The following is a 132,874-nucleotide window of genomic DNA, read 5'->3' on the forward strand; positions in this document are numbered from 1 at the left end:
TGATTTACCTGTAATATGAAATTCAATGCTTGTAAATGGTTATGAATTATGAATTTAGATTTCTCCAGAGGTTCTTAAACTTTATTTGATTTGGTAATAATTAATAAATTTCAATTTCAAGAGTCTCAACTGCTCCTCATTACCAAAGTAGCAGGACTATAGCATCCCCAAAAAGGAACTTGAGTGAAAAATATTATAGCTTAAAAACAAATGTAGATCAAAAAAACTCTGATTCGGAATATGCAAGTTTTTTTATAAAAATATACAATAAATTAATAATATAGAATTAATAATTTGTCAATTAAAAACGATTAAAACTGTGAGGCATTCAAAACGCCCTTTAATTGGTCGGCGGTTCTGGCAGCACTTAAACTGCTACCTCACGGGTGAGCCAACCGCGTGCATTAAAAATGTGGACAATTTGTACCAAGTTGCACTTCACACGGGCCACTACTGCGGTTTACAAATTATTTCAAAAGAATTCATGTTTTTTGGAAATCTTTGCTTAACCCGTCAGATTTCGATCATTAACTATGTAAATCAATATTCAATATAAAAAAATTGTCTGGAATTCCTTATTAAAGAATGTTATGATGCTGAAGGGAGTGGGGGGGGGAAGTAGATGGGGATAGATCAGCAGAAAAATGATCAGAAAAAACTTCCTCCCAAATAGTGAGTTCTGGAGACATGAAATTTGCACTGCTGAATTTCATTGTGGAGTTTTGAAATATCCCTTATTTCTGATGTTCATGGTGAGCTTCAACCTCCGATTGAAGCAGAATGTACAGATTTCAGTCACCTTCAAAATAGTATGAATCAGTACGTAAACCACCAAGGGAAAAACAAGGAATGTCAGTTAAAATCTCAAATTGAAGTAATAATGCCATATTTTGGCATTACTGTGTATCTTTCACACTGCAAAATTTATTGTTTTAGCAATGACCACTGCTGACAAAAACTACAGCAGTTTATTTGGTGGTGCATAGCACGCAAGAATTATGAAAAAACAAAAAGCATTAGCAATAAATGTCAGTGACAAAATACAGATTTTTAAACATTAAATTCTGATTTTATGCAAATTTTTCTTAAGGCGATGCACTACGTAGTGTAATATTTTAAATTGAGCCGCTATCAATAACAATCCTTACGTAGATGGCGATAAGGTTTAAATTCCCGCTTAACACCATCCGCCTGTTTTGATTTATGCGAGAAAAAAACATGGCCAAAAAGTGCTTTTTATTTTATTTTGTGGATGTTCAGGCATAAATATTTAATTTTTTTTTCGATCATTTTATAAATAACTTAATTTGCCACATTATACAATAAAATCATACTCGAAAATGGGTATGTAAGTATCAGATTTTGAACTTTAAAGCAGTTTTCATAGGCCTTTACATTATTTTTTTCTGAGCTTATAAAAAGACTTATGTTTTTTTTTTTTGTTTTTTTTTTTATATTTACTCCATACAGGAGGCCCTGAAGAAAATAATTTCCCTCGGGGCCTATGTCATCTTTGGGGATGCTGTGTGGAGGGTCTTTTTTTGGAGAGGAAGGAGTGAACATGGGTCTTGAAGAGTCCCATGTTGTAGGAGGGAGGAAACACAGAGGCCGGCAGTTCGTTCCACAGCCGAGCTGTTGAACTTAAGAACGAATCGTAGAAGCGACCCGTTCTCATGTGACAAGTGTCAACTGTGTACAAATGTTGGGCGCGCGTTTGGCGTGTATCCCGACTACGCACCGGTGCCGAAGGGATCAATGACGCTAGTTCCTCAGAGCATCTTCCATTGTAATACCGATAGAACAAGGACAGCATACCTACCTGACGCCTGTGCTCTAAAGATTGCAGTCCGTTTGTTAAGATTGGGGAATCTATCAAACGGACCGCCCGTTTCTGCACAGAGTCAAGGGTTTTTTTCAGGTATTTTGGGGCTCCAGACCAGAGATGGCTGCCAAATTCGACAGTAGGACGCACTTGCGATTTGTACAGGGTGAGCAGTTGTGTACTATTAAAGTATCTGCGGGCCCTGTACAGTACGCCCAGCTTCTGAGAGGCCAACTTTACTCTGGCTTCGATGGAGCCCCCGTACCTGAGCTGGTCACTTATAGTTACACCAAGCATATCAATGGAAGGCCTGTTCGGAAGATTGCTTCCGTTGAAGGAGACTAGATTATCATTTGGATCCCTTTTAGACGTAATCAGACAGGATTGGGTCTTTGAAACATTAAATTCGACGAGATTATTTTTACCCCAGGAGGAAATACTCTCGAGATAACCGTCCATTCTCTGCTTCAAAGCCCTCCGAGCCGTTGGAGTTTGTGTGCCCTTTGGGGGCTTGTCAAACAAAAAGCTATCATGAACTGTACTGTCATCCGCGTAACAATGAATCGGTGCACATGTCAAAAGGTCATTGATGTGCAACAAAAACAAAGTATGTAAAAAATACTCGATTATTTCAAAGGCCAAGATGTATTCTACTCGCAGTATTTAATTAAAGCATCTGAAACATTTCTAGGCGACCAAATTTTCAAACCAAAAACACATGATTTTGCATTACTACGTATGGCATCGCCTTAAATTGACAATCATCATTTTTCCCCTGGGGTTCATATTTGTGAAAGCGTTGACATAAATGGTTTTATCAAATTAATTAAAGCAGAAAATGTGCACTCAACTCAATTCATATACATAATGCATTTGAATTACATATTACATTGAAGGGAGAAGAAAATCAAATAATTGATAAGGCTCGTTTCATAAAATTTCTACTACACATCATAATGATTGTGCGAATGAAGTCTCGAATGAGAGAGACAACTGTAGATATGTAAGGAGTAACCATTTGTTTTATATCAGCTGAACAGAGCGGTGTATGCAATACTCTGTCTGCAATATAAAAGCATACATCCAAATAAATCACACGATATTAAGTTGAAAATAAAATAAAACATATTTATCATTTAAATCTTTCCACAAACATGGGCTAACATTATGCGTAAGGGTGCCTTTTAAGTAGCAATTTAAAAAAATAATTATGTTTTGGTAAAATGCACTTGCAAATAGATATTGCACAGTATTCTGTTTTCCAATCAAAATTGGAATTATTATATCGGGTTATTTTTTTGAAAATTGCTGAGAAAAATTATAGAAGAAAAGAAAATAGAATACACACATCTAAGGACGGGTTTTTTTAAACAGAATTCATCAAATTTCATGGGTTACAAATGCTTCATTCTTTTAGGTACAGTAAAATTGGCTGTGTAGATCCTGTGCAACTATCATCATTGACGGCCGGCATAGTCCAGTGGTAACGCATTGGACTGCCATTCCGAAGGTCACGGGATCGAACCCGGCGTGCGCAAATAAATTTTATTTGATTAATTTGTGTTATTTCACAATTAATTAATTAAAATAATATATAGTATATTTGCGGCACGTTCCAGAGTGGAAGATACTACCAGTATCGCCCTGGTGTAAGACCACCATTCAGAATTGAAACGTTGCTCCAAATGGCTTTAGCCGTGTTTAGTGACTAGATCTGAATAGCCAGGTACTTCCCCACCTTCCTCTTTCCCTTCCCCACTTACCTTCAGCCTCACAACATCCCCCAATTGGGGATGCCATAGTCTCACTGGCTCCAGACGGGAGCAGTTGGGACTCTTGTGAGGTATTCACTATAAAAAAAATAAAAAAAAACGTTATTTGGGATTGAAAATATGAAAATTTGAAAATCTCATTTACTTTTTAATTTTACTAGATTCACTCAAAAACTTCCCTAAACATCTGCTAACTCAAGCAATAATCTTGTCTCTAAAACATTAGTTAATCTTTAAAAAATAAAACCTATGGTTCTTTTTCACTACTTAAATGAATAATGAATGATGAAAAAATCTGTTTTAACTGCATTTTTATAATCCATATTATTTTTAATGTGAAACCGTACTACGGTGGCATGAGGGAAAGTCTCCATCTATGGTGTAGGAGCGCGCCCACCGGGACAAGAGTGTTTACCAATATCGGGTAGCGCTGGCTCATCCCGGCTACTCTGTGACGTATGAAGGCAGCAAACCCATGCACCCTTCCCCCTACGAACATCTGTGAGGCGCTGCATCGCCAAGGGAGGCCGAACAGCGCCCTGTATGCGTGGTTATACTGTGCTCGGAGTGCGTTCATGCGTGCACCTCGTCCATAGCTCGTTATGTATGCATCGTTATCCAGTGTCTTTTCACTATCACCCACATCTGACATAATAAATTTTGTTAATTAGTCTATTGACTATTATTCCGCCATCCCAACATCATCGGGAAACTGCATGAAATGCCGAGTATAAACACAAGAAAAACGTTCGAGTCAAGCCACGACTAAGTGGAAAGGAACAAAGAAACTACATACGGCATTTCGAAACATTTTTTGCAGATGCTTCGTTCGTTTCCCATAAGTCGCGGTTCAACCCGTTAGTTAGGCTCGCATGTTTATACGCACCCTAATGAATGATGGCAAAAACAAATAGTTTTGTCTCCCATTATTTTTTAATACATATCTAAAATCAATTCCAATGGTCTAATGCAGTCATACTCAACCTGCGGCCCGCCGAGCTATTTTGTGCGGCCCTCAATACATTTAATATCAGGAACATTTACAAAATCTGGCATTCTATATCACGTTAATTTGAGATTAATTGCGACTTTGATGTACAGACATTGAAACCCGAAGAGGATAGTATAAGAATAATATACTATCTATATAATATTACTGCACACGCTAGATCTCTAAAAAACAAAGATTTGACAGACAAATATGCGCGCAAATAATTTTGCTCGTGGCAATACATAAATTTTTGACAGTTCCAAAGCTAAATGGTTATCAGTGTTACTACCAAGGAAAAATTTTTGCGGCTGGAAATTTTCGAATTGTTGTGGGGAATTACACATGATGTTTTTGGCTGTGCGGAATTTTTTTTCAGCGAAGTTCTGTAACAACCCCCCCCCCCATGGATTTCGAATAATAAAAGGGGGGAATCAAGCTCACACCGTTTTGGCAACACTGATTAGTAGCGGCCCGCGTAGCTTTACAAACATATGAATGTGGCCCGCAGAAGAAAAAGGTTGAGTATCACTGGTCTAATGGAATAGACCACCTGCATTGATTTTCTAATAATTTGGAAAAAATTGTCCCAAGATAACGAAAATGTTACTAAAAAAAATTATTTTTAAATAAATAAATCCACTTTTTCAATCACCCCTTTTTTTTTTATACATGGCAACACTGAGACTCTGTGAACTTTTTGAATTTGATATTCAACATTAATTCGTGAGTGAGTATTAATTTAGTGAGGGGTGAGTGGTTCATCTATGATTAACCGTTTGATTGCCAATAGTCGACTTTCGTCGATTCGTGTTTTAACGAAGATTGCCGATCGTCGATTTCCGTCGATTGCGTCAGTCGTGTTCTGATTCGCGCGTACGTCGAGTGTGGTGCTGCGGCGTTGGTAAATATTATTCTAATATTATCTTAATAGTTGTAAGATCGTAGTAAACCGTTTAAATTTCAGAATCATTTATTATTTTTTTTATTTTAGTTAATTGAAAAAATATAACGTCGAGGGCGTCCTCTGAAATGTCTGACAGCGGGAGCGACGATTTCCACTCCTCTAATTCAAGTTCGAGTAAGAGTAGCTCTGATGAGAGTGATGTCAGTGATGTCATACCTGTGTTTCCCAACCGCAGGATGCGAATTTCCATTAATTCTTCGGATCGTGATCAAGAAATGGAGAGTAACACCGGAAATTACTCATTTTCAAATGTACCTCCCGGAACCAATTTTTCTACCGAAAATTCTCATTTTTTCGAAACGCCTGGACTTCGGGATCCTCCTCCGCGTGATTCTAAACCAATATTCTTTAATAAAACACCGAAAAATCATCTAAATCCTTGAAAATTCAAAGAATTTATAGGGTTTTAAAAAAATATATAGTTTCATAAAAAATAATGCTTTTTTGGTGGCATTTTACAAGCAACTGTATGAATTTTTTGGCACTCAAACGGTTAAATCACTTGTGTTTGTAGCCTGCAAACGGATTTGAATCTTTTGGATTTGAAACAGTTTTGTTTGGCATCAGTATGGCAATTTGCCAAAAGTAGATTAATTTATAATGGCTAATTTAGTAGTTCCATTTATGAATAATAAAACACAGAGTCCGCATTCCCCCGCTCAGAGATTAGAATTTTGACATACATTACCAACAAGAACAAATAAATAAAATCAAACTTTTTTTCCAAAAGTATGTATGTTTTAATGCAACCCATATGATCTATATTAAAATAATAAAAAAAATAAAATTATGAAGTGAACTTCTTACAGGTTCGTACAGCTTCCGAAGCGACTGGCTTAGAAGCATTAAGCCTGTGACAGACCACACTATAAGCGCAGTATATTCTCAGCATATCCAAGGCCAATAAGAAATAGGCCAATCCATGATGAATATAGCGTAATCTGTCAGCCCCATTATGAGGGTGCCGACTTTAAGGTAGGCTTATAGTGTGGTCTGTCACAGGCTTAACAAAATCAAACTACATAATATATTATAAGTGTAAGTATAATTTAAATATGAAAATGTTGATAATTTCAAAAAAGATTATTATGGTATGTTTGGCTGTTCATATAGAGTAGTTGCTTCATTTGGGGTTGAATCTATAAGCACATTAAATTGTCTCGATCCGAGGTTACTTAATTCAATTGGGATTTGGGATATAATTGATCTTCTCATATCCAATGCATGTTTTTCTTTTCTTTGTGTCCAAATAATAGTGCATATATGACAGGGTTCCATCCATAAATAAACCTGGTCTTAAAAAACCATAGATAAGCCATAATATATAGACAGTAAGATTCTCATTCGGAGCCTACTTATTATTCTATACAACGGAGATTCCCAAACTTTTTTGCCCCGTAGACCACTTGCCAAATTTTTTTTTTCCGTAGACCCCCTGCCTGCCGAATATTGAATTTTCCTAAAACTATTTATTTTTTCGTAAAAAGATTCCCTTCCCTTGCCTGTCCAACAACCGGATGGCGGTATAGTTCCTCTGTATTTTCATTGTGCAGACAAGGGCGCCCTTGTGAAGTATTACACCAAATGAAAATGAAGCAGGATAAGCAACGGGAATTTCTTTCTGTAGCTGGCCCTACAGAACTGCCCCTTAAATTCTTTGTCAGTGCTTATTCCGGTCATTTCTTCTTGTCACACGATTTCCAATTCTTCGACGTTCTATTTCCTCAAACTTAGTTTTTAAGTCTGTGTGAAGTACATTTAAATGTTGATAAACATTACCCTGGACGTTTTTCAAAAAGCAAGTTAAAAGCATGTAGGAAAATTCGCGGCTTCCGATGTGCAATGTTTTGCTTCAATATATTAATTCTGACGAGAAAAGGAACGTATATCTCTGTTTACATACCTCAATAAACAACTTCACGAAATATACAAATATCAAATAAGTAATTTCTCAGTCTGTATTACGTAAACTGTATTATTTGTGTTAGGTGTATTGTGTCATTTCCGGAACTCCTAAATGTTGACTTGAGTTAAAGGGGGTCGGCTCGTATGTACCCCCATTTGAATCTTGTGGACCCCTAAATTTTTTTCTCGCTGACATAGACCCCCAGCAAGCCGATATCGACCCCTGAGGATCCATATAGACCACTTTGGGAACTTTTGCTATACACCAATGAAAAACTCTGAAAAATTATGGAATAAACTTTCAGAGTTTTTCATTGGGCGATGTAAGGCAATAATATGATGTCGCAATATTTCAGTTCCAATTTTCAATCGGAGTCATACTTGGATCATGTTGACCACTCCGAGTTCATTGTTCATTGTCAGTTTTATAATCATGGAACTGTACCAATCTACACAAGTTGTATTCATGAACAATCTGATTATTTCTATTTTATTTTCATCCGTCCTCACATCAAACCGTAAACCTTATTTTTCAAACACTTCGATCCACTGGCTTGCATTTGTATTTTTACTGAGAAATTTTTCAATAACAAACTTCTCAGCAATGTTTTTCAAGCTCTGTTGCTTATTTTGCGTTCATTTCACAATCTTCTTTTTGATGAACTGGGAAACTTTTTTCTTGCAATCATTCAAGGTATTGGTTTCCATGTTTGTCTTTTGCACTTAACTAAAAGCAGCAGTATTCATTATTTCCCTGTGATAGCTGTCTGATTGTAGCAACGCTGGTATTGCATAAACTTTATCTTCATATTGTGAAATCAAAGCGAGGCCTCACCATTTTGATAGAGACTTTAATTCCTTTTCAATTAATTGAATTAAACACTTGTGCTGCTCTGTAAAAACAAAGAAACAATATTAATGTTTATTGAATCAGTTTCGTTTGTTTTGGTTACTTCAACCATGTGAAAAAATCTGACGCAATATCGCCATTTTGTTTTGTTTTCCACGTAGTGTATCATCTGTCAGTTCATCTGCTACGAACGGCGAAATTAAAAATTTAATGGAAATATATTTCCTTTACATATATATACAAACATTTTTTAAATAAGACAAACATTCCTGGGTTACGAACAATCTGACAATATTTGAAAATCTCCTACTACCACCACAGTAAGCGGAAGACGTTGCTTGTATCGTGATGGAAAACAAGCCGAGGAATTAAACTCACGACGCCTGGATGGGACCCAGACGCGATACCAACTTATCCACTGACCGGTAAAATGTATATAATATATATTTTAAATGTTTGGACGTAATTTCTTTTACGAGGATAAGGACAAAATAAAAAATAAGAACATTATATATAACACATTTGATATCAATGACTTAGTTTATTGATTTATAAATACCTAAATACAAGGTTGGTTATGTATAAAATTATTACAAGTACTTAATGTTTTTACATGCCTGTTAAGAATCTTTGTTATAGTATGTACTCTCCATCAATCAACATTTCAAATGGGGAAAAGGCGAAAGTGAAATACTTTCACATCATTAAAGCTACAGAGAATTAATTTCTCGTTGCGTACGGGACATGAAAAGAGCGAGACTGAGAATATTAATATTGTAATATGTATTAAGTATAATTTATGATAGAGAAATCACAATATATTTAATAGTTCACCTTATTATAAATGCAATTAATAGGTGGAAAAATCACAGTAGGTACCGACTCAAGCAGAGAGTGTTAAGCACTTGTCGTAAGAGCAAAATGTGACAATGCATCAGTTAAATAAATGCATTGTAATTAATTAAATAGTATTTTTTGTTCTGCTTCCATTCCCGTACACAGCTTTTTAAGATCTTGCAGATAATTTCACGATACATTAATGATACAAAAATGTATAAAAAAATGTTTATTTATACCCTAAAGCTTATTAAAAGGCAAAAATGAAAATGAGTAAAATTTGGAATTGTCAATTCGGCCCTATACATTCTGGCTGCATTGTCCAATAAGTATCAGGCTTAAACTTACTAAAGGCATCAATGAATTGAATGCAACCGTGACATTATTCACGGAACTGCCCATTGTCATCTTCCTGAAAACAGCAGCAATTTTAAGACAATTACTGTTGGAATTCTAATGTCATCGAATGAGTCTTTGGTTGGGAAAGAAAACATAGCTTTCTTACAGATAAGGTGATCTGAGGGGCGATTCCAGTCGGATAAAGAATTGTTCTTATCCTTCAAATTATTTAAGACTTTTATGTTAACTGCGATTCCAGTTCTCTCGGATTACTGCAGAATTGCCTTCAACCTTTAAGTTATGAATGACTTTTACGTTAACTGCGATTCCAGTTCTCTCAGATTACTGCAGAATTGTCTTTAACCTTCAAGTAATGAATGACTTTTACGTTAACTGCGATTCAAGTTCTCTCGGATGACTGCAGAATTGTCCTTAACATTCAAATTATTAATAACTTTTATGTTAACTGCGATTCCACTTCTCTCGGGTGACTGCAGAATTGTCCTTAACATTCAAATTATTAATAACTTTTATGTTAACTGCGATTCCACTTCTCTCGGGTGACTGCAGAATTGTCCTTAACATTCAAATTATTAATAACTTTTATGTAAACTGCGATTCCACTTCTCTCGGGTGACTGCAGAATTGTCCTTAACATTCAAATTTTTGACGACTTTTATGTTAACTGCGATTCCAGTTTGCTCAGATGATAGTGAAAAGTAGTTAATTTTAAGGTTAAGGACAATTCCGTATAATGTAGAACACCTAATGGGTGTAAGAATTACCAAATATTGAGATGTTTTAGGAAGGCCTATATCCAAAGCTGAACGCAAGAAGGCAATGAAGGAGAAGAGATTAGCGTGAAAAATTGTTTTAAACTCCTTTGGATAAGTTAAATTACCAGATCTGAACAGAATAGGTTTACAATAGTTCCACTGGCTCGAGGCAGTCTGTATAAGAATTGCGTTACAAATGGATTAGGATTTCCGTTAAGTTTAAAATGTTTGGGAAAGAAGAACATAAGTCTACCACACAAGAGATGGGCTGACAACATAAATAGAACTGCCAGTTTCAGATCAGTGAGAGTTTGGAACAGAAAGTTGATTTGTAGTTAACCTAGTAGGTTTAAGACAAGCAATGATATTGCCAAATAAAAACATTTTCAACTTGTATATGACAATCAGTCAAACCAATCGAATATTTCATACAACATGTCCAAAAAGCTACTGTTTTCAGTGAGAAGCTACGCTTGAAACAAGTGTTACAGGCAAGTGTTCCAATAAAAATCTGCTAATTTTACATTAAAGTTAGAATAGAAAAAAAAAAAAAATTTTATACATACAAGTTTCTTTTTCATTTCTGTGATGTTAGGGGGAAGTCACAACAGTCAAATGCTGAAGACAATTTTCTCCATTCACACAAAATATTGACTAAGGAATAAAATGAATACATAATAACTATGTTTCATTTTTTATAAAATTTAAATCAACCGATCACTGAGATCTCAAACGAGATGATATGGACAATATTTGTTTTACTTGTTACAGCACAAGACCCCAACTGTCCAATTCAGTGGAGTTATTCCCATATGGGAATGACTCATAAAATGCTGCAGGAAAGTTGGGAATAACCAAGCAATTCAAATCTGTTTGTTAAACAAAAATAATCTATTTCGAGGAATGTCTGCTGGTTACTCACCAGGGTGACACTGAAATTATCTTTCATTTTGTCACATAATTAAATTATGTTTTAAGGCGATGCACTACGTAGTGTAATATTTTAAATTGAGCCGCTATCAATAACAACCCTTACGTAGATGGCGATAAGGTTTAAATTCCCGCTTAACACCATCCGCCTGTTTTGATTTATGCAAGAAAAAAACATGGCCAAAAATTGCCTCTTATTTTATTTTGTGGATGTTCAGGCATAAATATTTAATTTTTTTTCGATCATTTTATAAATAACTTAATTTGCCACATTATACAATAAAATCATAACCGAAAATGGCTTCGTAAGTAGGAGATTTTGAACTTTAAAGCAGTTTTCATAGGCCTTATACATTATTTTTTTCTGAGCTTATAAAAAGACTTATCTAAAAAATACTCGATTATTTCAAAGGCCAAGATGTATTCTACTCGCAGTATTTAATTAAAGAATCTGAAACATTTCTAGGCGACCAAATTTTCAACCCAAAAACACATGATTTTGCATTACTACGTATGGCATCGCCTTAACAATGAATCGAAAAAGTTTGAATATTTTTTAGATGGTTGTAAATTTGTCAATATGTACGTGTGAGCGGGAAAATTATAGGCTTTTCTCGAGAAGACAGCTGCCTTAATGTAGTCCTTGCAAGAGCTTGTATATATGTCTCTGACGATCGTCTCTTCCTTCTCTTGCATCTAAACAAGATACTAGAACGATGATGCCACACATAACCTCTCTCTGGGACTAGTATAATAATTGTAAACTTGTACACATAGAAACGGCACCTTCTGAAGACACTGATTTTACCAATCTAGCAATTTTTTAATTATGAAAACAATGTTCCTTTTCTCTCTCAAAAACACTTTGATGTTAAAGTAAAAATCTTTTACAAATATTTTAATAATATTTCTTATAAGATCATGTACATAAATTCTTCAAGCAATTAATAACTTGACCAAATATAAACATTTATATAGGTATATAAACATTTCGGAGGAATATATATCTAATAGCGGTTTTATTTTATAATCATTTTTTGTTTGTGAAGTGGCACTATACAATAAATGGGACGAGCCGTAAATCTTTATCAGTTGGGGGCCTCTTAGAGCATTACAAAGAATAATATAAAAATTGTGAGCATACAGCAAAAATGTGGCTATATAGGGTTCGAGTCCCAACTTCTAGGAGTCATTGGGACTATGGCATCCTTAATTGGGTATGTTGTTAAGCTGAAGGGAAGGAGATGGGAGAGGAAGTTTGAGAAGTACCTGACTATCAAGATCTGGTAATTAAAATGGGTTATAGCCATTTCAAGCAATGCGTCATTTTTTAATGGTGGTCTTTCACCAGGGCGATACTGAAAGTATTCTCAACTCTGAAATGTGCCGCAAGTATAATACAGGGTTTTCCAATAAGAGGTGTTATTTTGAATAGCCCGCTATTTCGGTAGATGTTACTTGAAGCTATCATTTGACAAGTAGAAACTACGCCATTAATAAAAATGGAACGATACACGCTTCAACAACGCATTGAAATTATTAAAATTTACTTGAGTGAATCAAATGCAAATCATCTTGATTGATGAGGCCCATTTCCACCTCGGTGGCTTCGTCAACAAGCAAAATTGTCGCATCTGGGGCTCGGAAAACCCAAGAGTTATTGTTGAAAAGCCTCTCTATCCTCAACTTGTGACTGTTTGGTGCGGTTTATGGTCCGGCGCAGTCATTGGACCTTACTTTTTCGAAAATGAGGCTGGAGCAACAGTTACGGTGAATGAATTGCGCTATCGAGAGATGATTAATGATTTATGGCCGGAATTGGTTGGTATTGATCTGGACAACGTTTACTTTCAACAAGACGGTGCTATGTGCCACACAAGCATCGAAACCATTGATCTTTTACGATTGAATATCAAAATAACACCTCTTATTGGAAAACCCTGTATATATATATATTTTTTTATTATTTTATATTCATTAAACGTGAAATAAAATATAATTGGTTCCATGATAACTCAACACAGTGACAATTCAACGAACTTTTAAAAAGTGATATAAACGAAAAAAAAAATTCTTTAACCTAACCCACATAATAAAGTTTTTGTTTCATCACTTTCCATGACTTTATATAACTTTTTAAAGATGAAGATGAATTATCATTGTGATGATTTATCCGGTTACCAATATAATTATAGCAATCTATCTTTATTATATTACATCTTTTATATGTATAAAGAGTTTTTGTACCAGCGTCAGTTTTATTCTGAGATTGATGAAATTTTGCACACTTGACCATTAAAGGTGACCATTTACATGAGATTTGTAAATACCACTCCTTAAATAATTTTGACACTTCTTGATGAAATTTTGCTTTCACTTGCAGGAGAATATATTACGCAAATGTGAATTGTAGCAGAAGTCGGGGACGCCCGAGGAAGACATGGCATGATCAAGTGAATGAAATACTTGAGTCAGGCCATGTCAAGAGTCAGAATAATAGAAGAATATGTATGAGACGATGTGTGAATGTGAATGAGGCAAGAAGTGTGTGCCAAGACCGAGTTGTCTGGCGGTCCATCCTCTCTGCCTACCCCTGCGGAGAAACGGCATGATGGTTAGTTAGTTACTTTGACGAAAATTACTGTCTCTGATTTCGAAAACTCTGTGTATAGACCAAGCGACGATGGAGACTTCAGTTAGTATATATATAAAGAAAAGTGTGTTTTATTCCGAGATGAAATTTCGCATACTTGAATAAAGGTCGATCAACATTGGGTATTTCAGCTAATTATGTGTACATCTTTTTTTATGTAGTTCACTTCGGACATAATCACATACCTGTGTTCGACCTAGTTGAGAAAATTTCTAGAAGTGTTGTTTTCAGTTCTTTGAAATCTAAAAAAAGAAGTTCGAATTTGTACGGATTTTCCATATACACATGTAATGTAATGTTTTCTCATCTCTTCAAAACCTTTGCCGTGACTTTGGCCACGTGCTAAGAGATAACCTCACGAAAAGGACACGTAGTTTAGTCGGGAAAATAATCAAACCAAATATGAACACAGTTCAGACACGGCCGATTGGCCAAAAATATCTACAACGGAGATCATACTCGGCCGGAAGAGGATAGAAAGTGGGTAAAGTGCCGGCCAACTAGAAGAAAAATGCATACCGAACACGTTCCGGGCATGGCATGGAAAGTGTTAAGACAGTTTAAACATATTCATCTCCCCGAATATTGGCACTTTTGCAGTATGGTCACAAATTTATTAAATTTTTTTTCCAATAAATGCAATCTAATATCTTTAAATGAAATAATGTTTGTTTGTTTGTTTCATTTGAAAATGTAAAAAAATGCTGAAAAACACATGAAGTAATTATAATATGAAGATACCAAAATTTAAATTGTATTATTTATATTTTTATAATTGCAATATTTAGATCACAAGTTCATAAAAAAATTAAACATAATATTTTATATCTAGACTTCAGATTTACAAAGTCACGATGATGGCAACACATAGGAAAGACTTTGTCATATTCTCTCAAAATCTTTCTTAAATTTAAGATACGCTCCAAATCAATAACTTACATTATTGAAGCATAATGGCAGGTATAATTTTTGGCAGCCATTTCGATAGCAAATTTGAATAGAAAGTTGAAATTGAACAAAACTTTGGCGAGAACAAATTATTAATCAGAAATTAATTATTGAAGAAGAAGATAATACTAATAAATCTAAACGAAACGTGAAATAGAACAAGACACAGAAAAATAAAAAAAAACAACAGTCACAACTAGGAATCGAACCCAGGATCTCTCGTCTTTCCGGGACAGGCATCTTAAACCACTTGACCAATGGGACTTATCTATTGAACGTCATATTTGTCGATTACATATTTCAAATTCAGTATTAACAATATCATCTTGCAGCTAATTTTTCCCATATTTTTGGCATCTACCTTTTTTAAATGATTACAAAGTTTCTAATGAAATTGGTTTGTAACCTAGATAGTGTCTCGGATAAACATATCCGATTTAATTAACTTACGAAATATACAATGAAAAATAGTTCTTGCTGTGCAGGTGAGGGAGTTCCCCTATGAAGCAGGACTTAGCAGTCTGACTTTTGATGTGGTGTTTATACATACAATTAAACAATGTGTTATATTTAGTTATACCGAAAGCAAAAGAAGATGTTTCTTGCAATTGTAGTTGTGTAGTTCCCGCTTTGCACTTCATTCCGGAAGACGCTAAAGAACGATCTTTTGTTATTGGTCGAAATATAATATCTGCCTGTTAGGCACAGTTTTGTCAAAAATGGTCAGAGTGCTTGTTGTAAACAAAATTGCAGTGCTGCATTTCATAATGTTTCAAGATAATTTTCTGAAAAGGTGTATGTATGTATTTTATTTATTTATGCGCGACTATACACATCCAAATTGATAGACTTGCCCTAAAATAAAAACTGGGTACCATATTTTTGGCACCGGCAAGATTCGAGAATGCTTTGACTAAAGTACAACATCAGTCGAAGAGCAAACACTGAAATAACCAGACCCTAAAAAGCGATGCCAAAAATAAGTGAGGTGGATAAATTATAACACATTTGTAAAAGTGTCTAACTAAATAGTGCAACAAAATATTCAATTTTAGAAACAAGCCCGAACTTTTGTTTAGCCCATTTGGGATTTGTAGTTAAGTTTTTTACGCAGCCAGCAATTTGCGCACCATTGTAAAAAGGACTAGTAATTCGTAAGCAGATTTTATTTTCGAGAATTGAATGGTGATATTACAACGCGAGTTGCCTGTATATGTCACATTCATTTATTGACAAATCAAAGGGAATTGGTTGGTTCCCATTTTCTCGATTGGCTCTTCTAAGAATTTGAATGTCTATGCGCATGACAAAGATAGAAAAGTCTTCAGAAGGCAAAACAGCTGTCATGCAAAATAAAAATCTGCATTCCGTGAGGATGTCGTGAAGTTTAATAAGACTTGCGAAAATAGCTCCACTGCTGTTGAAGGAATATTGTATAAATATTATAATAAACCAGGGAAAATTTAGAGGTGGTAAATCAAATTGACGACTGTTGTAAAATTGTTCATGTCTTGGCCCATGTTTCTGCTTTCAATTTTAGTGTCAATTTCACTTTTGCATAAACTGGATGACGCTAGTATATTTTTCATTTCGTCTTCTCAGATTGGCGTACATCTATGCGTGGTAAGATAAAAGCGTAAAAAAATATTAATTCAATCCAGTAAGACAATAATTTTTGTCAAGAATTAAAAAAAAATATACACAACTCTATAATTACGAAAATACAATAATGTACAAGGAAAATTTAAAAATGTACATTAAAAAATAACAAGCATTTGGTTACTAGACTATAAAAATAGAAAAATTTGCTAACAGATCTGAAAATGTATTGAGCATTATATTTTATAATATGTTCAGAAGAGAAGAGATCTTGAAAAAACTATTTGTTATCTATTACTCATTGAAGACTATAGTTTTATCTACCACTATTCTATAAGGAAAAGAAATAATCAAGTGTTACACAAGGTTTTGGTTTGGGTCCTGTTTTATTTTAAGACGTTGGAAAAGATAATTGGTAAATCCCCCAGGCTAAGTTATTGTTGTGAAACAGCTCATGTGGTCTCATGGAAATCATTGTCTCCCTTACTGTCACGGTTAGAAATATGATCTAAATGGTGTTAGAAAGAGAAAACACCACGCTTTACATTCAAATCTAGAAGTAAACCACAGAAGAATTAAAATGTACACCTACGTGTACAGTTCCGACCGCAATTTAAGAAAAATTAATGAAACTTAAAAAAAACTTTATAAGAGAATTGTGTAATTAATTTACAAGTTTTTTCGTTATCGGTTCATTTTAGTTCAGCGTTTAGACGAAACCTGGTGAGCCATTTTTAAATGTTTTTTATGTTTGCATTAAAAAATTAATGTTTACTTTTAATAATAACAACATTTGGAAGCGTATTTAATCACTTTCCAAAAACATTCAGAATTATTCTATTTATTTGGATTTTATTACAATATAATACATATATTATAAGCAGAAATACTCTAGCTAGAATATGCCAGAGGCCTAAGGGGTTAAGATTTTCCATTTATCCTTTCCAGCGTCAATATGTTTTATAGTAGAAAGTGTGGAGATGTAATGAAATATTCAAACTACTTTAGAAGATATTATTTTCAAAGATATAAAATAAAATATTAACAAATGTGATGCAAAAAATGAAAATAATAAATTATGATTTCTTACGGTAATGTATGATGAAAACAAATTTACAATAAAAGTTGGTACACGCATGACTGTCTTAGAGTCAAATCCAATCACACTATAACGCGTTCTTCTTAAACCGTAAGGGCCCGCAAGAATCTTAAATAAATAAAAAAAATACATTTTTTTTTAAGCCAATACGTAGACAATGCCATACTTTTGTCTTCAACTAACCTAGTATGGGTTATGTCCTAAGGCAAAATTAATGTATAAGGTCGGCACTGCAATCGAAGTGCTTCGTACCGTGCGTGGGTACGATTCTTCAACACTGCAAATGCAGGGCTCCGGCCCCCAGGGGTTAACTTAACCATAACCAACAGGGTTGATCCTCATGTTCTAACTTTTGAGTTAGGTTAGGTTAAGAGTGTGTACAACGAATTCGTGAGCAAATCGAGACAGCCACGCTAAAATATTTTCGAATTTATTTTAAGTACCGAATAATGTTATCATATCGAATGATGAAGCCATTTTTACTGAGAATTATAATATAAACTTTGTTTCTATATGATTCTATGCTGTTATTATTTATTGCAGTACCGTAATATTGTCCACGAATGATGCATTACATTGCACAAACAGGTTTAACCCTAGAAAAAAGAAGAAAACTAGAAGTGCCTTCCATATAAATTTGATTTCCCACTGACTTAATACCTTATGGATCTAGACCATTTAGCATGCGGCCTGTCTCTCTTACACTTACCCGAAATTGTATATAGCTATCCCATGTGAATTTCGTATCGTAAAAGGCACTTCTCGTGTTATTGTTTATTCTATGGGTTTAACAGATATGGTACAAGTATCAGACACAACGGAAAATAATGCATTAAAGAGACAGAGAAGAAAAAAATAATCAACGAAGCAATGTAGCTAGTATGTTCTATGCTAATTACAACTATAAACAATGTGTTTATCTAATATTATAAACATTTAAGGTAGTTCTTTATCAAATTGTACAAAAGCAAAATCAACACCTTACGATTAACAAGTCCAACGTAAATTTTAATATCATAATATTATATAGTAATACACAAAACAACAAGATGTTTCCTATATAATTCATAGTGTTTTATAAAACTGTACACTTTTCTATGGTAAGAGGACTGTATTCATAAAAGTGGTACTTGCGTAGATAAATATTATGAAGAGACCGTGTTAATTATACATTACATAAATATCTCACTGGTTATTATATAAATGACAACAAAAAAACTCCTTTGATAATGTCCTTTCAAGTCCAGCTGTGCTGAATATCCTTTTGCAACAAGCTTAAGAGGCCTCATCGTCCTTTGAAGAAGTTTGGAGAATCTGAAAGTATAAAAAAAAATTATTAAAAATAAGGCGAGAATTATAGCAAAGTAGGTTTTACCGGCGGCTTTGCTTGCAGAACCGGAAGAAATTACTGTGCGAAGAATTTCCCATGGAAATTAAATATTTTTCCAGGATGAAAAGTAGCATATGTCACTTCCAAATATACCTATGCATAAAATCAATTCGATCGGTCGCACCGTTGAAAAAAGGAAAAGAAGGACAGACAAACAAACAAACACACTTTCGTATTTATAATATTAGTTAGGATACTTAGGGGGTATTTCACTATCTCTGATTATGTTCTGACTAAGCACTAATCCGCGGATTAGTCATTTTTTCGTTTTCACTATATCTGAATAACGCTAACGCTCGGGTTAAAGTTCGATTTGACTAATCAGTGCTCGAACCTCACGTTAGGCGCTATTCCTCGAATCAAAGATGGCGTCAAAACATTCCGAGTTTGACAGCGGAGAAGTGAGTCGAATTTTGTTGCGAATTATTATGGATACCGAGGTTTTTGATTTACAGAAGCAGGTGAAAGGGCGGCGATGCGAAGGCCGCGAGTTTTAAGAGCTCGAATGAATTTGAATGCTTGTATGATCCATCCTGAATTATTTGATTGTGTTCAAAATAAGAAACAATGTATTAATTCGACACGAATCTATCTAAAATGACCTGATAATCAACATAACATAACCAAAAAAATGCACACTTTGCGGTGTGGCGGGAAACTTGTCAATTGGCGTTGACGTTAGCATTCCATAGACATTGCGGCAAAACATGACAGCCGTTGTAGTAGATTAGGTAACTGCAAACATTTTGCGATGTTGCCAGACTATTTCGAGTGTTATCTATCCGGAAGCTCGGCAACAATGGTGAAACGGTCGCCGTTGAATAACGAAGTTATTCTGATCTTTAAAGCCAGCCAACGGCTAGCTAGTCAGATATTTAGCCCGACATAGTGAAATACCCCCTTAGGTTTCTGTGTCCCAACTATGCAGGCGTATTTGTTATAAAAACGGTAAAGTAAAAAAAAAAAATAAAATCACAATTATTTTGTCAATCGGAACGTGTCAAACGCATCGGTGAATTCATAATGAAATAATGTAATTGTTTCAATAATTTTTTACCAGTGTTATTAAGCAGATATAAGACGTGAAATAAATAAACATTGGTGTGTTAATTGCTAATATGATCTGATTTGGATACTAGATATAAACATACCATCTCTATTTCTGACGCGAGATCCGAGATGCACGGTCTACAAAATTTATATATCTATGGTCTATAACCCAGGAGAGAGTATTTAGTTATTTGGGCGTGACCACTCACTTCAATAGGGATAATAGTCTCAACGGGCGCTCGCTCCACTTCCAGCTCTTTGTCCACCGTGTCCCACAACTCTTCGTCCTCCCTGGGCAGGCCCACTGACGTGGCGGGTGTGATGTGTGTGATGGTGGGGGGTGTGATGGTGTGGATGGGAGTGGGTTCGGGGCTGCCGGAGGGGCCGGCCTGCTCCTCGGGGGCGGGGGTCCGCTCATCGCCCCCCGACTCGGCCTCACGGTCGCTGCAGGAGGCCGAGTCGTCCTCGTCTTCGGGGCACAGCTGGTACGCTCTGGAATTATTCACAATTATAAATATGCATTTGTGGTGTCCTTTAGAAAATTCAAAGTTAAAAGTAAAAAAAATAATATTAGTAAATAAGCCAGTGGTAAGTGAATCTTTGTATAAAATAAGAATGATTGTTTTACCACACTTTAATTTTGATTCCTTCATCTCTAATTTGGTATCTCAAAATTATGAAATTAATTGTAGTTAGCCACATTTCACTTGTTACCAATTGTTTGGTATTGAAACAGCTTTTGGACGATTCCAAATCCCAAGGTCCCGTTTAGTATATTGTCATCTCCCTTGTTCCTCTCTTTCTTTCAAAGTCTTAAGAAAATATAATATGATTTAAAATTATCATGGTCAATTTTATTAGCCCTTGGAATGAGGAGCTTCCGCGACCTAAACCTCCGTAGTGAGGGTAAAAATCTCACAAACAAGAGAATACATTAATGTCAGATATTTTAATGTTTTGGACAACTTTGCAGTGTCCATCAATAAGATGTGTAGTGTAAAAGAAGTGTCCAAAAATCAATCGATACAAATCAAGCAAAAATGCAAAATGGTGTACCTTTCAAGAGTTTTCCGGGCGGAGTTGCTTCTCTCCAGCAGGTAGCCGCCCGAAGTGTCATTGGAGGTGCCCGGTGGGGACCAAGTGCTGTAGCTGTAGGCTCGGGGACCGTACCTCTGCTATAAGAAAATTATATATATCAGCATGGTCCAGAAGGCTTTGTTGGATTCAATCGCAAGAAAATAAAATACAGTACTCTCTCAGTAATCCGCTGCCTGATTATTTCATAGTTCTTTCATGTTAACGAAGTATTGAATTCTGATTATTCAACAACTACAGGGTTTTCCAATAAGAGGTGTTATTTTGATATTCAATCGTAAAACATCAATGGTTTCGTTGCTTGTGTGGCACGTAGCGCCGTCTTGTTGAATGTAAACGTTGTCCAGATCAAAACCATCCAATTCCGGCCATAAAAAATCATTAATCATCTCTCGATAGCGCAATCCATTCACCGTAACTGTTGCTCCAGCCTCATTTTCGAAAAAGTAAGGTCCAATGACTCCGCCGGACCATAAACCGCACACAAAAACATTCACACGTTGAGGATAGAGAGGCTTTTCGACAATAACTCTTGGGTTTTCCGAGCCCCAGATGCGACAATTTTGCTTGTTGACGAAGCCACCGAGGTGGAAATGGGCCTCATCACTCAAGATGATTTGCATTTGATTCACTCAGGTGAATTTTAATAATTTAAATGCGTTGTTGAAGCGAGTATCGTTCCATTTTTATGAATGGCGTAGTTTCTACTTGTCAAATGTCAAAAAATGACAGCTTCAAAAGTAACAACTACCGAAATAGCGGGCTATTCAAAATAACACCTCTTATTGGAAAACCCTGTACTAGAATCCGATCAAAAAATCAAGCTCTTGTTATTTTAGGACACTTTGAAGGCGTCCGTGGTCGAGGGGTAAGGCTCTCACTAGCAAGGGGTTCAAATCCCGGAGCGCGCAAATTAATTTTATTGATTAATTTGTGTTATGCTTGTGGCACATTTCAGAGAGGAAGATACTCTCGGTATCGCCCTGGTGTAAGACCACTCTTCAGAATTGAAACGTTGCTTGAAATGGCTTTGAACACATCTGAATAGCCAGGTACTCCCTTACCTTCCTTTCCCCACTACCTTCAGCCACACAACATACCCCAATTGGGGATGCCATAGTTTCACTGACTCCAGGAGTAGTTGAGATTCTTGTGCAGTATTCACATAATTTTTTTTTTTAAACTTTGGTTTCGGTTAGTTTTCCAAGTATTCTAGCAACGTTTCGCTCTGTCACATTTTTTGTTTGAATAAGTTAAGAAAATTGAGGCTTTTCACAAGCGTAAACACGTCACCTTTACTTAAATTTTCAAAAAGTGGAAATTTTACAAAAGATCGATACCGGTGTTAGATTGTTTTAACAAAATCTCTTTTTTAATTTTTGGCATATTTTGTATGCATGCATTATAATCTGCCGTTTTCACTAATTGGACACTTGCCAGGTTTTCGTGGTGTCAGATTAGTGAGAGAATACTGTACTTGAAATGGGATGGGAAAGGAAGAACTAACACCCAATCCTCGCTTTCCAGCGTCGATATCTACTGACAAACAATCGATTATTATTCCATTGACACGACATGAATCATTTTTATTTATTTGATATCTGTGAGAGTGACTGATGAATAGCAATGTTTACCCGGTCGAGTTCGTCCTGCAGCCAGGCGACGGCCGTGTTCCAACGCTTCCTGAGGTCGCGCTGCTCCCGCAGAACGCGTAAGGCTGCCGGGCTGCGTGTGAACACGGCCACCAATAACTTGATGCACTGGTAAGCGCGTTTCTGATACTGGCCTCGTGTGCGCGCTATGTTGTCCAGCAAGCCATCACGATCGTCACCTAAGGAAACAAAAGTAGACAGTAAGAACTTGGGCATGCAGAAAGAAGCGATGTCCATTGAAAACTGGTTGAGATCAGGTTCTTTCATTGCTGCTTTCTTTCCAGCTGCTCTTGGACAAAATCATCTACCAACTTACAATACACCAGCGCCCCGCCACCAGCGGAAAAGATCCCAGAAGCTGATATTCATAAACAATCACTTTTGATGTATTTGGTGACCAGATCTGAATAGCCAGGTACTTCCCCATTTTCCTCTTTCTCATCTCCTCTCCCTCCCTATTAGCTTTAGCTTCTTCTTTAGTCTCACTGGCTCCAGACAGTTGGGAGTTTTGTACAGTATTCACATGAAAATTTAAAAACAAAATGGCATTCTAATGACTCGACTTGGACGAGCTTGCATCTCTTCGCTTTGTTTGTGTATTGTATATACTAGTTCCAGCGAGAGGTCATAAGTGACATCATCATTCTAATTTCTTGTCTTTTTTGTTTTCATTCAAGACGATAAATTTTGTTAAATGTAATATGAATTATAATAAACCACTCTTGAAAGGTAAGATTCTGAGGTCGGCGGCAGACTGCAAACTTCAGCCGCAGACTGCAGCAGCAGACAGCAGACCGCAGACTTAACACTAAATGTTATAATAATAATTATTATTCTATGTTGTCTTGTTTTAAGTCTGCGGTCTAACGCTGACCTCGAAAACGTACCTTTAGGTTCTGATTACTATAACTCCCAAAAACCCCAAGCTAAGAAGGGTGAGGAAGAATAATTATTAAAAAAAGAAAAAAAACAGGTACAATCACAAACCTTTAATGGCATTGTGAATCCTGTGCGTCTGCCACGAGTCCTCGAGCAGTAGCAGGGCGAGCAGCAGGTCCACGTGGTGGCGCAGGTCGTGGCAGTAGGCATACGCCATCTGCCATAGCAGCTCGGACAGGGCGGCCTTGGACCACAGTGGGTTCTCCCAGGCCAGGAACTGGACCAGCTTCACCACTTCCTCGCAGCCGGTGCTCTCCTCAATCAGCTTCTTTACGTAACTGAAACAATTCATTTATATATCAGACTCGCGCACCTCGTCCAATTTAGTGCCTGACCCAAACGTACCCGGTGAACGACTAATAGGGATTGAAATGATTATCTAGTTTCCTTTAATGGAAGCAATTGAGAGCCCTTATGTAGAAAAACAGCGTTATTGTAATCACTCTGTTTTTGTGCAGATCCATTCAAATTACGTGCCATATATCCAACTACATGTTCACCACAGATGACAGTACAGTAGAACCCCGTTAATTCGAAAAAACGCGTAATTCGAAATTTTCGCCAAAAAAATTTCCGCAAAAAATTTTTTTCATACAAAATGGTTTTTTAATTCGAAATTCGTTAATTCGTAATTCGAAATTTATTTTTGTCCGCGCACGAAAATTTGTTCGTGTAATTCGAAAAGATTTGATTTTTGCGAAAATAAATCATAATATTTCGTAAATCTGAATCTAAGAGTCAGCCGTGGCGGTAAAACACCGAAAAATGTAGTTTTACGTGGTTATACATCGTCCTAATATGTATTATTATTTTGTAAATCTGAATCGATTTACACTGGAATGTTGTATTTTTTCAAATTTATTTCGAATATCCGAGTTTGAAGGGCCGAGAAAATACGTTTTACCCGGATATATGTCGTAGTTTTACGAGTTTACACCAAATATCTGAATTTAAAGGGTCGGCCGCGAAATTTCGATTTGCGCGTAAATGTATCGTATATTTACGAATTCATTTAGAATATTTGAATTTAAACTGGCCCGCCGCGACGGAAATCTGCCGCGAAATCGCGATTTACGCGTAAATGTATCGTATTTTTACAAATTTATTTCGAATATCTGAATTTGAAAGGGCCCGCCGCAACGGAAATCGAACGCGAAATTTCAATTTACGCGGAATTATATCGAATTTTTACCAACTTTACTTCGAATATCCGAGTTAAAAAATACGGCGCGACGAAAATCGGTCGAAAATGTCGATTCAGGCCGAAATATGACATATTTTTACGAATTTACTTCAAATATCTGAACTTAAAAGGCCGTCCGCGACGAAAAACTGCCGATAAAATTCGATTTACACGGAAATATATCATATTTTTTACGAATTTACATCAAATATCAGAATTTAAAGGGTCGGCCGCGACGGAAATCGGCTGCGCATACGATTTACACGGAAATATATTGTATTTTTGCGAATTTATTTCGAATATCTGAATTTAAATAGCCCTCCGCGACTGAATACGGCCGCGAAATCTCGATTTACGCGTAAATATATGACATTTTTACGAATTTATTGCGAATTTCTCAATTTAAAGGGCCGGCTGCTACGGTAATCGGCTGCGAAAATAAAGAAATAATTGGTATTAATACGAATTTACTCCTAAAATACCACCCGGATTTGAAGAGGCGGCCGAGTAAATCGATTTTCGGCGTATTTTTTTTTTTTTTTTCATAAAATTTCGAATTACGTGGGAATTCGTTAATTCGAAATTTGATTTTTGATGTCCCGTGGATTTCGAATTAACGAGGTTCTACTGCACAAGGCCTGTGGTGGCAGACGGTAGCTCACTCCCAATACAAGTCGGCCATTAATTAATTGAAACTGACGGTTTGTGCAATCGGCGCTTGGCATATTTCTGCATTGTGTTATTTGTTAATATAGAAAAAATATTGGTTTAGTAGCGTTATATTTTTTCTTTTTTGTAAATGGGTATTATACTACTCGAATATGAATAAATTAATACACAAAACGTGTTTTCCATTAATTGAAATAACTTTTTTACATATAAATTTATCTAACTTTCAATGTGAATTGTTTTCTTCTTGGTGTATTGTTTATCCAATATCTTATCCTATATTCCGTGGACTGGCAGCAGGACCTAAGGCCAGTAAAACCGAAGTAAGGACATCACCGACAGTACACTCACTTAGTCTTATTGTAGAGGATGTCCGTGCACTGCGTGGGCAGGAGGGGCCTGGCCTGGCCCGCCACCAGGGCGGGGTCGGCAAATGGGTTTGGCATGACGGCGGACGCGCCGCTAGTGTCCGAGGACTGGCAGCGAGACGTCACGTCGCAGCACCTGACTAGAAGGGACACCACCTAAAATAATAAAGGATATTAATAGCCAGGAGTTCAATAAACAAATAAAAACAAGAATTGAATTCAAGAAGCCAATGCCCTAATACGCTGACACAAAAGAACCACGTTAACTCGAAAATCTAATTTCGAATTAACAAATTCCCGCATAATTCGAAATTTTAAGAAAAAAATCTCGAAAATCGAGTGATTCGGTCGCTCCTTCAATTTCCGGCAGGTTCTTCAGAGTAAATTCGTAATAATACGACTTATTCCGATGTAAATCGAATTTTCGCAACCGATTACCACCGCGGGCTGCAATTCAAATTCAGTTATTCCAAGTAAATTCGTAAAAATACCGGGGTTCGAATTAACGGGGTTCTACTGTATATGGATTTCCTTGGAGAACGCTGGCGAGTATCTCCTGGCTGTCAGAGAATTTGACGAAACTTCCAATATATTTCATTTTCACCAGCTATGGTAGAGGAGCGACGATTTGATGCCACGAGGGATAACCTTACTCCATGTAACTCTAATAAGTCTGTAACATTAAGTCAACATACACCCTGCGTTGGCATTTCTCCGTCGGAAATGCCAACGTGGCAGCCAGCTTGCTACTGTAGTCAGCATAATACATAATGCACACTATTCTTCAGCTTAGCACAGACCTAACTCAACCCATTGTTCAGACTCATACAATTGTAGCAATAGATTTAAATCTGTAAAAAGTAATCTATAAAAGACAAACCTGGTGCAGTTTAATTAATTCCGCATATTGATATTTCACAGCCGTCTGCGTAGTTTCATCAATAGATATCGCCACCATGAGATACACAACGTTCAGCTATAAGACAAAAAAAATCATTTACATGTTGATTAGTGCATATTTTAATATGATGACTTAAGAGTCCCAATTGAATCAAGTGGAATAAAACTAACAAACCATTACGCCATTTCTGCAGAGGTGGGAAAATTGAATGGGATAACAGACAACACGCTCTTCTCCTCCTCGATCGCTATATCCATTACGGAATGGATAATAATAATAATTAAACATTCTCCTAACACTTCTTTATTCATTGATTTTTCCATCCAAACAAGCATACTAATAGGTAACTTTTTGTTCCCCCCTTTGTTTCTATTACAGTCGAACTTGGTTATAACGATCACGGCAATAGTATATAGCACATAGTATTTTAACTCACTATTGCCGTGATCGTTATATTAGTGAGTTAATATACTATGTGCTATATACTATTGCCGTGATCGTTATAACAAAGTTCACGATATTTTAGTTCAGGCTTATCTTCATATAATTGTTGACTGTTATAACGAGGTCGATCACTGATATACCGAGCAAATAATTTCGTCAACACAATCTCTGAATACATGAATGGGGTCGTTGGGTATTAAAAAAAAAAAAAAATTATTCAATAATTATTCTCGAAGTAAGTAGTAACAAAGTGGCGGAAATTTCCTATCCCGTTAGGAACGAATTCATATTTTTATGGCACTACCTGTGTAAGATTGTCGGCAATGTAAACCATTGCTATCCATCAGGCACATTGTAAATTTGTCATAAAATCATGTGAAATTTGAGCTTCGCAATTTTGTTCCCTTTTTACATCTTCTTTTGTATTACAACTTTAAATTTATGATAGTGATGCACTACTATTTCAGCAGAGGGGCCGCTTTGCCTATTTTTAAAACAGGCCGCGACCTACAAGCCGATTTTTTTTTGTTTTCGTTGAGGGGGAGGGGGGCGATAGGGAAATTCAAGAGTTTACTTCGAATTTTTTTATGCAATTTGTAAGAACCGATTTCGGTTCTTACAAATTTGGTTCCTTTAATGAAATGCAGCATAAATTAACCAAAACTAAAAAAAAAAATGTTCTAATCCAGGGTTTTCAAAAGTTACCCCAAACATTTAGATTTTTCGCTATAGCCAAGTGGGCCGTATGAAATTGACGCCGAGTACATGTCAGCTAGTTACTAATAAATCTAAACAAAACATAAAAAAAGATAACGGTCACAACTAGGAATCGAACCTAGGATCTCTTGTTAATGAATAAAACTGCATCTAAAAAAATCAACTTCGTTATTATTTTAACCTTTAGATTTACAAACTAGGCCGAAATAGCTCTTTATAACCAAGACTGTAAACAATGTATTGAGGAATGAAAACTGTAGTTGGTGTTTCTGCTATCGTGGTACGAGAACACTTCTTCTTCTTGACATATAAATTTATTAATTCACAATATAATTGCAGAGGATCTTATTTTCCTCTGCTCAAACTTAAACTGAAAGAAATAAATGTCTAGTTTCCTTTATTCTTCAGTTTTCTCTAGGTTTACATACACCTAGTAATTATCTCACGACTGACTGCGTAGGTACGCATGTACCTACCAGTTATTTCAATACTCCCTTTTTTCTGGGAGATATCTGTATTTAAAATAAATTCTGAAGGACATATTATAAAAATAAAGTTGTTCCACCCGCTCGTCGGCAAACAACATTCTTGAAAATAAAAGATAATGCACTTAACTATCCTAAATAATACAGACGTGACTTAAACAATACAAATATTTTAAAGGGATTATTTTAAGGGAGATGACACTTTATTTGGGGTTTTTATTACTATGGGACAGGGGTGGGAAAGGTATTGGCAAATATTTTTAGGCATAATGGTTTAACAAGGGTGATCATAAAATGGAGAGCGAACAGCTCTATTTGAAAGCCGCCGCCGCTTGAAGTAAAATGTCACGAATTCTTAAATCATAAATGATACACAAACAAGACAATATTTTTATAAAAATACCAGGCCAATGAATTGTTTTATTGTAGGGTCGAATGTGCAAATGTGGGAAACTACGCTAACTTTGAAAATACGAACTGTGGGAACGGGACTGAAGGCTAAATTTTATTGAGCAATATGTAAAAGTCGCATTTTGGAAGTTCCAGTTGGAATGAGATATACATAATGTCTATCTAGTTGTTGGTAAGTTATAATTCATATTGTATGGATGTGTGTGTGTACCTTGAGGAGCTGGTGCTTCTCCTGCAGACCGAGAGTGGCGTATGTGTGGAAGAGGCTGAACAGCAGCGGCAGGTTGCGTGCGTGTTCCGCCGCCTCGCGCCCCGCCGCCAGGGCTGCAGCTCCCGCCAACAGCTGTTCCGAGAGGCTGGACCGACCAGGTATACCGGCCGCGCCGCAACCGATCACTACAAATAAATAATCAGATTTAACACGTTTGTGGACATGCGGGCTACAGCTGTCCAAATCGTGTCTCTCTATATATATTAGATAAATTATACTCCCTTCTACCGCTTTTGTAATTAGGTCGGGGCTATTGTCTCGCTGTCTGGACAACACACAAAAGTTTTACTACAAAGTAAACGTTTTATTTACTCACTTACAAATTGCACGTGTGGATGGCACACATCGACTTCTCTCAGGACAGTAATAGTTACTACTTATACCTGTCCTTGGCACTTGGCCGTATGTGAAATGCCCATAAGTGCTAATGAAAGATGAATACTGGCATATGTATGTGTCGCAGTTTAGTCTGTGGATGGGTGATACATTTGAGGATGCTCATTCTGGAAGACTGCATTGTTATGGATCGCCCATAAAAATCAAGCTAACTGCAAAGTTAGGTATATTCACGCGCTGCCGGAAATCGATCACGCACCCAAAGCATGTCAAGACACTAATACATACACAGGAGCTCGAGATATCTCCGCCCGATACGGAACGCGCGGGCTTACAAGTACATACAACCAATCATATGGCTAAGATGCAAAACGTGTCCTTATAAGGGCATCGGACCAGGCACCAAAAATAGATGTGGAAGGGACAAGCTTCCCCCCGCGAGCTGACCCACGCTTCAGTTCCCTGGGAGACGCGTAGAAAGCAACATGCTGTGTTAGTTCCGAGTTAACTTTTGCCGCCAAATCGGTGTCGCCGTAAATATGGACCGGCGGATTTGTTTCACCTTGCGTGCCGCCTCTCCAGTACCAGTTCTCCACTTCAAAGGGATCCCCAGAACCACCAGGACTATTACATTATACAGTTGAGTCATGTCTCCATCTGCCTGAGGTCCACCAGCCCCATTACGTTATACAGTTGGGTCATGTCTCCTCCGTCCGGGCCACATGCTGTCTACGGCCCAGACACCTCTGCTCACCACAGCCGGGTCGTGAAGAACCCCTTGGCGAACCGACCCGTGCTCCAGCTCTTCCTCGCCTGTTGATGCCGGCCGCCCTTCCTACCGTCCACGCCAGGCTGAGACCAGTGAACTCGTAGACCCCTGCCTCAGTCCTGGGCGTCTGCCACTCCAGCCTGTTTGTGTGGAGCCCCTTGGCCCTCCAACCAGTGCCCCCGCCCTGCTCCATCGTCTCTGCGTCTCCAGCCGCCGCCCTGGCGCCCCTTTTGCCGTCCAGCGTGGTGTGCCCTCGTGGCCGCCCTTCTGCATCCGTCCTGCATCAGCCCTGCATCAGCCCTGGCGCCCCCTTGGTCGTCCAGCGCGGTGTACCCTCGTTGCGGCCCTCTGCTCCTGCATCCGCCCAGCATCAGCCTAGGCATCTCGCTTATGGCATCAGCACCATCGTTCACCGCATCCGCCGTAACTTACACGTAAGCTAATAATGTACTTGTGTCCTTCAGAGCCTATAGATTCAATAGATTGCCTAGCAACAAGTTAGGCCTTAAAAAGCTATGTACCTTTTGTAGATCTGTCTGTTAACCTGTTTAATATGTACAATAAACACTCACATCCAAAGACTTGTTTCATTGGGAGACTGACTATAATCCACACCCTGAATGATGGGAGTATCAAGCTCTGCCGCCTGCCTTGTGCGGCGATGACTATTTGTGTAACTCACCTATAGTATATTGCATGGCTATAAAGGCTAATGCAACAGCATCTACTGAATTCTATTGAGTGAGATGTAAAAAAAGATAAAACACGCATTTACCTGGCGGGTCTTGCATTGAAAAGTGTGCTAAGAATACGACAAGCTTCATAAACGTCATCCGGACATCAGTAGAAGGACACACTAGGAGATATTCACACATCCTGTAAAAAAATAAATAAACAAGAGTCAACAAAGTCCAACTTACAACATTGATAAACAAATTATGTGGCTAATGTGTTTTGATATTGTTGTTGATAAATCGTGCTACAACGACTACACCACTATAAGTACCTCAAACTGGGATAGTGAACTTGATAGTATTTTAAACTGTCATAGTGCACAACTATTTAGGTGACCTGACACGAACAACAAAATAATAGAGTGAAAGTGTTACCTATGAGAGTGTTGGAACATAGCATTAACTGCAAACCAGGCTCTGATGGATGTAGAACACCTCAGGTGGTGGCATAAGATTTCATACCTGTAACAGACATACACACATGTTTAATAGATTATTAATTAATTTAGATTACTTGAACTTAGCGAGGTTAGAAAAGTTACTGACCAGTCACCTGCGGCAGCTCTAATATTTTTCTTAGTTCGGAAGCCAACATTGAAGAGGAATTTGGTGGCTAGCTGAACGCATAACATGGATAGTTCTTCTTGTTCGGGACCCTGGAAAAAATACCATACAGATTAATATTACTATAGAAAACCTGACAGGTCAAACATATAATATCGCTCAAGGAGAACGGAGTATGTACGCAAGTCCGTTGTGGATACTGGGAGAACACGACCATTCAGATCAGGACAAACGTCAAAATTCACTAATTCAGAATGAAGATGGTATTTCATTGAGCGATACTGATAAATGGAAGTACATACCCAGGTGGAGTTGGGTGTTGTGGGCACGCACAGCCTCATGCAGCACAACTTCTTCATGAAGTTGAAGTACTCTGTGCAGAACTGACTCTGGTGGTGCGAGAAGGCGATGTTGCCGCGCCGCACGCACTCCCATATCGCCTGCGGCACACCAGTATCTCTGCAAATATCACAAACAGGCCCATTCATTTATGCAAGTTTACGCTACAATTGTACATTTTATGAAAGGCAATGTTTCGCTATTGTATTGTCCATGTCGGCCGTCCCAGACTTCTGCTATTAAAACCATTCTTTAAACACTCCTGACACTAATAAGAACAAACATTGAAATTTTCAACGAAAACGATTAAGTAGTTTTTGATTGCAAAACTACGACATCAGTCGTACGTTGAGCGCCGAAGATTGCACATTGAAAAAACCAGACTCTGCGCAGAAAAGTAAATTTCGCTAAAGTAAGGTAACGGTTTGCACTGTGGGATTTTTTTCCGCATGGTATGCATGTTCGTTTTAAGCTGAACTGTCTACAAATCGGGTTGTATAGCGACGCAAAAATGAGTTAGGTGAGTAAATTAACACATTTGTAAAAGTGTCCTAACTAAATAGTGTAATAAAATATTCGATTTTGAAAACAACAATGAACTTTTGTTTACCCGATTTGGGATTTGCAGTCAAGGTTTTCACGTAGCCAGCAATTTGTGCGCCATTGCAAAAAGGAGTACTTATTTGTAAGTAGATTTTATTTTCGAAAACCAAATACTGATAGGGCAATACGAGTTGCCTGTATATTGTATACCTTTACAGTAGATTCACTTACTGACAAATCACAAAGGGAGATGGTCACGTCACTCCCGCTACGCGCACTTGTTATGTTCTCCTTTCCCTCATGGGCAGGTCTATTGCTTTGTATGTCAATGTCACATAAAAACATACATTGCCTTATATATAGATAATAGAAGTTAGATAAGTATATAAGAAGATTTATAGTGCATATTTAAATATTGCCGCTAAATACTTTTGGTTTGCTCAACCGACAGGGAAACTACTCCAGCTGCTGCGGTACGCAAGGAAGGGATTGACGAGACCTTCTCTGAACCGCCAACGTGAGGCTGGGGCTGGGAGGCTGTTGGGCTGGAGGAGCCAACGGCTGGGATTCGAACTGAACAACATAATGTTATGATTTTCATTTGAACTGTGGAAACAATATATTTCATTTTATTATTGCTAACAATGGATTACAATGTTATTTTGCATAAACTGGAGGGATCAATAGATTATGCAAATTCTTTATATCACCTTTCGCTGAAATGCTGGTAAAACATTCCTACATCGAAGATTGCAATCCATCCATTAAGATGTGGTAATCTATTAAGTGGATTACCCGTTTAACCTGATTAACACAGCTACCCTTTAAGCGGATGTTTAAAGATTCACTGCCAGGTGCAAGAGATAGCATTGAAAAGGTTAAGTACATAATCCAGAGATATTTGCAGGGATCTACAGGCTCCAGACTGGATCAGAGCTGCAAGCGGGGGGATTGATTCGCACAGGATATTTTAGCCAGGAATATATAGAGCAGGATCGGTACTAACTTGACAGAGAGGCAGGACATGGGGTGCTCCAGGTTGTAGCCCTGGAGACAGTCTTCCCGGGTGTAGAACAGCATGTAGGCATTCCACCAGCGCTTCTGTCTCCTATATGATACTCTCTTCAGCATTGGATCAAACACCTGCCAAATCAAACAAACAAAATTTCATTTGGATATTATAGTTATATTCACTAGAATGCCACTGTCTACCTAAGTAGAAACTGTTACGGCCGTTGTGGCCAACAATTTCGATGGATTATCAAAGGAATTCTGAGCCTGAGCCAGGCGCTGCTCAGTTAAGTGATCGTAGTGATTTGCTCCATTTCGCCTGTAGCCAACATTTTGATCATAACACCTCGTGTGTAGCACTGTTTATTTACATAGACAAAAAAATGACGTCAAATTAGAAACTTTACATTTTAAATTAATACCGAAGCATTAATTAATTGTATTTATTATTTATACAGATAATTTACTTTAAATAGTGTAATACATAAACCGACATTTCATATTTTTAAAACAAACGTATTTAATATGTAAAAAATAAGGTGTTAATTGACTTAACTTTTTTGTTTACGTCAAGTTTGACGTTTTATGCAGTTGAAACTTTAAACGGTATATGGCAGTAGACCCAGAATTGGCGCACTCAAATAAACCCTCACTTTTAGTACTACCATTACGTAGTGGAATCCAAAAGCTTGTCAATGCATTGTCATTTTAGTTCATAGCTGGAAAGCGCACATTACTTATGACTTGTTCATGTTTTCAGTTGGTTGTTGGTCATTCACTGACCCATAAGGGTTGGGAAATGGAAGGTTAGGTACATTTATAAATTAAACAATCTCTTCTTGCTATACAAATGTCTCATACATTGCAATAAATGAATCCACGCTACTAGAAAAAGCTTTATTCTCTTTGTGGATGGATTTGGCAGTTAATTTACTGATTTTAAATCTATTTTTGCTGTCATGTCTCTCTAAACTATCGACCAATGAAAATACATGCAGTTTTGTTAGGTTTTGATGAGCAAATATTAAATATTCAGTACTCGACGTAAAATGTCTTACGAGGTTGAATTTTTGAATTAAAAAACCGACAAGAGCGTGAACTGATGACAGATGACAGCGATGACAGATCGATTGCTTTCGCGTATTTCGCTCTGTTGTCAGTTTTTATAAGTAGGTCTTCCTTAAGCGTCTTTAATCCACGAGGTTAGCTTCCTTAAATTTGAGTGGTGTGGCGATCAAGTGCTTTGGGCAAAACGGATTTGGGCATTTCAGCAGGGTTGAGTCGAGTATTCGGCTCAGATTAGATTGGCCACAACGGCCGTTAGAGTGGGTGTTATTCAAGAGGCCCGGATTAAATGAGGGTGGAAAGATTAATGCCGGCAGTTCATTCCACAAGCTTGTCATTTTACATAAGAATGGGTCGGAGAAAGGATAACTTTAAAAATAAATGCATCTACGGTTTGCTCCTTAAGATGGACAAGTTGAAGGCGTACCTCTCCCATGTAATCTCCTCCAAAGCACTGGACTTTCATTTCTTCGTCATCTTGCATGGCACATTCTGACACGTCTCCATCGTCAAACTTCAGCCACCGACTGCTGCCGCTGCCATCTCTGGAAACATAATAGAAACAAACCATTAGAAATACTAAATAATTTTCAAAAGAAACACACTTTATTCAATTTTTACAAGGGGGATAAGTGCTCCAGAATACTGTGTAAAAAACACATTGCCTGATGTGTAGGAAAATACGAGATAGGTTCTATTGTGATAATTACTCCACTTTGTTTCTAGGATTCTAATAAGAACGGATCTGTAAAACAAAATCTTGTAGAAAGAAGGCTGTATAAAAACAAAATGATTAACGAAACTTGACCGAAACCATATATTGCATAAAAAGTATACAAATAAATTATAATTGTGAGTGAAAACTTTTTCTGGATTTAGAATTAGATGTTTTTGCAATAATGGGGGTTGGAGAGTTAACAGGGTTGTGTACATCTTTACCTGTGTAAAACATAAGAGTAGTAATGTCCCCCCGACGCCTGTCCCGAGTGCACCACTATCCCGGAGAGGCAGTAGCGTGTGCACGGGGGATTGTTGGCCGTCGCGCTTCCGTCCAGCAGCGTCGCATCGCCTTCCGCCTTCGCTAGACCCCACACTGGACATAACAAAGCAATTCAATTATTAGTAATGATATAACATCCCGATTATCAGGCACCCATGGAAACAAGGAAGATGATTCATCATTACTACGATGCCATGTGTACAAAAGTGTCGCTAACATAGTTCACCCATCTTAGACAGCCGCGAATTGCCTTTGTCTTTACCCACATACCAAACGCAAAACTTTCAATGCCGCTTTTAATAATCCATGTAGTTTGGTCGTAGCTCAGCGACAATAAAACTGGTGGACTCTCTTGCTGTAGTAGTTGGTCCAGTTTTTCGACAACTAGGATTCTTGCTGCAGAGTCTCCATCTTCTATCTTCGTGTCACCTGTTCCTGTACTTCATTCTACTTAACTTAACTTTCTTTTTGTAATACCTGCATCAATTGTAAAGCGCTTCTGAGGTGATGTCTCACAAAAGCGGCGCTATATCCAAGAAATAATAATAATAATCCAACTCAAGTTCCATGCCTCTTCATCTCCTATTATATATGAAAAGAAGAGAGGAGGGGGAAAACGATGACAAAGGTGGTAGTGTATGATTTAACCTATACAATAGTTTACCTGGCTTCAGATCTGGTCACCAAGCACGGTTAAAATTATTCGAAACAACATTTGAATTTTTGGCCTCTCACCTGATTACGATTAGACCTAAGACAGGCAATTTGAAGATTAAAGATTACCAACTTTAAAAGAAATTAAAGAAAGAGGTGACTTGATTAAGACATTCAAACTTTTATCTGGACGTTATGGTTGCCCCGGCATCCACGAAATCACCACCAACAAAAACATAAATCTCCGTGGACAGTCAAAATAAATTAATAAAACACCTTTTGCTTCCAATCCCGGGAAGCACTTCCTTGCAAATAGAGTATCGGATGCATGGAACAAAGTACCACAACATGTCATCTATGCTACCATGTAATATAAAGCTCGATTGGATTCTTATTTGGAGAGAAGAAAAGATTAGCTTATGTTAAAGTGAAAGCAATTCAATTACTGTTAAACTTTTGGGGATCAATCTGGGGAATCAATACTCCAGTGCTGACGGAAGGCCGAAGGTGCGGCGGACCTTGTAGGCGGTTGGACGGGAGCGGCGTAGACCAGTGAGGATGCTGCGTGTCCTCGTGGTGGTCATGGTGGCGTGGAAGAAGCGCTGGTCAGAGACACTGGAACCAGGGCGCTTGTAATTCGAGTAGCGCTTGCCAGGAACGGCGATCTGGACAAGGCGCTAAGATGATGTCCCGATAGAGTCCATGGTGGTACGGACGAAGCCGGGTACGTTGTCCTTCGCGCTAGTAAGAGGAGCGCGGGTGATCACTCGTTGAGCCTCGTTGACTGACGGCTGATAGATAACTGACTGACTGACTTTCTGCGTCGGGCTTATTTATACTGTTCGGCCGGTGGCAACAGCAGGTAGTTAAATGGCAACTAAATCCTAGGCACTTGCACAGTCTGTGTGTTTCAAGAATCTTCGACAGCGAGGCAATTATGCATAGGCGGCAGACTCGAACCTTCTGACGAGTTCTCGTAATGTCCCAGACTGACTGCGCGATAGTATTGTCGCGAGTAGATACTTGAAACAGGTAGGTTGCTTTGTTTTGATTTCGGCTGCAAATACGTACCTAAGTAGCAAGTAGCAAGTACGTACCTAAGTAGGTCGAGCGGTTTATTATTAATTATTCAATGGATTCTTCTCGAATGCTACAAACTTATTGTGGAGTGCGACGTGAGCGCATCAGCAGAATGCTGCCTGCTAATTGACCCCTCCAGCGTTTGAAGGTCATATATGACCGGGCGTCCATATTTAAAAAAAGTTTGTGTTTTGTTTCGCATCGTCACCATCGTAACAATCAGTTTAATTTTAAAAATTATTTTTTATTATATGAACGAGATAAAAGTTACAATTTTCTTATAAATCCCCCAAGCAAAACGAATGTGTTTTTGAAATATCGAGTACTCTAAATTTTTCTAGGGTTGGTGTAAAAAATTAAGTAAAAATATGCTTAACGTTTTTGACAACATTTTTCACGTTTGATATTAAAATTTGAATATGTAGAAATAGTAATGTTTATTTTAAATACATACACTGGAAAGATAATTTTATCTAGTTTCTAAAACAGTATTTGTTCTTACAAAAAATTAAAAAATAAGATGTTTAAAGCGCATTTGAAATACACAGAAAACATTGCAAACTGAACAGTTGTGTTGAAAGTACTGAAGGGGTAACGATTAATGCAGTAAAACGATGCGTAGAGAAACGATCGATGCAATCTATTTTTACGAGTTTTTTTGAAAATAATTAACTCGAGAAACGAGTGATCGAGAGTTCACTGTAAATCAAAATAGCAAAGGAACTTGCTGCATTTTTCCTAAGTTCTACAGGTATCAATTAAGGAGCTGGAAGAACTAATCTTAACTCTTTGCACGCGGCCGTATCAACTGTTGTTACGGCAAAAAGTCTATACTCACACGCGGCTGTATCAACAGTTGATACGGAAACTTTGACGACCGATATTCCAGCGCTCTTTCGTCATAAATGTATTTCTTGCTCACTTGGACATTCGTAGAACTATCACGATGCTGACATCTACAAGAATTTCTCAAAAATAAAATTGTATTTCACAAAAAAAGATCGATAACCAAGTGCGCCTCTTCGCGCCTTTTAGTCCTTTAGTTTACATTTTTGTCAACGGATGGCGTTAGTACTAGTATGTCATTCACAACTTTTCATAACTAAAAATGATAAGTGATCATGGTGTCCCACTTGTGTCTATCACCTAAGTACACACACGCCGAGTGAATGGCGGGACCACATTCAAAACATACGGTACGTCTTTGTATGAAATTTTATGTTTTTAATTTTATAAACATCTAAGGGCCCGTTCCCACTTCCGTTTTCAAATCGGAGGCGGGTCCCGTTTTAAAAACGGACGGCCAATGGCCCTGTTCACACTACCGTTTTAAAAACGGACCATACTCTACGAAAAAAAATAATTGTCGATTCAACAAAAACATGTTATTTGCTCATTATTCAGTAATGGTGCGCAATGGACGACGATGAAGCTCTTGTTGTCATGTGGTACTTATTAAATAGAAGGAAAAAAGTGAAAAGAAAATTTTGAGTACACCCAATCATAGCCGAATGATTTTCTGTAGGAATTTTCCAAGTGTTAATTGGTGAGTTAAGAAGTGATGAACTAAAGTTCTTTAATTATTTTAGAATAATAATGAATGGATTATTTATATAGCGCCGTTTTCACCATGAAAAATCACCTCAAGGGCGCTTAATGGCTTAAGAGAATGTCTATCACTTCCTTTAACCATCTACTGGAATGAGTTTCAGAGAGCTTAACATATCAAAATACAAAATTGAGAAAGTGCATTTGTCCTGAAGAAAGGCTATCGATATTTTAAAGTAAGAAAACAATAAACACTCAAATATTTTTTATTATGTGTTTATTTAACTAATACGCTCTTCCGTGCATCTCATTAAAGCTTTAAAATTTAAAAAAAAGTAAACTTAAATAAAATAAAATAAAAATTTTGATGTACAAAAGTTGTGTACACCAAGTGTTTTGTTTTTATTTAGTTAAAGATAAAATATTACCATACTCTTTCTTCGACCAGTGGTATTAAATTTTCGGGATTTATTTCCTTATCCATTATTGTAGTTTTGATTTATTTACTTAACAAAATAACCAAATACAAGCACGCAGCGTGCCTGCTTCCTTGCGACAGGGAGCGGGCGGGGAGGGGTCGGGGTTTGGCGGGGACTCTGCCGGAACGACTGGACGACAAGTGTGAACAGCTCCATACAACACTATGAGCGAGCGTGTGCCGACACGATTTGAAAACGGACGCGCTGCGTAGGCGAGCCATCCGACAAAAAATGTCGGATCCGTTTTCAAATCGTGTCGGACAAGTGTGAACAGCTCCATACATCCACTACAGCCACTAGGGCATCCGATTTTAAAACGGGACCCGCCCCCGATTTGAAAACGGAAGTGGGAACGGGCCCTAAGAGTGTTGACACACGAGGATTTGTTTTCATATTGTGGAGAATAATCTGTTCTGTCTATATAGTCCAATAAATCATGCCAGAATGCTATAATTTGACATTTAATAGCGTGCATAGGTATTTGAAAATATGTACCGCGTACGGGTATAGATAAAACGGAGCAAATTAACGCGTTCAAAAGGTTAAGGTAATAAAAATTGTAGTTTTGATTAAAATATGTTAAAAGTTTCTTGAAATGCGTTGTATGCAACAATTTGTAACTAGTGTTTGAAGTTTTACATGTAGCTCCATCTGTGTGAACCCTACAGAAGTAATATGTACACAGCAGATAAAGAAGGAATTGGAGAAACCAAAAAGAAGAACAAAATGAGATGAGACTGTTAAAATTTTAGTAAGATTAATGTTTTTACCTGTATATGGTTCCACGTCCAGCTCCCGGGGAAATTCAAAGTAGTCGTTGAACTTGATGGCGCACACCTTGTCAAAGTCATACTCAAATCGCTTCAGCTGAATCCCCAGCACGGGGGGCAGCTTGTTCAGACACAGTCTCTTTACAGTCACAACCTGGAAGCAATATTATATTATAGGCTTCTTGTAGCTACATTCTGTACATCAGAGCCACCTCTGCAAATGAATTGCTAACCGCGTGCAATCTATGTGTGTATATTAGTGTTATGTTCAAACAGCATTTATTAAGAGTTTTAAATATATGTGTATGAAAGAGTGATGATGATGATGTAAGCGTAATGAGTAAGATCAAGAAAGGGACGCTCAGATGGTTTGGGCATGTAGAGCGAATGAGCGAAGAAAGGAGTGTAAGGAGAATATATGATGCAAATGAATGGTAGCAGAAGTCGGGGACGCCCGAGGAAGACATGGCACGACCAAGTGAACAGATACTTGAGTTGGACCATGTCAAAAGTCAGAATAATAGAAGAGTATGTATGAATGTGAATGAGGCAAGGAGTGTGTGCCAAGACCGAGTTGTTTGGCGGTCCGTCCTCTCTGCCTACCCCTGCGGGGAAACGGCATGATGGTTAGTTAGTTAGTGTATGAAAGCAAATAATAATAATAGTTGGCTAATCAAACATACTAATTTCGGTTATCTTTGTGTGCGTTAGTTAGTCCTGCGTGAAATTTGGTAATTTAAGTGTTATTTTAAAAATTAGTACATAGTGTGAAGAATTCAGAGAAGCGATAAAGTACCTACAAATAATATTTAATTATTTTAAAAATTGGAACTGATTTGTCAAGGAAGAAGAATTCAGACTGTCCCCTATAAAAATACAGTTATACAGTTAAAATTTATTTGTAGCACCACTTTTGTGAGATATTACATTGAAAGCGCTGAAAAGCTATGGAGATTGAAGAATATTGACATCAAAAAGAAGAAAAAATAAAAACTACAGACTATTCTCGATCCAAGTTAAGAACGTCCTGCTGGCGTACCAAATTAGGTTTGTTCTGCGCATACCACCCCCCCCCGCTTCGTTCCTTCACCATCGCTCGGCTGCGATTCCTGTCTCCGCTCACAATTCAGTATGTCCTTGGCTTTCGTTCTAAGTGCCCGCGCTTAGAGAAATTAACCCATTCAGACCCTGCGATAAAATGGATGTTCAGCAGATATGTCCAAATTTATTGTGACCAATTACGAAAAACAAAAAAGGACAGGTACACATTATTTATGTGTTATTTGTAGGACTATTCGATTTGCAACAATGCATTTTTATAATTCAAGGATATAGATAGGTAATATACAGGGTGTATCGGCACTAACCTGACAAACTTTAACCAGCTATTCCTTAGCACATTTGGAGTAAAAAATGTTATGGGCACTTTGCTGTCCGGTAGCATTTTTTTTTCAATTAAAAACAAAAAAAATTAAAATTTCCACACTACATCACTGTCATTGGCATTGCGTTTCGTGTTCAACAGCTGTTATAAGCAAGTATGTCAAAAAGCGTCTTCGCTCTTTCGCACACACTAAATAATAATAGTTAAAAATGAGACGAATGGTGCCGTGCCATTTCGTTGTGATTGTAAGTGTGCGCCAATATAGGTACACACGTGCATTATTCAACGGAATTCGAATAAAATATTTGCCAGATGGGTTTTCAAACTTTGACAAAGGATAAAACAGTGATGACATGTGGTGAAAATATGAATAATACATTTTTTATAAAAAAAAAACGTTACCGGACAGCAAAGTGCACATAAGATTTTTTACTCCAAATATGCCAAGGAATAGCTGGTTAAAGTTTGTCGGGTACGTGCCGATACACCCTGTATGTATAAAATTTGTGAATGTTGGTGTTGATCGGTTTTATTTTCGATGTGGTCAATGGGTAAACAGCATGTCAAAGTAAACAATACATTTTTCAAAATAAGTGACGTAAGACGACTCATGCAAGAAGGTATCGAAAAAGTTACGCCAGAGCATTGGAGTAACTTTGTTCGATATATTATTGATATCGAAAAATTTTTTTGGAATATCGATCACATTGTTGATGAACTCGAGGACAATAAAAATAATTTGTTAGCTTTTGACATTTCAAATGAATCATCTGAGGAAAATTTTTTTTGTTTTTTGTAATGGAAATGATGATATTTTCAACTTTGGATTGATTTCTTAGCTGATTTGATAAATATGATGCCAAATAAAGTACAATATATATTGTAATACTATCATCATCATTATTAGAATATATAAAATGTTTTGTTTTATTTGTCGGTAGACAAATAAAATAAAATAATTAATTTATTAAAATAGTGGGTCTGAATGTGTTAACGCTCGTCCTTGTAGAAGTGGGGAGAAGGGGCGGAGACATGCGCGTCCACGGGTTGTTCTAATGTTGGACCGAGAATAGTTATAAATACTTGGGCACGTTAGTTTTCATGAAACGTATTGGAAGATCCTCTACAGTTTAATGTTATTTTCTTACGAGGTTAGGTTAGGTTAGGTCAACTAAAATCTTAGCATTCCTTGTGTTCTGATTAGATTGTGTACATAAATAGCTACCTTCTTATTGCATTTATCACAGTGGTAAGCGTCAGCTCCCTCTAGCAACTCTCCCCGCACGTATGCCTCCAGAGACTCTTGCAGTCGGGACATGTTCCGGATGTCCAGAGACACCACGGAGAACGGCTCCTCCTTGCAATATCTGGAAACATTTAAAATTATGTTAGGAAAATCCTAGTATCAATTTACATTCAATAGAAATTCACCCTGTCGGAAATAACTGATTAATCAAGGCGCCAGCCTAAATATCGGAACTATAGGAACGACAAAACTTAAGCGATAGACAGCTTACTCTAAGATCAGCAGATCTAAATGTTAGTAATCGTCTAATCGAACTTTCTAGGTCAAATCGAGCCGTTTACTATGATCGCTCTTTTAGTGTAACAGGCCCGCTCATCTGGAATAGACTTCCCTCAGCTCTTACTAATATCCAGAATTTGGCTGAATTTAAACGGGCTTTAAAAACAAAATTATTTAAAAAATCTTACTTTCATAAATTTTAACTTCTTTTCAATATTTTATAATAAGCCATATTCTAAAACTTCCGGTAATTGTTTGGTTTCGGTTGTCTCCTTATTGTACCTTTTTAAAGTGTCTGCTCAGAAAATTCTCATTTCTGAGCACAAACTGCCTCCTGTTTTATATTATGTTTTAGTTTTAATATTCTTGTTTTGTCCTGTCCTGCTGTTATTGTTATTCTAAGTTATGTCATCACTTTGTATAAACAGTGTATTTAGTGTTATAATATTAGATCTGTATTGGGTAAGGCACACTGTAGGAATAATTTTAAGAACCACTAATAATTGAATTACCATTTTTAAAGTTTGTTTTACGAGTAGTTAAGCGCACTTGAAGTGAAATGACACTAAACTGCGCTATATAAATGCCATGTTATTATTATTATTAGCTGGAGACTTGACTATACAATTTTTGACGATAATATCTGAATTTTCTTACCTTTATTCGCTTCATACAAAGCAATTGAAAAACAAATAGTCTAGGATTAAAAAAATAGTCTAGGATTAAATAGTCATTGATCATCAGTTGATGATCAATGTGTACACTGTTGCTTAAAATACTAATCTACTTTAGGGCAAATACTCCAATGTGTAATGATAATGGGCCTTACCTGTGAGGACATCCCTTGCATATCTTCTGGTCGGAGAAGCTGCCCCCGAGGGTCTTGGCCATCAGCTGCTCCTGGCCCAGGGTCTTCAGGGCCTCGTCCAGCGACTCCACAAGCGACATGAAGAACTCCACGGCATCCTGCTGCTCGCGCAGATTCACCGGCTCCCCCTGCAGCCTGCGGAGAATAAAACTACCATTGAGTTGGGCTTATTCCAGGACTTGATGGGATATCAGGCCAACTGATAAGACCAAAATTACAACCTTTCTCTGCCCCTTGTATCCTTGCATCCGTGTGATTGCTGTAGTCTTTTTTTTTTAAATTTTTTTTATGTGACACCTCACAAGAGCGTCCCTGCCTGTGCAGTGTACAGACAGGGGAACTATGTCACCACCCGGTTGGGCGGCGTTGTGAGGCGGAATAAGGTAGGGGCTGTAGGAAGGGATTTGTTAATGCGGGCCTTGAAGAAGCTCGGATTATAGGAGGGAGGAAAAACAGATGCCGGTAGCTCGTTCCACATACGAGCCGACTTACACAAAAACGAGTCGTAAAAACGGCTCGTTCTCATGAAGCCAACGTCAACCGTGAACGGGTGTTCAGTTCGTGTCCGTCGAGTTTCGCACACGTGCACCGGTGCATCAGGAATCAATGCTGCTAGCTCCTTGGAGCAGGCTCCATTGAAATACCTGTAGAACAGACACAGCATGCCAACATTGCGTCTATGCATTAGAGAAGGCAATCGGTCTGTTAACAACGGATTGTCAATCAGACGGATCGCTCTCCTTTGCACAGATTCAAGCAGGTTTATTAAGTATTTTGGGGCACCAGCCCAAAGGTGGCTTCCAAATTCAATAGTTGGGCGGACTTGAGACTTGTACAGGGTCAGCAGCTGGTCACTGTTGAAGAATCTCCTAGCCCTGTACAAGACGCCCAACTTCTTGGAGGCCTGATTTACTCGGGCTTCTATGGATCCCCGATACTTGAGCCTGTCTGATATAGTAACTCCAAGCATTTCAATGGAGTCTTTATTGGGGAGAGTGCTCCCATAAAATTGCACCAGACAGTCATTGATCTCCCTCTTTGCCGAAATCAGACACGCTTGGGTTTTTGTGACGTTGAAACTGACCAAGTTGGCCTTACCCCAGGCACAAACCATCTCGAGGTGGTGGTCAATTTTTTGCTTCAAAACTTCCCGAGCTGTTCGGATATCATAGGTGGAAGGGGGCCTGTCAAAAAGATAACCCTCGTGAACGGTGCTGTCATCAGCGTAGCAGTAAATTGGTGCACATTCAACGAGATCGTGCAACAAAAACAGCGTCGGAGACAGCACAGATCCTTGTGGCACCCCCGCATTGATTTGGTGCGGTGAGGAAGAAGAGCCGTCAACCACGGTTTGAATTGTTCTTCCCCTCAGAAAGTCTGCAATCCAACTATGCAGGGTTGGGTGGATCCCATACGATGGTAACTTCCCGATAAGCGCCCGGTGCCAGACTCTGTCAAAGGCTTTGGAGATATCCAACCCAACGGTTTGAGTTTCACCAAAACGTTCCATGTACCGCCCCCAAATATGCGTCACATATCCGAGTAGATCGCCACACGATCGGTTTCGACGAAATCCATATTGCCGATCGCTTAGGATATTGTTATTCTCGAGATATGTGAGCAATTTGTTGTTAACCACCCTTTCTAATACCTTCGAGAGTATGGAAGTGATGGCTATGGGGGGGTAGTTAGAAGGGTCGGAGGGGTCCCCCTTGTTTGGGATTGGGTGGACGATTGCCTTTTTCCAAAGATCTGGCACCTTTCCACCTTTGAGAGAGAGCCTAAATAATTTCGCGAGCACTGGAGTCATTTCTGCAGAACACCTCTTGAGGACCAAGGCAGGTATTCCGTCCGGCCCACTGGCTTTGTCGACTTTCAGCTCGTTCAAGACTCGGAGAACCTCTCTGTTCCGGATCTTCGGTTCCTCCATTTGAAAACCGCAGTGCGGAATGGAAGGGGGAGTCTCTCCGTTATCTTGAAGAGTTGAGTTTTCCGCGAAAATTTTGCCTAATAATTCAGCTTTCTCGCGGGCCGAGTTAGCCAGCCGACCATCAGGCTTGGTCAGAGGTGGGAAAGTGGTTCTGCAGAAATTTCTTCCGAACGAGCTAGCGAGTGACCAGAAAGCACGGCTACCTGTGGGGCAGTCAGCCAGCTTTTTTGCAATTCTCTGGTCGTGATCGCTCTTAGCTCTATTTAGAACTCTCTTACAATCCCTTGCCCGTTTTCGGAATTCCGAAAGGTTATTCATGGAGCTAATCTTCCGGAGTGCATTAAAAGCCGTATTTTTGAGTATGACAGCTTCAGCACAGCGATGGTCAAACCACGGTTTTGTGCCCGCTCCAGAGGATTTGACGGAGAAGGGAATGTAGCAATCCATTGCTGATGTGATTACTTCTTCTACCTCGCGTGCACAAATTGATGGGTCCTCGGAGCTAAAGCATACAGTACTCCAAGGAAAGGCGCCGAAGAAAGACCGCAAGACCTCTGGGTTAAACAGTGAAAAATAAATGGATTTAAATGGTATAAATGGACTACTGATGAAAACTATGGCGCCTTCTTGTCGATGTCATAATTTCACAAAAGTTATCAAATTTCGTGAAATCGTGTAAAATAATTTAGTAGTAATAATCTGACAGAGGTTTTTTTTTTCCGAAAAAAAAAACATTATTTTAAACTTTTGTGTTTGCCATGATTGAAAACATACAAAAGTATGGATGTTGTTATAGCCAGAATAATTTTAATTTAAAAATTAATTTTACCTATGAAATTCAAAAATACATAATACTAATAACTATGTGTACAATTTAAAAAATTGTCAAATTTGAATCCCAGGGTTTTATTGTCCGCTCCCTAAATATATATTTAAATTTTTAATGCAAACAAAAAAAATGGCCTAATTTACATTTATTGTAACTAAAAAGTATTTTTCAAATTGCTGTTCGGTACCTTTGGTTTCATAAAGGTGCACATTTTAAATCTTCTGCGGTTAATTTCTAGATTTGAATATAAAGCGTGGTGTTTTCTTTTTCTAAAACCGTTTAGATTGTTTCTAACCACAACAGTAAGGGAGACAATGATTTCTGTGAGACCATATGAGTTGTTCCCAAAAGTGAACAAATTCCTATTCGAAGCCTGTAGGGTTAAGATAGTTTCACTCTATTTACATTACATTGATAATAGAGACTAACTAACTAACTAACCATCACGCCGTTTTCAGGCAGGGGTAGGCAGAGAAGACATACTGCAAAACAACTCGGTTTTGGCACACACTCCTTGCCTCATTCACATAGAGACAATGCAAATACATAATATTGTTGTATTTTCCAGGAATGCATCCAAGAGTACTATTTTTTTTCTACACTATACCAATTTTGTTGGGGGGGGGGGGGTTTGTACCCACTAAACCCCTCTCTCATATACGCCCTTGGCTGAGTGGACAAATATCTCGGGTTCCACCACAGGGTTCAATTCCTCTGCAAGCTAATTCCGCCATCATTGCACAAGCAACATTTTTCCACTACGATAATGGTAGTAGGAATTTTTTCAAATATTGTCAGGTCATTGATAACCCCGGAATGTTTGTCCACTTTACAAACTGAATAACTCAACTGCCTTAGTAACAAATTTTTGTATTTGAAGATGTCCACTGACTCGGCATAATTATTTCCCTCCATTAGTATTCTGGGCAATGAGGAACACATATGGTAGATAGTCCCAGAATTTGTGCACTGAAACGAATCATGACTTTTAGAATGAATGAAGTGTAGAATGTGTGACTTACTTGAAATGGGTCCACAACCCTCGAGGAACATAATACTGTAGTTTGCTGTAGTGGAGATGGGCAAAGATGGCTTGAACTTGCTTCAGGATCACAACATTGTAGTCTATATTTTCCTGAAAAAAAAAATGCAAAAACAAATTCATAAACACATAAATTTTCATGATCCTGATGAAGAAACCATTGGTTTTGAAACATTTTGATTTCAGTGGTGTTCACAAAAGTTATTTCTTCAAATACATAACCTTTTTTTTTAATGTTTTTTTATACATTAATTCCACACAGGAAAATAATTGCCCTAAGGGCCAATGTCATCTTTGGGGATGTTGTGTGGAGGGTCCACTTGTGGAGAGGAAGGAGTGAATGTGTCATATTTTAAAAGAATCATGTTGTGGGCTGGAGGAAATACAGAGGCAAGGAAATCGTTCTACAGCCGAGCTGTTGAATACAAGAACGAGTCGTTCTCATCTTCTGCTGAAATACCGGCAGAACAAGGACAACATTCCCAACTGACGTCTGCGCTTTAAAGATTACAATCCATTTGTTGAGATTGGAGCATGAATCAAGCGGACGGAATGAATGTTAATTACAACGGAATGGGTTAGTTACAACGGAATGGGTTAATTACAACAGAATGGGTTAATTTCAATGGAATGGGTTAATTTCAACAGAATGGGTTAATTTCAATGGAATGGGTTAATTACAACCGAATGGGTTAATACAACGGAATGGGTTGATTACAACGGAATGGGTTAATTACAACGGAATGGGTTAAAAATTAATAAATAAAAACTTACATCCAAAGCGAAGTCAGCGGGCTCTTCACCAGAAAAATCTTCATTGGGATCAGTCACAGCACCTGCAGTTGACAAAACAACACATTACAAAAATAATATAAGTAGACATACAAGGTTACCCTGTTAATTTCACATGACTTTTTTTCCAAATTTTAATAAGCAAAAAACAACAAAAGTTGCGCAGCTACACATTCAGATGCAAGAAGGTATTCAAAATAAATTTTTAATAATAATACTAATTCTCACAAAAATCCAATTTTCGCGGCCGATTATTGTTATAATTGGACTGTCAGATTCAGATTATCAAAATAAAATATCAAAAAACAACAAAAGTTGCGCAGCCGCCCATTCAGATGCAAGAAGGTATTCAAAATAAATTCTTAGTAATAATACTAATTCTCACATAAATCCAATTTTTGCGGCCGATTATTGTTATGATTGGACTGTCAGATTCAGATTTACAATATTATACACCTGATTAACTAATCATTACGCCGTTTCCCCGCAGGGATAGGTAGATAGGACGGACGAACTACCAACAAACAACACGGTCTTGGCACACACTCCTTGCCCCATTCACAATCAGACATACTCTTCTATTATTCTGACTCTTGACATCTAAGCGTCTCTTAATCTTACTCATAACGCTTACATCAGCCTTGCACTATTTGCAGATCTCCACATTTCTCACACGATCATACATGCTTTTTCCACACATACGCCTGAGGGATCTCATTTCTACAGCATCTTCATCCTTCCTCTGCCCGTTCCATATGCCTCACTGCCATACATCAGGGTAGGTACCAGCACTCCATTGTGGACTGCTTCTTTGGACAATTTTTTGTTAGTGCCATCCGCGTTCAGCCCTCCATTAATGGAGTTACCTGCACTACCATTCTTTAATAATAATTTAATCTAATTTAATTATTGTCCATGAACTAAAATAAAACTTATATGAAATTTTTTTCCAGGAATTTTTTTGAAAAAATTTCGAATTACACTTTTTTTTTAAATTTAGTTTCAGTTTATAAAATTTCTAGAATTTATTGAGTCACCCTGAACGCGGATGAGGTGGTCTCTGATGGCGGGAACCATGTACAGCTGCTGCAGGATGGAGTTCATGTAGCATGTGGCCCCAGCGTTCTTCAGTCCCACCAGGCCTGAGGGGGAACGGGGCCCCACGGGGGGCAGGTACTCCCACTCGGTCAGAGCGCTGCTGCTGTCTAGAATAGAAAGGGATATTCGTTAAGGGCACTTGTCAAAATAACAGAAGAGTTCTGATTCTGATTTTAAATTTCTATAGTATGGTTGTGATGATGTTAGCTCCTGTTAACAAAAGTGTGGACAAAGTGTGCGTTTTATTCAATTGTTTGTGTAGTTTTAAACATGTAGTTTTTTTATGGACAAACGGCGTGTAGTTTTAGTTTCAAAATTTACGAAAACACGATAAAGGGTGCGGGGGCACCCTTCGCAAGTACTTATAATACTTATAAGTTTTTAGGTGCGAGTAACTAAGGATTAGGAAAAGATTCAGAAAGAAAAGAAAATCCTATTTGCAATAAGATTCTCAAGTCAGTAATTAAGTTTTAGACAATATATTGTCAAGGTTAATGAAATTGGAAAAATTGAATGTAAATTAAATGAAAGTAAGGATTGGTGTAAATTGAAAACAGAATCAATGGCGTGGAAAAAAAAAACATTCGGCCTACAATAATCAATAAATTAGTTTTGTAAAAGCATTGCACAAAATTTTGACATCTAATGCCTTACCTTACTGTAATTTATAGCAAGTTAAAGAAGGCGTAAGTTTTAGACGTTTAAACGCCTCCGCGTGAACTTACAGCCTTCTCACAGCTTATGAAATTAGTTTGATAAATTAAGACGCTTACCGAGAAATGGTACCAAAACGCGCAAATGCGAGATGTCAAAAATTAAAAGACAGTATTTCGTAAGATTTTTTTCATTTAGTTTTTTTACTATATAAACTAAAATCTGTTGAGAATAAATAAATAAGTACATTATTAACTCGCGAAAACAATATAAATAAATAGACCCCAAATAAGCACTACGAAAACGAATGTAAACAGAAATTAAATTTTCTGATTTCAAAAGGCGAAGAGAAGATCATTTATTTTTCAGGTGGAAAAAATGAGCATCCTTCTTTTTAATTATCAGTCCAATCCTTTCTAATCTCAACGTTTCTGTTTATAACATTACATATTTGAATTCAAAGTCAGTTGCTGTCATTTAAATATAATTAAAAACTGCATTCAATTAAGGGAACAAAACTGCATGGAGAATTGTTTCTCTCAAGCCAACTCATATTCCAACACTTTATTTGGGCCTTTTCATCTTAATGACAAACTGGCGTAAATTTGACAGAGGCAAAATGTTGTTTACGGGAAGGCATCTTACGGCAAGTAAAATTACAGGTGTAGCGGTCGCTGTGAGCACTTACGTAAGTTGAACTTCCGAACAACTCACGTGAGCATTAACACCTCGTATGCCGGGCCCGCATATGCGCGGCCCATACAAATTTTAAAAAAAAAAAAAAAAAAATTATATGCGATTTTAACCCTAATGTACAAAGAATTTGTATGGAGAACAAGGTCTTAATCGCTTGAGCTATTCTCGTTCTTTACGCATCATATTTCAGAAACACTTGAAGCTTCTTCCACATCTAATTTTAAATTTTTCTGTGGGATGCCAACTCAACCAAAAATAACGGTCAAAGCAGGTCAAAGTGAAACATCGCGGTTCTATTTTAAAGTGCCAAAACGAAGTAATTTATCAATAAAACGTAAGTAATGTTTTTTTTATACATAGTTTATTGTTCACGGCATGTGTTTCGGTAAATTTAAAATACGAAAACTCAAAATAACCGACAAAATATTACGTCAAAGTATACGCCATGTTTTCGTGATAAAAATGTTCGTTTTATTTCTAGCTATGTTCCATCATATATTGTGTGATTTGCTTTGTTTCGTATCTCATTTTGCAGATAAATCAATTGAGAACATATATCACAGCCTTTGATTTGTCCATATTTAGTTAATATTTTACAAAAAATAATATTCTAATGTCCTCCGCGCTAAAAAAGTGTCCGAGAAATTTTTTGACGTTTCTCCATCAATATTCACGTAAATATTGCCTAATCTTATAAGGATTGTACATTATTATGTAAAGAAAACTATTGAGATTGTGTATAAAAGCCCTAGTTTCGTCAATATTTAGTTAATATTTTTTAATTAAATAAATACGAGACATCGGAAACCTGCACAAATACACGTGAACTGTTTATATGTATGTGTGAGAGGCCATCTTGAAATCATATCCGCGCCTGCGTAAAACGCACTTCGATCTGCGCGCGCAAATATGAACAATTTTTACAAATTCAAATTTTGTATGGGAGCTACAGGGTTCTTACAAAATACATGATTTATTAGAAATATTTATTTCTAATAATATTTATTAGAAATATTATTTTTTATTTATAAAAATGGTAATAAATATCACAAAATTAGATCAGTTATATAGGGTGTGCAAAAAAGTACTAACAAACTTTTTTTTTGTTTAGGTATAAAATATTTATACGCGTATTGATTTTTTTTCTTTTCTTTCTGTCTATAGGAAACCGACCACGTCGTTGCGGAGTTCTACGGATTCACTGATAGCGAGGATGAATCCCTCGCCGGTGATGTAGAACTTCCGTCAATGGTGGAAATGGATGTTATGGATGGAGGATGAGTTGGAGCCTTTGGAGGAGGGGGAGGAGGAGAATCCAGAGGAGCAGACCTTCACCTGGTCCGAGGATTTCTCCACCTTCACGGGTCAGCGTGAGCATTATGCCGTCCTACAGCCTGGCCCATCACCCGACGTGTTCCCTCCGACAGTCGCTACATCTCCATATGACGTCTTCTTATGTGTTGTTGTTTATGGTTTTGGTTATTTGTTGAATGTGTGTTATCATTTGTTACTTGGATTTTGTTATCTGTGATTGTAATTTGGTACTGGTTGTTGTTATTTATGGTTTTAATTATTTATTGAATGGGTGTATTTGTGCATTATTTGAATAAAAATGTTTACTGAAACAAGTGCATTGTGCATCTTTGCATTGTTTGAATTTTCGTTTCCATTCATTGTATCTTCCACTTTTGAGGAGGACAGAAACAGTGTCTAAAAATTTGAATATTATAATAATAAATTTATGTATGTGAAAAATGATTTTTTTCGCAGTCTCTCGACCAAAGATTAAAAAAACGTGTTTCATGTACCTGTTCTAAAACTGAAATAAATATGATGAAATTTTTTTCTTATTTATTTTTGAACCACACAGTATCTGAATTTAAAAAACGCATTTAAATAAATAAATAAATATTAATAAAAAAAATATTAGAAAATTTTATTTTTATTCCCCGAGTCATGATTTTTTTGTCACCCTGTTCTTTCAAACACATCTGTATACATGGGCTGGCCGCCATTGTCCGCAACCGAATTCAGAGCAATGCAAAAAGATCGCGAATTCTTCTAAGGTAAACTCTTACTTCTTTCATTATTTTTGATATAAATTGATTGTGGACATAATAGATTTGAGGTATCATCAGAAAGATAGTTTTATCTACATTATTTTGATGTAATTTTTATAATATTTCACCCAAGAAAAGTGATGAGAATTTACTTCGTAAGAAATGTCAAAATTTTTACGTCCTAATGAATAGTTTTATTATTAGCATTATTTATTTACAGGTTTCTTGTACAAAATAATATTATTAGTAACAACAGTTGTATAAACTACCGAAATCTGGAAGAATTGTTATCATATACTTATAAAATACGACACAAAAAAATTTTAAGTGGACACTTGACGTTTGATTTTTTTTTTGAATAAATGAAAATATTTTACATTTTCAAAGAAGTGTCAATGGCATTACTTCTTCGAAAAAACCTTTGGATTATTTTTTTTCACGAGGGGTGTCTATTCAGGTTTGTGTAGAAATAAAAAAATCAGTTAATTTTCTTATGAATATATTTTTTTTACATTTGTTTGCCGAATGGGAAAATTTTTACACATTTTTTTTGTTAAAGTTAGCTATTCTGGGAAAACTTGTAACAATATTATCATGTAATATATATGAATAATAAGATACATTATCTGATAAACAGAAAACAATCGCAAAATAAACAATTTCTTTGTTTTTAAACGGATGTTTGACCAAAAGGCAGGAGAGTAATTTGCGCGCGGTTTTTTTCAAAAAAGCTTGGAATTTCCGGGCATACAACAGGTTAATTACCGTAATTTGGATGCATATGTAGACGCTCCTGTGAGTAACTTATCAAAAACTTACGTAAGTTGTAAATTTCACTTACGAGTGTAAAGCCTTTTTAATGAGTTTTTTTTTTCCGATATTAATTTATCGATCGCCATTCATGCTCATACAAAAGTCAACAAGATTATCCTACGGATATTGCTTAGTTATCGACATGGTCATGCTAGGCTAAGAAAAACGAGCGTGCAGGTATACAACTTACCGCTGTAGAAGCAGTCCGTGAGCAGCGTGGCCAGCAACGCCATGTTGGGCACGCAAGAGTGGCAAAGCGCGGCCAGCAGATCGCATGCCGCCGCCACCGAGCCCGGTGTTGCGCACAGGGCCGTCGGCATACCGCTGCCGGCCGTGGCCGCGTTGCCACGCCGCATCTGCAGCTGAGCCCACGAACACGGCCAGAGGAACTCCGTCACGAGCTCCTGGAATTGAAGAGAGATTTTCGCTGATTAAAACAGAAAAACATATAGATATTTACAGAAAGCGGGGTCTGTCAAAATATAGAAAATATTGTTCAGTTCAGATAGAAGCTAGCCACAAAAACTCATACTGAGGTTAAAACACTTTTGTCTAAAGATCAAATAGTGAAATATCCACAGCCCCTAGAATATTTATTACTTCACTTCAAAAAATTATAAATAATATTTTGATATAACTTTAAAGTTGATGTGTAAGTTTTTAGAGATATTTGTGTTTTTTCAGGTCCGGCTGTTTTCTGTAGAATACATATTAACCTGTTAACCGGGGAATTCCGTTTTGAATTACGCAGCATATAACGGGCGCAAACTCCTTCACTAGGACGTATCAATACGTCACACCCGGAGGACGTAATTTAATATTATTATATTTTTTCATTTATGCATTATAAAAATGAAAACATCAAATTAAAAAAATAGAAACTTTACAAACAATTATAAAGATTACAAAAAATATAAAAAAGGTTATAATTACAGAACAATAAACAAAAGCACACAGATAAAAGAGAAACAGTGAGTTTAAAAAATTAAAATATGTAAAAATTAAAAACTCAATTTCCGTGTGATATGCTCGGAAATATACGTCCCGCCCGTTCCAGGGCGCAACATATATTTCAAGGACGTATTCATATGTCCTACCCGTACCCGATACTGTTTACTTTATACGTCCCGCCCGGTTAACAGGTTAAAGAATGTAAGCTCAACTATATCAATCTCCCTCCAACATACGTTCCTGCATTCCCCCATCCAACCTATTACCCAAATACCTGTCCCTGTGCGACAGTGTGGACAATTGTTGCAACAATTTATTTTTACATCGTCGGTCTGTTAAGAAAACCTGCGCAGTATAAACGTTAAGTGATCTTCAGTGCGATTAATTCGAATCTGTTACAGAAGCTTGTGCAGCTATGACCACGCAGTGTCCCTCAACTCCGTAATATCAATCAAAAAGACCGAGGGTAGGTCAGAATCCTTTCAAAACCATTTCCAACTGTTAACCACAGTCCTTTCTTTTTTTTCTATTATGAACGGTCAATTTGTTGTTGATCACAACTTATTTTCTACGTTTGTTATTTGCCTTTTTATTTGTTACTAACAAATTGGTTTATGAATAGGTTGTCGAACTGAACTCTATCGTACTGTGTTGTTCATTTCCCCACCATGGGGGCGGATAGACCCTGTTCCTGCATCCAGTAAGGTGACATTAATCCGGTGCGGCTATCCCACGAACCACGGGTGTCTCCCCCGGCATCATGAGCGGGCCAGGGGAATGTTTGCGCGAGCCCGGTCCCCTTCCGTCCTGCCTCCGGTGACCTGAGGCTCACTTCATTCCCTAGGGTCTTTGGGAGTATCTCCCCCCCCCCCCCCCCCCTCCCCCCATTTACATTTCTTCGAGGGTACTCTCGGAAAACTGGCTAAGGGATGCGGGTGCTTGGGATCGTTGTGGCCAGGCCGCTTGCCACGCTCATTCTTGCCGGGACTGCCCCGTGATAGTGGGGTAAACTGCCCTCGATACGCGGCTTGTATATTTTTATGTTACTAACAATCATGCATGCAGGGACATTGGAGGGTCTAGAATCGTTTTAAAATAAATTTAGCTTCTTTTTACAAAGAGTCCTGACGTGTGCGGCTAAGGAGGTTAAACAATCAGTTTCCTCACACAGCCGCCGGGAAAGGGTGGGTCCCCTCCAATGTTAACCACAGTTACCCCAATAGTTTCGTCAAACATTGATTACAGTCCACCATAAAAGCACCAACTGATTCGCGTACAATATTGCGACTACAGCCACATTATTCTTCACGATCAACAAATATTTCGATGAAATCAGCCTAGCTGGTTTTAGTTGAACATAGAATTGACCTAACTCTGTCGGATGACAACAATATCTTATTTTTGCCAAAATTGTGGACTGGCTGCTTTTTGTATAACTACGTTCAGTTTAAAGTCATCTGTCAGGCTGGTAGGATGGTTTTACACTTGTGACTTTAAAAATTAAAATTGACTATAATGTTTGTGGCTAGTAATGTCCTTACCAGGATAGAAGGGTTAACGATTGTGGTGGGGCTTGTCAAAGAGCGTTATGAAGTACAGGATAGTGAATTAACTCACGTGTATTAAGTTATGCTCCTTTTCAGGATTAGATCCATACTCGAACTTGACTTCCGGTGTAGACAGAGCAAAGTTTTCTTTGGTCAAACTGAGGTTTCCCTCCAACAATGTATCGTCCACCTGAAAGAGAGAAACAAGTTACAAATCAGTACAAGATTTGTATTTTTAAATCATCACGATAATAAGAAAATATTTTTAAAACCTGTTTAGGGTATTTTATGTAATGTTCATTTTTATATTCAATTTTTTTAATATTAATATTATTTAGAAATATCAAAACAAGTCGCGGTTTGGTAATGTATGCTAAATGAAATGGTTTGTTCTATAAATTATCAAAGGAGGGGGGCTGCTGTGCGTAGATGCAATTTGCAACAGTGTGTGGAACGTTGTTGGCTTTGTGCACACGGTTTCGTAATAATAATGGTTCATGTACCAAATTCCCTTACTGAACTGCAAAACAATGCAAACACGAACCAGAATAGACAATAATTTATTAAAGCGAAGACGGTATACGGATATTTCCAGTGAGCACCAAGGCCATGGCCCATTGTGTTATCTACCATTTCACCTCATTCCTTTGAGTTTGTATTAAGGTCCCATGAGGGTCCCTCCTTTCCCGCTTATGGATCCCCTGTAGCAGTAAGGGTTTTCCCATCAGAAGTCCCTCTTTATTTGGGTTCCCTGAAGACCCCATGAGGAGACAGTTTCTTTGCTCGAATGGTCAATTTTTGGTCCCACGAGTATCTACGCAAATAGAAGGTCCACCCCAGCAGAGCCCTGAGTGCTCGGGTAAGGTCTAAGTACTCCCGAGACGCGACCCTGTATCTCGGAGGCACCATTCGTAACACTGTTCTCCAGAGTCATTCAGTCTGAGCACGGTAGCTCGCACCTTGGCTTAGGATGGCTATTGTAGGTCATGTTTCCACTCCCTGAGCGATGGGTTCGCCACACTCCCTAAGTCAAGAAAAGACATAGTGTAAGAAAGGTTTTAGGTGGTACGCCTGCTTTTTGAATGTGTAAGAGCGAGATGACAGATAGAGGTATAAAAGATGACGGATGCATCTGCTCGCTCTCTTTTCCAAACCGACAGCTCAGAAGATAGAAGTAGTCAATCTGTACTAAATTGTTAAATAAACATTATATTCGACACGCGTTCTATTATTAAGTACCACCAAGTCTGTAAATAACACATAGTAAATGTAAAATGACCTGCTGTCCCAGAGAGGCAGTCTCTCTAGCCTGCCGCAGCCACCTGACTTGGCGCGGCAGCAGCGTGCGTGCAGCCGTCTCGCCTGCCGCCGCCAGCAGCCGGCACATGAGCTGGTAATACTGCTGGGCCTGGCGCGAGTGGCGGCGGGCCGAGCCGCCTGCGTGCGTCAGTAGGCTTTGAAGCACAGGAGCGGCACCGGCCCCCCCGCCCCAAGAGCACATCCACAGGAGCTGCTCGCAGCAGCACACTCGAACCTGTAATCACATATTTTATCTGTCAAATTCACTTTTGATTTAATTTATTTAATCCCTTGGGTCTCTTTGTGTCTTTCAGTACACAGAACACTGGCAGCAGTAGAATATTCTTATGTAATTTATGGCACAAGCTAGGATACAAAGTTATAAAAGTCGTTCTATCTCCTTTTGTATTACTGTGAGATATACGAAAGTGGCAATACCGTGCTTTGTATTTACATTTAAAAATGTACAGTAGACATTTCAAAATAATTATAATATACTCTAAAGAACATGTTGCAAAAGATTTGTCAAAGTTTGTGAATTTTATTTTTATATGAAAAGAAAAAGAAGTAAAGTGACAATAACCTATATCAGGTGTGGCGAACCTAGGGCACGCGTGCCCGAGGTGGCACGTTTGATCATTTGGATGGCACACTAACGATTTCCAAGTTCAATTTTTTTTTTTTTTAATTTGTAAGTTTAAAAATTTTTTTTTTTGATTTGACCAGTTGTTCAAAAATATCTGAACAATCGTTCATATTCTTCTTTTCTTTTCAAATTTAACAGTCATTCTGTTGATTTTTTTCAAACCAGAATTGGGTTGTTTCAACTCAAATTTAACTTACGTTACATTTGAAAATTTCATTCAATGTTCCCCGCCGAAACTGACAATTTTTCCAGAGAAATCGATAGGTATATTTCTTTTACGCTTGCGGATAAAACAAACGAAAAATTTTAGAATTGTTAAATGAGGTAAACTCAGTATATAAGGGCTTACTTATGTACAACAATGTGCGATGGTTAGTCGTGGAAAAGTTCTTCAAAGATTCGTTGAGTGTTTGGAAGAAGTTAGACTTTTTTTAATAAATGAGAATCTCATTGAAAAATATAATGAGTTACTAGACCTCGAATGGCTTTCAAAATTAATGTTTTTTACTGATTTTTGCTTACATTTAAATGAATTAAATATTAAATTGCAAGGCGTTAACAAAACAATTATTGTTATGTTTGATTTAATCAAAGCATTTCAAGTTAAATTACAAATTTTTGATCGTGACGTTGTATCTAACACCTTAAAATATTTCCCAAATACAAAAAACTTTTTGCAGAAGAAAAGCCAGATCAAATCAAATTAACACAAGAATTTTCTGTAATTATTCAATCGATAATCAACGAGTTTTCTTCAAGATTCAAACAATTCAGGAGATTTGAAAAGATATCAAAATTTATTTTATATCCAGACACACTATCAGCAGATGACCTCAATTTGGAGATTTTCGAGTGGCTAAATCTAGAAGATTTTGAAATGCAATTTATCGAATTCCAATCGAGTTCGCTATGGAAACGAAAATTTGTTGATTTGAGAAATGATTTGGAAATAATTGAAAGCGATCGATTAACGAACATAAATAATAAAAATGCAGAAGAAGAAATAATGAGAACTCGGAAAGCCATTCCAAAAATCTTTAGCGATTTAAAAAAACTTGCGAGAGCAATATTATCAATTTTTTCTTCTACATATGCTTGTGAGTCATTATTTACAGAAATAAATTTCATAAAATGTGATTCAAAAACGAGAATGACTGATGAATCCAGTTGGTCGTGTGTATTACTAAAAGTGACGAAATATGATCCAGATATTAAGAATTTGTCATCGAATGTACAACAGCAAAAATCTCATTGATAAATAACTAATATTTACATTTATTGATTATGACTTTATTTTTATGAAACTCTATTGTAATTTTTAAGCTTATGAATAAAATTAAAAAAAAAAACTTTCTTTATTTTATCTATTTGGTTAATTTTTTTTACAGCTTGGGCACGCCACACAATCTAGAAATAATATTTGAGGAATTTTGGCACGCGGGCCCAAAAAGGTTCGCCACACCTGACCTATATAATACATTGATGTAATTAAATATGTTTTTAGTTTCATATCAATTGGTATTTTATGAGAAAAAAATAATTGGTAAGCGACAAAACAATCATACAAAAATTCCTCTTTTTTTAACAGAAATTTTAATATTTTTAATTGCATTTGTTCATTTATGATATTATAATCTAAAAGAGTCTTTCATCTTCTTTCAAAAATAGTATTCAATTTTGGGATACATTCAAAAACAGCAAATCCATTTGAAAATTAATGTCAAACGGGAATATTTCTAAATATATAGATAATGAATCGGATCTTTTAAGGTAACTTGACAAAATCTCAAAAGACACCAGGGTTTAAATGAATCAGCTCCATGAAATATACTATGTCATCTTTGGGAATGCTGTGTGGCGGGTTTTATCAATGAAAGAAAGTAGTGAACCTGGGTCTTGAAGAGACTCATGTTGTAGGAGGGAGGAAACACAGATGCCGGCAAATTGCGAGTCATACAACAATGTTTACAAAAGTAGGGCGTGTTTGGCATGTTTCCCTGTGTACCGGTGCCGAAGGGATCAATGACTATGTCCAAAGCTGGACTCAGAAGGCTCAACAAATAAGACATTATTTGTTTCTTCTTCTTGGGTGCACAATCAATTCACGGCAGATTCTGGTGTGCAAGTATTGTTTACCTGAGCATTGGGGCACATGATGACCAGCTGCATCATGAGGTCTTGCCACCAGATCTCTCGCAGCAGCTGCGTAATCTGACCTCCGTTGAGGGCCACGCACAGGGTCACAACCTCCAGGGCCTCGCGCACCACTGGAAATGAGAAAAAACAATTCAGGTAAGAACAGAGTGACATGGGAAAGCACTTTACCATCAGGATAATAATAGAATAGATATAATAATAATAATAATAGATACTTTAATAGTACACAACTGCTGACCCTGTACAAATCGCAAGTGCGCCCTACTGTCGAATTTGGCAGCCATCTCTGGTCCGGAGCCCCTAAATACCTGAAAAAAAACCCTTGACTCTGTGCAGAAACGGGCGGTCCGTTTGATAGATTCCCCAATCTTAACAAACGGACTGCAATCTTTAGAGCACAGGCGTCAGGTAGGTATGCTGTCCTTGTTCTATCGGTATTACAATGGAAGATGCTCTGAGGAACTAGCGTCAGTGATCCCTTCAGCACCGGTGCGTAGTCGGGATACACGCCAAACGCGCGCCCAACATTTGTACACAGTTGACATTTGTCACATGAGAACGGGTCGCTTCTACGATTCGTTCTTAAGTTCAACAGCTCGGCTGTGGAACGAACTGCCGGCCTCTGTGTTTCCTCCCTCTTACAACATGGGACTCTTCAAGACCCATGTTCACTCCTTCCTCTCCACAAAAAGACCCCTCCACACAGCATCCCCAAAGATGACATAGGCCCTGAGGGAAACTATTTTCTTCAGGGCCTCCTGTGTGGAGTTAATATAAAAAAAAAAAGAATTTTACCTACCGATAAAATTTATATTTTGTATCGGCGCCTGGAATCCATTTTTGCTTGCCTTTTATTGCCTTTCTAGTGGCTACACTGAAGTGACACGCATTTCAGGTCATGTGATGTTCATGTTCATATGATGCAGTTTTTTACGCTGTGCTTAAAAATCTATTTTCATTAAGTCAAAGACTTATAGCTTTACAATCAGGACAACAATATATTACATTTAATAATCAAGATAAACGTTTCGATAAGTGATACACGAGCAAGCAAACAAGGTGAAGAACCTGTGCAAGTTAAGTTGTAAATGCCTTTGGTTATAGATAGCAGCGTTTGGAGCCGCGTACAAATATCAGCAATACAATATGCAATGCATCAAATTACCATAGTGTGTACGTCGCTCTGCGCACAAACTGTACACCGAACAAGCATTGTCAGTTTTTCGGACGAACACAGAAGGATCAGAGTGTATGTAAATGCTTAAAAATTAGCATTTTTAATATTTTGGATAGTACAGGGTTTTCCAATAAGAGGTGTTATTTTGAATAGCCCGCTATTTCGGTAGATCTTACTTTTGAAGCTGTAATTTTTTGACATTTGACAAGTAGAAACTACGCCATTAATAAAAATGGAATGATACACGCTTCAACAACGCATTGAAATTATTAAAATTCACTTGAGTGAATCAAATGCAAATCATCTTGAGTGATGAGGCCCATTTCCACCTCGGTGGCTTCGTCAACAAGCAAAATTGTCGCATCTGGGGCTCGGAAAACCTAAGAGTTATTGTTGAAAAGCCTCTCTATCCTCAATGTGTGACTGTTTGGTTCGGTTTATGGTCCGGCGGAGTGATTGGACCTTACTTTTTCGAAAATGAGGCTGGAGCAACAGTTACAGTGAATGGATTGCGATATCGAGAGATGATTAATGATTTTTTATGGCCGGAATTGGATGGTATTGATCTGGACAACGTTTACTTTCAACAAGACGGCGGCTACGTGCCACACAAGCAACGAAACCATTGATCTTTTACGATTAAATATCAAAATAACACCTCTTATTGGAAAACCCTGTATGTGTGGATTCTCATTTGGTGCATGCAATGCGCATATGCAAGCATTGCTCAATTGCCAATCTTTGTGGCATTGCATGTTGTGTTGCTAATATCTGTACGCAGCTTGGGAAGTTTTCTCCTAGAGGCACTATATTTTTTTTCACTATATTTTAAGTTGCTAGGTAGCAAGGACTGGCTACAGAATCAAGTGAAGCAATTGAAATTTGAGGGGGAGCTATGTGGCAGAGCGTTTACACTGGAACCAGGGGTGATGGATTCAAAACCATCTGTAGATGTTGAATGTGAGAAACAAACAAGTAAAATTATCATAATTATTTTTATTTAAGCTGCTCTATTACAACAGCAGCGCAGATAATAAGAATAACCTCATTGAATTTAATGATTGATGTCTGATTATCTCTAAAAGGGATCGAAATGTCAACCTGGTCACCTTCATTGGAAGCAATCTTCCCAATAAGCCTTGCTCGGTTTAACCTTAAGTGACCAGCTCAGGTACTGAAGCCAGAGTTATCCTCTCAGAAGCTGGGTGTACTGTACAGAGCCTGCAGATACTTTGTTACATAGTAAACAACTGACGATACTGTACAAATCTTTAACTCTGTATAGAAACAGGCTGTTCAACCTCGTACTTTCAAACTGAATCAATAAGTTTTATTAGAGAACACTGTACTTACATGCCACGACGTCCGTGTTCAGATGTCTGTGTATGGGCTGTGCGTGTGGGGTGGGAGGCGACGCCGCCAGGGCGTGCTGCGCCACAGCGCGGATGATGGCTTGCCCGGGTTGGCGGCGTAGTAATAATGGCGCAGCCAATGTCGCGGCACCCGGTGCTGCATTTATATACTGAAAAAAAGGTTAATATACAACATTAGGTTACAAGTTACTCGTACAATAACCCGCACATTGATAATCCAATTAGAATCGAAATGTAGCTTTAACCCTAACCACTCCATTATTTTTTAATATTTTTTGCCAGCCAACTCCAATTAAAATAATCGCAAATTATTAATTTATTGATAGGCAGTTACAAAAAAAATCGTTAAAAATTCATTCGATATGATTTATTCTTCAAATAAAAAACAGTTTACAGAAAACATTATGGACTACATAATTATATTTTAGTATATTAAGGTACTTTTTAAAACATTCTCCAGGATGGAGACCAGGTTTTCTGGAACAGGTCTCACAAAACCACACTGTTTCGCGTCTTCCTTCTGTGCTGTTAACACTATCATCATCAGGATCTTCAAAATCACAAGCAACAGGCTCGTACTCACTTCGAGACACTTTCATAAGATTCATCTTCCGAAAACACTTAGCATTCAGATGCCATTTCACGCCAAATTCCCGCCATTTTAGGGTTTTGTGAATTAGCAAAGGTTATTTTATAGTAAAATAAAAACAGAAAACAGTCAAAATCTTATGAAAACGTGAATTCACAAGAAACAACGTCACGTGTCAAGTTTTGCGCACGAAAATACACCGAGCCACGTCTTATCTTGTCGGCTGACAACTGAGTTGTAGCGTACAAATAGTGATGTCGGCTGGCACCCGACAAATGAGTGGTAAGGGTTAAATGGCTTCAGTCAATATTCAATATTTATTATTTTCATGAGATTTTATTACTGTGCATTGGACAAAAACAAAGTCAATATTTCCAATGTCGAATGAGCGGGTGACAGATACACACGTTCCCCATGCGGTGACCAAGTTTTCCACCAGTAGATAACGCAAGACATTTTTTATGGCCCAAACTATATATCGGCACGCCACACTCAAAGGTCATTAAGTGTGTCGACATATTGCCTCTAAAGGGTTAAGCGTTACATAAATATTTACAAATCCATAGGAAGGGAGCAACAAAGAATATTATCTAAAAGAGAAGGTGAATTTTTCCAAGGGTCAAAATACAGGGTGCGGCAGAGAGGACGGACAGTTTTAAAAAAATCATAAAATAGTTAATTTTTTACTCAAAAACAAATTAATTGATGGAATCAGGTTAGCGAGGAAATAGCATTTGAGACAGTCAAGTGTGGAAAATCACATCAGGCATGTGGTGGCCGAAATCGTTGATGCAGTGCTGGAGGCGTTCTTGGAAGTTCGCGTAGACTCTCTCCAACATCGCTCTCTCAACTTGGGCGACTTCCACGCGAATTGCGTCCTTCAATTCGTCCACACTTCGGGGCTTGTTCTCGTATACTCTAGCCTTGAGGTGTCCCCATGTCCCCATTTTCAGGAGTTCGAACTGTTTGCGGAGCTCCTCTTGGTCTTCTGTTGATCACTTCACCACGCCTGCGAAGTGATTCAACCCAACGAAGGATGGTGTTTCGAGAGGGAACAGCTCTATTCCAATGAATGTTGAAATGGCGACGAAACTCACGCTGTACGACAGTGAATGACTCATTATTTCGGACGAAATAATCATAGGCGAAAACGCGGTGCTCCACCGCCCACGGCTCCATGACGACAACTGGTAAAACAATGCTAGAAACTAACGAGTCAAGCGGCACCACCCCCCACCTCTCTCGTAGACGGAAGGGGAGAATACTACCCATCTCAAAAACGTCCATCCTCTCTGCCGCACCCTGTATATTCAATTATATGATATAGATGTATTCATTTATTTATGAATGATATTCAGCAAATAAATTGATTATCTAATAATTAATTTTTAACAGATCGATTGTTTACCTCATCGGCCATAGGTTGCGCCAATTTCTCGGCGACAGCTTTCACCATCAACTCACAGTTGTGGTTGGGCAGGACTTGCAAGGCTTCACTCAGGATATCCAGTTTGTCCATGACTCTACGAAGTACAAAACACATGTGATATTATGTAAACTTGGCACAGGGCAGTTGGAGAGTTAGAGCCCTGCAGACGACTGACTTTAACTGCGGAGACAGTTGCTTTGCAACAGTCGTGGGCATAAAAATCTTTTACGGTATGTGGAGTTGCCATGGAGGTGCGCACACGAAAGACTTTTTAGCAGCCGCAACTTTTTCCAAAGCTCAAACATCATATTAAATCTCCGGGGACTGTTCTTAATTCTAGTACTAAGTACCAACTATCGGAAATAGTTGCCGGAACTAAAGTCTCTCGTATGCGGGCGTCCTTATAACTGCCACCTGATGTGACATATGTCATGTAGATGTTGGGAGTGGAAAGCACCAATAGCTGTTGTCAATGTTCGAATTATTAGACAATAATTTCGTAAGCCATCATAGAGGATATATTCATGAAATAATCGGTTGAATCTACATACAGTGACATTAGGGCAAGAGATTCTGATTTTCTCCTCTATACAGTTTTCAAAGCATTAAGGTGAATATTAAGGCACATACACGTGCGCGAGCGCCGAGCAGTCATAAAAATTGACACGCACATGTTCTTGAAAAACAGTCCATAGGTAAAAAACGCATTAAAATGTTTTTAAAGGAATAAAATACAATTAAATCAAAAATACATGCGAAATTCACAATATTGAACATAATACAAATAATGTCAGCCATCTTAAATTGTGCATAGAACACATCCTTTTTTCATACTGAATATATACGATGACCCACATGGAAATGGGAAAAAAAAAGGATTGTGTAAAACACCCATAATATATTTAGTCAATGGATTGGTTTAAATATAGCTTACCTAGAGTCAGGACCAACGGGAGATTCTGCGGCAATGAGTACTTGAAGATGTCCCAAAGTGGTTAGCACCAGTTTAATTAATTTTAATATGTATAAGTTTCCACTCCTGTAACAAGCAAATAAAAATTCTGTGAGATCAGCGAGAACAATTCAGTTAAGACAGATAGAGTGAATACAAGATGATTTTGGATTGAGACGGATCGAGGACAAGACAGTTGGAGGGAAAGATGAATTCAGGCCAAGACAATTTAGGGATCGAGGACAAGACAGTAGGAGGGAAAGATGAATTCAGGCCAAGACAATTTAGGGATCGAGGACAAGACAGTTGGAGGGAAAGATGAATTCAGGCCAAGACAATTTAGGGATCGAGGACAAGACAGTTGGAGGGAAAGATGAATTCAGGCCAAGACAATTTAGGGATCGAGGACAAGACAGTTGGAGGGAAAGATGAATTCAGGCCAAGACAATTTAGGATTATGATGGATTGAAGATAAGACAGTGTAAGGTTAAGATATATTGAAGACAACATAGTTTGGGATTATTTTTTATTTTATTTTATTTGGTTTTATGCCCAGCCGGGCGTTAAAACTAAACTGATAAGCTAAATATGAAACAATATTAGTAAAATATGTAACAGTAACATAAAATAATATAGAAACAATACTACATAAAAGACAAATCAATAAAGTAAATTACCAACGCTACTCTAATTTGTAGGATTCAACAAAATGCTGGTATAGATTACGCTTAATTCTATAAATGGAGTTATATATCAATAGTACCCCCAAACTCGTTGCCCAGATGATGCATCCTATTGATTGGCGAGTGTGTCTTTTAGTTGGTTGTGTATGTATTGCATAAGAATGTTACATTTTGACTTGAGTTCCTAGTCGGCACATGAAATTTAATAGTGGCGACGATGGTAGGACTGTCAATTAAGTTGTTAATGACTCTGCATAACACAACCAGGTCTGACATAATTCTTCTGTCAGACAGCGTTATTAGATGCAATTGATTCATCAAACTGACATAATTAATTTATTCAATTGGAATTATGAGCTTCGAATTAATGTAAATTTCTGATGGATTTGGGATAAGACAGTTTGATGTTACGATAGTTTGAGTTTAGGTGGATTTATAATAATTGATAATTTAGAAAAAGAAAATTTAAAATAAGTAGATTGACGATTAGACCTTTGAGGTTTATTGAGAATAAGGAAGTGTGAGGTTGAGTTAGATTTTGGACAAGATGAATTTAGTTTTGGATTAATACATATTGATAAAGTTAGTCTCAGATTTGAAAGGCTTATTTGACAGTTGATTACCAAAGCCTATAGACACTCTGAGGTTATGTTGATGGAAGGTAAGACAGTATGAGGTTGAGGATTGAGACAGTTGGTTACCTAAGTGTATAGGGTGCCCCTCCCTGCAGGAAGGCGGGGGCACCCACGGAATCCAGGAACAGCGCCGAGTGCTGCACGCAGGCCAGCTGCGTGGGCCGCAGGCGCTCCTGCAGGGGATCTGCCGCAGGCATAACCATGCTGTACAAAACCTGCAAACAACACACATTCAGAATCGAAAAGTTGCTTGTAACTACTTATTTAATTTACAAACAAACCATAGGAGCTGTGTGACATTTAGGGCGGCTTGCACCAACTATCGCAAATTTTATCTTAAATTTTATTTAACTAAACGAATTTAAGACCCTAAATACATTTAACTTAAATGCGTTTAGTTGCGTCCTGCACCACGCAGTTGGGTGGCGATTTTAGTTAAACGTCATTAACGCGTCGGTAAAACAGTTACAGCGTGGTTGCCGCCATTAACGCGTAAATAAAACAGCTACGATGTTTCATTTTACTTGAAGTGTCAAAATATTTTGTGATTGTGTGTGTAGTTTAATAGTGTGTTCATTTATTTTATGAAGAAAAAGTTAAAGCAAATAGACATAATGATGAAATAAGACAAAAAGAGCTTCTGTTGTTGGAATTAAAAATAAAACAATTATCCGAGTAATTTTGTTTTTTTATTTCTTTTACATATTATATTGTTTTAAAGTATTATAAGAATGCTGAAGGTATGATTAGAAGTTTACAAAGTACTCCTCGATAAGGAGTGTTAGCTCCAAGTTACGAGCACCTCGCTGATGTTTTTACTGGTGTTGAATTGAGGTTCAATTTCTTGCACTAATAATGATTTCGTTTCTTTACTGAGACGAAATCTTCTTTGAAACTTCTTGGCACTGAGTGTTTCAAATAAATTTGTTCTTGTGTTTACTTCTCTGACTATAAACGGTCTACTTAAAGGTCTGCCATCTAACGTTTTTTTTTTCAACTAGTGCTTATTTCGTGAATGGTAACACTTAGCTCATGTCTGATAATTAGTGTTATCCTTGCGCTGAACGAATATGGTTGTGTATACGCTTTAACAACGCTGGGAAATATTGCGACATTACTTTGAAAATCATGGTAATGTTGCAGAATGTGTGCGAAGATTGCGTACGGATTTTGGAAGAAGAGAAGCACCGTCAGCTCCGTATGTTCGTTATCTTGTGAAAAAAGTGAAAGAAACTGGCATCCTCATCGATAAACCAAAGTGTGAAAAGACAAAAACAGTGCGTACACCCGAGAATATTGCTGATGTTGCAGAAAGTGTGCGTGAAGCGCCATCAACATCAATTCACCGTCGTTCTCAACAATTGAACGAATTTTTGTTCACAAAAATTGAAGAGGAGGATATTGGTAACATTTGGTTTCAACAGGACGGCGCTACGTACCACACAGCCGAAGCTACACTCGATGTTTTTATAGCATTTTCAAAAAAAAAAAAGTTATTTGGCGGACCCTTTATAAGTATAATTTATTTATAATTTCCATAATATTATAATTTCTATAATATAATTTCTTCATCATCGTGAGAAAACAAATCCCAAATGTTCATGGTGAATACAAATTAAAATGAGATAGATTTTAACCACAATCAGAAATCAAAGGAATAAACTAAAAAAAATTGACATTACTGCTTTATGAGTAGGGCTAAACACGTTTAACTCGGTAAAACAGCCCCTTTTGGGTATTTAACTTTGACAGTTCTTTGAATGCATTTAACGAATTAAATTTTGAGGTGCAAGACGCCAAGTCGACTTAAATCAAATAATGTGTTTAAAATGATATTTAAACCAAATTTAACTTATGGTGCAAGCCGCCCTTAAAACAGTCTAGGCGCGTCCATAGATGAGCGCTTTCAGGCTGATATGGTTAATAAAGAATACAAACGGTTTGGATAAAACTTACCTCAACATTATAAGCTACATTTGGTGGAGGAGGTCCATACAGCATCTGCCGCAATATGGATTCATCCTCACTGACTAGAGCCGCAGACAATTTCTCCATCTGAAAATCAAGTGAGAGATGCATACGGATTATAATGGGAAAGGTAAAAATATAATCATATTGAAGCAATGTGCAGGGATTTATGTGAAGATTCTGGCTTGGAGCCAGTGTGATTATGGCACCCTATTCGAGAAGTTTGTGTAGTGAATGGAGAATAAGGATCTTTGTTTTATTGGCAGACTGCAGTTGTTTCGGGCTGCAGTCTGCAGGGTGAAAGTTGATAAAAAGACAACCTCTGATAGGCGAGGCCAAAAGAAGAAGAAAAAGGTATAAAATTATGACAAAATAAGATACGATGCTTTTGGATAGTATGGATTGTGATGTAACACAACCCAGAAATGCAATGTTCATATTGTGAAATGCACCTGGCCAATTTCAAATAGATTATCAAATATTACAAAATAAAAGTAATACAATTATTTCAGTTTTTACTTTTTTTTTCCTAAAAATAGATTTAGATTTGAAATAATACAATCCACTAAGCGTAACTGATGAGGTTAATTCCTGTTTTCACTTGACCATTTCGAATTTTGTTTGTCAGTAAATTTGTTTGTTACGTTTCCGGATCAAGGTGGTAGAGCTGTTTTAATGATTTAAATTTTTTTTTCATATATGAAATCTTTGTGTTTATTTGGAGTTCTCATTCATATTTTTTCAATATTATGGTGCCTGCCTGCCTGAAGAATGTTTGAAAAAAGAATTGTCATGTATAATTCGTTATCTATCTATGTAAATAAAAATGTTTGTTTGTTCAAAATCTTAAATCTCCGAAAGTTCTTCGCCGATTGCTTTGGAATTTTGACACTATGTTTCATTTGAATATGTGTGTGTTTTTATATACATATATCATATGTGACCAGTGACAGGTAAAAACATGCTTTTTTAAAAACAGCACCGTCTGTTGGACAAACATTTTTTTTTTTTTTTTAAACAGATCCATCTGTTGAATGTAAAAGCAACACGCGCTATTGTTTCTCTATCTGCACATACTGACTGAGGCCACAGCAATGCGTGGCGGGGTTCAAATAAAATAAATGTTACATAAAATTCAAGGTTTATAATCAAGTAGGTAGGTATTTAAGCACCTACTCACAAATCTTTTGATTTATAAACAAAGAGAAATTAGAAATATACTTTTTTGGATGCGAGGTCTACTGTTCACAGAATTACTAATCGGAATATTATTTATCTATACTTTTAGAAGTTAGTTAGAATGAAATCGAATCGAGATAGAATTTCAAGTGATTAAAATGATTTCGTACCAAACATAATAATAATATTATAATATCTTTATTGTGACAAATTTTCAAACTATAACTATAGAAATACATGAAAGACTGTTTTGTGTACATTGGTTTATAAATTAGATGAGTATATAATTTTATCAACGGAAAGTAATATTTAAATATTAGGTAAAATAAATGTAAATAATAGAAATGTTAATGTAGTTATATGTCAAGGTTTATCATAGCCCGCCTCACTAGGCTTAGCCTGTGTTGAGGCAGTTATCTACCAAGTTTATTTATAGTACTATAACGTACCTACAATTATATAAAAATAGGAACACTCAATAGTTAGGTAGCATCAATATCAATACATCATTTACCAAGTTCGTTTATAGTCCTAATAATATACCTACAATTATATGAAAATACATACAATAATTAGGTTGCATCAATAACTGCGAATTTGGATGAGTGCACCGGTAAAGGCCCTATCATTACATTTGATCCAAATTTTTACGCTATACTTGAAATGTTTTTGTGAATGACATGTTTTTATTTTATCAGGAAGAATGTTGTAAAGTCTTGTCGCAAGATATCTAAAGTTTCGTTGACCAAAAGTAGTGTGCATTACAGGAATTTGAAGTAAGTCTTTGTTATTGCTTCGAGTACAGCGAGTATTAGAAATGAGAAAAAACATGTGCGTTTCGTGGTCTAAATTATGTAGTGGAATTAACCATTGGTATTCTTTGTGAAAACAGAAGTATTTACCGTGTGCTGGTGCGCAGGTAAGATCTGTGTGAGCTGGTGGGCCGCGTCCCTCAAGAAGGTGTGGCCGTGGTCACTGCCGGTCTGCTCCAGTTCCAGGATGAAGGGGAGCTGCCATTCACCGCGGGAGAGGATCACCCCGGGGAGCGAGGACTCGGGCAAGGGAGGGGGAGCGGGGGAGCCCATGGAAGAGTCGCTGGAACTGTCATTGGACGATTGGCCAGCAACCCCGGCTGGACAGACCTGCAAACAATATTAACACAGTGATGTACACCTGCCCATTTACACTGTTTTTTATTGTAATATTTTGCCATATTTTAAATGAATTCCCTATAAATGAATATGGATATATACAGTGTCCGGAAAAAACTCCTGTACAAGAAGGGGAAACTGGTGAGTCTACATCTAGCATTTCAATATCTTCTTTTTAAAATTGTTTACGGTAACTTAAAAAAAATTTGTAACTGTATCTACAGTTTGACGCATTTTATGTCTTTGTGCGCCGATGCTAAATTTTCGCCGTGCGACATCTGATTCTATTTTCGTAATAACGTGTTTTGCAAAATTATGTTTTTGAATATTGTGCCTTCTTAACAGATAATGTTTATAAAAATAGTATACAAGCTCAAATCAAAAAAGTTATGCAAAAAAATCGATTCCAAATGATATGCAGATTCAACGGTTTCCAGCTTATAATTCTTATAGTTTCCAGACATTATTTACAGATTGTACAATAGAGCTATCAGCAGAATGCTTATAATGCAATCTTTTATAAACATGGAAAAATGAAAACATACCTTTCCAGTAATAATGCTTTTATCCCGAATGGGGATTTCCGATAATAGTTTTCTATCATGACTAGGATCCAGGATCTCTCCGCTCAAGCACAGCTCCAACTTCACACTGCCTCCTGATGCGCCCTTCAATCTAAAATATATACAAACAAATAAACAATATACATACTAGCTACAAATAGAAGTTCTGCCATCTATAATTTTTAAAGAGAACTGATAAAGTTTTTCATAAAATGTAATAGTAGGTACACCCTGTTGCGTGTCATATCTTGTGATTGTCCTGTTTTATATTTAAATTCAGTCAAGCCTAAACTCTTTCACTTTCTCATTTTATAATCTCGATGTGTAGAGCCTTTTACATTATCTTTTTCTGTCTGTGCCACCTTTTATGTTAAATATTTTTGTCTATGGCACGTCATAGTGTAATTTTGTCATGAATTTCGCGTCTATAATATCTTGTGTCTGTGGTCACATCAAATATTGTTTGTTTATAAATAGCTTGTTGTGATCCAGATACGATTCAATTCTACATTATCATTCATTCAACATTTATTATCAACCAACTCTCGCTTCTCTCTCTAAGTTTTAATGTCTACCCTCTTCTGTGTGACATATTAATACATATCAAGAAAAACACAAGTGTTTTACTCAGAAGCGAACCTCTCAATCTATCTCAACGGCAAGCCAATCTTTGGCGTGAAAACGAAAGAAGCCAACAAGCCGATCAGCCTTACAACCTGACTGGAGGCTTCTGGAGTCACGATCGAGGACGCTGCTCACACCCTTCAATTCAAAATACATACAAGTAAATAATCCACATACTAGCATAACTAATCCATATAATTTTCGAAGAGAACTCATTGAAGTTTTTCATAGTAGGTGCACCCTTCAATCTAAACACCTACAAACAAATAATCCATGTGCTAGCTACAAATTGAAGTGCCGCCATCTATAATTTTTTTTTCATATAATATTATAGTAGGTGCAATTTCTATAAAAGTAATGTATTTTCGATATCTGATTATTTTCGATTTGGTTAAAAATTGGTATGGACAAGGGGAGCGGGAGTTGAACTCGAATGATCAAAATATATAATTCAGAGGCCATCTTGAAATTATACAGATTTTCACGTCAAAAGTATTGGTATTAGCTTATCCCCGTTGTCTTTAATATTAATATTGACACTTGATGAAACAAAATAAAAACATGTTTGTACCTTCTGTGAATAGTGGTTCTCAGCATGTGCAAGGTCTCATTGGAATGTGTGTATAATTCCATATCGTCCAACTGCCTCTGGCCGGCCTGAAACCTCACCACGAGGCCGCAGTGGCGGCCTCGACCAGCCCTGGAAACAATACAACATCCATTTAGTAATATAACATAGTAAGTATTTTAAGATGTTGAAGAAATATATATAAATACAGGGTGTATCGGCACTAACCCGACAAACTTTAACCAGCTATTCCTTAGCACATTTGGAATAAAAAATGTTATGGGCACTTTGCTGTCCGGTAGCATTTTTTTTTCAATTAAAAACAAAAAAAATTAAAATTTCCACACTACATCACTGTCATTGGCATTGATTTTCGTGTTCAACAGCTGTTATAAGCAAGTATGTCAAAAAGCGTCTTCGCTCTTTCGCACACACTAAATAATAATAGTTAAAAATGAGACGAATGGTGCCGTGCCATTTCGTTGTGATTGTAAAAGTGCGCCAATATAGGTACACACGTACATTATTTAACGGAATTCGAATAAAATATTGCCAGATGGGTTTTCAAACTTTGACAAGGGATAAAACAGTGGTGACATGTGGTGAAAATATGAATAGTAAATTTTTTATTAAAAAAAAAACGTTACCGGACAGCAAAGTGCCCATAACATTTTTTACTCAAAATGTGCTAAGGAATAGCTGGTTAAAGTTTGTCGGGTACGTGCCGATACACCCTGTATAAAAACATAACTGTTAATGACAGGACTCTCCACAGTCATTTGAGATCAATCATCTTTTCTACTAGTAATATTATAAAAATACGCTGAAAACGTGACGTAATAAATATTTTAAGAAGACTTTGGTTAAAAACATGATCGTAAAAACTTTGAGGGAACTGATTGTTGGGTATTTTGGGGCTTGTGTACCATGTGATTTGCAACTCGCAAGCACGTGCAATCAAAACTGCATGTTTTTGGTGTAAATTTAGTTTTTTTTTCCATCCCGCAATCCTGCAAATCCCTCACATGAACATACTGCAAAATCTGCGGGATCAAACATTGCTAAGATCCCGCGGGATTGCAAACTCCGCATAATTTAATTGTTGCAGTCTGTAGTTGTAAAAATTCGACTCTCTGCAGCGGATCCCAAGATACTTTGGACCAGTTGTTTGCCAAACTGAGATACTTCCGGTCACAGGAGAAGCAGAGGAAGAACGTGATCAACCGATGTAGAGATATGGCATGGAGGCTACCATTTGAGCTACGATCAAACTATATGGACTATCAATAATCCGTGTAGTTTGATGTATAATAGAAACATAGGCGGGTTGCCAATGTGCGTAGATGCGATTTGCACTAGTACGGGTGAACGATGTTGGCGACACTGTTGTGCGCACGGTTATACACTAATAATGGTTCGCGGTATGTGCACTCTTGTCACAGTCAAGTGAACATTACAGCATATGGAGAACTGATGACTAACCTGTACAAAGGCAGTATAATTCTGTCAGCTGTGAATCTCCTGTCACATTCCTCCACGTATTCTGTCAGCACACGGAGAACGCGGCATAGCCTGATACAGCACATTGTGACCTCTGAAACAATAAAAATAAATATTTAATTAAGATAGACAATTACCATCCAGGACTTTTCTGTAGTCCTTATTAACATATACAAATCCGTTTTACATTATTTTGATGTATCGCATAAGATTTAGCCAGCGTTAGCAATGTAAGCGCCCGAAAAAAAAATTTATGCCTCATTACAAAACATCAACTTTTCTCTACTTTCTATAAATATACTATGCATGTATTTTATATATAAACCTTTCGGAAGAAATTCTCTAAGTGATAATGAAAACCCTAAAAAAATATTACGTAGTTTAGAAGAACTAACGCACAAACAGACAGACACAGATAGTGACTTTATTTTATACTATTTAGAAATTGCTCTCAAAAGCAATAAAAACACAGACACAAAATTTTAAACAGGTCTTTTACAAAATTTACCAATGTGCGTGTACAATTTCGTTAAGTATCGAAAATATTAATTGGTCACTAACGTTGCGGTGTGGCGGCAGCCTGAAGTGATGCCCTCGCCTGCTTGAGGCGTTCGCAGCAGTCGGAAGTGAACGCCTCGTGATGTGCTGCGGCTGCGAGACGGGCGCCGGGGCTCGAGCAGACCTCTCGCATCAACTCGATGCCTCGGAGAGCAATCTCATCGCGGCATTCGCAAATCACCTAGAAAGTGGATGATGTTAGACGATATTACACTTTTGTGTTGAACCAGTATTTGAACCTAATGGGATATCAACACTGATCCTGAAATTATATCAAATCCTGGCCAAAAATGATTCTAGAACGAAGAGATGCCTTAACCTTTTGAATGTCAGCGCAGAAATCCTTAAAATACCCTCAACTGTCGGCTGAGAATTTGCAGAACTTTGTGAAAATCACCTTAATTAGTTAAACACAAATATCGGAATAAAAACAATGATTTATATTTTTTTGCAATTGTTTTCTGTTTACCAGATAATGTATCGTATTATGTGTTCATATTTATTTCATCTTTATATCTTAAGGTTTCCCTAGAATAGCGAATATTATCTTTAAAAAAAATATATCTCCCACTTGGGAGCAGTCAAAAAAATATATAATCTGGTTTTATTATTTCTACATAAAACGAAAAATTAATTCTACTAAAAACAACAATCAAAAGGTGTTTTCAAATAAACAATGACCTAAAAAATAGTCCTTTGAAAATTCAAATATATTCATTTTTGGAATGCATTTTGACTTTCGTAGACAAATTATTTCATAAGCTGTCATAGAGGCTACAATCATTAACAGTAGATTCTACAGTGACATTAGCGCAAGCGATTCTGATTTTGTCCTCTATACAGTTTTCAAAGCATACAGATTAAAATCGCATCTGAAAAACTTCCAACGCATGTGCTCGAAAACCAGTCCCCCGGTTTAAAGAACTGTGACGTAGACAATAATTATTGAAGTTTTAAGTAAAGTAAAGAACACCAATTATGTAATTGGCTATAATTAGGGAATGCAATCCCGCAAGAAAATGTCAATCCAGGTATTTGCGGGACTGAATAATCTTAGTCCCGCTGGATCCAGGTATTTGCGGGATCCAGCAGAGTAGATATCTAATTAACTTAGATATCTAATCAATCGTATAATAAAGACCTAATACCTCGATCTACCAACGTTGTTTTTAGAGTTTTAACCGCTTCTGTGCCAAGAGCGAGTTAACTCGCATTCTTGGCCTGCTGTGCACAGCTACACTTCTACCTACTGGCATTTAAAAGGTTAAATTCATAACTATAATAAAGCAAGTTCTTTGGGACATTTTAAATGATTTTTTAATATGTATATCTTTAGTTAGACATAGATAAAGTTTAAATCATAAATTGGCAAAGAATAAGATAAGAAATAAATTTACATAACATACCCGCCTCGGAACAGAATTTGTCTAGTGAAGTGCGTAAAAGAAATCTATGTACACAAATGAAAATAAACGCTCGGATTGCCGGCACTGAAACTGAACTGAAACTTAAATTTAAATAATAACGTTCACAAGATAAACAATATTCTTGTATAATGAGCATCATAAGTTTAATTAAACATTATTTTGGAAATAGCTTCGTAAAAAAGTTAAAGTATTATTTGTGTCATCTAATAAACGGCTTCTGATATTGGACACAAGGTAGCCAGCGGCTGAAAAAGCTCGTTCAGCTTCCACGCTGGTTGGCACAATAGTCATTAGCGCATTGTAAGTGAATTGAAGATATGTGCCTTTTAATCCACCGGACTCCAAGTAATTCATTTCCTTCTTTATAAAAACCTCAAGGTTGCTCATATTATCACGTGCAGAGTAACACGTATGAGCTGCGCTTCTCTGTAATCCCGCCAGTCCAGCGGGATCCCGCAAAATTTTCGACCGAGATTAGTCCCGCAAAATGTCTGCGGGATCTCGGTATTTCGGGATCCCGGTATACCGGGATTGCATTCCCTAGCTATAATGTTATTCCATACAAAACTAAGAAATTCCTCAACTGATGCAAATTCAGTACATAAAAAAATCGAAGTTGTAGCGAGGGCCCACGATAAACAATAATTTATACGCTAGTCACATTATTATTCATCAACTGTGTGTTGCTGTGGCTTAGTCTGTCTGTATACAAAAAAACAATAGCACGTGTTGCTTTTACGTCCAACAGATGGCGCTATTTCATAAAAAAAAAAACATGTTTTTACCTGTCACAGGTGACATCTATATAATTTAGGTATTCAAATGAAACATTGTGTCAAAATTTCAAAGCAATCGGTGAAGAGATTTAAGATTTTGAACACACGAACATTATTTTTATTTATATAGAGAGATGATGGCAACACTCTCGGCCAAAAGAGAGCAATGTTGCCTGGAGATCAGATAATCAGGAAATACCTCAAGCGCTGGGCAGACAGTGGTGAGATGGGTTAGGTTAGAGTGTTGCTAATGTTCAGGTAGTAAATTGGCTAGCGTATAAATGATTACTTATGATAGACACTGGCTACTAAGTAATTTATGACAACGGAATCCGAAACCGAAAACCATTTAGAAGACTAAAATCTCTGGTAAAAAATGAAGATCTTACCCTCCACAGATAGTCCAGGCCAATGAGATCCGCCTCTTCCATCTGGAATCCTCTCCGGCGCAGCTTAAGGTGGCCCTCCTTTGCATTCACAGCCTTAAAAAATCTGAAACAGTAAAGAAATAATGTTATTGTAGCAAGACCGAAAGCAAAACAATACAGACATACTATTTTCAGAAAGGACGTGATATATTTGTAGTTCACTAGCGTTCGTTGTTAGCTTATACTCACATCCCGTACCACGCTTCATTTTAGATGACGGTGGCTACTATAGGGTTTAATTAGAGCCATATAAAAAGGCCAATAAGAGGTGTTATTTTGATATTCAAAGAAACTTTTCCCATAAAAGATCAATGGTTTCGTTGCTTGTGTGGCACGTAGCGCCGTCTTGTTGAAAGTAAACGTTGTCCAGATCAATACCATCCAATTCCGGCCATAAAAAATCATTAATAATCTCTCGATAGGGCAATCCATTCACCGTAACTGTTGCTCCAGCGTCATTTTCGAAAAAGTAAGGTCCAATGACTCCGCCGGACCATAAACCGCACCAAACAGTCACACGTTGAGGATAGAGAGGCTTTTCAACAATAACTCTTGGGTTTTCCGAGCCCCAGATGCGACAATTTTGCTTGTTGACGAAGCTACCGAGGTGGAAATGGGCCTCATCACTCAAGATGATTTGCATTTGATTCGCGCAAGTGAATTTTAATAATTTCAATGCGTTGTTGAAGCGTATATCGTTCCATTTTTATTAATGGCGTAGTTTCTACTTGTCAAATGTGAAAAAATGACAGCTTCAAAAGTAACATCTACCGAAATAGCGGGCTATTCAAAATAACACCTCTTATTGGAAAACCCTGCATAGCCCTTTGATTCTCAGTTCCACTGTGCTAAAAAATAACCTGCTGATTTGACAAGGTGAGCTAAAAATGATTATTACAGTGAAACTCTATTAAGAAGTTTTCCAAGGAACCGGACAAAAAAAACTTCATAAGTGGGAAAACTTCCGTAAAATGGGATCTAAATTTGGCATTTAAAAACAAGTTTATTCTAGTACTAGCTGACTTGTAACCAGCGTTGCTGGGTGTTATCCTCAGGAGATACACATATACCATCACGGACTTTTCTGTGGGCCTTTTTAAGATATACAATTCTGTAGTACATCATTTTGATGTATCTCATAAGGTTTAGACAGAGTTAGCAATGTAAGCGCCGGAAAATATATTTTTTCGACTAGTATAAAACAATGACTTTTCTCTACTTTCTATAAATATAACATACAATTATGTAAACCTTCCGGAAGAAATTCTCTAAATGATAGTGAATTCTGGCTAAAACAGCATAGTAAGTGTATATATATGAAACAAAATACCAATTTACGATATTTGTAAGTTGTATGAAGTCTTTGTATTATTTTTCCTTTTGAAAATGTCCCAAAAATAACTGTTCAATATCCCGATTTCGCACGTAAAGTGACAGGACTTGAATGCACATGCGGTTTTTTGCCGAAATTCAGGTGTTTAATTACGCAACCTAAAATTTTTTGTATTTTAAATTCTTCATACTAAGTAATGTCCAGTAAATAAATCAACAAAATAACAGCGGTAAAACAACAACTCCAAATCGAACAATTGGATAGCCCCAAATTTCTTGATGAATCTGCCAGTAGATTTACATCAATTTAGTACAATAATCGAGAATTTTGAATTCGTTATGTTGTGCAGATTCACCAGTTTCCCGCTTGTAATATGAGTTTCTGAACACCGTGTATATATACATTTTAATGAAATAATGAAACATTCATAATAAATGTAGAGTAAAAGTGTGGGACCTCTCGAAGCACTTGATCCCACTGTGTGTGAGCATGGCGGGATCCAGCGTGAGAATGTTCTGGCGGAAGAAGTGCAGGTTGATGCCGGGGTCCAGATCCGGCTCCTCGCCCATCAGCTTACTGAACCAGCGGAAGCAGGCCTCACGGTCGTCGGGGGACACCGCCCGTTCCGCTAGGCACACCCAGATCTGCTTCGCCTGAACAATCAAAGGAAAATATTCAGTGGAAAATTTTTTTTTTTGCAATTACTTAATGGGTAAAACCTGAAATTGAAAAAAAGTAATTATTGAACACAATATTGAAGATAGGTGAAAAATGTGAAACAGAAAAGACACATTTGGGAATTGAACCCAGGACCTCTTCTTGCATCCTTGAAGTGCTCTGACCACTGAGCTAATTCAATCATACCAACTTACGTCATTTTTAACTGTTTCATACTTCAATTGAGAGCTACCAAGATTATCTTCATTTTCTTAATGTTTAATATGGCGGTCTTTTAATTTATGTTGGGCAGTGGAGTATTCAGATATGTTTTTATTAAAATGATTTAATGATTCAACAATTAGACACTTCAGCAATTAAAGAAAATACTTTGGCAAACACTTTCTTCACAGAAGATTTAGATGGCTTGGTCACGTATTAAGAACGCCAGAAGATCGAACTCCACTGAAAATAGTGAGTGCGATTCCAGAGGGAAGGTAGTTGGGAGATTCAGATAATCCGGAACCCTTTAATTTAGAATTCACGGGACGTCAGAAACCAAAAGTAGAATTAACAATTTCCCGTGCAATTTAAAATTTTAAAAATATATATTTAAAATTTCCTTAGGAAGGAAGTACTTAATTATAATATTTTCGCAGCTGATTACTGTAACAGCCGGCAAAATTCGTAAAAACACAACATTTTTCGGTGTAAATCGAAATTTCGCAGCTGGCCCTTCTCAAAAATACAACATATTTTCACGTAAATCGAATTTTCACCTACTGCCTTAAATTCAGATATTTGAAGTAGTTCGTAAAAACATGACATTTCCCTATACAGTAGAACCTCGTTAATTCGAAATCCAGCGGACATCAAAAATCAAATTTCGAATTAACGAATTCCCACGTAATTCGAAATTTTATGTAAAAAAAAAAAAAAAAAAAACGCCGAAAATCGATTTTCTCAGCCGCCTCTTCAAATCCGGGTGGTATTTTAGTTGTAAATTCGTATTAATACCAATTATTTCTTTATTTTCGCGGTCGATTACCGTAGCGGCCGGCCCTGTAAATTCAGATATTCGCAATAAATTCGTAAAAATGCTATATATTTACGCGTAAATCGAGATTTTGCTGCCGATTTCGGTCGCGCCCTACCCTTTAAATTGAGATATTCGTAAAAATACGATATATTTCCGCGTAAATCGAGATTTCGCGGTAATTTTCCGTTGCGGCCGTCCCTTTATTTCAAATATCTGAATTTGAATTCGTAAAAATACGATATATTTCCGCGTAAATCGAGATTTCGCGGTAATTTTCCGTCGCGGCCGGCCCTTTATTTCAAATATCTGAATTTGAATTCGTAAAAATACGATATATTTCCGCTTAAATCGAATTTTGTCGGCAGTTTTTCGTCGCGGTCGGCCTTTTAAGTTCAGATATTTGAAGTAAATTCGTAAAAATATTCGTAAAAATTCGCGGCCGTATTCCGTCGCGGCCGGCTCTTCAAATTCAGATATTCGAAATAAATTCATAAAAATGCTATATATTTACGCGTAAATCGAGATTTCGCTGCCGATTTCGGTCGCGGCCTACCATTTAAATTGAGATATTCGTAAAAATACGATATATTTCCGCGTAAATCGAGATTTCGCGGTAATTTTCTGTCGCGGCCGGCCCTTTATTTCAAATATCTGAATTTGAATTCGTAAAAATACGATATATTTCCGCGTAAAACGAGAATTCGCGGCCGTATTCCGTCGCGGCCGGCTCTTCAAATTCAGATATTCGAAATAAATTCGTAAAAATATGATATATTTCCGCTTAAATCGAATTTTGTCGGCAGTTTTTCGTCGCGGTCGGCCTTTTAAGTTCAGATATTTGAAGTAAATTCGTAAAAATATGTCATATTTCGGCATGGATCGAAAATTTTCGGCCGATTTCCGTCGCGCCGTATTTTTTCAACGCGGATATTCGAAGTAAAGTTAGTAAAAATACGATATATTTACGCGTAAATCGAAATTACGCGGCCGAGTTTCGTCGCGGCCGACCCTTTAAATGCAGATATTTGGCGTAAACTCGTAAAACTACGACATATATCCACGTAAAATGTATTTTCTCGGCACTTTAAACTCGGATATTCGAAATAAATTTGAAAAAATAGGACATTCCAGTGTAAATCGATTCAGATTTACAAAATAATAATACTAATTAGGACGATGTATAACCACGTAAAAATACATTTTTCGGCGTTTTACCGCCACGGCTGACTTTTAGATTCAGATTTACGAAATATTATGATTTATTTTCGCAAAAATCAATTTTTTTCGAATTACACGAACAAATTTTCGTGCGCGGACAAAAATAAATTTCGAATTACGAATTAACGAATTTCGAAAAAAAATTTTGTATGAAAAAAATTTTCAGCGGAAATTTTTTTTGCGAAAATTTCGAATTACGCGTTTTTTCGAATTATCGGGGTTCGAATTAACGGGGTTCTACTGTACATCTAATTTTCGGGGCCGATTACAGTTGTGGCCGCCAATAAAAGCTGAATACAACTGGTTGGTGGCAGAGTAGGCAAATGCGTTTGGTTCCCACCTAGGCGTTGTGGGTTCAATTCCTCTTCTAGCTAAGCCCTCAAATAAGTAAGTGGAATTGTTACCTGTTCGGCACACAGCCAGAGCTGGCCGTCCTTGAGCAGAAAGCGGAGGAAGCCCAGCCTCTCCTGGACCTGGGAGACGTGAGGATACCGACCGTCTGGAAGCCAGGTGTCCCAGTCCAGGTCCGGTTGCTCTAGAAACAAAAGTAACAGTAGTGAAAAAGTGGAACAGTTTAACGAACCAACATTTTCTTGTTGCCGGGACTTTACGCAGAGTTTGTGGAAATCAGTCGTAGACAGTGACCTTTCTCTTGTTTAGTGTGCAAAATTTCATCAATCTCGAAAAAATTGTAGATCTGTATAAAAAATAAATCCACACCGCCCTCCCGCCGCAGACACTCCTATTTATGTAAATAAATTATCATAATAATACTAGTTTTTACAAACTTTATCAATTTAAAACTTTCTACATAGTTTCCACGGTGTAAGTCATATTAGAGTCAATTTGTGGGTCAAAAAACATATCTTGTTTGAAAAAAAAAATTGTATTTATTCAGTTGAGAGTAAGAGAATTAATAGCACATACCAACAGAGATTTAAAAAATTGTATAACTCGTTGATCTGTAAGAGTTTTAATTTTGATTTATTCAGTAGATTTTGTATTCCAAATAACAAACATTAGCTAACCTTTGAAAGTTGCGCGTGCCTGATCCATGTAGGTCGTGAGCGAATCCGTCACCAATATGACGAGCGAGTGTTGACTCTGCAGGCGCTCGATGACAGCCTGGCGACAGGGGGGCGCAGGGGCACGCGCCAGTGCTGGTGCCGTCCCCGCCAGCGGCGCACCGGGACCCTGCGCCGGCCCCGCTCCCGCCGCCTCGTACAGACTGCAGATCTCGCGCATCTGCTTCAGGGCGGGCAGGGCCCAGTTCTCCGAGGTCTTCAGCTCTTCCACACACCTGGAACGAGAAGAGTTTTTTAGAATGAGAATTTATAATTAGAACTCATAATTTTTTTTTTCAAATTGCTTTCAGAACCTTTGGTTTCATAAAGGTGCATATTTTAATTCTTCCGTGGTTATCTTCTAGATTAGAATACAAAGCGTGGTGTTTTCTCTTTCTAACAAAGGAACTAAGATTACCAACCTTACAAGAAAGAAGAGAAAGGGGTGACTTGATCGAGACTTTCAAAATTTTATCTGGACATTACAGTTGCCCTAGCATCCAAGAAATCTTCACTACTAATAAAAATATAAATCTCCGTGGACACTCAAAAAAAATTACCAAAACGCCTTTTGCATCTAATCCTAGAAAACACTTCCTTGCAAATAGAGTAGTGGATGCTTGGAACAAACTCCCACAACATGTCATCGGTGCAACAAATATAAATCAATTCAAAGCTCTATTGGATTCACATTTGGAGAGAAGAAAGGACTTAGTTCAAACTTAAAGAAATCTAAATCTAAATTCTCCCTCTATTTAAGAAAAACTTTTTTAGCACACTAAATTCGCCAACATAACACATACAACCACACACAGACACACACGTACACACACACAAACACTCACACACACCTCTCTCCTTCCCCAGCACACCAATTAACTTAACTTAACCGTAAATGTATAATATACCTCCTATGTATATATGTCAGCGACATGTCATTGGTACCAATTATTATTCTAACTTTTATAACTTTGTAACTATTGTCATCTATGTAATTATGTACTGTTTGTTTCTGCAATAAACAAAATAAATAAATAAATAAATAAAACAACTTACTGTCAAACTTGTTGTGAAATCAGATATGAGCGCATCAACAGAATACTGCCTGCCCATTACATAATAATAATAATAATAACCGTCCGAGTATACATTTAGGCACAATCAAGTTTTAAAAATAATTCACCAAAATTTGGTAATTAAACATAACTTGATTGACTGCCGTAATGTAGTACCATATTATGAATACGAACCAAATTCATTTTTAGAAAACGAATTTTATAAAATATATTATGATAAAACTATACTAACAGACCGAGCGATTAGTCATAATAGACCCGATATAGTTTTACATGACAAAATTAAAAAAATAACTTATATCATTGATGTCGCTATTCCAAATTCCTGTAATATTCAAAAATCTGTTAGTGAAAAAATAAGAAAATACACAGATTTAAGAAATGAAATAAAAAGAATTTGGCATTCTCAGACTATAAAAATATTACCATTCGTTATTTCGGCTACTGGCATTATACCTAGCTCTCTAATTAAAAATTTAGGCGTATTAGATCTATCAAAAAAATTATATATTAAGATGCAAAAGTCGGTCATTTTGAATACATGTAGGATAACGAAAGATTTTTTAAATATTTATGTTGAGGGATCAGTAGGATTTATAGGCCCTGTTAGAAGTTCTACCGAGCCGATCCCTCTGATATGAAAATATCTGGAGTCGGTGAATTTTTTTTCCCATTTGATCTCTGGTGAGTTGACGTGTTGTTGTTCTTGTATTGTTTTGTATTTATTTTACTTATATAATGCACTTGCATTGTGTTGATTGACTAGCTGATCATTTGTGGAAAAGTGAGTGGAAGGGTTTACTATGGGGAAGATTTAACCTGGACAACAAAATCGGAAGCATAAAAAAAAAAATACCGTTTAGATCATATTTCTCACCATGACTGTAAGGGAGATACAATGATTTTTATGAGACCATATCGTCGCTGTGAAATCAAACCGGCATATATGCAAAAATGGAGATTTTGAGTTATTGGTGTCAAAAAATTTCTTTTTTTCCCTTCTATTTTTATGTCGAACCGGCATGTCGTATAGTTGAATAAAAATCTGTCAGATGGCGTTGGGCCGGTATGCATTTACGCGTGAATCGCCATTTTTTTTAGCAGAAGACAGACCTATTCCGCAATACGCCAGTTGCTTCAAAACTTTCAAGGGGGAAATGCGTCCATCATGTAAGTAAAACTGGATTATCTCACAATAGTACATTTTTATTACTACCAAATATGACTTATTGTATGACTTATTGGCAGATAATCCGGTTTGCACTTAACAAAAGCGTTTATAGCAGCCTCAACTAAAACAAACCGGCATATATGCCAAAATGTCTGACCCGGGTAAAATTTCTCCCGGTTAAAAAAATAAATTATAATAGGCAAATTTAAAAAAAAAACTTTAGCAAACTGAAAGATGCGAAACTGCGGTGAGGAATACGAGTCTAAAACCCGTGGAAGAGTGAACCAACGAAGCATGAAGCCTCCTTGCCACAACTGTAAACGCAAGTGTTCCTAGTCATTACTACAGATCTCAAATTTCTCGGGAGTATATCGATGGTGGAAAATCTATCGCCGATCACAGAGATTATCTAATATAACAGAAAGAAAGGAGTCAAACCTTGCAGGAATCAGCTACTACCAGTACAGAGGTTTTTTCAAGTCATACAAACTTTCACACTGAAGAAAGATCAGTGTGATGTTTGTCTCATTTACGACGGCAACTTTTACTTCAAAACCTCCTACGGATCACATGCCTGGGAGGAGGCGAAGAAAAGGAATAAACGGGGCAATGGGAGCGTGAATCCTGTTCTGATGCACGCTTATTCCAAGAGACTATTGATGAGAAGAAGAAAAATGGTATCCTAAAGTTAGTTACCGCCGGGATAATACCGTCAATTCAGATTTCCATAAACGATTGGGAAACTTTGAAGTTACCAGCAAAGGAAAGAGCAGTATTATGTTAATTGTTTATAAAAAAATTGTGAAGCAATAAATTATTTTTTCATTGACAACATTGTCTTTTTTTATACCTTAAACAGGTTCCAAAAGAAGAAGCCACTGTGACACAAATGCAAATATTACACTGATTTTAAAGCCATACTGGCATATCTGCATTTTACTCTTAATTTAAGCAATTTTCGATTTATTTGCAACTACTACTTCAATAAGCAGTATTCGTCTAAATTTTATTCATTCATTAGGTGGCATTGAGGTGAACCAAACGGACGTAAAAAGGAAAATATCATATGCGAAATCTTTAAAGCGCTCTGGTGAAAAACAAGCATTTTGCAGATATGCCGGTTTGATTTCACAGCGACGATATGAGTTGTTCCGAAAAGCTAACAAATTTGCCTGAAGAGTTGTCATGTTTATACGAGAAGACTATCTTGTGTCAAAAACATCACAGAACGTATACATAAGACAGCCACACACTCTTTGCTTCATTCACATTCATACATCGTCTAATACAAACTCGCCTGTTTTTCTGATTCTTGACATGACCTGACTCACTTGTAACGTGTAATGATGGATGATTAATAACGCTTCAAACTCTGGTTAATCCAGCTAACAACGTACTTGTCAAGCCAGTGAGTTTTCTGTGCGTCCCGGTCCTGACAGCAGCTGTAGTCCAGGATCTTGACGTGGTTGTTGAGGGCCACGTCCATCACCTCCGTGCAGATCTCCTTGGAATGTGCCAGGTTCCAAAACAGCACCAAAACCTACAAAAATTAACGAGATAAGGTTCAGTTTGAAAAATACATTACCGTGGCAAAAAAATTAAACTACAGTAGAATAATAACAGTTGGATAATTTTTATAGCGCTGTTTTCGTGAAGAATCACTTCAAGACCCTGTTAATTCAAAATCTGACCTAAAATGACATGATACATATTTACAGCTGTGGCTTGAAGTTAGTGAATTAGACCGGAATCCTTTACATTGACTGTAAATAGGGGGTGCTGGGTTTTCTAGTCAGTGATATGCTATATGTTCAGGGCCTGATCCGGTTGCTGTGATGTTGTATATCCAAGGAGAGAGCAGTCGGTAGTCCAAGGAAGCGCAAGGTCAGAAGTCAAAGGTGATTGTAGTGATTCCAGCGGGAAGAAGCAGTTCAGAGTAGATGTCTCAAGAGAGAGATTTGAGATCGCTTTTGGCGCAGTTTATAAAGGGGATAGCAGGAAGTGCACAGTCAGGACTGCCCCACGTTAACGAGGTGCATTTTTGTGCAGCTTCGTGTGTTTTCACGTGACTTTAATAGTCAATATTAAAATTATTTAATCAGTAGTACTCTTTACGCCGCTTCACCTCATGAAAACTGCTTTTCCCTAGCATTTTGTACAGTGTGAATCAGTGTAGTAGTTATAACTACTTAATATTAATGTTTACATATTTCAATCTTACTTTACAACATAGAGTCTGGCCTTTCAACCAGTTTATTTTTATTTTGCATTACATCTGCGGCTAGACTCCCAAAAATCTAACATTAATTTGCGCAATTATATATGAAGAGAGAAATATTTTACTCGGTATTTCTTGATTTGCGGTGATCGGCCGACGGTCGCCGGTCAGTTTCTGGCCTGGCGACTGGGCAAAAGAGAGGGGATGCGACGTAAATACTGGGTCCGCAACGCGCGCTCTACTCAATCCTCTTAAGTAACTACACATAAATACAACGGCCTCGGTATAGAGGAGAGAGGGGTGGTTTGCTATGTCCGGATTATCGAGGCTCTACTGTATTTCAAATTATTTGGAGGGTCTATAACTGACCATAATAGAATAGGAGATAAAACGAGTTTTATGAAGTCATTTGGTGACAGATACAGTAGAACCCCGTTAATTCGAACCCTGATAATTCGAAAAAACGCGTAATTCGAAATTTTCGCCAAAAAAATTTGCCCAGAAAAATTTTGTCATACAAAATTTTTTTTAATTCGAAATTCGTTAATTCGTAATTCGAAATTTATTTTTGTCCGCACACGAAAATTTGTTCGTGTAATTAGAAAAAATTTGATTTTTGCGAAAATAAATCATAATATTTCGTAAATCTGAATCTAAAAGTCGGCCGTTGCAGTAAAACGCCGAAAAATGTATTTTTACGTGGCTATACATCGTCCTAATAAGTATTATTATTTTGTAAATCTGTATTGATTTACACTGGAATGTCATACTTTTTCAAATTTATTTCGAATATCCGAGTTTGAAGGGCCGAGAAAATACGTTTTACACGGATATATGTCGTAGTTTTACGAGTTTACACCAAATGTCTGAATTTAAAAGGTCGGCCGCGACGAAACTCGGCCGCGATTTACTGTATCGTATATTTACGAATTTATTTAGAATATCTGAATTTTAAAGGGCCCGCCGCGACAGAAATCATATTCAAATGACATATTTTTACGAATTTACTTCAAATATCTGAACTTAAAAGGCGACGGAAATCGGCCGCGCATTCTCGATTTACACGGAAATATATCGTATTTTTGCGAATTTATTTCGAATATCTGAATTTAAAGAGCCGGACGCGACGGAATACGACCGCGAAATCTCGTTTTACGCGGAAATATATCGTATTTTTACGAATTTATTTCGAATATCTGAATTTTAAAGGGCCCGCCGCGACGGAAATCGGACGCAAAATTTCAATTTACGCGGAAATATATCGTATTTTTATTGACTTTACTTCGAATATCCGAGTTAAAAAATACGGCGCGAAGGAAATCGGCCGAAAAATTTCGATTCACGCCGAAATATGACATATTTTTACGAAAATACTTCAAATATCTGAACTTAAAAGGCGACGGAAATCGGCCGCGCATTCTCGATTTACACGGAAATTTATCGTATTTTTGCGAATTTATTTCGAATATCTGAATTTAAAGAGCTGGACGCGACGGAATACGGCTGCGAAATCTCGTTTTACGCGGAAATATATCGTATTTTTACGAATTTAAATTCAGATATTTGAAATAAAAGGCCGGCTGCGATGGAAAATTACCGCGAAATCTCGATTTACTCGGAAATATATCGTATTTGTACGAATTTATTGCGAATATCTGAATTTAAAGGGCCCTACGCTACGGTAATCGGCTGCGAAAATAAAGAAATAATTGGTATTAATACGAATTTACAACTAAAATACCACCCGGATTTGAAGAGGCGGCCGAGAAAATCGATTTTCGGCGTATTTTTTTTTCATAAAATTTCGAATTACGTGGGAATTCGTTAATTCGAAATTTGATTTTTGATGTCCCGTGGATTTAGAATTAACGAGGTTCTACTGTATAGCACTACAGAGGGTCTATGTCTGATCATAATAGAATAGGAGATAAAACTAGTTTTATGGGGAGAGTCATTTGGTGACAGATACAGCACTACACGAGTGGTTAAAGGTTTACCTTGTGTGCCATGACTCCATCCTTGTCATCTTCAGCCAACCTCCTGATGACTTCCAACAGCTTATCACTCTGTTTCTTGCTCGAGGTGGACCAACTCGCCTAAAAGCAAATATTTAATAATTTTGTATATTCAGCTTTTTCATCCACGGTACAGTGGATAAAATTAAGAAACCATTCTAGTCAGTAATGCCAGCATTTGGAAAACGAAAACTGTTCATACCTTGAAGCAATCAAAAAGGTGGTCCAGTTGATCAGGCGTGAAGTCCCACGCCAGCTTGGCGAGCAGGTCGTGCACATTCTTCACAATGGCCTCGTGCTTGCCGTGCTGGGCGCCCCACACGGCGTCCAGGTCACGCACCGTCAGCGCGCCCTCTCGCACCATGAAGCGCAGCATTTTCTCCAGACGCTCCACGTACTGCGGCTGGTGGAGCGAGTCGCGGAGCACGATCTCCAGCACGTTGTTATCGCGGATCCATTGCTGGAAGAGCGATAAATCAACATTACTTATTTATACTCACATTGCTTAAAGATAATTGGATCCCTTTCTACTTGTTTTCTTAAGAACCATAGATAAACTACTGGATAAATCAATCGTCTGTAGCGGTCCTAATGGTGTCTACAGATGGCTGGCTGTTCCAGGTATTAACTGAAGCCACCGTGTCGAAAAGCTCGGTAATGCTACTGCCCTTTTCCTTAAGTCAGGAGAGGTGTCGGGGTGAGGGGTGATAGACGACCCGAGTGACAACAGGCGGCAACTCAGTTTGTGTGTACGTTTTTTTTATTTATAATAATAACCGGATTTAACAGAACAGTGACAAAAACAGTTTTATAATCTCGAAAAAATGATGGCTATGTATAATTGCGTGATAATGACTAAAATACATTGAGAAATTAGATCAGATCAAAAAAAGTTTTTTAGATACCTGTTTATGAGAATGCATGGAGGGTACCCGCGATTCATACATCACGAAAATTTGCTTGCTGTAACGCGCTACCAAAGTCTCCAGACGATAAGGAGTTAGGCCACTTGCAGTAACGGAGAGTAAAATCATTAATAATTTAATTGGTAGACCATAGCTCCTGGAATACTATAAATAGTTCATACCAAACAACTACAGCCAGGGACAGCACTATGATCTGCTATGTGGGATAACTGGCTGGGCATAGTATGACACGAGGTTAATTCTATTATTCTTCTTTTTTTATAGAATATATCAAAAAAATATGTAGTTTATGTTATTCGTGTATTGTAAATGGACACACAGTCCGTAATACACAAAAAAAAATAGTAAAAATAGATAAAATAAAATATTTTAAAACATAACGGGTCAGATTTTTTGTTATTTTTCTTTTGTTTTGTCACGGATCCAAACAAAATACATGTAGTACTCACAGCGATAGTAGCAGGAGTAAGCCAGTCTGGTTTGGATTGTTGCTGCTGGCTGACAGAGCCAATGACCTGGTTGACCTCGTTCAGTGCCGACATCTTGCCGTTGAATGAGGGCATCTGCAGCAGCCGTAAAATCATCTTCAGGCGGAACATCTCCAGTCCTAGGATATGACAAGGTGTTTGAAATATTGCAATAATGTCTGTGTATCCACCTACAACTAAGTCTTTCACTTGACCTACACTTTATTTTCTCTTGTATAAATATTGCCGGAGTCAGATCTGTTCCTAAGTGGCTCTAATTGAACATGATGTTTGTGGCTAGTATTGTCCTTCTTATGCTTCAAGATTTAAAGTGTAGTCTTATAAATGACTTGGAAATGTTTCATCACGCCCAACAGAGATCTGCTTTTTGTAATGATGAAACATATCCTCTCAACCGTTGAACAGGTTAACGTTGTACAGCAAATGAATTAGTTGTGAATAACAGTGCAGTACCTTTTATAAGCCCAGGATTCTGTGTTGCCTTGGAGGCCAGGCACTTGCAGGCCCTGATTAGGCAGGATACAGTGTCTGTCTTGTTCTCGCTGCCCCGCGCCTCCCTCTTCAGCTCATCGTCGGATAGCCGCTCCAAAACTGCGGGTATCGCTTCCTTCAAAGGGAGAAGAGCGTTGTTTTTAGATTTATGCTCATAATGTTACTTGTAAAAACCCAACAGTCGTCTACATAAATAAAATACAGTGTGTCAAAATAATCTGGAAATTGAATAAAATGCACTGATTTTATAAAAAAAATTCGTGTGAGGCTGTTTGACTTACGAATCTGACAGTACAATAATGGAGAGAAAAAATTGCATAACTTAATTTTAAATTACTTTTCATTTAACCAGTCTACTGTTTTCCAGCGCACAACAATTTGTAAAACCGCGCTCGGGGCTCGTGCACACGGGCGCTCTCTAATACCATCCATGCTGGAATTGTTTCCCGTGCAATTTTAAAATTTATGCTTTGAAAACTGCATCGATGACAAAATCAGAATCGCTTGTGTTAATATCACTGTAGATTCTTCTGTTTATTTTAGGAGCGTTGATTCTATGACAGCTTACAAAATAATTCATCTATGAAATTCATTAAGGCAAAAAACATTTCAAAAATTAAAAAAATAGAGTGTTCAAAGTAGTATGGTTATTATTACTTTGAAAACCCTTTGATTGTTATTTTTCAAGTAGGGTATGTATTCAGGTTTATAAAGAAATAATAAAACAAGTTAACATACATATTCGTCTAAATATATTTATTTGAAAAATTTGTTTTCTTTAGATGAAGTTAGCTGTTCTGGAGAAATTTCTTACAATATAAATATAATGAATAATAAGATGCATTATCTGGTAAACAGAAAATAATTACAAAAAAATACAGAAATCGTTGTTTTTATTTTGCATCAACGTAATTTTCACGCAATGTTCTGCGAATTCTCAGCCGACAGTCGGGGTATTTTGAGGATTTTCTGCTCCGACACCCAAGAAGTGTACTGATAATAACGTGAACAAAAATGTTATCGACCTCAACTGACGCGAATAAAGCAGATTTATGTTGCAAAACTGATGCCATTTAAAGTATTGTATTTTTTTATTTTGACAAGATGTACTGACCAGAATGGGCATTAGGTAATTGTTGACGGCGAAGGGAGTGAGTAGCTCATGGCACAGGCCAAAGGGCCGCAGCAGCTGCCACACGGCCAGGATGGTTGCAGCGGCTCCCGATTCCTCGTCCTGGGAAGGGGTCGAGGGGGGAGGAGACGCCAAAGGAACCTCCTTCGAGGTGGACTCCACTGACTGAAACACAACATAAATTATTAGACGATACATTCTCAGTGACAGTGACATTCTCTTATAAAACTTCTTACGTGAGAAAACATTATATGTGGCAAACATTATTGGCCCCATTTTTGTCGTGATACCGAAAAAAATCAAACTTCTAAGGAGTTTATATCGTTGCCGTAGATGTCAAGTACACAAAAGCATTTTAAAACCACCAAAGATGCAGGTATAAGAGGCCTAAACCTTGTGACTATCACACCAGTGTGTTATCCTTGCCGTCTGTTCCTTTCAATATTCAGTGGTCAAGAGATATTTTATTTTATTGATTTATTGTGAAAAACAGTATAATCCATTTACATTTCACAAATAACAGTTTATAAATTACAGTTTATAATAAGTAAGTACATACATTTATTTGCATGGGTAAGTACATCAATACTATCTGATTAACCAGATTTGTTAAATAGTATGCTTATTGCCGTCTTAAATTCTCTTAGGTTCAAATTGAAAATGTCAATCACCGAAGAAATGTGATTTAACAAAGTAGTTATTCTCCCCAAAGGCATGATCATTGGTAGGTTGGTCCTGCCCCTTGGAAAAATAAATAATCTGTGCTGTCTAGCTCTGATGAAATTATCAGGGACATAAAAAGAAATTCGTTCCAGAATATCTGGATTGCAAATGTGCCCATTTAGCAGCTTGTGCGCCACTAACACCATTGCAATATTTCTCCTAACGTCTAGACGTTCTATCCCCAGCATTCCGGCAAGAAAATCAGAGGGATACAATAAAGGGTAACATCCGAACTCTCGCATGTAGAGGTATCGCATAAACTTATGAACACACATCATTTACTAAATACTATTTCTTGTAGTTATCCAACCAAAATAATAAAACCATACAGCTACAAAGTATCTATGTTCAAAGTTTCATAGTTCGGTCATTAAAAACAAAAAAAAAGTTATAATAAATAAAATGTTACATTTTTGTCACCAAATATCTTTGTCCGCCGGTTTCTCAGCTTCATGATTTTGTGGCTTGGTTCCCTTGCCGTCTACATCGACGATATGAGATCTTTATAAGCGGACTAGCTGCAGTCCCCATTGTTGCCCGGGCTTTGCACAAAGTTTTTAGAAATCAGATCATCAAGAAATAACATCAAGTATGCAAAATTGGGGCAGGCAGCAGTGCATCGGCAGGAGTGGAGGTGTTTCCTAGAGGCGGCCAGGATCCTAACCCTGACGATAATAAGTAATAAAATTAGAATATCAATGCACTGACCTCTGTGAGAAGAGGTCCATTGTCAGTCTTGTCAGCAGTTTCCGGAGCGTTGGCGTCTGCAGCAATGGCTGCCTCCTCGGATGAAGGAGACTGCTTCAAGCCCGCCACCACCGCAAATCTCTCACCTAGTCGCTTGAACCCCTCCAGGTAGCCAAATCTACAAAAATAAGGATAGTTTAACTAATATATATAAATAAATACATTTAAAAAATCATTTCTTCGAGTTTCACTAACTATTCCTGAGAAACTCCGTATGGTAGAATACATACTATTTTTATAAATATATTAACATATTCTGTGGTTAGACGGAGAAATTAACAATAACATAATTTTGTAACAAAACAAGTAAGTTATGACAAAAATAGAATCAGATGGCGCACGGCGAAAATTTTACTGATGCACACCAAGAGTTAATTAGCATGGGTCAGAAATACAGTCACTTCTGTTTTAATCTTTTTTTTAAATGATTTTGATATAAAAAGTATAAGAAAAGTGTAATGGTAATAAGTAGTAGGTTTTCTTACAAGTTGATAAGGTCCACGAGCCAGCCGCGCGGGTTCCTGTGATCCTGCGGCCGCGCAAACATTATGTCATCCGGCTCCGCCTCGCTCTGCCGTGAAGAGTTGAACGAGTGAAATCTTGAACAAATACACACAATCAATGTAAGCTCCAGGGTTTCTGTTATCTATGTGTGGCGGAATAAAACAATAGAGCAGTTCACTCACTTATTGCTGGGATTGAAGAGTGTGGCCAGAAGGTTGAGCAGGTGTGGGTTGTCCATGCGGAGGGCGCATAGCTTGACCAGGCGCTCGCAGTTGGAGCGGATGCACTGCTGGATGTTTGGCTTCCAAGAGGACACCGCTTCATCCGTCAGCAGTTTGCTGAAGGACACCGTGAGACCCTCGCGGTAGAAGCGCTGGCAGGCCGGGCAGCTGACGTCGCGACCTGGAGAAGACAAAACGATACAATGAATATAGCCGTTTCCACTTAAGGCATGGGTACAAATATAGAGAATGAGTAAAGTTGGCACTCACCTTCGCAAGCGAAGGCTATGGAGGCATTAAGTAGCACCTCCAGCTCTTGCTCGGGCAGTACGGGAACCACCCAGCGAGGACTGCTGATCTTCTCCTCCAGTGCCGCCAGCTTGCCTACCGGGAACTCCATCTGTAACAACAGCAACATGGACATTTGATACATACAACAATACATATTAATAATAAATGTTTTATCATCTTTTTTTTTTGTTACAAGTAGAGTTAATGATATCCTGACTGGGATCTCCCGTGCTAAGGATTTCATGTTACTAAAAGGATAGGACGCCAGAATAGTATCTTGCTATCTTGCTTGAAATACTAGCCTCGTGTAGCTCGCTCGTCGTCAGTACCATCGTATAAGAAGCTTTTTTGTTCAAATGTTGTATTCATAGTTGTTTGTAATACAACACCAAACAGCAGACTACATTCAATGCCGATTACAATTCCAGTGGGCCGCCCCAGGCATTCAAGGTGAGGAGAAGCAATTCCAGAGGTTGGGCAAAGAGACTGGACAAGTATTGACGGAGGCGCAAGGAACGAGATTAGAAGAGACATATTACATTAGATTTTAAATAAACCTGGCAGTGTTTACATTTTATACTAATAGTCACATGAACCAATAAGAACACAGAGAGGACATTTCTTTCATTTTCCAAACATGGCAGGGTCATGTTTTATTGAAAACAAAACCAGGCAAAGTCAAAAGCTGTGTATCAAAAATGGAAGGAACTCTATTCCATTTTTAAGTCCAGTTAAAATAATGTTTTTGTGACGTCATAAGGAGCCCTGTGACGTATCAACAGGGTCAACTTAGTACTAAAATGAGATGGATATAGTAATTCTATTTCTTTTTGTATTACGGCGAGATATACAGAGTTTTCCAATAAAAGGTGTTATTTTGATATTCAATCGTAAAAGATCAATGGTTTCGTTGCTTGTGTGGCACATGGCGCCGTCTTGTTGAAAGTAAACATTGTCCAGATCAATACCATCCAATTCCGGGCATAAAAAATCATTGATCATCTCTCGATAGCGCAATCCATTCACCGTAACTGTTGCTCCAGCCTCATTTTCGAAAAAGTAAGGTCAAATGACTACGCCGGACCATAAACCGCACCAAACAGTCACACGTTGAGGATAGAGAGGCTTTTCAACAATAACTCTTGGGTTTTCCGAGCCCCAGATGCGACAATTTTACTTGTTGACGAAGCCACCGAGGTGGAAATGGGCCTAATCACTCAAGATGATTTGCATTTGATTAACTCAAGTGAATTTTAATAGTTTCAATGCGTTGTTGAAGCGTGTATCGCTCCATTTTTATTAATGGCGTAGTTTCTACTTGTCAAATGTCAAAAAATGACAGCTTCAAAAGTAACATCTACCGAAATAGCGGGCTATTCAAAATAACACCTCTTATTGGAAAACCCTGTATGATTAATAAGCAATGTTAGAGAGAGATAACACCACGCTTCGTATTTGCATCTAAAACCTTGCCATACACTTCCAAACAAATGTTATATATTTTAAAAAGTCATCAACACTAAAATTTGCGAAAGATTTGTCCAAAGTTTGTGAATTTTTATCTGTGCATACTTGAGAAGGATTATTGGGGTGCAGTATTGCACCCCATAATTCCCCAAATTAAACACTTTTTATGCTTTTATATAGATTATAATTTTATTGCGAAATATCTAAGTATGTATGTGGGAAAAGTTTTAGTCGCCCCAATGGGCCGGGCAAAATGCTGATGCTGTGGCTCGGTCTGTCTGTGCAGATAGAGAAACAATACATAAATATAAAGCGCATGTTGCTTTTATGTCCAACAGATGGCGCTGTTTTTGTCAAGAAAGCATGTTTTACCTGTCACAGATGACATCTATATAATATAGGTATATAAAACACACAAGTATTCAAATATTCAACCTTGTGTCTAAATTTAAAAGCAATCAGCGAAGAACTTTCGGATTTTGAAAACTAAATTTCTTGGGAGTGGTCAATTAATTTTTTTTTTAACAGGTGAAGTTCTAATGTTGCTTCTGATAAACTAATTGGCACTCATAATTATCATCAGAGGAATGCACCAATGATAAGAATTCAATACGAAAAATAAATATCAATCAATAATGATAACCAAATTTGGAGAATACAATCATGTCCTTGGTAATTTATTGAAGTCACCATTCTTATGCAAAAAGTTTTTATTAATGTGAAAACTGTATAAGAATCCCAACTCCCCAGATCAGATTTGGTCACCAAACACGGCTAATGTCATTTCAAGCAAAGATTCTGAACGGTTGCCTCTCACATCGAGAGTATCTACCACCAAATTCAACACAACACACATTGCTTTTTACGTTAACGGAGGTTTACATGACGCAAATGTTAGATCAAGTAATCCAGATACTTGAGTAGGGCCATGTCAACAATCAGAATAACAGAAGAGTATGTATGAAACGATGTACGAGTGTGAATGAGGCAAGGTTGTGCTCCAAGACCGTGTTGTTTGGCGGTCTGTCCTCTCTGCCTACCTCTGCGGTTAACGGCGTGATGGTCAAAAATAAATTATAATAATTTTATGTTTAAACCTTTTGTTACTGAACAGGAATCAAAGGAAACCCAAAGATAATGAATCCAAAACATTAAGCCGTTCAGTTTGCAAAAAATAAACCAACCAACGAAATTAGCAAGTCACACATTGCACTAATGTTACCCCGCTTAGGCAATATATCAACGGAGCCGCGTTTAGAATTATATTTGGCTTATTACAACTGAAAGTGGGACCAATATGACAACACTGGCGTTATATATACTGACAAGTTAGTAAGTTAAATGGATCGGCTTGGAGAGGGGCCAAGTTAACCTAACTGAATTGTAAATATACACATATTTGAGGAAATTATAATGCAGCACAATAATATTCCAGAGTTTCTCAAACTTATTTCGCCCAACGCTCTATTTCAAACATATACACTTCACATGTGTCATAACTGCCCATAGCCGGTGGGACTATGCTATCTCCAATTCAGGGTTTGTTGTGAGGTTGAAGGAATTGGGGAGAGGAAGGAAATGGAAAAGATGAATATTGGGAAGTACCAATCTTCTATAATCAATCATTTCTATTATGAATGGTGTCCTTCAACCAGAGCGATACTGAGAGTATCTACCACTATGGGACATGATGCAAATATACTATGCGGAGTGTCAGGATGTACCAAAAGGATTTTAATCGGCAAGTCCTGAGCATATTAGGAAGAAGAACTGTAGATGTCATTTTGCTAAGCACTGATTTTTTTTTTTCAATCAAAATTAATATTTTTCTTTCACACATCACCACTGATCACACTGCCACACGTCACAACGGATCATGTGATACGCGCTCTGTCTCGTCTGTGCGGTGCTGCTGTATCACGTGACCCTCGAGGCTGTATCCGTTTGTTGGTGTTTTTTTATTAATGTATTAGGTTTTAAATTATGTTTTAAAAAATTGCATTTTAAAATAAGCATACATCTATGTGAATGTCACTTTTGTTTTTGGGGAATGAATGAATGCATGCAAATGTCATCTCAAAAGACAATGCGTTCTATCAACTTTTGATGGCTATCACGTGCACGCACGCGGACACATATATACATTTCTCTGAAATCGAATGACGTAACAGCGGTCAATATACAAAAAAAGTCCTACCCTACCGGCATTTCGCGACGTCGTTAGAGTTGTCGACTCCAGTTAGTTCCTGGGTAGCAAGATTCAATACTCAGCCAAAATAAAAAATTACTATAGATTATAGTAAAAAAAACTTCTACTTATGTTTTACGAGTTGATATTTTATTATATTAGGTTGATATACATGAATGGTGTCATATCTCAATGGTGGCAGTATAACTGTGACAATTATTTTTTAAAGCTTTATTTCCTCATTATCCTTATATACAAAGTGTCCGGGGGTAAAGTGCTCAAACTTCGGGTGGTGATTCTTCATGATGGTAGGATTAAAACCATTCCAACTTTTTTTTCCCATACTAAAATAGTTTCCATAGAAGAATATTCATTTATTTTCTCATACAAACAATTCAACTTTTTTACCTAAAAACTACCATAAAATATAGAATCCACCCCCCCAAAGTTAATGCAATATCACAGTTCTTTGATGGCCCTGGTGATATTTCCCACTTTGAGAACCACTGTATTATATCACGTGTAGGCAACAGCGAGGGCATGAAGAATAAGCATCTTTTTAACCTTTCCCTTACTGTGCTAAAAAAATACACGCGTTCCGGTGCTGTGTAGTCAATACACATCTCAAAATAAGCGATTTAATATCGGAAAAATATGAATATTCATAGCTAATCGATTATGTTTATTATATTTTATATCAAAAGTGATAATAATTGTAATTTAATTGCTGAAAACATGAAAAAACCATCGGCAGATGCTAAAGAAACGTGCGAGGGGTCCACATCTAACGACGGTTCGCGGCCAACTGGCTAGCGGCAGGCGGCTGGCACAAACACAGCTGTACGGTCGTAGGTATCGATGGTCTAAATCAAAAACTACAACTGCAGGAGTGTGGATGTCTCATGTTCCCGCATAGCGAATTAAAGCGGGACATCAATAGAGTGTCATTTCCTCGCACACTCTTCTTATTTGTTCCCGATTTTTAACAAAAAAAACTTTGATTTTTAATTGAATTTGAAAACTATGTAATATATTATTTTTTAATTCAGTGCATAAATGTATAACGGAGGAATACCTAAAATCTGAACCCAGAATTTACTATATTTATAGAGTTATTAAAGTTATTAGAAGCAATGTGTAGTAAATACACACCACAGATAAGGAAAGGTTAAGATGTATTAATTTTTAATTAATATTATTACATAACATTCTTGACTTTTGTATTATAACTGTCATGATAAGTCAGATTAAATAAATTAAAAATAATACAAACGCCATCTGTGTCTCTTAGGTAGAATATGTAATGTAAACAATAATAAAAAATTGGCATTGGTGTCAATCTGTCAGTTCAATGACAGAACAGAAAATAAACATTATACATACTCCCAAGATGTCAAAAGAAATGTTTTTAGTTATTTGTTTATGAATGTAATGGATCGTTACACTTATAAACGAAACATTTATAAACATTACATTTATAAACATTACATTTATAAACATTACATTCATAAACATTACATTTATAAACAAATTGGCACTTTTTAAATACATTTATTTCAATTTCACTTTTGTTTGGAAACTCTTGATGGCAATAGCGCATATGCACACCAACTTATATAATTAATAAATTAAATAAATATCGGTCCTACCCAATCGGGGTTTGGCGAAGTTGATAGTATGGTTGACTCCAGTCCCCGGGGAAGAAGGTTCAATCCTCTGTCAAACCACAGAAGAAAAATCTTTTAAATTGTGTACTAGCCGGCCCAAGAGATGGCGAAACTATGTCGAAAATATCTGTATTATAGTAAAAAAAAAATAAAAAAAAATTTTATGGCTTGCTTTTTGCATTACTAAAATCGGCAAAGGATTATTAGATTTTTATTCTGTGACTTGTGTAATATTTATAGCAAGTAAATATGACAACTTCCTTGGCGTGAATGTAAAATTTATACCATGTCCAGGGTATTGATTTGAACCCTTTGTATGGATCCCACACTTACGAACATTACCAGGTGAAGTATACGCATTGACTGTACCCAGGGTCCAACACTGTAAGCTTTGACATGCAAAATAAAAACCTCAACTCAAGACTGGCCAACTTTCTTTTCTCTTTTTTTATGTGAAGAGTCCCAACTGCTGCCAACCGCCTTGAGCCAGTGAGACTATGGCATCCCCAATTGGGGTATGTTGTGAGGCTGAAGGTAGGGGGGAAGAGGAAGTTGGGAGAGTACCTGGTACCATTTCAAACAACGTTTCAATTCTGAATGGTGGTCTTACACCAGGGCGATACTGAGAGTATATTCCACTCCGAAACGTGTCGCAAGTACACTATATATTATTTTGGTATACGCTGACTACGAGTGCCCAGTAAAATTTAACACTTTCCCGACATAATTACTAATTCCTGATGATCTCAAACTGTGCCCGTGGTATTGTTCTCAGGTGCAAAGCTTTCACTTAGAACAAATTTCACTTCGTTTCATTTTTACACTCAAAATAAATCAAAATATCCCACTGGTTAGGTTGGGTTAGGTTAGGTAGTATAGTAAACTTGTAAAAATAATTACATCATTAGAAATGAACATGGCCGCTTATAATTTGTTAATAAATGTCTATCTCAAACTATTTTCTGTTTTTTTCCATGTTTTTCCTTTATTATTTCAACTAAAATGAAGCATAATACGTTTGCCCCAAGGTAAGTTCAAAATTACTTCTCATACCGTCGAGATTTGGCTTAATTTGACAATTTTAGCGCAAAAACAGTGAGGGCACTGCTAGACAGCAAGTTCCATTATTTTAAATGAATAAATTGGAAATAACACAAATTAATCAAATAAAATTATTTGCGCATGCCGGGATTTGAACTCGCGACCTTTGGCTTGCTAGTTGAGAGCCTTATCCCTCGACCACGGAGGCCATCTTAGAAATAGATGCAAAATATTATATTCATCCATTTTTACATATTCGAGTGATGTCATACAAGATAATAAACAATGACTGTTTCTGCTATCGTGGTACGAGAACACGCCGTCAGATGGAATGCAGGAAAACACTTCTTCTTCTTGACATATAAATTTATTAATTCACAATATAATTGCAGAGGATCTTATTTTCCTCTGCTAAAACTTAAACTGAAAGAAATAAAGGTCTAGTTTCCTCTATTCTTCAGTTTTCCCTAGGTTTACATAAACCTAGTAATTATCTCACGACTGACTGCCTAGGTACGCATGTACCTACCAGTTATTTCAACACTCGCTCCTCCGTAGGTACGTCTGTACCTACCCGTTATAGCAATACTCTAATACTGACCTTTTTCTGGGAGGTATCTGTATTTAAACTAAATTCTGAAGGACGTTTTACAAAAATAAAGATGTTCCACCCGCTCGTTGGCAAACAACATTCTTAACATAAATAAAATGCACTTTAACTATTCTTAATGATACAAACGTGACTTAAACAATACAAATATTTTAAAGGAATTATTGGGAGATGAAACTTTATTTGGGGTTTTTATTACTATGGGACAGGGGTGGGAAAGGTATTGGCAAATATTTTTAGGCATAATGATTTAACTAGGGTGATCATAAAATAGATAGCGCACAGCTCTATTTGAAAACTGCCGCCGCTTGCAGTAAAATGTCACCAATTCTTAAATCATAAATGATACACAAACAAGACAATATGTTTATAAAAATACCAGGCCAATGAATTGTTTTATTGTAGGGTCGAATCTGCAAATGTGGGAAACTACACTAAACTTGAAAATACGAACTGTGGGAACTGGCTTGAAGGTTAAACTTTACTGAGCAATATGTAATAGTCGCATTCTGGAAGATACATACCTCCTCCCGTGAAGTACTTCACAAAATAGGCTAAGAATGCGACTGTTATCTTTATTAGGTACCTACTGCATGTCTACGAAAATTACCAGTTAAATTTATTAAAATATCTGAAATAAAAATATTTATGCTGCTTTTAAAACTAGAAATTCCGTGGAATATGTAAATCTTATGACTAAAAATTGTGTAGTAGGTAATGTTTTAAACTAGAAATTCCGTAAAAAATATAAATCTTATGACTAAAAATTGTGTAGTAGGTAATGTCTTAAAACTAGAAATTCCGTAAAAAATGTAAATCTTATGACTAAAAATTGTGTAGTAGGTAATGTCTTAAAACTAGAAATTCCGTAAAAAATGTATATCTTATGACTAAATGATTGTAGTAGGTAATTTCGCATTCACCTCCACCCTTAAACCCGCCTTGAGCATGTATGTATGTAATATCTTGTATTAATTTCTTCGCACTTTCTAATGAATTTACACTATCTAAATAGTCGTCCATGTAATGTTTTGTTTTTATCGCTTTGACGGCCTGGGGATACTGAGATAAAAATTGATCCGCGTTTTTATTTTTTACGAATTGCGCCGAACAAGGTGATGATTTTGCGCCAAAAATTATAAGAAGGGAAGAAACCGCGTCACGCGTCTCTCCTTTTAACGTTTTTTGTAATCTATATAAATTTTCGCTTTCAGATACTTTTAAGAAGTCTGCGGTATGATGGAATATTAATTTGAACGCAATCCATTCAATTGGATTGCCGTTAAATGTGGGAAGATCATTAACTTTGGGCCTGGTATTATATAAAGACATTGCCTTACCAATTGATTCCGCGAGACGGTCTTCAGTTATAGCAGGTGTTGGTCCCTGTAATCGGCCCTGCGACTCTGGCCACTGTTGCCCGTCGCGATGCGCTGCTAAGTTGAATGGCTGCTCTGATGTAGGCAGCTCCCAGTAGCTACTGCTTGGCTGCTGATGCTGCGTCGACTGCAGCTGAAGAGATTGCCCTACTAAGGGCTGCTGATGCGATGTTCCTCTGGGTGGGAGTAGCTCGTACCGCCCGCCCTGCTGCTGCTGCTCCAACCGCTGTCCCAAGTGCAGCGGAAGAGCCTGCTCTGTCCGAGGCTCCAATTGCGATGGGAGAGTCTGCCCTGCCAAGGGCTGCTGCTCTGAGGATCCTTTTGGTGGGAGTAATGTGTACCGCCCACCCTTGTTCTGCTCCAACCGCTGTTCCAATTGCAGCAGATGAGCCTGCTCTACCCGAGGCTCCATTTGCGACGGGAGAGTCTGCCCTGCCAAGGGCTGTTGCTGTGCAGTTCTTGTGGGCGGTTGTAGTGATAACCGCCCATCATGGAGCAGTTCCTGTTGCTGCTCCATTTGATCTCGAAGAGGCTGTTCATCGTGATTTACAAGTTCTGATGATGAACTGTGATGTGACTGGTCCACCCAGTCATTGACTCTATCCTCGAGAGTCCGTTGCGAAGTCCTTGATGCAGCTTGTAAAACGAGCGCCGCATGTTGCTCTTCTGCTTCCAAGACTAACATTTCTGCAGCCATCTTTGCTTCGGAAGCCTTTGCTTCAGCCATCTCCGTAAGTAGGCGGGCCTTTTGTCTCGTGATGTGCACCTTGGTTGCTGAAGCTTTTATTTGAGCCTCCATCCAGCTCCTGCTGGTTCGCGCCTTGCTGCCGCAGACAGATGACGTCTTTGTGTGTTGTCCCGCTTCCATGATGCTGCTGTTCCCGATGCGGCTCGAAGGACCATATGTTTCTGCTATCGTGGTACGAGAACACGCCGTCAGATGGAATGCAGGAAAACACTTCTTCTTCTTGACATATAAATTTATTAATTCACAATATAATTGCAGAGGATCTTATTTTCCTCTGCTAAAACTTAAACTGAAAGAAATAAAGGTCTAGTTTCCTCTATTCTTCAGTTTTCCCTAGGTTTACATAAACCTAGTAATTATCTCACGACTGACTGCCTAGGTACGCATGTACCTACCAGTTATTTCAACACTCGCTCCTCCGTAGGTACGTCTGTACCTACCCGTTATAGCAATACTCTAATACTGACCTTTTTCTGGGAGGTATCTGTATTTAAACTAAATTCTGAAGGACGTTTTACAAAAATAAAGATGTTCCACCCGCTCGTTGGCAAACAACATTCTTAACATAAATAAAATGCACTTTAACTATTCTTAATGATACAAACGTGACTTAAACAATACAAATATTTTAAAGGAATTATTGGGAGATGAAACTTTATTTGGGGTTTTTATTACTATGGGACAGGGGTGGGAAAGGTATTGGCAAATATTTTTAGGCATAATGATTTAACTAGGGTGATCATAAAATAGATAGCGCACAGCTCTATTTGAAAACTGCCGCCGCTTGCAGTAAAATGTCACCAATTCTTAAATCATAAATGATACACAAACAAGACAATATGTTTATAAAAATACCAGGCCAATGAATTGTTTTATTGTAGGGTCGAATCTGCAAATGTGGGAAACTACACTAAACTTGAAAATACGAACTGTGGGAACTGGCTTGAAGGTTAAACTTTACTGAGCAATATGTAATAGTCGCATTCTGGAAGATACAATGACAGTTTGTTTAAAATCCGAATTCACCTATTGCGAAATGACATGTAATGTGTACGAAGTTAAACAAAAGAAATCTATACTTTTAACTAGCCATATCTTATCAAGTACTACCTCAATGGCACTAGAGTGTCCGACGATAATCAAATTTACTGGTTATCATACAAAACATGACAGACTTAAACGATAAAAAAGTGTCTGAATGTCGCAGAAGTAAATAAAAACTATTTCAAAATATGACGTACGTCGAAAATAGTTTCACAAAATGCGTGGGAAGAGGTGAAAACGATGATTATCAAAAAAAATATTGCTCTCGATTTACGAATTGACAAGTAAGCCGTCATCGACACATGGTGGATAAATAAAAGAAATCTATAAATAAACATGATAAGTCAACTCACCGGTGCTGTGCTCCTGGATATGGTCATAGTTCCTCGTAACTCCAGGAATTGATTCACATTTCCTCAGCTGAAAAAAAATGCGCAATCAATAACTCACGACAAAAAAGCAAATGTCAAAACTTGACATGGAATACCTTGAATTAACCTATTAACTGGATGATTTATTCAAATGGAAATTGAACTAAAACGCACTAATCGGAGTTAGGAGTTAAAATTTTTGTGTATACACGCAATTCACTGTCGGGGAAATATAAATAGATTTAAAACTATCAACGGATGAAACAGTAATGTCGTAAGTTTTCAATCCTTCAAAAATAACACACTATCCCATTATTTTACACTGAACATGTACTTCAAAGGGATGAAAGTGGCATCGTAAATCACGCGGATATTTATACGTTATTTATTTTCATCGTATTAACATTAATTAATCCACTAAAACATAATATATTCACAGTTTTCAACAACGAAAGATCAGCCGGCCAGACAAAATGGCGTCCAGAGGAAGAGAGCAGAAAACTTGCCGGAAAAAATGCAGATGTAAGGACAACGGATCATAACACGAAAACAACACTTCCTCAGTGCGTAACTTAAATGCCGCAGTTTAATTTCAAAAACATATCTCTAACCTTTGCACATAATGTGAATAATATAAAGCACTTCAAAATTGCACTACAATTCCTAAAACAAAACGAATTTTTAGATGTATGATTTTGACGTACAGGAACGAAAACTGCATTTTTAGCCATAGACGAGACATGGGCAGTGTTGCCATGACGATTTTTAAAGTAAAGCTAGATGTCATTGAAAAAAGAGCTAAAAAAGAGCCAAAGTTTGGGCAGAAAATTTTCTATCATGTAGAGTTGGTTTAAGGTTTTTAGAAACATGTACGTGGTGTGGCTAGAAAAATTCTGCCGCCGGCGGCATTTATTTATACTCGGGAGATACTTTCCACTTGTATAAATATTACCGGTGACTAATTATTGCATATAATAATTTACAAAAATAACCATTTAAGAGAAATAACTTTTTTTAATGTTTTTAGCTTTCACCCTTCAGGGTTAAAGGCTTAGGGATTCTAGGCCATCTTGAAGGCGAATTAATTTTTTAAATTTATTTGAATGGGCAAATTTCATAACAAAAATATTGTAATATGGAATTGAGGGTTACCCGGATCGCGAATGTATTTGTTTCTTTAGTATTTTAAAGTCAAAAGTACACAACAAAAGAAAAATTGTTCGAACATTTGCCATTTGCTGGGTCGCAAAACTAGTAAAATTTATTTTGCCGTTAGTTTTACTAAAAAGCAAATTATACCACTTTTAAATCTTAGGCACAAACGTATTAAAAAAGTGGCTGTGTTTTTTAAATTGACAGCTTCATTTATCGGCCATATTTTTTGCATATCGTCGCAATAATTCGTAGAATGCGTAGCCACCAAATGTAAAATTTTACAGGAAGCACAAAAAACCTCGTAGTGAAAAAAAAAGAAAGACGGCTTATTCTTTTTATTTATGTTTCGAACATATAATATATTTGGAAATTTATTTTCAATCATTAAACTTTTGTAAGTTGGCTTTCTATTTCAAATCGGAGTTAGGAAGTTTACATAAAAACCGAGAATGGAGATACGTATTTTACAAAAGATACATACTTTTCTGCGAACAGTTTTATGAAAAACCTAGCAGAAAATTTGGGAGATAGGAATTTTACATTCACAAAATAAAACACAACAATGTATGTATATGTCGAGGCAGTCTATTTAGATGCATTTTAATGATTTTAATGATGCGGGAGGTTATCGTAAAAGGAGTGGTAATCCTTTTCTAATGTCTGTTTTAAGTCATGTAAATGCTGGTACTTTTCCTTCCTTAAGGGGTTAAATCTGGCTCTCAAGTGAAATCTTCAAACTCTGGAGATCATTACAGATTCGGCGACGGTTTTGTGCTGGGTGAGATCTACACTGACCGGGAGTAGTCGTGTCAGAGATGCTCGTTAAGTGACGCTTGGGGTTGATGAAGGAGTTTGTAGAAGAATTTGATCTGACATTGTCGATCACCCTTGTAGAGTCCTGTAGAAATAAAACTGATGTACGAGGCGTATCCAGAAAGTAAGTGTACTGAGGCTCTCACGACCGAATGAATTTTATTTTCGACATGTTGGCCACACTTACGTGTAGCCTGGTCAGTAAAGGTAAAGTCAGTAAAGGTAAAGGTAAAGTCAGTAAAGTCAAGGTCAGTAAGTTGAGAAGTGTCGACGCGACAACACGTTTCGTGAAAAATGTCAATCCAATCTCCCGCCAAGTGCGAAATACGCGGCGTCATCCGTTATCTCGTTTGGAGGGGAAAACCTCCGTTTGAGGTTTATAATTTGGTGAAAACTGCATATGGTGATAAAGCTATGAATCGTACGAGTATGTACACGTGGTATCGCGAGTTTAAAAATGGTTCTCACCTCTTCACCCTCCGCCAAAAAGTTGAAAACCACAATTTCAGCCAATAAAATTATGGCATCCGTGTTTTGGGACTGTCAAGGCATAATTTTGATTGAATATCTGCCTCAAGGGGAGACTATCAACTCTGCAAGATACTGTGAGACCCTAAAAAAATTGCGGAAGGCGATTCAAAACAAGAGGAGAGGCATGCTGACAAAGGGAGTTAGCCTGCTGCACGACAATGCCGGACCACACACGGCCAACGCAACGAAGGAACTGCTTGCTTCGTTTAAATGGGATGTCCTAAACCACCCCGCGCATTCTCTTAACCTAGCACCTTCAGATTTGTATCTCTTTACCTCCCTGAAGCTGTAAATGGGTGGAAAAAGGTTTTCAACCGACGAGGAGGTAAAGGGGGAGGTGGAGAAGTGGACGAAGGGGTTGGCGGGAAACTACTTCGAGTAAGGCATCAAAAATTTGATACCCCGCTTCACCACCTACATTGAGAGGAATGGCGACTATGTCGAAAAATAGCTTACATATGTACTACGGTAACCATGTAATTTTTATGTTTCAATATAAAAATTTGTAACCTACATAAATTCAGTACACTTACTTTCTGGATACTGGATACTTACTAGGGTTTGCAAGACCCGGGCAAAGAGTAGCCATGACAGTAAACGTTGTGAAAGAGACTTCTCAGAGTGTGATGATAGGTGGGAGAGACTATTGAAAGTGGAACTGGTGAGCAAACATGTGCTTTAAGCGTAGAAACTCTTCATGCTCAGCATCACTTTGGAGTAAAGTGAACGCTTCATCTTGCCCGGCTGGTCGATCCCGAGGTGAGAAAAAGGACGTTGATAGATGCGTGCGTTCCTGCGTACAATGCAGGACAATTGACCCTCCGCCATCATCCCATGAAGCGGGTAATCTTAATGTTGTGACAACCTGGAGTCGCTTGGCAGTTGATGTTACTCATTTCGGTAGGAAATGTTTACTCACATTTATCGATTGCGGTCCGAGTAGATTTGCCATATGGCGGGAAATCGAGTCAGATAATGCAGCTTCGATTATCAGACATTTGGAAGAAGTGTTTCGGGAAAGAGGCCCGCCCAAAGTAGTTCTCATTGACAATGGTACTGCATTTTGTTCCTACAGTGTTACAGATAAGTGTAAGAGATGGAATGTTCGTCAAAGATTTCGCGCGGCATACCGACCAGCTGGAAACGGTATAGTTGAACGACATCATCAAACAATAAAGAGAACTGCAGCCAGAAGTGGAAGCGATCCCATGCAGGCAGTGTTTTGGTACAATCTTTGGCTGCAAAAAGTCAGGATGATCAAGGTGTTGCGCAGTCTAGTATAGTTCACACTTACTCGTGAAGACACCCTTCTGCGCAAGTGAATATAGAAGAGGAAGTATTGACTGAGTTCTAAGTGGGCGATCTTGTTGCGGTTAAGCCAGTAGACGGGAGATGCACATCGTGCATGGAAGGGTGACAGGACTTACTTCAGTCAACAACATCGAAGTAGATGGCATACCAAGACATGTGCTTGATCCGCGGAAGATGCCTGACAGAGAACGGAGTGTGTCTGAGGAGAGACGAGATGGAATTGCCGCACGTTCCACCGTCAATATTTTGGGTTTATTTGAAGAGGACAGTGAAGAACCGGATCCGGATATGCATCAGGGGGAGATCCACTTGCAAAGAGATGGTGACCTTGAAGAAGAGATAAGAAGAGACCTATTAGGACGCGAAGGGCTCCGGGTTAGTTAAATCAATTCGTGCAGTGATGATGACATCAGGAGGGCGTGTGGTGATAAGCAGGTACCACTGTAAAAGCGGTGAACGCAACCGCAGAGGCACATAAAACAAGAGAGCTACGGCAGAGCGTCACACGGTGCAGAAGACGTCAGTTTAGACTACAGATACAAACACTATTCGTGACTTCTCAATTAACATTAAGGTTATAAAATGTTCAAAATTGATTAATGAATTTATCTCAGTTAATTTCACGGTAAAACTATTACACCGTAAATAAATTTCCTCAGTCAAAAACACAACAAGCGTGCACGGCTCATCGGCCAATACTGAATTAAGGAGTTTCGAAGTATTCGCGAGTAAAAATGGCACCATGGTGTTACGCAGTTTCCTAATTTGTGTTTATCTAAAATGTTATTTTTTTTTTAATTTGTGATTTTTACTAGTCAATGCGGGACTAATTTTAACACCAGATGGCATTAAAAACGTATTTTCGAAAAATTCTGAGTTACGCAGTGTACGAATTAATGCGACGATATGCAGTCCAATAGGTCGTTCATTGGTCGAGCCGGCGATTCTGTGAGCTGATTGGTTGAACCGGCGAAACTGGACGAAGTCGGCTGTGGCGTACACTCTTATTTTTGTTTTTTTTCAAGCCTTCATTTTCTTCTTTCACCCACTGCACGACTTTTCCGGCCTCTACTAATAGAAATATAACATAGACAAATGAACACGCTCGAAATCTTTCAAAAATTTATTAGTTATTAATGTTTTATGTGAACTTAACATTTTTCTTAACACAACACATAACAATATCAACAAACAAATTTTATGTTGCAATTATTATTTGGAAAGAAAATTAAGGATCGCCCACAAATGGGTAATATGGGCTGATGAATTTAAGATGACTGCACACTTGGGTAGGAGGGTGTTGCCAAGGATTGGCAAATTTGGAAAAACATTGGTGAGCTTATAAATGTGTATCTAACGAAAAAAAAGGAGGTGGAATTTTTGCCTTCCTGGAACGCCTTCAACTTCTGACATTTCACATACATTCTTAGGCTAGCTTTAGACTTGTAAGTTTTTTCGTAAATTTACGAAAAAACTTACAAGTCTAAAGCTAGCCTTATGGCAGTATGTTACACTAGCGCCTCCTAGCGGCTTGAGTTTTAAGACTTGGTATTCTTCCATACATTTAAATGGATTTTATGCATATCAGGTAAATACTCTAATATTTTAGCGGAGTTGGACGTATTTTGCTCAAACCTTTTGTACACTATGACGATGATGATATCATAAACGACCGGTGTTACCAAAGACTGCGATGGGCTGAGAAAGAATGCCAGAGGATGGGACGCCGAAAATGATGACTGTATGGGTGCCCCAGTTGAAGACCGAAGGTGGGGTAGATAGACTTCCTGGAAGGACTGAGGACTGGAGGCGAATGGTGAGGGACCGTAGTCAGTGGATGTTTGGGGAGGAGGCGAAAGCCCACCCTAGGATCTACACAGTAATGACGATGATGACGAGGATCCCCCATTGTTGTCGTTGGTTATGTTGCTGTCGTACTGCCTCCTGTTATTATATCAATAATGTCCTTCAACGTTAACTTCTGTACGTATTTATTCGCGAATCGAAGGGCTATACTTCCTAGCCTATCTGAAATAACTTCGCTCTCGTAAACGACAAGGGCTGGTATAAGGTCTCCCAGGATTTCATTCATGGCATCTGAGGCGGCTCCACCTCCCATCAGTCCGTGAAGATTGGCCTGAAATCAAACGCAATTTGATAAAACTGTATAAATTGGGTTGAAAATAATTTTTTCCACTAATTATGGACCGATAAGGTACTACTCCGAGATCTACGGTAGACTGCAAACGGCAGTGGCGCACCTTGAGCAATTTTGGGAGCTACTCTTCAAAGACAACAAACACCCTTGCGTTTTTTTTTTAAGATATAGGTATCTCCCAGCCTGAAGCGGTCTCATAAAAATTATGCTATCTCATTTAGTATTACGGTGAGAAATACGATTTAAACAAAAAGAGACAATACAACGCTTTCAGTTTGCATTTAAAAATTTGAAATAGGTAGTTCTTTAAAACAATATTTAATATTGGAAAAATATTTTTCAAGGCTTGTAAATATATTTATAGAACAAAAAAGTGAAGTTACGGTAACTTTTATACCTTTATCCAAGAAAATGTTTTTAACAAGGTAGCTTTTATACCTTTGTCCAAGAAAATGTATTCAAAAATGTAGCTTTTATACCTTTGTCCAAGAAAATGTATTCAAAAATGTAGCTTTTATACCTTTGTCCAAGAAAATATTTAACAACGTTTGATCGAAGAAAATGTATTTAACAAGGTTAGCTCATACAGGTGGTAGAGCGGTGATTGGCTAGCAAGTCGTGACGTAGCTAGAAGCCCATTTTCCACTGTGATATTTGAATTTGTTCCGATACATGTGGCATCAAGAGACTCTGCATTTGTAATGATTTTTTTATAATGTGTTGTTAATATAATATTAACCACTAGCTGACGAGTACTTGGCGTTGCTCTGCGTAGCCGGTCCTGGGATTGTGAATGATTTGGAGTAAAGTTTTGAGGTTATGTATTTTATGATAAACATTGACTTTTCTTTACCTTCCAAAAATTATAAAAGGGCGTTAAGGCGATGCACTACGTCGTGCAATATTTTAAATCGAGCCACTATCAATAGCAGCCCTTACGTAGATGGCAATAAGGTTTAAATTCCCGCTTAATACCATCCGCCAGTTATGATTTATGCAAGAAAAAAACATGGCCAAAAAGTGCCTATTATTTTATTTTGTTTATGTTCAGGCATAATATATTTAATTTTTTTCTGAATATTTTATAAATAACTTAATTTGACACATTATAAAATAAAATCATAACCGAAAATGGCTTCGTAAGTAAGAGATTTTGAACTTTAAAGCAGTTTTCATAGGCCTTATAAATTATTTTTTTCTGGGCTTATAAAAAGACTTATCTAAAAAATACTCGATTATTTCAGAGGCCAGGATGTATTCTACTCGCAGTATTTAATTAAAGCATCTGAAACATTTCTAAGCGACCAAATTTTCAAACCAAAAACACATGATTTTGCATTACTACGTAGTGCGTCGCCTTAATAAAGTAATAAATAAAACAACGAATTTATCTGGAAACGAACTTAATGATGCAGTTTTAGAAGATATTAATTACATCACGGGTAATTCAAAGAAAACATATTTTAATACGTCAAACAATAAATTATTATGATACGCCCCATTAGGACGTTACAAAAATAGATTTCTTGAAAAATAATAATAATTATAATAACATAGCATTTATATGGCGCAGTTTAGTGTCATTTAACTTCAACTGCGCTTTACTATAACAAACTTAATTAACTAACTATGCCGTTTAACCGCAGGAGTAGGAAGAGAGGACGGACCGCCAAACAACTCGGTCTTGGCACACACTTCTTGCCTCATTCACATTCATACATCGTCTCATACATACTCTTCTATTATTCTGAGTCTTGACATGGCCCGACTCGAGTATCTGATTCACTTGATCGTGCCATGTCTTCCTCGGGCGTCCCCGACATCAGCTACCATTCGCATTTGCATCATATATCCTCCTTACACTCCTTTCTTCGTTCATTCGCTGTACATGCCCAAACCATCTAAGCGTCCCTTTCTTAATCTTACTCATTACGCTTACATCAACCTTGCACTCTTTGCGTATCTGCACGTTCCTCACACGATCATACATGGTTTTACCACACATACGCTTCAGGGATCTCATTTCAACAGCATTCAATCTAGTTTCATCCTTTCTCTGCCAGTTCCATGCCTCACTTCCATACATCAGGGTAGGTACCAGCACTCCTTTGTGGACTGCGAACTTCGCTTCTTTGGGCAATTTTTTGTTAGCGCCAACTGCTCAGTCCTCCATCAATGGAGTTACCTGCATTTACCCTTCTTTCAATATCTCTGTCAGCCTTCACATCTCTCGTAAACATACTTCCTAAATACACAAACTCATCTACCTGCTCCAAGTATTTGGAAACGGTAATTTAGTATTAGTGGTCATGTTCTTTAAATTATTCCTACAGTGTGCCTTACCCAATACAGATCTAATATTATAACACTAAATATACTGTTTTCACAAAGTGGTGACAAAACTTAGAATAACATTAACAGCAGGACAGGACAAAACAAAAACATAATATAAAACAGGAGGCAGTTGCTCAGAAATGAGAGTCTTCTGAGCAGACATTTAAAAAAAAGAGCGACATCTCCATATTTTCATACTTGCACAACTTTGATATGTTTACCTTGGATACCTTGTTCCAAATTTATGCACATAAATTCCAATAGATTTCATTTTATATTTATTGATCATATGATTTTTTTTTTAAATATTATGTATTTCACATGACTGGTATCTACTGATTTTTCAGAAAGTTAGTTAAATTCTTATTATTTATTATGAATTAGTACTAACCCTTCAGGCGAAACTTCATGGTAAATCACTCTTTTGATTAATCTTTATAACGAATTGGTGAACATTATGAATACCAAAAAATATGCTTTAGATAAATTGAAGGTTTTCCTATCGCTTCGCTTGAGTACAATACAAATTACTCAATAAACAATATAAATGTATGCTACTAAAAAAAAAAATTTCAATAGAAATGTATGAACACGTAAATAAACAACTTAAAAAAACGGTATTATAGCTAAGATTTTCTGTGACAGTTTTCTTTGATAAACCTTTTTTGGTTTCTTATAAAATTATTTACAAAATAAATAAAAACCAGTTTTGTGCTTGAAATCGAACGTTAAAATATATTAATGTAAACTACTAAAAAAAATTTTTTTCAATAGAAATGTATGAAAGCATAAAGGAAACAACTTTTAAATACAGTATTATAGCTAAGATTATCTATTACAGTATCATTTGATTAACTTTTTTGCTTTCTTATAAAATTATTTAGAAAATAAATAATATAACAGTTTTTTGCTTGAAATCGAACGTTTGTAGACTCCGTTTGTTAAGCGATTTTAATGCCTATTGCCTACAATATAAGGTATACCAAGAATGTATAAAGTTTTGCCTTGTAGCTTCCTCTTCAGGTCCCAACGACATGGTAAAATTTCAAGGAATTTCGGAATGCTCCCGAGGTATCTAAAATTTGCTTATTTTTGAAGTTGTCCTTAAAAGAAATACCATTTTAGAAACTGGATAAAATTATCTTTGCTATGTTTGTATTTGAAATAAACATTGACAGTTTTTTTTTTAATATCAGACATGAAAATGTTAATAAAAAAACTTACCGAGACATTTTGACTCGGAACGTCAATAATTTTGTCAATATTTATAAAACGTATTCCTCTTGTGTGGGCAATTAGTAAAAAACTGTAATTTCACTTTACATGCCGTTGATACAATAAAAAAATATATTTTAACTTCCAACTGTCAATGAAAAATCCTTCCGATTCGTAACCGTGCACTTTGACATTTTTAAAAATTTATTTTATCCATTAAATTCGGTATAAATATTTGTTACAAACTGAAAAGAATAATAATTATTTATCTTTCCAATGACGAACAAATCACCTATCTACGCATTGTATAAAAATAGGTGAACATACTTTTATAATGAATTGACGCCCCGGTCAGATCTGTCCTTCTGGGCCTCTAATGGAATATGATGTTTGTGGCTAGTAATGTCCTTCCAAGCCCTGAAGGGTTAATATTAGATAGGCCATGCCATGAGCGCGCTTATTAATTAAATATCCTTATCGAAGACTTAAAATACAATTTCTTATTAAATACTCTAAAAATACATACATTAGAAGTTAGACGTAAAATAAACGATTTAACGTTCTTATTCAGAATACTTAACTCTAAATTCGACTGTTGTGAACTCCTGCAACTTATAAACATACATACACCCACAGTAACAACACGACAAAATACAATATTCTACAGCAGCACACATAAACGTAACTACATTGCCCACTCTCCGATACAACGACTTCACACCATGGGAAATCATTATTTGGGTGATGTTGACATATTCAATACCAACTTGGCAAGTTTTGTGGATCATTTAAAACATTTATTTCAACAATACTCCTAAACACATCATGTAAACCTACAAATAGCTGTAATTTTCTGTTTTTGTTTCTTGTGTTTGTATGACTTGTTGTATAGCTTTTATCAAATGTAATTTTATTCTTATTTTTTATGTTTCAAAGTATCTGTCAAATTAAAATTATACTACCAACCATGTAAAAGCCCTCTGGGCGTTAAATAAATAAATAAATAAAAAATAAAAAAAAATAAAAAAAAATATTCTCGCGCTATACATTTCCACTGGAATGGTATGGCGAGCGATATGCTGAAATAGGCCAAGCCACGATGCGTATACCCATGAAAGGGTTCCATGATAGCTCAACACAGTGACAATTCAACACACATTTAAAAAGTGATATAAAGTCATTAGAAACGATGAAAAAAAAACCTAACATAACCTAACCTAACCTATTTAACCCAGTTAATAAAGTTTTTGTTTCATCACTTGCCATGAATTTATATAACTTTTTAAAGATGTGATGAATTATCATTTTGATGATTTATCCGGTCACCCCATGAAAGTACCTAAACATTTTGCAATGACTCTACCTACGTCGTATTTATTTTTTTAACACGAAATTTCTAATTTTTTTGTTCTAAAGTTGGTAATTCAGTGTTAATTTAATAAAAATATAAACCATTCACCATAAAAGTTTAATAAAAAATGGTGAAGACTTGTAATTAAAATAATGGTTAATGATTGTGTTCATTTCTTACCCACACACTTTCCATTTTGACATCAACGTGCATCTCAGTTATGTTCAGATACCCAGCGGAGTTTCTCAAATTAGCTTCTATGACAATTACCAAATTGGTTATCTCCAACCTAAAATTGAGCAAGTTAACAATAAAATTAGATTGGGGTTTTTCACTGAATTAGAAATTTAATACTGTCACCAAATCACTCATTGTGCTTTTAGAACATTTGAATCCGTTTCAGCTTGTAGGAACCTTGTTGTACTTGAAGAATGAAACGAACCCAGAATCAGCATTTTTATAAATCTAACTGGCGCTGATTGACCATTTGATGGCATTATTGACTGAGAGCATTTTGCATTTGGTCTATCTGTAAATTTGTTTGTGCGTTCCGTTTTCGAAAATCTGCTGCATTCACTTTATAATTCAAGTAAGCCTAATATCGGTTTCAGACGTTTCAACTTTAGTCAACCAACTTAAGTCGACCAACTTTAGTCGATGCTTTAAATTGTTTGAAAAATCTTGTTCAACTTGTACTTGAAAATATTTAACATTTTTATATTAGCGGAAAATGTTGCTTGTGCAATGATGGAGGACTAGCTAGCCCAGGATTGAACTCGTGATGCCTGGGTGGGATTCCGACACATTTGTCCACTCGGCTACTAGCCGATTAAGCTCATATGTTTTAAAGGCTTCCGTTTTTTTCCCGAGCCCCTATAATGTCTAGTCCAGTTATTAATATATTTTGTTAACCCATATTAAAAATACTTCAATCAATACAAAATATATTTTCGAGCCAACACATAGACAATATCATGCTTGATAAAGCGACATTTTTACTTTTGTCTTTAAGAGATAAGATATGTTGGTAAAATGAACGTACAATACGTATCAACACTGCAATTGCAGTGTTTTGTACAGTGCTTAGGCGCTATTATTCATTACTGCAAATACACGGGTCCGGCCACTAAGGGTAGAAAATGAACGTACAATACGTATCAACACTGCAATTGCAGTGTTTTGTACAGTGCTTAGGCGCTATTATTCATTACTGCAAATACACGGGTCCGGCCACTAAGGGTACAAAATGAACGTACAATACGTATCAACACTGCAATTGCAGTGTTTTGTACAGTGCTTAGGCGCTATTTTCATTACTGCAAATACACGGGTCCGGCCCCAAGTGGTACAAAATGAACGTACAACACGTATCAACACTGCAATTGTAGTGTTTTGTACCGTCCTTAGGCGCTATTCTTCAACACTGCAAATACACGGGTCCGGCCCCTAGGGGTACAAAATGAACGTACAACACGTATCAACACTGCAATTGTAGTGTTTTGTACCGTGCTTTGGCGCTATTCTTCAACACTGCAAATACACGGGTCCGGCCCCTAGGGGTACAAAGTGAACGTACAACACGTATCAACACTGCAATTGTAGTGTTTTGTACCGTGCTTTGGCGCTATTCTTCAACACTGCAAATACACGGGTCCGGCCCCTAGGGGTACAAAGTGAACGTACAACACGTATCAACACTGCAATTGTAGTGTTTTGTACCGTGCTTTGGCGCTATTCTTCAACACTGCAAATACACGGGTCCGGCCCCTAGGGGTACAAAGTGAACGTACAACACGTATCAACACTGCAATTGTAGTGTTTTGTACCGTGCTTTGGCGCTATTCTTCAACACTGCAAATACACGGGTCCGGCCCCTAGGGGTACAAAGTGAACGTACAACACGTATCAACACTGCAATTGTAGTGTTTTGTACCGTGCTTTGGCGCTATTCTTCAACACTGCAAATACACGGGTCCGGCCCCTAGGGGTACAAAGTGAACGTACAACACGTATCAACACTGCAATTGTAGTGTTTTGTACCGTGCTTTGGCGCTATTCTTCAACACTGCAAATACACGGGTCCGGTCCCCGGGGGTACAAATAAATTAACAGAAATATCCAATTTCCATTAATAAAACATGCATAAAATATTCATCACATTAATCATAAGGTAATCAATCTAATTATATTTAAATACATTTAATGTCATTTATGAAAACTGCACTCCAAAAAATGACTTCAAGTTACTTACTCTGCAACTCCTTCTCCAAAAATTTCCAGTAAAGATCGTCCCAAAATGTCTGCGTATAATTTGTAATGATCTGGAATGAAAATTAGTTTTCATAAAACTCCAAAAGCGATGTTCGCGAAGTTTAAATAACTAACTAGAATTTTTTCAAAATTAGATAAATGCTGTACTCAGTTTCAAATATTTCTATTTTTTAACTTTTTTTGCGGTTAAACTGTACGTGAAAATTAGTCACGCGTCACGTTTCTTGTATTGTTTCCATGATATCTCATCAAAATGACAATTTTAACACACCTTATTAAAAGTGATATAGAGTCATTAAAAGTGATGAAACAGAAAGTAAGTTGAATAGTTACCTATGTAACCTTGTTTTTATTTCATCACTTCATGAATCATGAACTTTTAGGTGTGTTGGACTGTCATTTTTATGAGATACCCGGTCATCGAATTATAGTATATTTAGTCTAATTTAAAAAGCTGCAAGGTTTTTTGCTGAAAAATTAGGCCTTCATTGTCAAAATTGACAAAAACACAAAAAAGATTAAAAAAATTTACTAATGAGATAATAAGACCCGAAGGTCTGCCGAGGTCGAAAACTTATTTTTCATTAGCCCTTCGTCATGTATAATATACCATACAATCATAACTACCCCGTTTGATGCATGGTAAGATGTTTTAATTTATGATAATAATGTTTCATTTGAATTTTTGCAAATTAAGCCAATACCTACTACTTTAGGGGTATTTAAGAGTATCGTGTAACAGTTTACTGTGTTATATATTACTGTAACACATAACTAGAGTGCATAATGATATTATAATGCCACACCGACAGAGTGCGACATCTGTGATGTATTGCAGGATATTACAGGTACAATGTGTCTAGGGCGGACTATAACTATAATAATATAATGTATTTGACTTACCAGCATCAATTCTCAGCAAAGGTACAATAAGCTTTGTATCGAAGCGTATAGGAAGCAAGCCGAAGCTGATAGTGTCGACAATGAATGATTGAAATCCAGTCACATTGAAATGTTCAAAAGATGCGTTCATCCTGAAAAAAAAATTATTGTAATAAGAGTTTGTTCCAGAATGTATGCAGGGGTAGTGCAATGCAATACATTTCATATTTTAAAATAACAGACACATAATGATGTTAAGAATACACAGATAGGCAATGCGGAATAGAAGTGAAAAATGTGTGTAAGCAGCCGTTTATGGAGGATTATTGAACATCCCCCGTCTCCTGTCGGGCCATCAGGGGGGACTCCATCCAGGCAACCATGGCAGTGATTATAGTGTTATTTGATTGGCGTAGTCTTCTATCGTAGCTTCCCATGTGCTGGCGGAGAAGCGCTCTGAAATAGTGCACTCGTTCCTCCAGGAACATATCCGTAGCGCTGCAGTATCTGCAGTAGCATTATTGTGCAATTGGGATGCAGTTAATAAAATTTATAATCCTGTTTTTAATGTTCTCGCGATCCCTTTGTGTAAATACCGACAATTCGATTTCTTTTTTTTTATTTTTTTTAAATTTTTTTATTGTTTTTATTTTAGTAATTTGTACATTTAAGTTTACAAATGACTAATTAATTATTACATACAAATATACTATGTTTTTTTTTCTTGCTTGATGTGGCTCCTACACAACATCTTGAACTTTTCAATTGGGGCAGACTTAAGGTTTTCCGGCAGTGCGTTATAGTATTTCATCCCTTTATATAATATACTATTCTGGGTATTCGCTTTGTCCTTCTTTGGTAGCCTAATTTGATTGTACGTCCTAGTTTTATGTTTGTGTATGTCCTTGTTGTATACAATTTTATTCGAAAAATATTTGGGTAGCAGGTTGTTTACAATTTTGTGTAAAAATATCATCGTGTTCAAGGTCAACATCTGTTTCACCGTTAGCCAATTTTAGATTTCTGAACTTGACATGATAAACAGGCGGTTTATTCATTTTCAAATAATGTCAGGAATTTCATATTATTGTTATAATGTTCATATTATTTTTTTTTTAAATACATGGTGTTGTAAATGTGCAAAAATTTTTTTTTTAAATCAAATATCATTAGAAAATTACAAAAAAAATAATTCTTTATATTTCCTTGCATATGCATGTAAATATCTACAAAATATGTTTTTTTCCAGAAAAATTAATAAATCATGCATTTAAGGGTTAAAGTAAATCGAGTTAGTTCCATGTATACCTCAATGGTTTTGACTACCAAAAGGCCAAACTTAGCTAGAGGTCGTTGGTGTATTTCTACAAAGTGGAAGGGGTTTCCAAACTCAGACTCACGGAGGATGTACTTCTACCAAGACTGCTGATTGTTTTTTAAACCAAGCTACTATTAAATCATTTTGAAACGTCCCCGACTTTCCCTAATGTATTCAAACAGAAAACGTTTACGTGTTCGTGTCCAAGGCAGTTTATTCTTGTTCTTGAAGTCTTGTTCATCCATTAGAAGTTGAAAATAGAAGGGAAAATAATTCAAACACATTCCCTTGGCAGCAAACAAAACAAGAACAGCAGGTACGACTTTTGGCTGTCCCGACGAGAGACAGTGAGCAATGGGACGGAAAGATGGTCCTTCGAACCCTTCACACTATCCCAATGGCACAGTGGACAGAAGTGGAGACTTTGGGATATTGAGGAAGAGACTTCTGAAGAACCCTAGAGACTAAGTAACTCAATCCAAGAACGGGAGATCAGAGACGGTACACGTATAGCGACTATGATTGCATCGGATGCGAACTCTTTTGGGTGTTTCACAGAAGTTTACGTGTAACACCGTCATAAAATGTTCAATCAACGCCATTCTATCATATTATTGTGATCATCTGTCAACGTAACAATTGTGCTAGTCCATTAATAACAATTTGTTAAAAATCTGGAAGGAACCTACAGTTGGTGTACCTTTCAAATGTAAAAAAAACATAATGATGTTGATTGATGATAAACATAATTGCCATTTGATGACAATTATGTTTATTGAATTTCTGTGAAAACTCCAACATTAGTGATGTATTTGAGAAGAATCCTGATAGTTTAGTATTTGTGTCCAAATCAAACATTTAAAAAAAGGGATTTTTACATACTGCAATACGTTATTAACATCCAATTTGATATTTAGACTGTCCCTTAGGTATGGATCTAGAATGGGCAAGCCCATGGAAGGGACTCCCGTTCCCATGGCTTCTCGAACCTTTTCCATCAAGGCCCTTAGACCATCTTCAATGGAAAGATATGGACTGGATCCCTCAAGGTTCGGCTCGGAGGCCGCCATGGAAGTGGCTACCATAGCCAGAATGATTAGCAGCTTCATGGTGTTTTCTGAAGAAGGCAAAATAAATTATTGTGACAAATACATATCAATTAAATAATGTAAGGTAGGGGGCATTTTCAAAACTTTCTTTGGAAAATTAAAATTTTAAGTTAATCAGAAGTTGCCTTCATGGACCGAAATGTACCACAAAAAATGGCCCAATTGAAAAACATTTATTTTTTCCGCAAGAGGCCAAAGGTTCACAATATTCTTAATTTTTTTTTTGTAGTACTGTCCATTATTTTTTTAAAGAAAATACAGAAGGTTTGTCTCTTGAAAAACAGCAATATTCTGTTAGATTTATCGTGTTTGACACTAAATTAATCCTATATGACATATTCCTTTAGACCCAGCATTCCAAATTTCTACCGAAATATAACATTCTTCGCTTAAGCCCACACATATCCAATTTCTACCGATTTATACACAGACATAAGAATTAATAGACGAGAAGATAATAGCGAGGGGTAAAATCAACTGTTGAAGAACGAAGGGAGTGAAGCTGACTGTGATTCGTCAATAAATCAATCTGACAGTAAATAGGCATCTCGCATTATAATATCACCATTTACTTCTTAAAAGTAAAATCTGCTTTTGAATGAATAGAAATTTTTACATGGGAGCGCAAATTACTCGCCACGTTATGAACAAATTTGCGAAGTCCAAATTCGGCAAAAAAATTCGGTTCTATTTTCAGAGTCGAATATTTCGTTTAAGTATTTAGTTAAGACACTTTTATAAATGTTCATAATTTACTTCCCAGCAACCAACCAGCTTTGTGTTTCGCGTCCAGACGTTTCTCGATGTGATAGTAACAACTGATTCATATTATACGATGTGAATATGCTTAAAATAAAGTAAAATAATGCTTATGTATGGAATGTAATACGACAATTGGGTTTATTCTCTTTTTCACATCTATTTTTACAAGTTTTCATAGTACAAGTCAACATTTAGCCGTGTTATTTCGTAAAATGAACCGATGATGCCTCGACCATAGTTCGCTCAAGAATGATGACGTCACGTTTTCAAATTTCACTTGAGGCCATACGCGAGCACAGCCGGCTCCAATGGAACCGGTATGGGGAGTGGGGATAATACGCTTTTAATCACTTAGGGTCTACTAATATTCATATGTCTATGGATTTATAACAAGTTTCTCTTACGTTTTAAGTCCTTAAGTTTTTAAGTTATTTTTGAAGGTTATATCTATACATTCGTTATGCTGAAACGTTATAATATGAAATACCGTCGATAAAGTAAGCTCCAAAAATTATTAAAAACATGTTTTGTTCTGTTATTTAATATACAGGGTTTTCCAATAAGAGGTGTTATTTTTATATTCAATCGTAAAAGATCAATGGTTTCGTTGCTTGTGTGGCACGTAGCGCCGTCTTATTGAAAGTAAAGTTTTTCAAGATCAAAACCATCCAATTCCGGCCATAAAAATCATTGATCATCTCTCGATAGCGATCCATTCACCGTAACTGTTGCTCCAGCCTCATTTTCGAAAAATTAAGGTCCAATGACTCCGCCAGACCATAAACCGCACCAAACAGTCACACGTTGAGGATAGAGAGGCTTTTCAACAATAACTCTTGGGTTTTCCGAGCCCCAGATGCGACAATTGAGGTGAAAATGGGCCTCATCACTCAAGATGATTTGCATTTGATTCACTCAAGTGAATTTTAATAATTTCAATGCGTTGTTGAAGAGTGTATTGTTCAATTTTAATGAATGACGTATTTTTTACTTGTCAAATGTCAAAAAATGACAGCTTTTAAAGTAACATCTACCGAAATAGCGGGCTATTCAAAAGAACACCTCTTATTGGAAAACCCTATATAATAGGCATGAAAAAAATCAGAGTGCTATAATTGCAATTAAAGCATTTCTCGAGAGATTTTTGCTCTATTTTAAACGAGTCATATTTAAGTAAATATTTTCAAATTTTTTGCTTAATAATTATCGTTTTTTAATTTTTCACGCGCTTCCTCCAACATTCTTATTACATATTTCTTTTCAAACCATCTTTGAACGCTTACTACGGGGCCTTAAGCATCCTCCGAAAATTACAAAAAACACATTTGGCTCTGTTATCTAACACGTTAAAGGTATGAAAAATTCACAGCGTTTCTTTAAATGCTACTTACGATATTATTTGTCGAAAGATTTTTGCTCTATTGTAAAATCACGCTTTATTAAGGCGATGCACTACGTAGTAATGCAAAATCATGTGTTTTTGATTTGAAAATTTTGTCGCCTAGAAATGTTTCAGATGCTTTAATTAAATACCGCGAGTAAAATACATCTTGGCCTTTGAAATTATCGAATAATTTTTACATAAGTCTTTTTATAAGCCCAGAAAAAAATTATTTATAAGGGCTATGAAAACTGCTTTAGAGTTCTAAATTTCCTACTTACGAACCCATTTTCGGTTATGGTTTTATTGTATAATGTGGCAAATTAAGTTATTTATAAAATGATCGGAAAACATTTAAATACTTCCATAATTCCACTACAATAATTCGGACCCCATAAAAAAAAAGACAAAATTAAATAAAAACTTCACACAAAATGGCTTACGCAGACAATATTGTTCCTAAAACCCAAGAATGCGATAACTTCATTGAAATAAATGCAATTTTCGAAGATACTAACTTCAAAATGCTGAACATGAATATAAGAAGTATCCGGAAACACTATGACGAATTCTGTATCCTTTTAAATTCTCTATCTTTCCAGCTAGATATAATAATACTTACTGAAACCCAAATGCGAGAATGTGTCCCTTTCAGCTTACCTAACTTTAATACCTTGTCAATACCCTCTAGACATACCTCGCATGATAGCCTTACTTTATTTTATAATACTCTATCTTTATCCAACATAAATGTAAATATACTAAAATTCCATTACTCTAATGCTGTCCATGTTACTAAGGCCGAGTGTAGTTGTTTATTAATTTAAAATAATGATAATATTATTAAGAAAATCGATAATGATAGTGTTTTCAACAAGTAAAAATTTTTTTATACATTTTTTAAATTAACATAGGCTTAGTAATTATCAAAATCAAATCGAAAATATGACCTTTTTCAGACCGTAATACGTGCGTTTTAAAAAATACTATTAAAGGTTGAATATCGTCAAAAAATACCTGAAGGGGTTTTTTTTAAACGTACGAAAAAAAAAACTAAAAAATAAATAAAATAGGTTCGTAGTTTAATTTTTTCATAAACACTAATTGTTCTTGTTTTTAAAATGCAGATTATAAAACTTTGGATACGTTTATTTAACAAAACTAAACGATAAATTATTGGTATTATATTTTTCCATTTTTTAAAGTTAATTTAATATTTTTTATACTATAATTTAAGAAAGAATACTTAGATTTTTAAATGACTTTTAAAATAGGCCGTCTGGTGGCGCCTATTTGAAAATTTTAATACGGTAGAACATCGAACTAAAAGCTTCTTTTAAATATCCCAACAGATGGCGCTATCATGGTCGGAGTCTTGGTTATTGTTTATTTTTCAAACCGATTATATTATTAAGTTATTATTTATTAAATTATATGATAATTATTAAAATATATATTATAATTAAAATTATCATATAATTTAATAAATAATATATGATAATTATTAAAATATATATTATAATTTTAATTATATTAAAATATTATTATTATTAAATTATATGATATTATACCATATTTTTAAAAATTAAATATTAATAATATGATAATATTTTGGAATCAAAGAAAAGACTGCGATTGACTTGTACGAGGAAAGATACAAGGTAAAAGTGTCGCCATGTGGTATTTTTGTGAGAAAGGAATGGCCATACTTGGGGGCAAGTCCAGATGGATTGGTTGGAGAAAATGGTATAGCGGAAGTAAAATGCCTGCCCTCAATCGGAAACAAAACTATTTTTGACGCAGCTCTGGAAGATAATATCTTCGTTGCCGTGCAGAATGGAATACTTGTGTTGAAGAAGTCACATAATTATTCATTTCAAGTTCAAGGACAATTATTCATTACAAGAAAGGACTTCTGTGACATTATAATTTATTCTGAAAGTGGAGTAGAAGTAATAAGAATATATCCTGACAATGAATTTAAACTAAAAGTGTTACCACGCCTGACAAAGTTTTTCAACGAATCACTTTTGCCAGAGTTAGCGGATAGCCGAATTCAACGCGGTATGAAAATTAGAGAACCTGACCATGTTGTCAATGCTCTACAAGCCATATATGATAATATTTTGTAATCCTACATGTATTTAAAATGACTGACTTTTGCATTTTTATATATAAATTTTTTGATAGATCTAATACGCCTAAATTTTTTACAATGCGTAATAATACAAAAAAATAGTGCCATCTGGTAACTGAAATTCATAACTTTTATAACGATGATAACGAAGATTTACATTACCGCCATCTTACTGTTTTCAGGCAAACGTTTTTAAAATAAATTCTAGTTAGAAAAAATATTGTTTTGGAAATGAACAACAGAGTTATTGTGTGTCGAAAATAGTTGATTTTGACAGGTCTACACTCGGCCTTAAGGGGAAAAAAATATTCAGTATTGGCTATATATCGATCTCCCTCTTTATCCACAAATCTATTCATTCTCGAAATTGAATCATTCATAAATGAAGTTAATGTGAACCAATTCGATTTTTCCTTCATTGTAGGAGATATCAACATAAACATACAAAACGCAATATTAAATCCAACTGCAAATGAATACTTGAACTTACTGTATACCAAAGGTTATCTATCTTACGTGAACAGTACCACTAGGCCTAATCATCCAAATGATTCATGTTTAGATCACATATTCCTCAAATCAAATAAAAGTTACCCACATAGATCTGCTACCTTCAAAATTGACATAACAGACCACTATCCGACCTTTTATGGTCATTGTACTGAAAAAATATCCAACTACACAGATCACATTAACCGTCAGCAAATCAAAACCAAAATTAATTACATATCTCTAGACATCTCACTAACAGCCGAAACATGGGTCTCAGTGCTTTCTAATGATGACACAAATATATCTCTAAATAAATTTTATGATATAATCCAAAACCATATTGAAAAATGTTATGAACCATCAGCAGCACCAAAAAGTAAACACAGACACATAAAACCATGGATTACACGTGGACTAATAATTTCAATTCAGCATAGAAATAAACTGTTCAAATCTTATAAAACTCATGAAAAGCATAGCCTATCCACCAATGAAGCACAAAATTACAACAAACGTAACCATTATATTATATATAGAAATTATTTAAATACTCTTATAAAAAAATGCAAACACCGGTATTACTCTGAACAACTACAAATAGCACATAACGACTCACGAAAAACATGGAACATCATAAATGAGATCTCAAACAGGAATCAAAAAGAACACACAATTCCTCAAAAAAATTATAACTGAAAATAATATAATCTTTGATCCTAAAGATATTGAAACCAATTTCAACCACTTTTTTACAAACATCGCCTCTACCCTAATTGACAATAATCCTTCTCTTAGCTTGCACTCTCAGCATGTACCCCTAGACTTTCTGAAGACTAAAAATTCTACCTTCGAACTATCCGAATTTCCCGAAATAACTGAACTTGAAATCGCAAACCACATTGACAATCTAAACGCTAGGTCTGCAAATGGCCCAGACAACTTAAGTAACACTACAATTAAATCTATAAAAAAACATATAATCAAACCATTACACCATATATTTAACGCATGCATCAGAGATAGTATTTTTCCGAATAAATTCAAACTAGCTAACATCATCCCAATACACAAATCAGGACCTAGATGTAAAACAGACAACTACAGACCAATCACATTAACTTCTCAATTGTCTAAGATATTAGAAAAATGCATTAAAAAACGTATCGTCGATTTTCTGGAATAAAACTCACTCCTTTCACCTAACCAATATGGCTTTAGAACTAAACTAGGTACTGATGATGCTATATTTAATTTAACCAAAAACATTTATTCTAACCTGGACTCAAACATCAAAACTTTAACCATTTTTTTAGATTTAAAGAAAGCCTTCGACACAGTCAACCATAGAACTCTCTTAAAGAAAATATCCAACATTGGAATTAAACATAAATGTCTCATGCTGTTACAAAATTATATATTGAATCGCCAACAATGCACAAAAATTGGAACATATTAGAGCAATTTTGATTTAGTACAACGTGGTGTACCACAAGGAACTGTATTGGGGCCGCTACTCTTTCTAATATATATAAATGACTTATGTAATATTAAAATACCTGGTAAAATTTTCTCATTTGCTGACGATACTGCAATAACAGTCCAAGGAAAATCATGGGAAGATACTACTAATAATGCTAACAAATGTATTACAATTGTCAAAGAGTGGCTAGATAGAAACCTACTTACCCTAAATTATGATAAAACTATTTGTATTCCTTTCTATAATACAGAGAAGTCGGCTCCTAAAACCAATCTTAATTTGAAGTTTCATAACGTAAATTGTAACCCAAACACATTCTGTAACTGTGAGGAGATGAAATCTGGAAAACTTATTAAGTATTTAGGTGTAACTATAGATTGTCAACTTAAATGGACCAGCCATATTGAAAAAACTGTTAAAAAATTGAGATACCTAAAATATATTTTTAAAAGAATGAGTAATGTAGTAAATATAAAAACCATGAAACTAGTTTATGACTTACTAGTTCATTCATCTCTTTCCTATGGAATAATTGGCTGGGGCGGAACTTTCAACAATCATGTAAAACCACTAGAAATTGCACAAAAATCAATTATTAAGATAATGTACCAAAAGACTAAATCCTATCCCTCTAAACAATTGTTCCAAGAAACTGAAATTTTGGACCTTAAGCAGACCTATAGTGCTCAATGTCTTAAATTTATTTATACGCGATCAAACAACTTTATTAAAAATTCAAATCGTGCCAGCCAACGACATGGCGCTTGTGAATATGCTGTGCCTCACTGCAAAACCTGGTTGGCCCAAAGGCATATTAGTTTTATTGCTCCAAAAATGTATAATTCTTTATGTACAACCTTTAAAAGGGACACGTGTGTAAACCTTCAATCTTTTAAAAAGTACATCAAATCTTGGCTAAAAAACACTGAACTAGATATTTTTTCTTATAAGTTTTAGCAAAGCTATCTGTAACATTTATATCCATGTATACATTATTTTTTTATTATTTCACACACATACAAAACAGCGGATATATTTTATTGTTTGTAATGCTTTGTCTGCTAATTCACTTTTTAAGATGTCTTCAAAAACTAGTATTTACCTTATTTTTTTGTGTTATTTTAAAACTTTTACATATTACATGATTTAGTTTCTCTACAGTAAGTTTTTTAAAATAACTTAAATTTATATTTAATATTGTATCTCCACTTAAACCATAGAAATAAGATAAAAATACTCAATAATACCCACACTCAGGCTTCGCCTTCGTGGGATTTTTTTTTAATTATGTACATTTATTTCAATATTTTTTATACATTTTTCAATATTTTATGTAACCATGTATGTAAAAAAAAAAAATTCAATAATAAAAAAAAAATAAAAAAACTTATGCCTGAACATCCACAAAATAAAATAAAAGGCACTTTTTGGCCATGTTTTTTTTTTTCCTAAATCAAAACAGCTGGATGGTGTTAAGCGGGAGTTTAAGCCTTATCGCCATCTACGTAAGGAGTGTTATTGATGGCGCCTCGATTCAAAATATTACACGACGTAGTGCATCGCCTTAAATGTTTTCGCTTATGTCTTTCGTATTTAAATATCTCCATTTCAAACTATATTATTCTTTTGCTTACTACGGAGCCTTAATAAAAATATCGTCATAACTTCAATGGAAACTATCAAAAATAGAATTAAATAAATTTGTTAAATTTACTTAATTTTAGGCCAAGTTCGGGAGACCTAAACTTCGCATTAGACTATTTTTTATGCACTTTTATTTCAGACTAATAACTAATAACAGATTAATAACTTTGTTTACACCACGATTTCATCAAAAATAGAATAAACGTAAAATATATATTTTTTTATGTATAAACGTATATTATATATTTACTATGCCTTAATTATAAGTAAACTTGAATATGGAAGCACTATTTGGAATCCACATTATTACAAGTATGAAAACATTATAGAATCGGTTAAAAAAATGCTTAGACTATTATATTATTATCTTTCAAATGTGGACTACATGACCATCTTAGATCATACGACGCACGTCGTGAATACTTTAAGATTAATACACTTAAAATAAGAAGGCAATTGACTGACCTAATATGTTTGCATAAAATTATCCGCGGCCATCTTGATACCTCATTATGTCTTAGCAATATTGAAATAAATGTCCCCAATTCCCATTGTTTAAGACACCATAGCATTTTCACCAGAATATTTTCAAAAATAATATCGCCTATTTTAGCCCTCTGACCCAAATGTGTCGACTGTATAATAAGATTGAGTGTGCTGAAGTAGATATTTTTGTTGATAATTTGTATGGATTCAGAAAAAAAATCTGCTATTGTTAAATAATATGTTGCATGTTGCGTCTCTACTTTTCTGTAATATTTGTATTTCATATGTATATTTTAATTTTGAATTTTTATTTGTTTTATATTTCAATCTTTATTTCGGTATATGAAAATTAATGTCTCTTTGTATGACTATATATATATTTATCCTGACGAAGAAACCATTGGTTTTGATCTTTTTTCAATGAATTGTGTGGTATTTACAAAGTTATTAAGTTTATTTAAATTAAAATGACGCCACAAAGGGATTTTGCAATAATTATAATATTTATTTTTGCTTACCAGTAAAAAGTTGTGCGCACCACAGACAATGTTATAAATCTGAGGAATCAAAACTTTGAACTGATTTGTTATCTGAAGTTAGGAATCGTTTTGTTTGATAAGTCACCATATTAATCTTTGAATTGAATATTGTTGAATTTTGGTCTCTGCAAAACTGATTACTTTTTAGTCTGTTATTCGATATAGGTTTATCTTAGATGTAAGTATTGTGATAAGATAATACTATAAAATATTAGTTAGTTTTAAATGGGAACAAAATTCAATGAAATCAAACTCACTGTGTAAAATATTAACATTGTTCCGGAGAATTCGAACATTTCTTCGAATTTCAACGTTCATTTTCGGGTTCCGTGAAAGTCTCATTAAAGTTCTGTTATTATATCATTATAGGCTAGCTGCTTGACAGAACTGAAATAATAACAGAACTTGAAAAATCTTTCACAGAACTTGAAAATGAACTTAAATTTGAAATATGAAGAATTTTTTAAATTCTCCGAAACAACCCGTCCTAAGAATTCATAACAGTTTAACATTAGCAGCAGACAAATAAACCTCTACGTATTTTTTACGTACAAAGGGAGAAATTACAAAGTTCAAAATTACATAAAAAAATTACGTAATGTCCAATGTCCATAATTAAAGTTATACATATTATTAGATTTAAATCATTGAAGACAAAATGTGAAACAGAAAAGACAGAAAAAGGAATTAAACCCTGGGCCTCTTACTTGCCGAGGATGTGCTCTGACCACTGAGCTCATTCGACCAAATCAACTTCATTTTAAACTGTATCATACTTCGACTGAGAGGTGCCAACATTGTCTTCATTTTTTTAAGGCAACATTTTTGGCCGCTATCTTTGTGTGTGATTACAAGATTTTTACACACTTAAATTGCAATCTAGATTGTGTTTTGTCTATCCTATAAATATATCCATTTTGGATCCACAACAATTTGAGGTTTTACACATTAAGTAATTCCTCTCCCTCATCCATCAGGGCCCATGTCATCTTTGGGGATGCTGTGTGCAACTTGTGCCTTGTACTCCCTCAACCGGTTTCCTCCGAGCCGGCCAGCCACGCAATTGGTGGACAGACGCATCCGCCACCAAGACCCAGGTGTCGAGCTTGGTCGTTCGATAAAGGCTTTATCGACAATGTCGGTAACTTGTCATCGTTCCCGAGCATGACTGCAGATCGATTACTAAAAAACATCAGTTCATAACTACTAAGTATGTATTGAAATTTATTTGTTGTGTGTCGGTTAGCGTTTCGTGCTCGGGAAGGATGACAAGTTGTCGACATTACCGATAAATCCTTTATTAATTGACCGTGCTTAGTTAACCAGTAGTTCTTTCGTCAATTTTAACCGGGATGGACATCCTGGACGTGTTACTATATAACAGTGTCTGCCAAACATTATTGTTTCATGGCACGTTGGCGAATGGTATTTGTTCCGTGGCACACTAAATAAATAAATAAAAATTTCACAGAATTCGAACAATTCATTAAGGCGATGCACTACGTCGTGTAATATTTTAAATTGAGCCGCTATCACCCTTACGTAGATGGCGATAAGGTTTAAATTCCCGCTTAACACCATCCGCCTGGTTTTATTTATGCAAGAAAAAAACATGGCCAAAAATTGCCTCTTATTTTATTTTGTGGATGTTCAGGCATAAATATTTAATTTTTTTTTAGATCATTTTATAAATAACTTAATTTGCCACATTATACAATAAAATCATAACCGAAAATGGTTTGGTAAATATCAGATTTTGAACTTTAAAGCAGTTTTCATATGCCTTTTACATTATTTTTTTCTGGGCTTATAAAAAGATTTATGTAAAAAATATTCGATTTTTTAATAATAC

The 132,874-nt window shown here is 36.7% G+C and overlaps 2 protein-coding genes across 6 annotated transcripts; both read right to left on the reverse strand.

Annotated features, from left to right (window-relative positions):
- Positions 1-8,825: 8,825 nt before the first annotated feature.
- On the reverse strand, positions 8,826-106,372 carry faf (ubiquitin carboxyl-terminal hydrolase-like faf). Of its 4 annotated transcripts, none has more exons than XM_089647325.1 (51): positions 106,265-106,372; positions 105,636-105,702; positions 95,118-95,247; positions 94,809-95,028; positions 94,608-94,721; positions 94,084-94,240; positions 92,635-92,817; positions 91,482-91,635; positions 90,990-91,147; positions 89,817-90,074; positions 89,597-89,695; positions 86,779-86,921; positions 83,099-83,370; positions 82,475-82,605; positions 79,613-79,809; positions 77,785-77,887; positions 75,196-75,373; positions 74,617-74,728; positions 73,138-73,266; positions 71,925-72,054; positions 71,131-71,370; positions 69,038-69,136; positions 67,148-67,296; positions 65,746-65,850; positions 64,791-64,905; positions 62,774-62,942; positions 60,223-60,353; positions 57,421-57,675; positions 56,212-56,331; positions 53,834-54,047; positions 49,360-49,527; positions 48,305-48,366; positions 47,511-47,623; positions 43,691-43,864; positions 42,562-42,703; positions 39,953-40,106; positions 35,361-35,514; positions 34,849-34,966; positions 33,352-33,488; positions 31,766-31,922; positions 31,446-31,555; positions 31,275-31,361; positions 30,941-31,041; positions 29,001-29,185; positions 26,712-26,807; positions 25,815-25,987; positions 23,660-23,889; positions 22,655-22,851; positions 20,982-21,097; positions 20,135-20,417; positions 8,826-18,799 (listed from the first exon to the last, which is right to left on the reverse strand). In XM_089647325.1, exons 2-51 carry the CDS (start codon positions 105,660-105,662, stop codon positions 18,761-18,763), a joined length of 7,488 nt encoding a protein of 2,495 aa, XP_089503451.1. In that variant the 5' UTR covers positions 105,663-105,702; positions 106,265-106,372; the 3' UTR covers positions 8,826-18,760. The 4 variants fall into 4 exon arrangements, with proteins under 4 accessions (XP_089503451.1, XP_089503448.1, XP_089503450.1 ...); XM_089647322.1 differs by having other exon boundaries at positions 20,982-21,100; XM_089647324.1 differs by lacking the exon at positions 106,265-106,372 and adding an exon at positions 106,091-106,135 and having other exon boundaries at positions 20,982-21,100.
- Positions 106,373-110,613: 4,241 nt separating this feature from the next.
- On the reverse strand, positions 110,614-131,117 carry LOC149411084 (uncharacterized). 2 transcript variants are annotated; one of them, XR_016304879.1, is made up of 7 exons: positions 131,002-131,117; positions 121,875-122,109; positions 119,696-119,826; positions 118,773-118,842; positions 116,702-116,810; positions 110,958-111,600; positions 110,614-110,888 (listed from the first exon to the last, which is right to left on the reverse strand). XR_016304879.1 is itself a non-coding variant. In XM_089647298.1 (6 exons), exons 2-6 carry the CDS (start codon positions 122,099-122,101, stop codon positions 111,385-111,387), a joined length of 753 nt encoding a protein of 250 aa, XP_089503424.1. In that variant the 5' UTR covers positions 122,102-122,109; positions 131,002-131,117; the 3' UTR covers positions 110,614-111,384. The 2 variants fall into 2 exon arrangements, 1 of the variants encoding a protein (XP_089503424.1); XM_089647298.1 differs by having other exon boundaries at positions 110,614-111,600.
- Positions 131,118-132,874: the final 1,757 nt, after the last annotated feature.

Source organism: Hesperophylax consimilis, chromosome 26 (genome assembly GCF_061612785.1).
Source record: "Hesperophylax consimilis isolate HC1 chromosome 26, BYU_Hcon_1.0, whole genome shotgun sequence".
Taxonomy (NCBI): domain Eukaryota; kingdom Metazoa; phylum Arthropoda; class Insecta; order Trichoptera; family Limnephilidae; genus Hesperophylax; species Hesperophylax consimilis.

Coding starts and splice junctions, on each gene's coding strand:
- LOC149411084 (XM_089647298.1), bottom strand. CDS start 122,101: ATGAAGCTGCTAATCATTCTGGCTATGGTAGCCACTTCCATGGCGGCC. Junction 119,827..121,874: donor GATGTTAATAACGTATTGCA/GTATGTAAAAAT, acceptor TTTTTTTTTCAG/GATGAACGCATCTTTTGAAC. Junction 111,601..116,701: donor TCAAAATGGAAAGTGTGTGG/GTAAGAAATGAA, acceptor GTTTGATTTCAG/GCCAATCTTCACGGACTGAT.
- faf (XM_089647322.1), bottom strand. CDS start 105,662: ATGACCATATCCAGGAGCACAGCACCG. Junction 34,967..35,360: donor TACTCTTATGTTTTACACAG/GTAAAGATGTAC, acceptor TTATGTTTCCAG/AGATGGCAGCGGCAGCAGTC. Junction 23,890..25,814: donor ATCCTCTACAATAAGACTAA/GTGAGTGTACTG, acceptor GAATTGTTTCAG/TTACGTAAAGAAGCTGATTG.